General features: G+C 37.7%; 1 protein-coding gene, 3 long non-coding RNA genes and 1 pseudogene across 5 annotated transcripts in view; 3 read left to right on the top strand and 2 right to left on the bottom strand.

Annotated features, from left to right (window-relative positions):
• LOC137836445 (uncharacterized) overlaps positions 1–4497 on the bottom strand; it is a 6818-nt gene extending 2321 nt beyond the window's left edge. Inside the window, exon 1 of the long non-coding RNA XR_011085274.2 lies at positions 4324–4497. This is a non-coding gene — a long non-coding RNA (uncharacterized LOC137836445). The remainder of the gene's footprint in view (positions 1–4323) is intronic.
• Positions 4498–14573: 10076 nt separating this feature from the next.
• On the bottom strand, positions 14574–68779 carry LOC137838363 (uncharacterized; annotated as a pseudogene).
• Positions 49770–51282, top strand: LOC137837364 (F-box family protein). The gene has a single exon (XM_068646344.2). It carries the CDS (start codon positions 49950–49952, stop codon positions 51072–51074), a length of 1125 nt encoding a protein of 374 aa, XP_068502445.1. The 5' UTR covers positions 49770–49949; the 3' UTR covers positions 51075–51282.
• A 1617-nt stretch (positions 68780–70396) lies between the features above and the next one.
• On the top strand, positions 70397–72964 carry LOC137837365 (uncharacterized). Of its 2 annotated transcripts, none has more exons than XR_011085439.2 (5): positions 70397–70702; positions 70812–71074; positions 71383–72448; positions 72546–72572; positions 72771–72964. It is a non-coding gene; the product is annotated as an uncharacterized LOC137837365 (long non-coding RNA). The 2 variants fall into 2 exon arrangements; XR_016520349.1 differs by having other exon boundaries at positions 72776–72964.
• Positions 72965–141750: 68786 nt separating this feature from the next.
• LOC137836446 (uncharacterized) lies at positions 141751–143486 on the top strand. Its single transcript, XR_011085275.2, has 2 exons — positions 141751–142109; positions 142996–143486. It is a non-coding gene; the product is annotated as an uncharacterized LOC137836446 (long non-coding RNA).
• Positions 143487–144179: the final 693 nt, after the last annotated feature.

The raw sequence follows: 144179 nt of genomic DNA on the forward strand, positions 1-144179 counted from the left end.
GCCACGTGTCGAACGATGGGTGAGGGGTTTGGTGGAGCGTCAGAGAAGCAGAAGGTACAACCGCTTGGAATTCTGCGTCAGTGCCATGTAGACCGGTGTTGACGTGACTCTTCTAGTCTTTTCGCTGGACAAGTCTTCGCTTAAGACTGGGGGGCTTGTGTACCGCCCTGGTAGTCGGAAGTGATGACGTGGCATCAAGCTACAGTATAGGCGTGTTGACAAGGCGCCAGGTTGGCAGAAGGGAAGGAAGTCGGGGGGCTCGTGAAGTCGCCAGTTATTAAGTTGGCGTGTTCCGATCTCCAGCATACCAGAATCGGCGATCACCGGGTTAAAGATGAAGTCGCCAGATGTAGACTCAGGCGACCTAGTGATTGGAGATCGCCAGAGCAAGCACATCGCCAGAGATAAAGGTGGTGCAGATTATGAAGGCGGCCGGCGAGACCACAGGGAAGGTGTATGAAGGCACCCTAACTCGCCAGTTCCAGTAGAGATCGCACTCCTAAGTTAGCTATGTACTGGGCAGCACCATGCATAAATAACTTAGCCAAAGAGAGAGTCAGGAGCAGCGCCCAAGTCAAGGAGGCTCCAGATGATGGCACGTGTACGGTTGGATGCGAGCCACGTGTCCAAGTCTGTAACTGCCAGGAGAGAGAAAGTAACCAGGTATATAAGAGTTCTCAACGAACTTTCTGAGGTACGCACGTTCAGAATACATTCTTTACGCTTGCGAGTTATAGAGCTTACTGTGAGAGAGGATTTCCACGGTTCTTGTTCTCTTAGTATTTGGTGATTCGGTCACTGACTTGGGCGTTGGAGTGCGATCGGCCGCAGCGGCGCCGCTCTGTTTCTTTGCAGGTTCTTGAGGTGGATCTCGAAGAGGAACGGACGTTTGAAGCGGTGCACACGTCGATCCTTTGACGAGGCAGTTTCCAGCGTTCTGGTCAACAGGCAGGATCATTAATATTATTAATCAAGAGACCGACCAAAGACATGGACGAACTAAGAACCTGAGCCACTAAATTCATGCAGATCGAAAAACATGTTGACTACCATAAGGTACACCAGACTGAAACCACCGGTAAGGAAAGGGAGAAAGAGAAAGATAGAGGTAATCGACCCGGACCAAAGCAATCTGATTGATTTAGAGAAAATCGCGGCCCCCGTTTCTATAGTTACACACCTCTCACGGTCCCAAGGGGAAGAATTATAGATGAAGCGTTACAAGCCGAACTCATCCCGACCCTTAAATAGTCACAGACCCTGTGAAACGCCGATACGTCCAAGCATTGTCAGTACCATCGCAACTATGGCCATACAACAGAAGGATCTCAAGCCCTGAAGGACAAAGTTGAAGAACTCGTTCGGGCGGGTCACTTCCAAAAATTTGTCAAAACAGATGTCGCAGTATATCGGTCTCCCCAAAGATACCGACAGTTATCTAAGGGACCAAGAGATTATCACGACCGATCGAGCCGAGGAGATGGACGTCGGCGAGACGATCACCAGCGTCCAGTTAGAAGAAAATGGAGTGAAAGCCCGGTAAGACAGACCCAATGGCGGAGTGAGAGTCCCGAACGGAACAATCCGACCAAATGCAAAGTGCGGGAAGTCATCAATACCAAAGCGGGGCCGTTATCGCTCGGCGTACCGGACGAAGAAGTCAACTCAATAGTCGAAGGCTTCGCAGGGGGAGGATGTTCTAACTCGACTAGGAAAAAACATCTTCGGGCCATTCAATCAACTCATGTCAAATCCTGCCAAAGTAGACCGAGAATACCTCCGATAACATTCACTGGTAATGATTTTACAACAATTGACGCTGCTCAAGACAACCCTATGGTAATAACCGTGGAGATAGACAAGTTTGCAATCACTAAGGTCCTGGTAGATCAAGGCAGCTCAGTGGATATTCTCTATTGATAACCTTTCAGAAAATGAGAATTCCTGAATTGGAGATCTAATCCCATGAAGAGCAAATCGTCGGGTTCTCAGGCGAGAGAGTAGACACTAGGGGGTACATTGACTTATATACCACGTTTGGTGAAGAAGAAGGTATGGCAAAAACCATAAAGATCAAATATTTATTAGTAAATGCCAATACCTCATACAACATACTACTTGGTCGGTCATCCATAAACTGTCTCAAGGCAATAGTGTCTACCCCTCATCTAGCAATGAAATTCTCATCCACAACCGGGGACATCGTCACAGTCCACGTAGAACAAAAGGTCGCACGTGAATGTTATGTCGCAAGTTTAAAAGTGGAACCTACAGACAATTGTACAGAGCATCACCGCACGGCCAATCTCGAGAGAGAATAGAACGTTCGACTGAGAACCGCTCTCGTAGCAAAGCAAAGGAGTATATGGTCGCACTCGTAGATCTAGATCCCCAGCTTGACGACGCACGAATGGAAGCAGGTGAAGATCTTTAGCCTTTACCCCTCAGTGATGATGAACACAAGACATACATCGATTTGTCCTTGAACCCGGATGACCGCAAATTAGTCTGTAGAACTCTGATGGATAATGTTGATCTCTTTGCTTGGACAGTCGCCGACATTCCAGGGGTAAACCCTGACATCATTACCCATCGCCTCTCTATTTATAAGGAGGCAAGACTAGTGACTGAGAAAAAACGAAAACTCAGGGAAGAGAGGTGCCATGCCGCCTGAGAAGAAGCTAAAAATTGTTGAAAGCCAATTTTATCTGAAAAGCGCACTATACGACATGGGTAGCCAACGTCGTAATGGTCCATAAATCTAACGATAAGTGGCGGATGTGTGTGGACTATACTGATGTCAATAAAGCGTTCCCTAAAGACTCATATCCCTTACCGACCATTGATCGGCTAGTTGATGGAGCTGATGGCCATAATATCTTAAGTTTTCTTGATGCCTCTTCGGGATACAATCAAATCCATATTCCTTCAAACGACAAGAAAAAAACAGCTTTCAGGATTGACTCTAACAATTTTTACTATGAAGTCATGCCCTTTGGCCTCAAAAATGCCGGAGCCACCTACCAACGGTTGATGGACAATGTCTTCCATGGCATGATTGGAAAAAGTGTCGAAGTTTATGTGGACGACATTGTCGTCAAGTCTGACTTGTCAGAACAACACATTCAGGATTACAGGAAGTATTTCAAGCTCTATACTGCTATCAAATACGCCTCAATCTCGACAAATGTGCATTCGGAGTTGAAGGAGGGAAGTTTATATAGGCTTTATGCTCACTCATCGCGACATAGAAGCCAATCAAGAGAAGTGCAAGGCGATCACCGAAATGTGCAATCCTATCAGCATAAAGGAAATACAGAGGTTGATACGGGTCTCTCTCGGTTTATGCCCAAACTGGCAGAACGAATGTGACCCATCATACATCTATTACAAAAAGCTTCCAAATTCGAATGGACGGACGAATGCGAAAGCATATTCCTTCAATTGAAGACGTTCCTGGCATCCCCTCTAGTTATTCAAAAACCAGTTGCCGAGGAGCCCATAATTGTCTATCTGGCAGTATCAGAAGAGGTAGTTAGTGCAATTTTGGTTCAAGGAAAAAGAGGCGTTCATGACCGACTGTGACAACTTCTAGGTCATGTCATTCGGCCTAAAAAATGCAGGTGTCACCTATCAAAAACGGATGGATTACATCTTCAAAGGGATGCTCAACCGAAATGTCGAGGTTCATGTATATGACATTGTAGTCAAATCTGACTCATGTCTACAGCATGTCCAAGATAGATCTGAAGGAAGTTTTTCAAGACCTTCGAAACCACGACATGCGACTCAACCCCGACAAGTGCACGTTCGAGGTAGAAAGAGGGAACTTTTTGGGTTTTATGCTCACTCACCGTGGCATAGAAGCGAACCTGGAAAAATGTAGGGTTGTCACTAAAATGCGTAACCCTGAAAATGTAAAAGAAAAACGACCCTCTCTAGATTTGTGTCGAGACTGACATAGAAAACTAAGCCCATCGTACAATTGTTAAGTTCAGTTAAGTTCAAATGGACAGACAAATGCAAGGAGATATTTCTTCAACTGAAAGCTTTCCTGGCATCCACCCCGATCATTCAAAAGTTGAACAGTACATAGCCCATAATCATTTATTTTGCGGTGTTGTCAGTGCAACGATAGTACAAGAGGTTGAAAAGGAAGAGTGGTCGGTTTATTTTGTCAATCGAGTACTACACGGATCCAAGGTGTGTTACCAAATGATTGAAAAGATAGTCTTGACATTAGTAATAAGAACACGAGGAATGCACATGTATTTTCAAAATCATCATATAATAGTCAAGACTACTATTCAATAATGAACGTACTAGCAAAGTCGGAACTGGTCAGCAGCTGATTAGATGGACCGTACAGCTATCCGAATTTCAGATTCAGTATTAGCCAGGGGCAATAAAATCTCATGTCTTGGCTGATTTGAAGGGTTGCCGCTTTCCCTGTTGCGCCATTCCGCAGCCGCCCTTGCTTGTTTCGAGTGTCGCTTTCGCAGCACACCCTTGCATCTAGGTTAGAATTTCAATCAAAATTTAAGTTTTATTTACAATTTTATTTATATTAATATTAATTAAACTACAGTATGAGAAGATAATATCTATAACAGTATAAAAAATATCTATCCGAAAATATCCACTTAAAATGTTTGGTTGGGAAAGAATACGTGTAGATGCTCCATTTCTTCTATCAACATTTAAATGTTATACGTTGACAAAAAAAATATAAAATACTTACAAAATATCAATTTCTTGCTATGACCATCAAAATGTTTGAATAAGATTATGTGTTATATAAACCCGTGACTATAAATACACCTGTTAAACCATAATTATTAAAATTAGATTGAACCTATAACTAATAGTGCAGCAGTGATGGACTATGTTTAAATTCATTTATCATACTATATTAAACCTTTTTATGTGCTAAGCAAGAGTTTAAAAATGTTAAACAGTATAAGTATATGTACTTAGGCAAATATGAAGATTGTGATTTTGTTAGTCTACTTCTCAGACCAAACAGTTAAAATTTGTTGCATAGACTTTTTTTTATACGGTGTTTAATTTGAACAGACTTTTCACCTTTGTACATACAAATTGAATTTATTTATATGGATATAGAATTCAAAACAAATTGGTAATGCATTATAATATTTTTTTTACTCATGTTTGCGTCTCTTAAGTTGGATTAAATCAAGATTGTGGTATACTCGTGAAAGTCTATATTGGAAGTGGGGATTGAAATAATATGTAGCTTTATGCAAATATCTATAAAGATGATTATCATATCTTGCATCAATTATTTTTTAAACATCTTCCTATCTACATTCAATATCAATTATCATATATTAGAAATAATTTCACAAATAAGTAATTAAATTTTGAAAGAGAGAAGCTATAAATTTTTTATCTTAATATGATTAAAATTGTTCTTAATCTTTTCCTTTGCACAATCCATCTCTTCATATATGAAATCCATTGTAGGCTTCATTCTTTGAGTCCACCAATCTTAGGACCACTATAAGAGGGGCGACAACTTTGAGGCACATGAAGACATTCTTCCTAAACAGACTGTCTAATAACACATTTTAACTTTTCTCCCCTCTGGTGAAGTTCCAAACTTGCTTGTTTTGCATTATTCAGAGCTGGACATGGTCAATAATAATGCTTTCAATTCATGATGACAAGCTAGAGTCAAATAAGCTATGAAAAATATAGTCATATCAGACCTTATCAAGTATATTCTTTTTGTGAACTTCTTCAACATGCTAATTAACATTGATCTACCATAAATGTAAGTGGTGATCTTACTTCATTTCTTGATACTAATTTGATTGACGTTCAATTTTTTTTCAAAATCTTCAAAAACCAAGTCAATGCAATGGGCAACACATAGGGTCCAATACAATTGCACCCTTTTTTGCATCAACAACTCTCTAGTTGCCTTAAAATTTGTAGCATTATCAGTCACCACTTGAACTATGTTTTAAATACTTTATTTGCTATTTTTTATATGTCTAAGGTGTCTAATGAATAAAGAAAACCAAGAAGTTACAAATAAAACGCCTTTTTTTTTCTATCCACCCATCATACATAATTGTGCAACTTGTTCTTTTCCTCTCATCCTTGTATTCTTAAAGTATTAAATCAACTTTGTCAACTGCTTGCTTTAAGAGCTTCTCTATAATATCATGATAAGATGGGATTTATAGCGAACTCCATATTTTCCAATCATTTCACACATCTTTGCAAAAGCTAGAATTTTAATTACATTAAATGTAATGACACTTGTGTAACAAATTTCAGCAACTTGAGCATCGACCTTTTCTTTATAACCTTTTTTAATCATTTGATTTATGATAGCTTGAACTCCCCCTATAGCTACGAACTCTTTCTTTTCCCTTTATTACCAAATATACTTTGTATTTTTTTAAACCCATCACTTTCTTCATGATCTTTATCAATTATATTTTAACTTTTTTTTCTTCAATTAAGCTTGCTTAGCTTCTGCAACAACTTTTATCATCAAATTTTTTATTTCTTTTGAAACATAAGCACAAGGTTCTGAGTCCTCCCTAGTTCCAGAAAGATGATGTTTAAATCTGAATATTCTTCCACTCACGATCTTTGAACAAAGTTACATTCCCATTAACATCTATCTCATACTTCCATTCATTGTCTAGCCTACTTCTTGGAGCATTTCTACTTTTACTTTTGATAGATAAAGATTGCACTTGGATTGCCCCTAGTTGAATTTGATTCACTCCTAAACATTCCTTAAAAGACCATGAATTTCAAAACTCAAATATTTTTAAATTAGAAACAAAATTCATTTAAAAAAATAAATAAAAATGTTCACAATCTGATGTATTGTTCCAATATGCAAAAATAAATAAAAAATTCCAATTATAAGTTATAAGTTTCTCCCAATTTGTAGATAACATCTATCCCATGCTTCCATGCAATGTGTGATATACTTTCTCAAACATTTTTACTTTTAATAGATGAAGATACACTTAGATTGCCCCTGGTGGAATTTGATCCACGACATTCCTTAAAAGAGCGTGAATTTGAAAAATTAAATACTTTTAAATTAGAAACAAAATTCAATTAAAAAAAATAAAATTGTTCATAATTTGATGTTTAGTCTCCAATATGCGAAATTAAAAAAAAAACAATTATAAGTTATAAATTTCTCTCAATTTGCAGATGCACCTCAATTAAGTTCTTTTTTAAAGTTTCTGCTCTGCACCATGTTTTCTCCCACTTAAAAAGAACCTTGCAACAAAGCAACTATGAGTGACTCTAACCTGATATTAGATCCCCGACGCACGACGATGAGCGACACCACTGCAGACTCGCGTGCCGATGAACACAACCACCGCACGCGACGACAAACATGACCATTGCATATCGCAACTTAGACGAAGGTGACCTTGAACGTCACCACTACACGCAACCATGATGACCAACATTGCACGTGACCACGAATGCCACCACCATACAAACATATAAGAAGGTGACCGAGTGACCACGACAAAGGCCACAAACAACGATATTGAACCTCAATCGCAAGAACCCTTATGCCAATGAAAGTTTATTTGATTTTCTGTTTCAAACGATAATGTTTTGGGTTTAAATGAAAAACCCTCTGGACTCGCTAACTAAGAGACAAGCTCATGAGTTCACCGGGAATCTACCGAGTTCACTTCAAAAATGAGTTTACTTCCAAGTCGGAGTCTACCGAGTTTACTTCAAAAATGAGTTTACTTCCAAGTTCACTTGTTTGGAGTGAGTAGGAACGAAAACTCAGACGATTTAACTATCATAGATTAAACAAATAATATATGTAACCTTTACAATTTAATGGTTAACGTATACTTTATACACGGGGTTATTTTTTTATTTTTAATGTTATAAAATCAAAATATGTTTTTTTATAATGTAGTTTAATATACTTACGTAAGAGAAGGAAAATAATGAGAACCCTCATAGGCTTCTTGACCCAAGATGAAAAAATGAAAAATACAATAATAATTATTGAAAATGAAGTTATTTATTTATTATTAAATCAATATGTAAAATTATATTGTAATTTGAACGTAAATATATGCTTATATTTGTTATTGTGATTCAATATTATTAATTGTTATATGTTAAGCGTATTGGTATTGGGTCATATTGTAAGAGATATTCATGTATAAACCAAGTTCTTCTATTACGTTCTATTACGTAGTGATAGATCGAAGTTGCATAGATGCAAGTCGGGTCAGTGATGTGTATGAGAATGGTGTTGAAGAGTTTCTACAATTTGCTCAACAAAATGTGGTAGGTATAAATGGAAGATATTTTTGTCCCTGTGTAAACTTTTTGAATGGGCGACGACTAAAAATTGAGTTGATACGAGGACATGTTCTTTGTGATGGTTTCTTGAAGTACTATACAAAGTGGATCTGGCATGGTGAAGTGTTAAACCTACCACCTATATCTCAATCTCAACAGTCTAATGAACAACTATTGTAATATGTGCCAGCGTAAGGATATTACATGGGTTCTAAAGAACAACAATTGTAATATGTGCTCTCGCTTTGCATTATAAATTGGTTATTTTATATCATTTACTACTTAAATCCGATGTAATATTTGCATATTTTACATTGGTTAAAAAAAATCAATATAAAATATGATATACTTTCTTCATTGTTGGTATTTACGTTAGTGACAGAACTAGTGTAATAAGCCTCTAATAAATTATGTAAAATGTACTTTTTGTACTAGTGTAACATGCCTCATCAGACACAACCTTTGCGAAGAAGGCATTAATAGATCATATATCTTATAAAACTATTGTTTGATTCTTCCTCATTAGACAATACGAAAATTAAAAAAAAAATTAAAACACAATTGAATCCTTCTTTGTGTTTTTCGTATTTTCTTTAGCTATTTCATTCTCTGCTCAACTTCCTTCTCCATTTAAGTTTCCACTACAACTTATCATTCACCCAATCCTCCATATTGTTAGTAAGAATCCCCTATACTGTTAATAAGGCATGATTGTTGTTCAAATATTAGATACAACTTATTATTTTTTCAGCTATTCTATTTTCCTTAACCCGTTTGTCTTCCTATAGCCCTGTATTTTCCTTGTCTCTCATCCTTCTTTGTAGCCATATATTAAACCACTTGAGTATTTTTAGTATCACACATATTTCTTATATCTCTCCACCAGATTGAGAAATGTTTGTATCCCTACACTTCCTCCAAGGTCCTTTAGTCTCCATGCTTAGCAATTAAGATATTCTACCATAAGCTATCGTTGTGAGAGAGATATTATTATTTCCATTTTCCTAGCGAGCCTGGTTGAACATTCTTGTTTCTTTGATAGACAAACCTTTGTCCATTTGACCCTGTGTATCTTCCTTTGTCCCTTTTAGCTTGTTCATAGAAATATACTTTGGATAACTATTTTTCTAACAATAAAAGAGAGAATTTTGAAGAAGAATAAGAAGTAAATGGGGTGGGTTTTCATAATCGAATTTATCAAGCACAATCTTCTTACAAATGTCAATTTTTTGTCCAACTTACGTATAATTAACTTTTAAATCTCCACCCTTCTAGGATCCCTAATTAAGTAAAGGGAAGTTTTAGTAGATTGCAATTTAAGTTGCTTATTAACCTTTTGTATTCCTTATATTTAATCCAAATGCCCCGAAATTGCTTTTTGAAAAGTTAACCTTTTACCAAAAAAACAAGTTTGTACATTCTCTTTATACACTATATGATTGTCATATTATTAGCTTTCCCAAACTGTAAAGTGTTGTCTGCAAATTGTAAGATACTTCAACTTCATATCTTCCTACCTTAAAATTCATATACATCTTTTTCCACATAACTTCTATAATAAATCATGTTCTCGTCGGTTGACCTCAAGTTGACTGGATGTGTAAGGTCTGCTTCTAGTCTGTCTCCTCTTGATGCAATGGAATAATGCTCCACTGAAACAGAGGGGGATCTACCTGTTCATCACACTCTGATGATCAAGTCAGTGAAAGCATACAAAATAATAATCAGTTTCAGTCTCTAGTATTCAAAAACAGCATACCTTTACTGGGGTCTCAAACCCCTTTTATAGTTTTCCCTTTAACAGCTTTCACCCAAGAGAATATAATCTTAACTGAAAGCTTATATAACAAAAAGATACTCTACCTACGAGCACCTTCTCTCACAGTGCTAAAAACATAAGAGAATCTCATGCACCTTTATTCATGGGTGCTTTCTACTTAATTAACAACTTTATTCATTTAACTAACAACTTTATACATATATTATAACAACTTTCACATATATTAACATATATATTTGACTAACAATTCTATATATATTAACATATATATTCAACTCAATATTTTCTCTACTTTAATTATTCCTCACCATGCTTAGCATTAAAACTGGATCGAGGTCCCGAGCATTCCTGTCCAGTACACAAGCCCCCCAGGCTCGAGCCGAGCTTGTCTTTGCGAAGAAGTTTTCTAGCCTTTAGCAAGGTATACCTTCTTGAAAGAGCATCCGCAACCACATTGATTTTACCTTGCTTATGTTTAATCACATAAGGAAATTGTTCAATGAACTCCACCCATTTAGCATGTCTCTTATTGAGCTTGCTTTGGCCTTTCAAATATTTAAGGGATTCATGATAACTATGTATCACAAACTCCCTTGGAAAAAGGTAATGTTGCAAATTTTGCAAGGCTCTTAGAAGAGCATAAAGTTCTTTATCATAAGTGGAGTAGTTGAGATGACTCTCCTTGAGTTTCTCACTAAAATAAGTTATGGGGTGGCCCTCTTGAAGGAGGACAACCCCAATGCCTATGTTTGAGGCATCACATTCGATTTCAAATGTCTTAGCAAATTTAGGAAGGGCTAAAATGGGGGCCTTAGTCAATTTTTCTTTCAAATTTTCAAAAGCTTGAATTTGGTCTTGTCCCTGTTTAAACACCACATCCTTCTTTATTATGGCATTTAGAGGTGCGACAATGGTACTAAAGTCTTTCACAAACCGCCTATAAAAACTAGCAAGTCCATGAAAACTTCGTACCTCACTGACATTGGTGGGTATTGGTCAATGTTGAATTGTTGCAACCTTTTCCTTATCACTACAAAAAATCATGTATGAAGTGGCAGTTTTAATATGGCAGTTATTAATAACCGTCACAAATTTCCGTATAATACGACATTTCAGTAACCGCCACAATTGTCCTTCAAAATATGTTAGTTTGAACCGCCACAATTATCCTTTAGTTGAATTGCCACAATTATCCATTCAAAATGAAAACCCCTCCATTCCATTTCTCATTATTCCCAATTTTTTTTGAAAACCTTCTTTCACTCTTTAGAAACCGAATACACTTAACTTCAGAAACTAGACTTTTCCCTCTCTCCCTCTGCAAACACTTCACAAACCCTCTCTTCATCTTCATGAACGAATCCCTTTTTTCACCTCTTCGCGAAACACTCTTCCCTTCAATGTCGCTCTTCACTTTGGCTTTCACTCACTCTTCCTTTCAATGTCTTCTCACTCTCGCGTCCCCAAAACCTAACCCTCACTCTCGTGCCCTAAACCTAATCCTCAATCTCGTGCCCTTCACTGTCCGTCATTGCCTCCTCCTCGTAAGGATTTCAAACTTCTGTCCACCTTTGTTCAGGTTTGTGCTCTATAAACTTGTCTTCGAAATCTATTGCTCGATTTCCTTTGTCGTGTGCTGGTTCTTAATTTGTGAAATATATTGTGAACAAATTTTAGTGTATGGTCCTTTAAATTTAATTTGCGTTCTATTGTGTATTTAGAGTGCTATTGTTTTACATCTAAGGTGGAAAATGATGTTCAAGTTCGTGAAACTGCAAAGGTTCCTAGATCCCTTCGTCGAAGACCATGGATTAATTATGGACAATATGAGGACCTTTCAGATGAAGACTCTGACTGTGGGTGGCTTGATCAAGTCTGTGTCATATTGATTTATATCTTGATTTTGAACACAATTAATACTCAACATTTCCTACTGAAGAAATTGAGGTCACATTATGTAGAAACTCAATAATTTTTGGCTGCACGAAACTATTATCTATTTGTTGCCCTTATATGCTGCTCTACTTACATTTAATTTACTATCACTTCTAGGTGCTTTATGGAGCTGATCTGGAAACTGGAATTTTTGGAAGTGGTTTCCCTAGGAAATCTAGTCAACTAGGTTCTGCTTCACATGACCAGTACATAAAGTCTGGCTGGAATTTAAATAACTTTGCAAGGCTTCCTGGATCTCTTCTCTCTTATGAAATCAGTTATATATCTAGTGTTTTAGTGCCATGGTTGTACATTGGAATGTGCTTTTCCTCCTTTTGTTGGGTAAGAACTACATAGTTTCCTTATTTTCTAGCATGTATTTCATTGAATTCATCACAATTTGTGTTTACAATGCTTGAGATCAAAGAAAAAGATTGAAAAAAATGCTTCATTTCTAATTGAAAAAACTAGACACTCCCAATGCCACATACAATAAGAGTTGTGATCATAAATATGCAGTTGTCCTAACTTTCTAATGTTCTTATTCTCCGCAGGAGAGAAAGTGAAACAGAGTGAGTACATCTTTTAACTCTTTAATCACCACATTTTCATGTGCAACTTAACAACAAAATTTAATTTAGGAAGAATGCCATGAAGTAGTTTTGTCTTAATAGTTCGTGAATAAAAATTGATTGAGGTGATGGTGAAAACTTAATTTTAATTGAAGAATACTACAGTAGATAAGGTAGTATGAGATTCTAGTGTGAGGTTTATAAGGTCTTCGACTCTTCAACTACTACTGCAGCTAGCTTTTTTGGTGGTGGAGTTCTTCCATGGTTCTTGTCAAAATAATTTACAGCAAATATTCTCAAAATAGGTTGTCTGCGTAATACAAATAAAATATGATATAAATAGAAATAAAGTCAACTAAATCAAATTTGTATCAGATCTCCTGAAATATATCTGTAATATATTTACATGTGTTTTTTTTTGTCTTCGAAATGCTTTTTCAGGATGGAAAGGACGTAAGGATGTGCATTTGTGTGAGACTAAGGGGACACATAGTATATGTATCAACTTTTTGCCCAGATTTGTTTGCTAAACCACAACAGAACTATTTGTTGTGTTGAGTGGCAATTTGTTGATGTTGTGCTATGCTTTAGTCCCTATAGTGGCAAGTTTGATAGTGGACTGAAGTGTTTGCTGCGTAATCATCATCCAAGTACGATCATCGCATTTCAAGCATTTTTATGGATGATTATGGAAAAAAGGAAACAAATTTCTGTTCTGTTTCATTCCTCTCAGACTTTTTGTGTTAAAAGCTGTTTTCTAAAACAATTTTACATTAAAGATCAATCAGTTTCTCATATGAAATAAATTAAGTACTGATTTTTTTTTTCAAAACAGCTGTTGTAAAAAATCCAATAACAGCAACAATTGAAAAGTGTTTTTTCATCGTCTTCTCTTTGTTTTCTTTAAATGCACTGTTTATGTGTTCAGTCAGAGGATAAGGTTTTAGAAGGAAAAAATGCTCAAGAGACAAACTCTCTCCAATGTGCTCAACAGAATAACAAATTTTAGAAAAAGGAAAACTGCTTTTAAAATTAATTAGAAAAAGAGAGGGATAATATATTCTCCTAAGAAAACAAATTAATTGGCATGGGGTTGTTTCAGCTTATCTAGTTCTCTCGAATTAGAGTCCTCAGTATAAAGATACATTAAATACTAGGAGGAGAGCTTTACCGTCCATAGTAATCTTACCTGGATTGAACAAGATTTTATTTGTTGAAGGATATATATGATCTATACCAAAAATAGCAAGACAATGGTATAATTTCTTTTCGTGTATATCATCTTTATGTTTCATGAAGGGGTCTTTTGGTGAGATTTTAAAAGCCCATTGGCGTGGAACACCAGTCGCTGTTAAACGTATTCTTCCATCTCTTTCAGAAGATAGATTGGTGATGTGAGATTCGTTCTTTCGTCTCTGGCATTTGTTTCAATTTGGTTGCTGCTAGTTGGTCGTTATTTGCGATGTGAATGTCATTAGATTGCTTGTGGCTGGTGAAGTTGTTAAAAGAAGGTCTAGTAGCTTACTTTTACCTGTTATCCGTTAGCATTAGGAAAGACTTTGACAATTTATTTAAGTGTTTTTGCTAAATGTACTCATGGTTTATTCTAAACCTATTGGATATTGGATGCGTAGTCATGTCTGTTTATGATAAATGATAAACAGTTAAAGGAATTGGGGAGGGGGGCGAGCATATAAATCGTATGTCACAGGTTTTTTGGATAACTCATATTCTGTGTTAAATTTTATGCAGTCAGGACTTCAGGCATGAGGTCAATTTGTTAGTGAAGCTTCGACACCCCAATATAGTTCAGTTTCTTGGAGATGTTACAGACAGGAAGCCCGTTATGTTAATTACTGAGTATCTAAGAGGGGTATGTGAATAAAATAGAATTCCTTCAGATTGAGTGCACTTAGTTTTTGATCTAGCAAACTAATGCTTTAAATATGATGTAGTGCAAACATACACTTAGCAAAATTAGCATACAAACTATCCTTCCTAAGGGTTTCTAACACTTGCCTAACATGCTTGTCATGATCCTCTAAAGACAAGCTATAGATAAGAATGTCATCAAAATAAACCACTACATACTTGCCAATGAAAGGCCTTAAAACATGGTGCATGAGTCGCATGAAGGTACTTAGAGCATTGGTCAAGCCAAATGGCATGACTAACCACTCATATAAACTAAACTTGGTCTTAAAGGTGGTTTTCCATTCATCCCCCGGTTTAATCCGGATTTGGTTATAACCACTCTTAAGATCAATTTTGGTAAATCTTTGAGACCCATGTAATTCATCCAACAAGTCATCTAATCTAGGAATGAGATGCCTATACTTGATGGTTATGTTGTTTATGGAGCGACAATCCGTACACATCCTCCAACTTCCATCCTTTTTAGGGACAAGAATCACAGGCATAGCACAATGACTCATGCTATCTTGCACCCACCCCTTAGCTATTAATTCCTCTACTTGTTGTTGAACTTCCTTGGCCTCGGTTGGATTGGTCCTATATGCAGGCCTATTTGGTAAAGAAGCATCGGGTATGAAATCTAATTGGTGTTCAATGCTTCTTAGAGGAGATAATCCTTTTGGGGGGTCTTGAAATTCCTTTACCAAATTTGCCAAACAAGAAGAACTGTCTAACGCCAACTCACTTGCAAGGACCCTAGGAAAAGCTATGAAAATATTCTTTTGGGAAAGAATTACCTTTTTGACCTCTTGTGGGGAAATGAGAAGGCTTCTCTTAGAATTCTTTTTATCTTTTTCTTTCTCTCTCTCTTTTCTTTCATTTTAAGTTGGTCCTCATGGACTTCCTTTGGTGAGAGAAATTTTAGTGTGACCTTATGCCCATGGAAGTTGAAAGAGATTTTGTTGGTAAGACCATCATGAAGACTTTTTCTATCATATTGCCATGGCCTACCTAAAAGAATATGATTAGTGTTCCCGCTGGTTGACTCGCTTTGCCGGTTGACTCGAATGACAACCTTTGGCCCTCCTATTTCCGCCTGAGAATCGAACTTTCTTGATCAAAGAATCTCTCACCTGCAAAGACAAAGGGCGCCTTGACGGTCGTTTGCACTCCGACGCTCAAGTCAGTATTAGGGCAAAGAAACACCAAGTGTATAAAGTAGTTTCAGTCTTAGAAACCTCGTACCTTGCTAGGGTTCTTAGCACCCTTTATATAGGTTGAAACTAGGGTTTACCTTGGTTCCCTTACCCACGTCTAGGGTTCCTTGGAGAATGTCCCTACACCGTTATTACATAATCTTAGCGTAATCTGGCACATGGAATTTCCCTTAACTGGAGTGCAGCGACTAACAGAATGGCTGCTTGGGTACCAACTTGTGCACCTAATCTTTGGGACCATCTGTTTCGCGGGTGCCCTAAGTATTCATGTGTCATGCATGCAACTTCCTGTCGAAACCCTAACCCTAATGGGCCTTAGTGCTTCCAGGAGTTATTCACTTGTGTCGCGCCTTAATGCGCTTTACACACCACTTGCATGGTTCCCTCGCGACTTAGGCTTTCCTCATATATGTTTTCAGCTGATAACTATGTAATTCTGGGACCCAACTTACATGGCCCAATATAACTGTTCAGACCATCAACGTACGATCTCTCCCTCTTCTGGCGAGGTCTGATGTCGATTTCCAACGTCGAGGTCTATGGTTCTGAAGTCCGAAGACTGACCAACACCCTGATATGTGTATCTGGGGCCCACCTTACGTGGCCCATCTTTACTATCAGGCATCGGTGTGCGATGTCTGAGGTCAGTTACTGAATTCGATGACCGAGGATTGGTCGGTAAAATTAGCTTCCATAGGTACAACATCACATAAGACTTCATCCTTATATTTTCCAATAGAAAAGGCTATGAGGACTTGCTTATTAACTATGATCTCCCCCCCTTCACTTAACCATTGAAGCTTATAGGGCTTGGCATGAGAGATAGTAGACAATCCAAGTTTATCTACTACTCTTGTTCTTGCCACATACGCATAACTCCCCCCATCCACTATTAAAGAACACAACTTTTCATTAATGAGACATCTAGTGTGGAAAATATTTTCTCTTTGACTTTCATCAAAGGGCTTTAAAACTTGTCCTAGCATTCGTCTCACTACTAATAAGTCGCCTACACATGGACTCTCACTCTCTTCCTCACTTGGGGATCTAGAATGATTAAGAGACTTAGATCTTTGTGAATTATGGTCACTTAGAACTACCCCTTCATGCACCATCATATTGTGTTTGGAAGGACAATTTGAATCAATGTGACCAAAACCTAAACATTATTTTCTGTTGAAGATGGATGAAGCTTCTTCTCTACCTAGTCTTAGTGTGTATTTGATGTAGAAAATAACTAGTTTACTTTGAAGATTGTAATGTGTTTTAAATGATCTTGTATTTAGGCTAGTGTGTGTTTAAGGTTGTCTTTTGCTACATGACCTATCCTAGATGCCTAATCAAGGTGGTAAGATCAAGCACATGAAGTGATTAAATGTTTTTCAAAAAGCTTTTTAGAGTTTTCTCAAAAATCAGGATACTGACAAAAATAAATCTGTTTCTTTGTAAAATAATAGGTTTATTTTTGTTCTGCTGAAAGGTTTTTCGAAAGTTTGTTAGGGCACCAAAAATGCAGTTCAATTAGTTATTTTAGTTAAGCTGAGCTGACAATTTTCCTGAAAAACAATCTGTTTGTTTTGAAATCAACCTGTTGTTTTTATAACAGCTTTTTAACTGTTTTTTGAAAAGTTGTTAGAAACTGTTTTCTATAAACTGAAAGGTCTCTCTCACATGAAAGGTTGTTGAGCAATCACGGTTTTAACAGAGATTAAACATTTTCTGTGTGAAAAGAAGGATTGAAATAAGGGATCTTTAAGTGCGCTTGTTCTAGGAGAACCTTGATCTTGGTGAAGGTGCTGGTACTATTTTTGCTGCAATTGGGACAACTGTTTTTTGTTCTTGCATCTTCTTTCAGGTGTTATCTTTCCTTTATTCTTTCTTGTAAAAGGTGTAAGTGTTAGTCACTCTTTGATAGGGTTTCTTGGAGTGCAAGGTGTGCTAAAATAGGGTTTTTCAGCTTTGGTTGTATTATTCTTGTAGGTTTCAAGAACTGTTGTGTTGTAATTGTTTGAAATTGGTTTTTAGTGTATTTCACCTTGGAGTAAGGTGAAACTGGATGTAACTCTTTATGAGTGAACCAGTTTAAATCGTGCTTGCATAAATCTTCTCATCCCTACACTTCTTTTCTTGATTAATTGATAATCTGTTAAGAAATAAATTTGTTCATTAAAAGATGAATATGTTATTTCTGGGCTTGTTCAAACTGTTTTTCTTTAATCAGGACAATTCCTTTAATCATACATAAAGCTTGTTGAATCTGCGTGCTAACTGGTTTAAGGACAAATTGAATCAAAAGGATTTGTACTTGATATGTTGTTGCAACTTTTGTTCATATTGTTGTTTGTGAAAATCACTCATTTGTTCTTTAGAATTCCCTGTTTGATCTTAATACTAATCTGAACAAGTTCTGGTTTTGTGTTGAAGCGTTTTGAAGAATCAATCTGTTCATTCTAAAATCAATATGTTTTTTTTCCTCTGATATACTGTAAACCAGTTTGTGTTGGCGAAAATTTTATAACTTCAATTCACCCCTCCCCTCTTGAACTTAGACACTAATATACCCAACATTTTCTACTTGAGGTTTTAGTAGGGGATTTAGGAGTTGAAGGTGAGGTTTTAGAATCCCTAGGTTTGTAAGTGGACTCCTTAACAAAATTGGAGGGAAAAATTGAAGAAGACTTGTTTTTGTTTTTCCAAGAAGAGTGGTAAAAGTCATGATTATGAGATTTTTTAAAAGAGGTTTTCTTTGAAATTTGTGATTCTACCTTGATGGCATGGTGAACCAACTTTTCTAAAGAGGTATACTCATAGAGTTCTACCACATCTTGGATATCCCTTCTTAGGCCACTTACAAATCTAGCCATTTTTTATTCCTCACTTTCATGCATGTCAATCTTTGTTAATGTTGTTTCAATTTCCTTAAAATAAGCATCCACACTTTGTCTTCCTTATTGAAGTCGTTGGAGCTTCAATAAGAACTCTTTCCTATAGTGTGGAGGCACAAATCTAGCGCGCATGCATAATTTGAAATCCTCCCAAGAGACCACAGCTGATCTCTTGTTTAAACCAATGTCCATGACATTTTGTGCCACCATTGCATGGCATAATCCAAAAATTCTAAGGAGGCTAACTTAACCTTTTGGTCATCTTGGACCCCATACACATTAAAGAGTTGTTATACCTTAGCCTCCCATCCTAAATAAACATTGGGATCACCTTCCCCACTAAAACTAGGCAATTTTACAAATGGTAAAAAAGGCTTCGCCACATTTTGGCGCCTATTTTCAAAATGATGCACTCTCAATTCGTCCTCTTCTTCATGGCAACCATAATTTTGATAACTTCTTAATTTATGCCTTAGATGATATCTTCTTCCTCTTTGGGGTCTATAATAGGCCGATTCTAGCCTTTGGAGTCTTTCCTCCATTTGCCTCACCTCTTCATCCTTTTGAGCTATAGTTCTTTCGGTCGCCGCCAATTCTCCCATAACGAATGCCTTTTGGGGAGATTGAGGTTTAGAAGATTCTCCACTTGAAATATGAACCATAAAAAACAAACAAGAAACACAAGTAACAAACAAGTAAAAAAAATAAGTGAGTAAGAAATTAAAGCTTGCAACGATTGAAGAAAAAACACTCTAAGCACTCAAGAAACAAGATTTCCTCCCTTAGCCAAAGTCTTTCTTGTGGTTGAAAAACTCTCAAGTGAAAAAGGTCAAAGCCTCAACACTTGCTCAAAGTAAAATCACCACAAAACTTGAAGACAGAAAAAATAAAGATAAACAATAAAAGCTTAGGCAAGAAAAAGCTAAACCAACTTGAAAAGAGATTTATGACAAAACTTGAAAAGGAAGACAAATAAGAAAAGGTACAAAAGAAGACTCTAAGAAACTTACTAAGCTTTTAACTATGAAACTTTTCTTTAGAACTTGTTAAAGTAAAAGGATAAAAAAAGTCCACAAGGTTGAAAACAATTTGCCAATCAAGTTGAATCCATAGTTTGGAAAATGATTTTTCTTTGAGAAGTGATAACCAAAGATGCCTTTTAAATTTTCTTTGTTGTTTTTGTATCACTGTTTTGTTTTGTTTTGTACTAAATGTGACTTATGGAAAAGAAGACCATAATTTGTATCATGCATATTGGTCAAGAACTTTTAATTTTTACAAAAAAAAAAAAAAAAAATTGGTTGGATTCAATATAATTGAACACTTGAAATCATGTGTTTGGAACTTTAAATCTACTTCTACTAAAAACAAGTTTCTAATTACTTTGCAAACTTCAAAATTAAAAGCAAGTAGAATCAAAACAAGGACACCTAGAACACTAATGAACATAAAACTCAAGGTAAAAGGCAAGATCAATAAAAGATATAACAAGAAACATATTCAAAACGAAAAATGCTATGAATATTAAAAAATGGCAGAAAAAAATTATGCAAGAAATAAGGTGCTGGAAAATAAAAAGCAAGAAAATAATGACAAGAATTTAAAGACAAGAAAGGAAAAGTACTTGAATTTAAAGACAAGAAAGTAAAAGTACTTGAATTTAAAGACAAGAATTAAAGGTGCTAGAATGTAAAGAAATTGTAAAGTGCCAAATCAACTCAAGCAAATTAAGCATAAGAACCTAAGCTCTGATAACCACATGATGTAAGTTGATTTTAGGATTGTTCATTTAAGTGACACTTTAGATTTATGATTGAGATTTTAAAATAATTAATGAGTGAAAACCTATGGAAAATCCCCACTGGACATTAACTTAACCAAGTGGTTAAGTAGATGTGAAAGTTCATTTCACAAAGGTAAAAGGAAAAACACAATTATAAGATGAAGATGATGACAAGATATGGAGCGAAATTTAAGCATGGAAAACAATAACAAAAGACAATGACCAAATATAATCAAGACAACAAAATAAGAACATATTTATGAATTGAAATGGAATGACAATGGAATAGAAAAGATGAAGGAAAAGGAAGCTTATGAGAAATGGAACTGAGAATGGTTGCACGCCACTTGGATGGTGAAATGACTCCAAGATAAGTGAAGGATGCCGCCACTTGAGAGCTCTCAAAACTCACAAGATAAGACTAAGACTAAGAGGACAAGCCTCACTAATCATTCACACACAAAAATGTGCAGAGTAACTTTTCTCTATTTCATTCAACTTCTCAATACAAAGAGGGAGGCCTCCTATTTATAAGAAGAGGAGCCTTGGAAAACAAGGAATGAGGGTAGAAGGGAAAAAAAGCAAATATGGTGCGGCTAGGGTTTGACCTTGATCAATGTCGCACTATTCTACATATTCTAGAAGGTAGGGTTCCCTTCCTTCCCTAATGGACTTCTCATAGGCCCATTCTTATATCTTCACCTCCTATTTATGCTATATAAATCTACTCTACGGAAATTACAAAAAGGGAAACCAATTGATGCTCAACACCCAAAGTCTGTGCTCTGCTCCTAATAATCCTTTGAGGTATGATGGGTGCTGAGGTAAGGAGGCGCCCTCTCTCCTTGGTCTTCATCATAAACCGATGACATAGGAAGTCTGGGTCTATCTCGGGCATGTGTGCGGATGACCATGCGAAAGCACCCATGTTCTCCTATATCACATCAGTTATCTTATCTTCGAGCTCTTTTCCCAACGTGATGTCGAGCTTAAACTTCCCTTTTATCTCCCTTTCCTAAACCTCTCCAGCAGGTCCAGGTCACCTCTCATTGACGAGTTCTGCATCCACAATCCATTATGGGTCTGCTGCTTGAATAGTGATCGCGTAAGTTCCTCTTTTATTCTTCACGCTACTCTCGTAGCACTTTTGCGTCGTCTTCTAGTTGGACTTTATGGTAATCACTTCTCCCTCAGAAGAAGGCAGTGTTATCTTCATAAGAGTCTTTGAGGCCACCGCACCCAATCTATTTACGGAAGGTCACCCCAAAAGCAAATTGTAAGCGAAGGACGCGTTAACAACGATGTACCTGATGGTAATCGTCCTAGTCGTGATGTCTTCAGAGAAGGTTGTCCTCAGCTCGACGTACCCTCGTATTTCAACTTGATCTCTCGCGAAGCCGACCAAACACCCATTGTATGGCCTCAATTGTTCGAGAGACAACTGCAAGCTACTGAATGTTCCCGAGTACATCACATCAGCCGAACTCCCTTGATCAATCAAGACTTTGTGCACCCTCATTCCCATGATGACAACAAATATCACCACCGAATCATCCTCGTGAGGAACCATGTCTTTAGGGTTAGAGCTCGTGAAGCAAAGAGTGGGCTCTGGTGGATGATCGCTTATGTTTGGAAGCAGAGTTCCCTCCTCCCAAAAATCCTCTCGAGATGGTGTTCAGCTCTCCATGGACCGGTGTCTCATGTGCTTGGTACTTGAGAGCGACCTCTCCTTTTGGCTCTTACCAGTCAACCTTAAGATACTCCTTAAGGAACCTTTCCTTCACCAAGCTAGCTAGTTGGTTGCCCAAAGTTATGCATCGCTCGACATTATGCCCAACTGCTTTGTGGAACTCACACTAGGCATTTTTTCGTGATCCCAGATTTCGGTCTACTTCTGGGGAAACTTCAGCTTGTCTGTTACCCCTAGCATGCTCAACAATTCTTTGTAGGACACTCAGAATTTGGATCGAGTTGATGAGTCCTCTATGGCCTTTGTCTTGGGCTCGCCTCTTTTGGCTACGTATGAAACGTACCTCGAGCCCGTTCTCTTCTCGGCTGAGGTTTCGTTGACTCATAAGAGTCGATATCGGCTGCTTTCCTTAGACCTAGGTTGCCTTAAATGCGAGTTTTCGTTCTTTTTTACCATGGCTTTCTCTGCTTCGATGTGGGCGACAACTCGTTCTCGTACCTCGGAAAATGTTTCCGTTGGATTTCTAATTAAGAGTCGCTAAATGGTCCCACTGCGATCCCTGGCTAGAAAGTGGCGATCACCATATCTTTATCATGCATTTGAAGTCTTACCGTAAGCGCACTGAACCTATTCAGGTAATCCTTCAACTGCTCTCCCTCCCTTGGCCTCACACCAAAGAGGTCATACATCCTCAGGGGTTTGACCTTGTTGGCGGAGAATTGCTCTCTAAACATCGTGGAAACTAAGAGAAAGAGGTGATTTAAGGGATCCCACTGAACCATTGTAGGGTCGTACCTATAAAAGTTCCCATGAACATTTTACACCGGGTAACATTCGTCCCTCCAGAGATAATCATCTGAGCACTGAATGCCGTGAAATGATTTTCAGGGTCCTCTATCCCCGTGAAAAAGGCAAGTTTAGGTGTGATGTAATGAGCTGGCACAAGATTATCCATGATTTCCTTCGAGAATGGTTTGGGACTGTCCCTCGCTGGTAAGTTTAGAGATCGTTCCTATTGAACCAAGTGGTGTTCAATGTTTTGAAGAATCCAAATCCTTTGAAGGATGTTGAAGCCTCTGCTTTGCTTGGTGTTGCTGTGCTGCTTTAAGCTTAGTTCTGGGGTAGTTTAATGTTGTAATCAACCCTTAGATTAAATCTCAAAGCAATTAGCATCTCAATCTTTAACAAAGCAAAATGTTTTTCAAACTAAGTTGAAACAACCGATTGTTTTGTCGAAACAACTGATTGTTTACACTTAGGTGTTTTGAGAAAGTTTGAAAACTGTTTTTGAATGGTGAATTTTGTTAAGTAACAAAACAACCGATTGATTCGAGGAAACAATCGATTGTTTGTTTTGAAACCATAACAAAAAAACTGTTTTCTTTGACTGAGCTTTAAATGCTTTAACTGAATATGCTCCAGTCATTAAATGCTTTGACCAATCTATTTTAAATGCAATTAAGAGTTTGTTAAGATTTGATAACAAACTATATTCTTATATATATTCTGAAAAACTGTTTTGATGTTTTAAGTATCTTGAAACAAAGTTTTGATCTAAGAGTTTTTCAAAGTGTTCTGAGATTACTAAAGAGTTGAGAGATTGATCAAGGTGCTGAATAGGATTCTACTTGTATTGATTTCAGATATTCATCTGTAACAAGTGTAATCTTTGTAAACTGCTGAACAATTCGTTTGTGTGTGTTGCTGAGATTGGGTGTGTGTTCTTGAGGTGTTCAAGATCAGCAATCTTAGTGTTGGCCAAGGAGAGTGTGTTTCTTTAGGTGTTCAAGGTCATTCTCTTGGTTGTGGTGTAAGTGATCAAGTGGTGATTGCTTAGTGGATTTCCTCAGGGTTCTGAGAAGACTGGATGTAGCTCTGGATTGGAGTGAACCAGTATAAAAAACTGTGTACAATTTCTCTATCCCTATCTCTTTAATTCAGTTTTAATATTTTGGAACTGGTATAAACAACCGATTGTTTCGCTAAAACAACCGATTGTTTTTCCAGCTTTGTGCTTTTGTTATTTGTTTTGGAAAAACTGAATCCTTAATCAAGATTCTATCAAAGAAGTTTCATTCTAAGTTTAAAAGTTTTCAAAAATGCTTCTTAAACAATTCACCCCCCTCCCTCTCGTTTAAGGCCATATATTCTAATAATTGGCATCAAGAGCTTGGTTCTTGAAAGTTATTCAAGTTGATCTAAAAATCTTTTTTCTATGGCTGGAAAACTATCTTTTGAGGAGGGTGCTTCAATCTACAAACTACCTTTATTCTGTGGATTGAATTATAAGTTTTGGGAAGCAAGAATGAAAATCTTTATTGAATCCATTGATCAAAGAATTTGGGACTCAATTGAGAATGGTCCTTACATTTCAAAAAGGAAAATGCTTTTTGTACAAAACCTTTGTCCAAATGGACAGATGATGAATGTAAGATGGCTCAGCTTGATAAGTCTGCTCAAAATATTATAGCTTCTGCACTAGAAACTAATGAATTTTTCAGAATATCAAAGTGCAAAACTGCTAAGGAAATGTGGGAGACACTCAAGGCTGCTCATGAACCAAAGGAAGCAATAACAAAGAGTCAAACAAGAAGAAAGAAAAGGCAAAACAAGAAAAGCCTAAATCTTTGCTTAATGGACAGGAGGGAGGATGACTCATGTAGTGTAAGTTCATCAAACTCTTCAAACTCTGAAAATTATGATCAATTGCTTCAAGCCTTTCAAGAAACTCATGAAGAAGCCAACCGATTGGCTCTCTTGAACAATCGATTGAAAGAAAAGAATAGCTGGCTTGAAAACAGAGTAAAGGCACTGGAAGAGGATTTAGAAAATTCAAAAATGGATTTTGAAAATTTGGAAATCATTTACAAAACTCCTCTTGCAAGTGTGATACTCTAGTTTGTGAAAATTGTGAAAATCTTGAAAATAAGGTCCACTATCTTGTTAAAATAGTGGATAAGCTTTCTAAAGGCCAATCTAACTTTGAGAGTGTGCTAGCATCTCAAAATTGTGTTTTTGGAAAATCTGGATTGGGTTTTAATCCACAAAACAAGCAAGATAGATTTTCAAAATCATTTTCGAAAATGCCAGAAAAACAATCGATTGGACCATCGAAACAACCGATTGTTACATGCTTTTATTGCATGAAAAGAGGTCATTTTGTGCGATTCTGTAAAATCAGAAAACATGTTGTTCCTAAAGGGCTTATGAAGTGGATTCCCAAGAAAAATAAAGCTTATATTGATGAGTATAAACCAGATGGACCCACATTCATAAGGGGACCAAACCTATGTACTTGAAAATCTTTGTTGTAGGACATCTTGGAGGAAAGAAAACAACTTTGGTACTTGGACAGTGGATGCTCCAAGCATATGACAGGGGACAAATCAAAGTTCCTGAGAATATCCTTCACGCAAGAGGGTCATGTCACCTATGGAGACAACAACAAAGGAAGAAGTCTTGGAAGAGGATCCATAGGAGATGAAAGCATCTTGGTGATTCATGATGTGCTCTTTGTTGAAGGCCTAAAGCATAATCTTCTGAGTATTAGCCAACTATATGACAAGGGGTATCAAGTGATGTTCAAGACAAAAACATGTGAAATCTGTCTACCCAACACCAAAGAGGTAATGTTGGTAGGTAAGAGAGTTAATAATGTGTATCTTTTAGATATCTCTTCACCATGTTCAATTGGATGTCTTTTATCCAAGCAAGATGAATCTTGGTTTTGGCATAGAAGAATTGCTCATATTCACATGAATCATTTGAACAAGCTAATATCAATAGATCTTGTGATTGGGCTGCCAAAACTCAAGTTTGAGAGGGATCACATTTGTGAAGCTTGCCAAAAGGGGAAACAAGTGAAAAGTTCTTTTAAAACCAAAAATCTTGTCTCTTCATTGAGACCTCTTGAACTCCTTCACATGGATCTCTTTGGACCCTCTAGAACTATGAGTCTTGGTGGAAATTATTATGCTCTTGTTATTGTTGATGATTTCTCTAGGTACACTTGGACTTTGTTCTTGGAATCAAAGAGTGATGCCTTTGCTGCATTCAAAAAGCTAGCAAGAAGGCTTCAAAACACAAAGAACAGCAACATAGGCTTCATAAGGAGTGACCATGGAGGAGAATTCCAAAATGAGAAGTTTGCAAAGTTCTGTGAGAAGTTGGGGATTCTACATAATTTCTCTGCTCCAAGAACACCACAGCAAAATGGAGTTGTAGAGAGGAAGAACAGATCTCTTGAAGAGCTTGCAAGGACAATGCTTAGTGAGTCATGACTTCCTAAGTATTTTTGGGCAGATGCAGTGAGCACCTCTTGTTATGTGATGAATAGGGTGCTTATAAGGCCCATTTTGAAGAAAACTCCTTATGAGTTGTTCAATGGAAGGAAGCCCAACATCAGTCACCTCAAAGTCTTTGGCTGTAGTTGTTTTGTTCTCCACAATGGAAAGGAAAGCTTGGGAAAGTTTGATGAGAAAGCTGACCTTGGCATTTTCATTGGTTATTCACTCACAAGCCATGCTTATAGAGTCTACAACAAAAGGTTGATGACTGTAGAAGAATCAGTTCATGTAGTCTTTGATGAGGTAGATCGTAGAACCAGTGAGAACCCACAGATCAGTGCTGAGGAAGACGAACAGAGCATCAGTTTGGAAAAGATGGATATCTGTGCAGAAAAACAACCGGTTGATTCGCAAAAACAACCGATTGAAATTCTGCAACAGAGTGAGTTGCCCAAAGAGTGGAGGATTCCTAGAGATCTGTCAGTGGATAACATCATAGGGCAGATAAAGGAAGGTGTCTCCACACTTAGCTCCATCTTAAACTACTGCAGGCACACAACTTTTGTTTCTCAAATTGAACCAAAGTCAATTGAGGAAGCTCTCAAGGATGAGAAGTGGGTTGAAGATATGCATGAAGAGCTAAATCAGTTTGAAAGAAATGAGGTATGGTTTCTTGTCCCTAAAACTAATGAAATGAATATTATTGGTTCGAAATGGGTTTTCAGGAACAAGCTAGATGAGGATGGAGTGATCACTAGAAACAAATCAAGGCTAGTAGCCAAAGGCTACAATCAAGAAGAGGGCATAGACTATGGTGAAACCTTTGCTCCTGTGGCTAGATTGGAGGCTGTGAGGCTGCTGCTGGCCTTTGCTTGTATGAGTGGTTTTAACCTCTTCCAAATGGATGTAAAGAGTGCCTTCTTGAATGGCTACATCAATGAGGAAGTCTATGTAGATCAACCACCGGGTTTTGAAGATCACAAGTATCCCCACCATGTCTTCAAGTTGAAGAAAGCTTTGTATGGACTGAAACAAGCTCCAAGGCAGTGGTATGAGAGACTTAGCAACTTTCTGCTATCACATGGTTATGAAAGAGGAATGGTAGACAAGACTCTCTTCATCAAGAAGTCAAATGCAGAAATAATTCTTGTACAAATCTATGTTGATGACATCATCTTTGGTGCTACACAAGATAGGTTGTGTGAAGAATTTGTGGCTGCAATAAAAGGTGAGTTTGAAATGTCTATGATGGGAGAACTATCTTTCTTTCTTGGATTGCAGGTTAAACAAACAAAGGATGGGATCTTCCTAAGTTAATCAAAGTATTGCAAGGAAATTCTCAAAAAGTTTGAAATGGAGAATTGCAAAGAGGCAAGCACTCCAATGCCATCAAGCTGCTACATGGATGCAGATGCTGTTGGAAAGAGTATAGATCAAACAAAATACAGAGGTTTGATTGGATCATTGCTTTATCTAACAGCAAGTAGGCCGGACATCATGTTTGCGGTGTGTCTATGTGCAAGATATCAAGCAAATCCTAAAGAGTCACACTTCAAAGCTGCAAAAAGGATTCTGAAATATCTCAAAGGAACATCATCTGTAGGACTATGGTATCCTTCTCATTCTCCAATACATTTAATTGGTTATTCAGATTCTGACTTTGCAGGTTGCAAGCTAGATAGAAAGAGCACAAGTGGCACTTGTCACCTTCTTGGCTCAAGCCTAATCTCATGGCATAGCAAGAAGCAAGCATGTGTTGCTCTCTCTACTGCTGAGGCAGAATATATAGCTGCTAGTAGCTGCTGTGCACAAATCCTATGGCTCAAACAACAACTTGGAGATTTTGGTTTACAAATCAGCAAAGTTCCTTTGATGTGTGATAACACAAGTGCAATAAATCTTACCAAAACTCAAATCCAGCACTCAAGGACCAAACATATTGAAATAAGACATCATTTCATCAGAGATCATGTGCAAAATGGGAACTGTGAAGTGAAGTTTGTGGAGACCAAATTGCAGCTAGCTGACATCTTCACAAAGCCTTTGCCAAAAGAGAGGTTTTTCTTCTTGAGAAATGAGTTAGGTATTCTTGATCTTAATAATCTCTCTTAAATCTGTTTTTGGTATATGATAAAGTCTATTTGTGAAGACAAATAGGGGGAGAATTATTGGTTCTTGTATATTTGTGTCTTATATGCATAAAATGTTTAAATCTCTGAAGAAAACAAAAATTGTTTTCTGCTGCTACTGATCAAAACAACCGATTGTTTCGTGTAAACAACCGATTGTTTATTGTGTTAAAAGGGTTATAATCTAATTTGCTGCTGTAAGAAGCTTTGGATAGTATAAATGCTTTCTCTGCAGTAACTGCTTCAGATTTAATCAGTACAACACAAGCACCAGAGATTTGTCTTCATCAAATAGGGGGAGATTGTTGAACCAAGTGGAGTTCAATGTTTTGAAGAATCCAAATCCTTTGAAGGATGTTGAAGCCTCTGCTTTGCTTGGTGTTACTGTGCTGCTTTAAGCTTAGTTCTGGGGTAGTTTAATGTTGTAATCAACCCTTAGATTAAATCTCAAAGCAATTAGCATCTCAATCTTTAACAAAGCAAAATGTTTTTCAAACTAAGTTGAAACAACCGATTGTTTTGTCGAAACAACCGATTGTTTACACTTAGGTGTTTTGAGAAAGTTTGAAAACTGTTTTTGAATGGTGAATTTTGTTAAGTAACAAAACAACCGATTGATTCGAGGAAACAATCGATTGTTTGTTTTGAAACCATAACGAAAAAACTGTTTTCTTTGACTGAGCTTTAAATGCTTTAACGAAATACGCTCCAGTCATTAAATGCTTTGACCAATCTATTTTAAATGCAATTAAGAGTTTGTTAAGATTTGATAACAAACTATATTCTTAGATATATTCTGAAAAACTGTTTTGATGTTTTATGTATCTTGAAACAAAGTTTTGATCTAAGAGTTTTTCAAAGTGTTCTGAGATTGCTAAAGAGTTGAGAGATTGATCAAGGTGCTGAATATGATTCTACTTGTATTGATTTCAGATATTCATCTGTAACAAGTGTAATCTTTGTAAACTGCTGAACAATTCGTTTGTGTGTGTTGCTGAGATTGGGTGTGTGTTCTTGAGGTGTTCAAGATCAGCAATCTTAGTGTTGGCCAAGGAGAGTGTGTTTCTTTAGGTGTTCAAGGTCATTCTCTTGGTTGTGGTGTAAGTGATCAAGTGGTGATTGCTTAGTGGATTTCCTCAGGGTTCTGAGAAGACTGGATGTAGCTCTGGATTGGAGTGAACCAGTATAAACAACTGTGTACAATTTCTCTATCCCTATCTCTTTAATTCAGTTTTAATATTTTGGAACTGGTATAAACAACCGATTGTTTCGCTAAAACAACCGATTGTTTTTCCAGCTTTGTGCTTTTGCTATTTGTTTTGGAAAAACTGAATCCTTAATCAAGATTCTATCAAAGAAGTTTCATTCTAAGTTTAAAAGTTTTCAAAAATGCTTCTTAAACAATTCACCCCCCCTCTCGTTTAAGGCCATATATTCTAACAATTCCCTGGTGGAACATTGGACACGTTGGTGCAGGCTCTTGTGTAATTCCTCATTGGTTTTGCACAACTACTCATTGGCTTGTGCTTGCCCATCCATTGCCGCCCGAGAGGTCTCAATTTCTTCCATCAGGCAATTCTGCAAAAGCTCTTGCTCTGCTCGGGCTTCCGCACGTAGCCTCTCCTACTCAGCCTTGGCTTCTTCTTGGATTCGCTCTTAGATTTGTTCTTGCTCTCGTCTGTGCTTCTCGTTGGCATCCTGGAGGGCCCTCATGGCATTCATGAGTTGTTATAAGATGGGGGAATCACTTCCTTCAGATCCCTGCGGGCCTTGCCTTGTGTTTCTCATCACATCAGAAGGCTCAATCATGAATGCGGATGGGATCAAGTTTTATCGACCCCACGGTGGATGCCAAATGTTCTTGCCGATTGAACTCGGGTTGAATGGATGGACAAACTTTGCTTCTAGTATGTCTCCTCTTAGTGCACTGGAACAACGCTTCATTGAGACAAAGGGAGCTACCTGTTGATCACACTCCGACGATCAAGTCAATGAAAGCATACAAAATAATAATCAGTTTCAGTCTCTAGTATTCAGAAAGCGTACCTTTATTGGGGGTCTCAAGCCCTTTTTATAGTTATCCCTTTAACAGCTTTCATCCACGAGAATATAATCTTAACTGAAAGCATATATAACAAAAAGATATTTTGCCTATGGGCACCTTCTCTGACGGTGCTAACAATAGAAGAGAATCTCATGCACCTTTATTCACGGGTGCTCGCTACTTAATTAACAACTTTATTCATTTAACTAACGACTTTATTAATATATTCTAACAACTTTCACATATATTAACATATATATTTGACTAACAACTTTATATATATTAACATATATATTCAACTCAATATTTTCTCTACTCTAATTATTCTTTACCGTGCTTACCATTAAAATTGGGTCGAACTCATGACCCGCCCAAAGCCGAGTCAACAATATAGACTTTATTCTTTAAGTTAGGATCTTAAATACCATTTTGTAAACACAACCTCCAACAATATTGGTCTAAACTAATTAAGACGCAGAAGATTTTCAGCTTTAGGTATGAGTGTAATAAATGACAAATATTTCCCTCTTAAATTTCCTAATAGATTGAAACTCTTGTAAACAACCCATAAAGTCAATTTTCATCACAATCTAGAGTTATTTGAGGAATTTAGAATTGAAGTCATCCCGAACTTGTAATGCTATCATAATACCAAATTGCTTCTCTTTCTTTTTAGTGTGTAAATTTTTGTATTACGAACTTATTATCTTCCTCCTTAATTTATGCAAATTTGATTCCATCAAGTAAGGGTCTATTCCGTTCCTCCTTCCAAATGTAGATTTAAAGTATTTCCAAGTTTCTTCTTTCACTTGTACAGGGTCTATCAAACCCAATAGACCCAATTCATTTCAACTTGTAATCCTTTCAATGTGTTTTTCTTTCATTCCGAATTGACTAGAGAATGGAAGAATTTGCTATTTATTTCTCCCTCTTTCAACCAATTATGTCTACATTTATGTTTCATCAAGGATTCCATTTTAAATGATACCTTCCATGATTTACCTTACAAATCTTTTCCTCTCTTCTACTTCTTCCGCACTTAAAAGTTGTTTCCTCCACCTTTTTGTCATGTTGGTTCATATTCCATACTATTGACTTTTATTGATAATTTTTACTACCAAACTGATTTTTGCTCTACCATTTCAAAAGCCTTTTCATCGCCTTTAATTTATCTTTAAAAGCATGACATTCCCCTTCAGTGTTTAATCATTTCAATTTTTCTTTAACCTCACCTTTGAAATTCTTTTCCTTCCTCCAACAATTCAACACAGTAAAAGGTTTTGGACTTACTCAATGTTTTCAAACTTTAAGAGAATTGGACAATGGTTTGTATCTTAGGTCATTAACAATATATATTGACACCCTGTTCTAATATACAACCTCAATTATATAAAAAAATTGTATTTTTGCCATTTTATATAAAAATTAAATATTTAGGTAAAAAAAAAAAGGTGGTACAGTGGAGCAAGATTGTCAATGAATATTTTTCTTATGATATTCCATTTGACTTGCTTGTGCGAAGTAACTGACATACCTATATCATAGGTAACTCTTCTACTTCCATCTCTCTTATAAATCCATTAAATCCATTTCTATCTTTTCTATCAGAATCCTTTGTGGTCTCCTCCCGTCTTTTCTCTCTTCTTTTAAGGAAACAAGCTTTTAATTACATTGCTTTATTTCCACCTTTTCAACTCTTCTCATAAAATTTTCTTAGAATTTTTATCGCATGAGGAATAAACATAGATAATAGTTATTTTTTCTTGTAGTGCCTTCCGTTTCCCTTCCAATCCATATTCATTCCCACCAAAGGAATTGCTTACATAAAAACTTCTTTATCCCACATACACAATAGTCCCCTCTATACTAGTTAGATTCACCTTCCATTATACATTTGGATCCCCCAAAGCCATAGAAAGACTAAACTCTATTTGCTCCATCTTAGTTTCTTGCAAACACGAAAGTTAGATCTGTTGTTATGATATTAGCTCATTCACTACTTTCTTTTTAACCCTTCCCCCAAATCTTTTACTTTAAACTATAATACCCTCATTTATCACCCCTCCCGTTTTCCTCTTCTATTCCCTTAATTATTTCTTTCATCTCTTCTCTCCCATATAGGTCATTCTTTATACAATTTCTTTCTCCTCACCCTCTCGTCACACCTAATTTTTTCCTTAACTCCCACACCTTTTTGCCTCCTTAATTTCTTTTGGTATCCAAAATATTCTATTCCAGGTTATGATATTTTCATCAGACAGCATATTACAGATAAAAGGCACTAAAAAACTAAGATTCTTCCTATTGATAGAAAATATTGTCACCTTGGTATGATCTTTCTTTAGAATCGTTACGATTCCATGCCTCAACCTGCTTATCTGATACATATCGTCAATCCCTCCAGCTTTAAGCGGCTCAAAGAACTCCTCCACTAACCTGATGCTTCGAACTCAAGATATTCAACAGACTCCCTTGCCCTCCTTGAACATCAGATGGAATAAAGACTTCTAAATCTTCCTCTATTTGTGCCCTAGAAAGGATTTTCAGTGATTGAGTATTTTGTTGAGGTTAACCAAAGCAATTTGGTATAACTAATTACAAGGGTCTATAGTGGTTCATTCACAAATTGAGAACCCTTTTCATTATTGTTGTTGGTACTAAGACCTAAACAATCCTTCTTAGGCCCAACGGCTTTGCATTTTGTGCTTCATAAGTGATTAACTGTTTCAAAATTATTTCTTTTTGTTTGATCATCTCTCATCACTTGTCCATCCCCATTGCCATTGGAAGTCCCCTAATCACACCTTCTAACCCAAACCCACTCAGTCTTTTCTATTTACCTTCTTTACGCACGTGTTTATGCTAGATTTCCGATTCATGAGATTCCTTCATAAATGCAATCTTCTCACCGTCTGACATTGGCCACCTATTTTCCTTAGTATCTTGTCATAGGTTCACTTTGTCCCTTGGTTTCAATATTTTCCATAGTAGCTTGTCATAGGTCTTATGTGTTTTTTTTACATGTCCCCTTATTTAGCTCTAGCTTCCGTCTTCACCACCCACTCTTCCTTTTCTTTGACCAAACAGAATCGTATTCCTTCCTGACCACACTCTGCATTGATGATGTCTCACTCAATGTTGTCACAAAATGTGATGGCATTTGCCTACATTGTCACCCCATAAGGTTTTCTTCCTTTGTGATCCTTTGAAACAACACCATTGAAGTTGATAATCTCATTATGTGAAGTCTCATTATGTGTCTCTTAAATTGGTGTCGACACTCGTACACACTCGTAAGACACTTATCGGTGAAGTGTTCAATTCAAAAAATATTTGTTGGATTTTTGAAAATTCTAACACGTTTCTAACACAATTTTAAAATGTATAAATACAATAATTTTCTAAAAACTCAAATTTATTGTATAAATTTTTATTATGATTATAAAAATAAGGAACAAATTCTTTTGAACCAGTCATGAAAAATATTTTTCTGCTCCCAAAAGAATCTGAAACATACTTTTGCACATAAATATTTATTTTCAATTTATATAATTCAAAATTATATAATATATAGATTTGTGTCCCTGTGTCCTACATTTTAGAGATTATACGTATCTCCGTGTCCGTGTCCGTATCCGTGTCGTGTTAGTGTCCATATCCGTATTTGTGCTACATAGACGTCAAGTAGTCGGTCCAAACAACTGACAATACATATTAAAAAGGTAACTAAAATAAAAACAACTAAATGAATAACTTAATTAGCTAGGCACAAATATTTGTTGAAGCTGGAGGAACCTTCTTCCCTACCAAGGCTTGATGTGTGTTTGATGAAGAAAATAGCTTGAGTGCTTTGAAGATTGTAATAGGTTTTTAGATTCGTTTGTAATTAGGCTTGTAATTGTGTAAGGTTGCCTTTTGCTGTATAATCCATCCTAGATGCCTAACCAAGTCTAGATCAAGCACATGATGTGGTTAAATGGTTTTTGAAAAGCTTTTTAAAGTGTTTTTAACAGTTTTAAATCAGTACACAAATAAATCTGTTTTGTGGAGAAAGAATCGGTTTATTTCTTCTCTGTTAAAAGGCTTTTCTAAATTCTGTTAGGGCACCACAGGTAAAGCTTAGTTAGTTAATTCAGTTAAAGCTGAGTTGGCCTGTTTGCTATATTGTAATTTGTTTCACTGAGAAAGAACAGGTTTATTCTTTGGTGAGTTGAAAGGTTTTTCACAAGTTAGTTAGGGCACCAAAGGTACAACTCAGACAGTTATTTCAGTTAGCTGAGTTGGCGGTTTTCACAAAATAAATCTGTTAAGTTCAAAAATGAATTTGTTGTTTTCATAACTGCTTTTCAACTGTTTTTTGAAAAGAGGTTAGAAACTGTTTTCTATATAAAGAAAAGTCTCTCTCACATGAAAAGGTGCTGAGCAATTACGTTTTTGACAGAGATCAAACAATTTCCATGTGAGAAGAAGGATTGAAAGATTTTTGAAAGGTTTTCCAAAGAGATTTTCAAGTGTGCTTATTCTAGGAAACCTTTGATCTTGGTGAAGGTGTTGGTGCAGTTCTGCAGCAAATTGAACTACTGGTTTTGAGTTCTTGCATCTTCTTTTCAGGTGTAATCTTTCCTTTATTCTGTTTTGTAAAGGTGTAAGTGTTAGTCACTCCTTGATAGGGTTTCTTGGAGTGCAAGGTGAGCTGAAATAGGGTTTTTCAGCATTGTTTGTGTTGTTCTTGTAGTGTTCAAGAACTGCTGTGTTTGTAAGTAATTGGTACTGTTTTTAGTGGATTCCACCTTGGGGTAAGGTGAGACTGGACGTAGCTCTGTATGAGTGAACCAGTATAAAAACTTGTGTGCCTTTTCTTCTCATCCCTGCACTCATTTCTGGTTTTGCTTAATTCTGTCAAGAACTAAATCTGTTCTTTTGAAATTGAATCTGTTAATTCTGGGTTTAAATAAGAACAGTTCTTCCTGATTTGTTAAAGCTTTCTAATCTCAAACAAGGCAGTTGTATATGATGTTTTAATTGATTTGAAAAACAAATTGTCTATTCATTAAAACCTGAGAAAGATTCATTATCATTAAAACCTTGTGTTGAATGAAGTTGATTGATTTCTTGGCATAGCTGTATTCTTCATACTCATAAAATCAAATTAATCTGATTCTGTTATAGCTCTCTGCTGATTACAATTTTAATTTGAACAAAGTCAAATTGTGCTAGACTGCTCTGAAGAATCAATCTGTTTCATGTAAAAACAATCTGTTCTTTTTGTCTCTGGTATACTGAAAATTGTGTGTTCTTGCTAAAATTTTATAAGCTCAATTCACCCCTCCCCTCTTGAACTTAGACAGTAATAGACCCAACAATTGGTATCAAGAGCTAGGGCTTGTATTTTGCTCAAGTGTGTGCATGATGTCTGAGTTTAAAATGCCTTTTGCTGAAGGTGCGTCTATTAATAGACCTCCCATGTTTGGTGGTGTTAACTATGCTTTCTGGAAAATCAGGATGAAGATCTTTATGGAGTCTATTGATATGGGAATCTGGGATGCAGTGGTCAGTGGACCTTTTATACCTATGCAGGTTGTCAAAGATGAAACAATAAAGAAGCCTTGGTCTAAATGGAGTGAAATCGAGAAGAAGAAGGCCCAATATGACTCCTTAACCAAGAATATTATCACCTCTGCACTGAACATTGATGAGTTCTTTAGAGTCTCTCAATGTAACTCAGCCAAAGAGATGTGGGATGTACTAGAGGTGACTCATGAAGGAACTGATGATGTGAAACGGGCAAGGAAGCACTCACTGATTCAGGAGTACGAGCTGTTCAAAATGCAATCTGAAGAAAATATTGCAGATGTGCAGAAACGATTTACACACATTGTAAATCACCTCACTGGCCTTGGTAAATCTTTGACAAGGAAGAGCTCAACATAAAGGTACTAAAATGCCTTGATAGGAGCTGGCAGCCTAAGGTAACAGCAATCTCAGAATCCAAAGATTTATCCAAGATGTCCACTGCTGCACTTTTTGGAAAGCTGATAAAGCATGAAATAGAGCTGAAAAGATTGAAAGAACAAGAAACTGTGGAGAAGAAGGCCAAAGGAATTGCTCTGAAAACTACCATGGAACATGATACAAGTGAGGAAGAAGTTGATCCTGAACATGATGAGACCGTGAGTCTGCTCACCAGAAAATTCAGCAGGTTTCTTAGAAAGAAAAACCGTGACAGAACTCAGCAAAGAAAGAGGTATTCCAAACAACCTAATGATTCAAATTCTTCCAATTACACGTGCTTTGGATGTGGTAAACCAGGTCATATAAAAGCTGATTGTCTAAACAATCAAAATAAAGAAAAATCAGCAAGCAAGAGGAGTGACAAAGGCAAAGGTAGAAGAGCATACATCTCATGGGAAGAAAATGATGTATCCTTATCTAGTAATTCCTCAACTGAAAGTGAAGAAGCAAATCTGTGCTTCATGGTGAATGATGAAGGATCCAACTCTGACTCAGTAAGTAATTTCTCCACTGATTCTGAAAACTATGACCAGTTGTTAATAGCGTTTAAGGAAACACATGATGAAGCAAACAGGTTGGCTATAATGTGCAACAGAGTGAATAGAGTAAATAGGGTACTTGAACCTAAGGTCAAAACTCTTGAAGAAGAACTGCACAAAGCTAAAACTGAATTGATTAGCCTTGAATTGACATGTTTGCATGCATCAATTAAAACTTGTGATAATTGTAAGAAGCTGGAAAAACAGGTTGAATATTTGTTAAAAACACTTTCAAATTTCACTAAAGGAAGAGAAAATCTTGAAACCTTATTAGGTTCACAAAATGTTGTTTTCAATAAAAATGGTCTAGGATATAATCCTGGAATGAAAGGTAATGTGAAAAAGCTGTCCAGTTTCTTTGTTCCTTCCAAAATAGGTTTTTCCTCTTTTAGTTATTCTAAAACAATGCATACTGCAACATGTTTTTATTGTATGAAGTCTGGTCATGTGTCTAGAACATGTAAAGCTAGGAGGTATCTTGTTCCTAAAGGATTGACCAAATGGCTTCCTAAAGAAAGGTGTTAATCATGCTGGACCCTAGACTAAAGGGGTACCATATGTGCTGAATCTGTTTTGTTGCAGAAAAACATCAGGAGGAATCAGTGGTACCTTGACAGTGGCTGCTCAAAGCACATGACTGGTGATGTGACTCAGTTCATAAATCTGAAACTCAAAGCTGAAGGGCATGTCACATATGGAGATAACAATAGAGGAAAAATTCTTGGAAGAGGAGATGTTGGTACTAAAGACTCAACCACTATTGAGAATGTATTGTATGTTGAAGGGCTAAAACATAGTCTTCTAAGCATCAGCCAGTTGTGTGACAAGGGATACAAGGTTAATTTCGAAGCCAACACTTGTACAATTTCAAATGAAATTTCTGGTAAGGTGTTGTTCACTGGAAAAAGGGTAAATAACATCTATCTCTTAGATATTATAAAGAGTTGTTCTGAAAACGAGTGTTTGTTGTCTAAAAATGATGAGTCATGGCTGTGGCATAGGAGGTTAGCTCATATTCACACAAATCACTTGAATAAGCTAAGGTCTAAGGAACTTGTTTCTGGTTTACCAAACATAAAGTTTCAAAATAACAGATTGTGTGATGCTTGTGTAAAGGGAAAACAGATTAGAACTTCCTTTAAATCAAAAGATATGGTTTCTTCAAATAAAGCTTTGGATGTTTTGCATATGGATTTGTTTGGACCATCTAGGACTGCTAGCTTAGCTGGAAATTACTATGCTTTGGTGATTGTTGATGACTTTTCAAGATATACATGGACTTTGTTTCTTGCTTCTAAAAATGATGCATATAAAGCCTTTAAGAAACTAGCTAAGGTTCTGCATAATGAAAATGGAAATAGGATAAAACAGATTCGTAGTGATCATGGGGGAGAATTTCAAAATGCAAAGTTTGATAAATATTGTGAAAAACATGGGGTCATACATAGTTATTCTGCTCCTAGAACACCCCAACAAAATGGTGTTGTTGAAAGAAAGAATAGATCACTAGAAGAGTTAGCTAGGACTATGCTAAATGAATCTGGTTTACCTAAATATTTTTGGGCTGATGCTGTATATACTGCTTCTTATGTGCTTAACAGAACATTGATTAGACCAATTCTTAAGAAAACTCCCTATGAATTGTATAAAGGTAGGAAACCTAGCATTAGTCATCTTAGGGTGTTTGGCTGCAAATGCTTTGTTTTAAATAATGGTAAAGATAATCTGGGAAAATTTGATCCTAAATCAGATGAAGGAATACATATTGGATATGCTATAAATGGTCATGCTTATAGAGTATATAACAAAAGATTGCTTGCAGTTGAAGAATCTATACATGTTGTATTTGATGAAACAGATTTTTCTGTGCCCAAATCTGTTCTGGATGAACCTGGTATGGATGATTTAAGAACCATTATGCAACAGAATCAATCTAGTGAGCTTGATGCTACTAATCCAAATTCTGTCAAAGAATCTACTGTGAATGCAGGACTGCCTAAAGAATGGAAGACTCCAAGGGATCTCACTCTTGACAATGTAATTGGTAAAATTGAGAAAGGAGTCTCAACAAGGAATTCACTCAACAATTTCTGCAGAACAGTGGCTTTTGTGTCACAGATTGAGCCTAAAAGCCTGGAAGAAGCACTGCAAGACATCAATTGGATAACAGCAATGCAGGAAGAGCTGAACCAGTTTGAATACAATGAAGTGTGGACTTTGGTTCCAAGAAAGCATGAGATGAACATCATAGGAACCAAGTGGGTGTACAGGAACAAGATGGATGAACATGGAGCTATCACTAGAAATAAAGCAAGGCTGGTTGCTAAAGGGTATAACCAAGAAGAAGGTATTGATTTTGGTGAAACCTATGCACCAGTAGCACGTCTTGAAGCTATCAGACTACTTCTAGCATTTTCCAGCATACAAGGTTTCAAGCTGTTTCAAATGGATGTCAAGAGTGCATTTCTAAATGGCTACATCAATGAAGAGGTGTTTGTATCTCAACCTCCAGGGTTTGAAGATCACAAAAATCCAGAACATGTGTACATGCTTAAGAAGGCCTTATATGGATTGAAGCAAGCACCTAGGCAATGGTATGAAAGGTTAAGCGAATTTCTGCTCTCTCAAGGATATAGCCGTGGCAATTCTGATAAAACCCTCTTTATAAAGAAGAAAAGAGAAGATATCATACTTGTGCTAGTCTATGTAGATGATATTATCTTTGGATCCACAAATGAAGAGATGTGTGAAGACTTTGTGAAAACCATGAAAAATGAGTTTGAGATGTCAATGTTAGGAGAAATGAATTTCTTCCTTGGACTACAAGTTAAGCAACTCAAGGATGGTATTTTCGTAAGTCAAGAAAAATACTGCAAGGAGCTGCTTAAGAGGTTTGATATGGATCAATGCAAAGCAATCAACACTCCTATTTCAACAAGCTGTCAGCTGGATCAAGATTTGGCAGGAAAATCAGTGGATCAAACTAAGTACAGGGGTTTGATTGGTTCTTTACTATACTTAACTGCTAGCAGGCCTGATATTATGTTTGATGTGTGCTTATGTGCTAGATATCAATCTGATCCAAAGGAATCACACTACAATGCAGCAAAGAGAATTCTGAAATATTTGCAAGGATCTAAGGATGTTGGATTGTGGTATCCTAACTAGGTATCTTTAAATTTGACTGGTTTTTCAGATTCTGATTTTGCAGGCTGCAAAGTTGATAGGAAGAGCACAAGTGGGACTTGTCACATGCTTGGATCAAGTCTAATCTCTTGGCATTGCAAGAAGCAAGCTTGTGTTGCTCTCTCCACAGCAGAGGCAGAATACATAGCTGTTGGAAGTTGTTGTGCTCAAACCTTATGGCTAAGGCAGCAGCTAAGTGATTTTGGAATTTTGTTAAACAAGATACCTATAAATTGTGATAATACTAGTGCCATAAATCTGTCTAAGAATCCTGTCATGCATTCTATAACTAAACATATTGAAATTAGACACCATTTTTTAAGAGAACATATAGCTAATGGAACATGTGATATACAATTCATTGGTACTGAATTTCAACTAGCTGATCTATTCACTAAACCACTGGCTAAAGACAGGTTTTACTTTCTTCTAAATGAATTGGGTATTATTAGCTTAAATTTTCCTCTGCAGTGAAAATTTCAATCTGTTGTTTTATGTTTTAACATGTTTTGTTCCCTGTTTCAGAAATCACAGCTGTGACTAGGAAAGAGAAAGATTTACTTTTCTCTCTCTCACTTTATTGTTGACTGCTTTTACGGTTATTGACCAGCAGGTCTATGCCAATTAATGTGTGGGTATCCTAACTAATTGGATTTTATGTAGATGCAACAGATTTGATGTGCCAAAATCAGGTTCCAAGATATTCTTACGTGAATCCACACCTGAACCTGCTGCACCATTGGAATAAAATCTGTAGCATATCTGAGAGATTTGATTTTTCTTCAAAATTCATAATTTCCAAAATCTGATCAAATTGCCCTTCGTTAAAATCTGTGATTTTCAAATTTGATTTAATGATTCTATATAAACCTAGCACAATTCAGCTTGTATCTCACACCTTCTCATTTGTGCTATAAGCTGTCCAGGTTCACACTTGCTTCACCACAGGTTTCGTTTCTGTTCTGAGTGATAATCTGTGCTGTTTTTTTTTTCTTCTAGAATTATATGTTAATAAACTGGTGCAGGGAAAAACAGATTGAGCATGGCATCCTCATCACACAGAAGGAAGAAATCCAAGGAGCAATCCAGCAGCAACCAAGGCATTTTGGAGAAATGGTTTGCTGGAAATTTTGAAGCAATGACAAGGTACATCCATGAGACAAGCAGGAAGCAAGTCAATGCACCCAAAGTGCTGGAATTTTCTTGGCTGAGAGAAGAAAATCTGACTGAAGCAAAAACCTTGCTCAAGCATCAAAAGCTGAAGAACTTTCTAGAGATGACTGGAAATGTATATCCAGATTTGGTGAAAGTTTTCTACAGCAACTTGGTTCAAGATGGCAAAAATCTGGTCTCCCATGTGAAAGGTGTGAAGCTGAAGATTACAAGGGAAATATGGAGCAATGTGGGAGGAATCAAATATTCTGGAATGAAGGTAAGCAAAGGGAACACTGCTGGAATCCAGGGATTCAACAAGATGCAGTTTTACAGAAGTTGTGTGAGGAATCCTGCTGAACCAGTGGCTAGATTTCATGCTGGAAATCTCACAATCATTCCAAGACTCCTTGCCTACATCATTGCTTGGCAGCTTACTCCAAGAGGAAGTAATCATGCAACTATCCATGAAGAGGACTTGATTTTGCTGTACTGCATCATGAATCAACTCAAGGTAAATTGGGTGAGTACTATGGTAGAGCATATGCTCAAATCCACAAGGTTACCAGACTATCGCTTTCCATATGCAATTTTTGTGTCAAAGCTAATTGATTACTTTGAAGTTGACACTACAAATGAAAGAAATGACACAATTAAGGCAGCAAGTGAGATAAACAACTCCACTCTCCTCAAGATGGGCTTTCAAAAGGAAGATGACAGCTGGATATTCAGAAGGAATGCTGGAAACAGAGCTGAAAATGAAGCAGCTGATCCAGAAAATGAAGAAGAAAATGCTGATGGAATGCAGAACATGGATGCATTACCAGGGCACTTTGCTGGACATGAAGATGTTGTTGCTACAAGTCAAAATGCAATGGTTGCATATGAGGAACCTGAGTACAGAGGTGAACCTCTGTCTATGTTTGAAAGACAAGTGCTAAGCAGGCTGGACACGCTCACATATGAGCAGAAGGCACACTATGAAATGACTTACGCCAGGTTTCAACACTTGGATGATCAACTTGAAGGAGTTCAAGTGCAGCTAGCTGAGCTTTATTACAACAACAAGTGATCCTATTTCTAAGTCCTTATCTTTTATATGTTGTTGAACAATTTGGGATTAATCTTTTATGTCTTTATTCTGCATTGGTTTTTAGTTGATTTGTAATGGACCTCTATGTTGGTTTTATTTGAACTGTTATGAATGGCTATGATCTCTTTGGTATCTTGTGCTCCCATTCTGTTTGATGAATCCAAAGGGGGAGAAGAATAGTAGCCTAATACAGATTCTGCAGCTGATATTCACAGAGGTTGCTGATATGACTCAGATGTTTATCTGCAGGTACATCAATTCTAAATCTGTTTGTTATGGCTTGACATCTGTGTATTTTTTTCTGGTATATAGTACTGTACAGATTTGGTCATGATCTTGCTTCAAAGCTGTGCAAAGCAAAGGGAATTTGTCTCCATCAAACAGGGGGAGATTGTTGAAGCTGGAGGAAGCTTCTTCCCTACCAAGGCTTGATGTGTGTTTGATGAAGAAAATAGCTTGAGTGCTTTGAAGATTGTAATAGGTTTTTAGAATCGTCTGTAATTAGGCTTGTAATTGTGTAAGGTTGCCTTTTGCTGTATAATCCATCCTAGATGCCTAACCAAGTTTAGATCAAGCACATGATGTGGTTAAATGGTTTTTGAAAAGCTTTTTAAAGTGTTTTTAACAGTTTTAAATCAGTACACAAATAAATCTGTTTTGTGGAGAAAGAATCAGTTTATTTCTTCTCTGTTAAAAGGCTTTTCTAAATTCTGTTAGGGCACCACAGGTAAAGCTTAGTTAGTTAATTCAGTTAAAGCTGAGCTGGCCTGTTTGCTATATTGTAATTTGTTTCACTGAGAAAGAACAGGTTTATTCTTTGGTGAGTTGAAAGATTTTTCACAAGTTAGTTAGGGCACCAAAGGTACAACTCAGACAGTTATTTCAATTAGCTGAGTTGGCGGTTTTCACAAAATAAATCTGTTAAGTTCAAAAATGAATTTGTTGTTTTCATAACTGCTTTTCAACTGTTTTTTGAAAAGAGGTTAGAAACTGTTTTCTATATAAAGAAAAGTCTCTCTCACATGAAAAGGTGCTGAGCAATTACGTTTTTGACAGAGATCAAACAATTTCCATGTGAGAAGAAGGATTGAAAGATTTTTGAAAGGTTTTCCAAAGAGATTTTCAAGTGTGCTTGTTCTAGGAAACCTTTGATCTTGGTGAAGGTGCTGGTGCAGTTCTGCAGCAAATTGAACTACTGGTTTTGAGTTCTTGCATCTTCTTTTCAGGTGTAATCTTTCCTTTATTCTGTTTTGTAAAGGTGTAAGTGTTAGTCACTCCTTGATAGGGTTTCTTGGAGTGCAAGGTGTGCTGAAATAGGGTTTTTCAGCATTGTTTGTGTTGTTCTTGTAGTGTTCAAGAACTGCTATGTTTGTAAGTAATTGGTACTGTTTTTAGTGGATTCCACCTTGGGGTAAGGTGAGACTAGACGTAGCTCTGTATGAGTGAACCAGTATAAAAACTTGTGTACCCTTTCTTCTCATCCCTGCACTCATTTCTGGTTTTGCTTAATTCTGTCAAGAACTAAATCTGTTCTTTTGAAATTGAATCTGTTAATTCTGGGTTTAAATAAGAACTGTTCTTCCTGATTTGTTAAAGCTTTCTAATCTCAAACAAGGCAGTTGTATATGCTGTTTTAATTGATTTGAAAAACAAATTGTCTATTCATTAAAACCTGAGAAAGATTCATTATCATTAAAACCTGAGAAAGATTCATTATCATTAAAACCTTGTGTTGAATGAAGTTGATTGATTTCTTGGCATAGTTGTATTCTTCATACTCATAAAATCAAATTAATCTGATTCTGTTATAGCTCTCTGCTGATTACAATTTTAATTTTGAACAAAGTCAAATTGTGCTAGACTGCTCTGAAGAATCAATCTGTTTCATGTAAAATCAATCTGTTCTTTTTGTCTCTGGTATACTGAAAATTGTGTGTTCTTGCTAAAATTTTATAAGCTTAATTCACCCCTCCCCTCTTGAACTTAGACACTAATAGACCCAACAATATTTACTCTGAGATTTGATGAATATAAACAGCTAGAGATAATATTTTTCATGCACCCCTAAAATAAAGGGTATATATTAACAAAATATCTTTATGTTTATTAACTCATGAAGGGAGATCTACGAATGCTATAAAAGGACTTCAAGACCCTGAACAGAAGTAAGTTCAATATTGAGATATTACACCCATAATGTGTCGAGAATGACCAATGATTATGTCCTACCATAGCTCGATAGTACAAGGTAGTACAACACCAAACTTTTATACTATACAGGATCATAGAAGTGTTGGGCGACGAAGCTTATCGGCTGGAAACTCTAGACGGTAGAATCATTCCACGAACATGGAATGCAACAAGTCTCATGTTCTATTTCAGTTGGGAAATTTATTTATAATGTGTTTTCAAACATTTTAACATTTCCTTGTTTCCTTTGAGGACACTCTTTTTCCCCTAGAGAAGGTTTTTTAATGAGGTCACCTTTCAATAAATGTTTTTTTAGAAAATCTACTATCCCCATTTAGCCGAACCCTAAGGTCGGACTAACTCGGGACAGTCGTCTTCTACATATCGTTATAGTTACCCCAATTAACCGCACCATAAGGTCGGACTAACTCGGACCAGTTACAGTTACCCCGATTAATCGCAAGGTCAAACTAACTCAGACCAGTTACAGTTACCCCGATTAACCACACCGTAAGGTTGAACTAACTCAAACCAATTACATCTACCTCGATTAGCCGAACCCTAAGGTCAGACTAACTCATAATAGTTACATTACACTCCAATTGGCCGCACCCTAAGGTCGAACTGACTCGGGGATGAACACTTTGTACGCATTTTTATACTCATCGCTTAGTCGAACCTGAGTTCATAATACCCCGGTGATGTCGACATCAACATATCGTTTCAGCAGAACCATAAGGAGAGGCTGGCTCGATAAAGTGTTTGCTATGAAAATCAAGCTAACGAATGGTGCAGGTTAAGCGACGAGCGATTCGGCTGACCCTGAAGGGGGCAACCCAACAACGACCTAGTTTGTTGCTAAGAGTTATTCTCGTCGCCTTATACGCTTCATTTAATCTCATATCAACAATTCACAATCTGTTTAACTGTGCTCGCTGAGTGGAAAAAAAAAATATTTTGTAAGGTACTTTTGGCATACATTTATATGTTATAGGCAAAGCTATCAATGCCATAAAAGGACACAATTAAAGGGGAGTCACAAGCTTAAGATACATAAAACGATTAACCTCCCCAAAAATGTCCAAGTGCAAACATTAAATAAATACAAAAAGGGATGCACAAAATGATTAACAAGTTTAAACATTGAATACGTGCATAAAGGTAAAATGTTAGAGTCTAAGGGTCTTCGACAAGTTTCCCATCAACTAACAAACGTCTTGCATGGGTTCAACTCGAAGAAGTCCACCGTGGGGGTGGACAAGAGCTAACTGTTGCAAGGTGGTTTTAAACCCAACAATATATGATTGAGTCGCGTCATCTTTCAGGGTATCTACCATCTTAGAGAACTGATGTGAGTTGATTAGGAGATGAAACATCATAAGACACTTTCAAGAATTTGATCAAGATTCTCAAGCAATTCAAGAACACAACAAGAACAAGAAAACCAAATGGAAACCCATTTCTAGAACTTCAACCGATTGAAACAAGACAATGAAGCTTATGAACCGATTGAAACTTCAATAAGAACATGTAAACAATAAAGAACAACAAACAAACACAAAGAACCAAACTAAAACAGAAACTAAACAAGTTCTACCGATTGAAACATCAAGAAAACAACAAAGACATGTTTTAGAGTGTTTGATATGGAATGGGTATGGAAGAAGAAGATGAAAAGTTGAAGAAGACTTATGTGGTTGAAGACAGTGGGAGTGATCACGCCACTTGGATGGTGGAAGACTCCAAGATGAGTGGGAGTGCCGCCACTTGAGGATTCCCAAGACCCACAAGATGAGACAAAGAGAAGGAGAGCAAGTCTCACAAAGAAACCACTCAAATTCTAGAGAATAACCTCACTTTCAATTTCAATATTCAACTTGTGTTTACAAAAGCAAGGCTCCTCTTTATTTAGGCATAGAGGACCGGTCATGAAAAGGTAAAAATACATGAAGAGTCACTTGTAAATGAAAAGACAAGGCATATGAAAAGAGAAGGTAAGTGCCACCCCTTTTCAAGTCACTTCCTTATTCTAGAAAAGTGACTTTTCCTATTACTTCCCTTTTAATGTTATATCTTGAAACTATTCTAAAAATATTACAAAAGATATTAATTGGCTTGGACCTCATATTTTGAGAAGACTAATAAGAAGAACTTCAAATGCTTTGGGCTTTGTCCATTTCTCCTATTAATGAGGTCTTTATTTGCTTGTTGAGATGACCCTTCAAGTGTAGCATCCTTGGTCATCTTTATGTATTTTAGGATCACATCAAGAACTTACTATCTTTGCAACTTCTCTCCTCCCCCATTTCTTTCTCCAAGTTCTCAATCTTGCTGGGTAGATCAATCTTCTCCTTAGACAAGACAAGTCTTTCTTGAGTTTTGCTAGCCAACTCTGATGGATTATGCCTTCATGACCAAATTGATTTCTTGAATTTTTGGAGGATTTGCGGAAGCTTCAATGGAGGAAACGTGCAAGGATGGCTCTCATGGAGCTATGGATTCCTTGAAGGTGCATGATAGGTAGGGAGAGTGATTAGTTGGACCATATCACTTGAGCTAGGTGATGAAGAAGATTAAAGTGTATATCCTAGAGAGGCAAGACAAGAGAATGAGATGACTAGCAATTTTGGCAGCAATTCACTCATTCATTAATCATACAAAATGAGAGCCAAGCACCTCAATTTATAGGATAGAAAGCTGAGCATTTTGGAGCCAAAATTTTAAAATTCAAAATAAAACTCTCCAATGAGAATGTGCCATGTGGAGTCATGTTTTTCATGTTTAGCTCACACCTTCCATGCTAAATCCTCCCCACTCCTATGTGGACGTCCATGTGCTTCATGCCAAGGTGATTTTCATCCTCTAATATACCCTAGACGTTTTAGGGTTACATTGGGCTCAAAGAAGCCCAATTGTTACCTCAATTAGTCACTTTTAACCCTAACTAAACCTATTTTACTATTGGCCCAAATACAAGCCCAAAAACCTATGCTACTTGGCCCAAATATTTGGTCCAGATATTTTATGCTACTAGGCCCAATACATGGCCCATGAAACCCTAAACAACTTTATACAATTTATTTAAGCTAAAGCTTGGACCACAAATAATGTTGACTAGTCAGCAAAAACGGAGTCTTCTTGTGTTCTTCTGGCCAAAACTCTAGTTAATGTTTTGATGAGTTGGAGGTATTCTTGGATATGTTTGTACATTCCTTCACCCTAGAGTTGTCCTCTTGATTGAGCCTACAAAAATAAACAAAAGTCCAATAAAACTCATATTTGCAATTAAATCAATAAACAACCTCTAGGTATTAATTCATCCTCCTTATTATGTTGTTAGAGTTTTTTTATATTTCTTTTTTTATATATGTATATATATTTATATTTTATTTAAGGTGAATAATAGGGACGAGAAAACAAAAGTTTCTATTATGAATTAATTGCAAACATTTTATGATTAAAACAACACCTCAAACGAGAAAAGACTTAAAATCCAAATTAAAAAAAAAAAAGCAAATGCGTAATGAATTCTTTTTTTTAAATTAACTATTTTTTAAATTACATAAATAAACTTTTTTGAACTTTATTTACATAAATAGACTCTTTTACTGTTTAGATATAAGAATTTGGTTTTGAGAAACGAATTCTAATGTATATATAGAGTGATCTTTCGAACTGAAAAATATATATTAATTATTGTTCACAGAAAGACTTGAAAAAATTCAACTTCTACAAACTAAATTCTAACTTATAAACAATAAAAGAATTTATTTATATCAATAAAATTTGAAAGAGATTATTTGTGTAATTTAAAAAAAAGGTTTATTTAAAAAAATAGTGCGCAATTAACTAATGAAGAGCATCATGACACTTTTTGTTGGTGGAGCGAGAAAGCATGTCAACAAATTAACTCGCAAAAGCAAGGAACAAAAGAAAGTATAAGATAAGGTAACAATTATACACAAAACTGACACTTACTTTTATGTGCTTCTAATTACTGTTTTTAATCAAAATTAAAACTTTCTTTTAATACTTCGCCTAATAAGAATTTATACAGTTGACAGCAAAATTATTATCACTTTTATTATTATACAAGTTAACAAATTCATTACTTATTATGGTTTGTAATTCAACAACAGAATATATATTATTCACAGTTATATTATATTTTTTAAATCAATTTTTAATTAAAACAATACAAAACTCTGAAAGAACTAAATATAAGTTTTCTCCATAGTTTTTTGTGAGAAATTCGTTAGTGCTGTAAATAATATGTATATTGTTAATAGCAATAGTTTTTTTGTGGCACGTTTTTTTCATTATTGATTACAATTAATTAAAAAGAATAAAATCATTAGCAGAGATCATCATTGGATAAGAAAGCCAAACGTATAAAAAATTATATTATAATTTAGTGTACTGTGGTAAAATAAATGTTAAAATTATATTAATTGTATTTTTTAGAACTACCTTATTTATAAGGAATATGTTAGATTTTACTCTCTTGCTTTCCTGTTTAAAATACCTCTTTGCCAAATAAATTAAGATTAAAAAAGTGATTAATTTAATTGATAGAAAGAGATTTATCATTTTTTTTCAAACTTATCATTATAATTAATACTCGTATCACTTGTAAACATTTTAATTACATTATCTTACTTATTACTTATTTTAATAGGATATTTTAACGAAAAACTAATTAATATAAAAATTTATTCACAGTATCCTATAAAACTAGTAAAGTAATTATTTTAAAATCATAATAATTATAAAACTTAAATATATTTCTACTCTCAGATTTTAATTTGATTCTTACTAACCTTTTTAACCTTTCCGTTTATTTTTATCCTAAGACAGTTTAAATAACATAACATTTTAAATAGTAAAATAAAATGACTTAAATAGCACTTTTAAAAAACATCCTAGATAAAAAATAAAAATAAAATTTCTTTAGAGATAAAAAAAATATTAACCAGAATGAGAATGTCAAGTTAAAGAATGCAAAGAGAAATTGGCATGGAGTGTGAGAAACTCAATATATGAAGCAAGAAGAAGCTTGAAGCATGTTTCTTAGTTTCACTTGTTTAGAGCAAACAAACATTTAGCATATTGTATTCCCTATTCTAATTGGAACCAACCCAACCACCGCACCCACCCCGCTCAACCACCACCCAACTACCCTACCGCCGTGGTCCGATGGAGGAGGAACCTCCGATCTACCGTCTCCCCCACGACACGCTCCACCAGATCTTCTCCTCCCTCCCCCTCCGCCAAATCATCCTCTGCCGCTCCCTCTCAAAGTTCTTCCTCCACCTCCTCTCCGCCCCCTCCTTCCTCCACCTCCTCTCCATCTCCCACCCTCCCCTCCACCTCCACCTTCTCGCCCTCCGCCACCGCCACACCTCTCTCACTTCTCACACCTCTCTTTCCCTCTTCGATCCCGACCATAACACGTGGCTCCATTTTCCCCTTGATTTTCTCCCTTTCCATTCACCTCTCCCCGTTGCTTCCTCCCACGGCCTCCTCTACCTCTGGGCCCAGCCCAAGCCCAAACCCAACGCCAACACATCCCAGCCCGACACCACCGCAACCAAATCCCTCATCGCATGTAACCCTCTCACACGCACCTTCCGCGTCCTCCCCCACCTTGGCTCCGCCTGGTCCCGCCATGGCGCCGTCCTCGTCGACGCCGACCACCGCGTCATGGTCCTAACCGAACTCGCCGCCCTCTACTGCCACCGCACGCCGAAGTGGCTCAAATTCTCCTCGAACCTCCCCTCCAAACCCCGCTCCCCTCTCCTCATCAACCACTCCGCTTTTGCTCTCTGCGACGTGGGTTCCCCCTGGCGCAGCCACTGGAAACTCTTCTCCTGCAACGTCGCCGCAACTCCTTCGCCTTCGTGGTCGCGCCTCGACCGCCAAGAGTGGGGGGATGTCTTCGATGTCCTCAAGCGCCCCCGCCTCGTTCGCGGCCACGGCAACCGGATCCTCATGGTCGGCGGCCTCAAGTCCTCGTTCGCTCTCAACGCGCCCTGCTCCACCATCCTTGTTCGAAGTCTCGACCTCGACAAGCTCGAGTGGGACGAGGCAGCTCGCATGCCGCTGGAGATGTTCCGCGCCTTCCGCGAATCGACAAAATTCAAAGTCTTCGGAAGTGGCGACAGGGTTTGCTTCTCCGCCAAGAGGATCGGGAAGCTCGCGCTCTGGGACCGCTGTGCCGCCGAAGGGGAGGAGTGGCGGTGGATCGATAACCTTCCTGGGAATGGCGACGGACTCTACCGCGGGTTTGTGTTTGAAGGGAGGCTCAATGCTGTGCCCTGAGGATTTAGGGTTTATGGTTGGAATCTGGTAATGCCGTGTTAATCGATATTGCTTGTGTTTATTTTTATTTATCAATGAGTAGCACGATTATGAAATGTGTTGTATTGTACCATCAGTTTCTCAATGCAAATTTTAACTGATTTGTGGAATCTTGTGTTTCTGGAGTCTTGCTATTTGTATAAATTCTCCGTTTGTATTTGTACTCTTATTTTTTGTTGTATCGGTCGTAGACATGTGTAATGTTTGGTAATGATCTTGTGAGGATTGAAAGTTGAAACACAGAATGACCCCTAGTCAATCTAGTGAACTACTTGCAAACACAAATGTATAATAAATGAATGAATGCTTCAATTGAGTGAAGAGTGGTAGACAAACAAATGCTTTTGGCCATGTTCAGATAAAAACGTTTTCAAGTAAGCATTTGTAGAAGAAAAAAAATGAGAAAGAAAGGTGAAATCTCTTCAATAAGCTAAAATCGACTTTTGCGTAAGTGTACGTAAGTTAAAATTAGCTCTGTGGAGAAGCTAAAGTCACTTAGGTTTTCACAAAAGCTGCTTCTAAGTTATGCATAAGCTATTTTTACCCTGTGGGAGAAGTCTATTTCACTTTTCTTTCTTTTTTTCCTTTATAAATATTTATGAAGAAACTTATCTTTAAAAAGACTTTAATTGAGAGAAACAAACGTGTAGGCTAGTTTCTTTGTGGTTCCTATGATATGACTATAAGGCCAATGCATTTTCCAGTGGGTTTCTGCTGGAAAATGATGGGATTGAACTCTGGTACTGATCCAGAGGTGGGTAGTGTGGAAAAGAAAAGGTTAGTTTTTGTGAGATGAAGGGTTTGTTCGGTTACTTGAACGGATTAGCACAATTTCATATAGATTTAGGGAGTCAGCAATTTATTGTTAGCTTAATGTGAATGAGTAGTTGAGCACATTTCCTTCAAGTTAATACAGATTTTATCTGTTTGTCATATTGTATTGGATTCAGAATGGCATAACCTTTTGTGTAAGTCTTCATTTGATTGATTCTTTGTCAGAATGACCAAACCATCAAATTAGAAGATCAGGCTTTCTGTCACCCTTCAGATCCATGATTCGCACTGACCATTCTGAAGTTATTTGCTATCTCTACGATGGAGCTAGTTTAGATTTCTTCTTCCTAGTTGAAAGGATGATTCTCCTTTAGCCAATTTATGGCTCACTTTTATTTTTCTTAGTTGCAAATAGAAATACAATTTCCAAAGGAAAATGATTGCCCACTGTAACAGCTCTATTATAGGACTAAATACTTGCCATGAACATTTTTTTCTTTCTAGTATTGGACACCCTCGAGTTTTCGACACTTATACACTAGAAATTTTACATGTAAGATGTTCATCTCTTGAATTTCAGCACATAAGATTTGAAGTTATATCATAAGACATTAAAGAATCTGTAGAAGTTTGGTATGGATTTATAGAAAAATGATAGGAATCAATTTGGTCTTGTGATTTTACATGTTTTTTCATGTGTAATGCAAATGAAATTATTATTGATAGATTAGCTGTTGCATTCATGTATGGAAGAAAAGATTAGAGAAGTTTATAATTTTTCCTAATTTTCTTAAGCCTGGTGTTTCTGGCTTCAAGTTTACTTCTTCAAACCTCAAATCTGAAGTTGAATACAAAGACTAAACAACATTTCTTGCAGTAGAAGTGTGATTTGGGTTTTGCCTGTGAGAATCTGGATATAAGCTGGTCTAATACGCGGAGAACTTTCAACTTTAGTTAGTCTTTCACATGTGGTCGTAATATGATATTCCTTCAATTGTATGTTGAAGTCGTAAACTGTTTCTGTTAGGCAAGGATTTTTTTCCTTCATTGTACGGACCATCCTCACGTCTGCTATCATATCTATAACATTACTTAAACATTCTCAGAAGTCATCTGAATAAATGCAAAATGTTAAATTATATCTACACCGAAGGAATTGACCTCAAATTATATATCTAAATAAATGTTTATATGTAAACAGGTAACACTATGCTTGTTATCTGGGCCTTTGACTGAAGTTATATCCAGAAAATGTTTAAGAACAGATATATCATCTTTCTCCATAAAAGTATTATAAAAAGGTCAAATTTACAACTTTGCTTCTAGTAGGATTTAGGAAGTTGGACATTGACCATTGAAGCCGGCATAGTGCGGAGAATAGGAACTTTTAGCCAGTCCTCTTCCCCAAAAGAAAGAGCTAGCCTAAGCAGCATCTAATTAGAGAGGAGTGAAGTCACCATTAGTCACCATTTTCTTTGTGGTGTTTGTGTTTTCCCTCCATTGCACTCAAGATTATCAAATCCTAGGGTTAACTCCTAAACCCTTACAAGTTTAGGGTCTGTTGAAGGGTCATGAGTCGACTTGGGAGTAAACTCGTTTTTCAGTAAACCCGGTGCAGACTCGGTGAACTCGCGAGTTCGAGACCGAGTCATCGAGTAGTGAAAAAAAAGCTCAAAACAGTGTGTTTCATGCTTCACGTTCACACTGTCATCTTCCTCACTACTGTCGCGCTAGCATCCTAGTTGCACCGCGCTGCTTGCCGCGCATCCACCTTCCAGTCATCGCGCACCACACATCCTCGCTGTCGTGCTACTCGTGAAGCACCGCAGGTATGTGTTACAGTTGTTGTGGGTCATGGGACTTAGGTTTCAGGGTTGGAAAATTAGGTGAGATTGGGTTTAGGGTTAGGGATTTTAAAATTGGGTTGGGGCTTTTTAGTTGATTGGGGTAGAGTTATTTTTAGGTTGAGTTTGGGGATTTTTGGGAAGATTAGGATTTTTAGCAGATTGGATTTTTTTTAATTGGGAGTTTTGGACAGATTGATTTTTTTTAGATTTTTGGCAGATTGATTGTTATTTTTTTTAGATTTTTGGCATATTGTAAGATGTTTTGAAGTGGTGTAAGATTGTAAAATTATTTTTTTTTCTTAAATTTTTTATGTGAAGTAGATTCTTACGTGTCTACATGTCAGGGTTACGAGTCGGGTTTACAGGCTTTCCACGAGTTTGAGTAGACCCGAGAATCTAAGTAATCTCTTTATTAGGAGTAGACTCTCTAGTCTGATAACCTTGGTTGCACTAATAAAGTGTGATTTAACTTTCAAGGACATCTATTTAATATTTAAATGTTTGGTAGTTCAGCTATGGTTTCCAGTAGTATGGTATGAGGAACATAGTGGTTTTTTCTATCTAAGGAAAAGGGTGAGAAGCTAATAAAATTAAAATCATGATAATCATGATGTTACCTATGATTGATAGAGAAGCAAAGAACCCTATGAAAGGAATTTGAGGTGTTGGGATAAAAGTAGGGCCGAATTGTTATGTAGTAGCTTAACTAGAAGTGTGAAAAATTCGCAAGGAATTTGATAGTATAATTTTAGTGAAACACTGATTACACACCATGAGAAATTCTCCTAGGCATCTTTTCACTTAAAATCTCCTAGCTTTTGAAATTATATTCGATGTCCTTATCTTGAGAAGGGGCATTTCTTCATAATGATAATTTTTTTGTTTTGTAACCTGGTGGTAGGTTTGAATCCTAGAAACAGTTTAAAATTGCCTACGGAGACAAGATTAGTTACATCCTTTAGGATAAGTTTTGGATGATATTTGAAAATGCTTCTCAATAAATAACGATTTTTAGAAAAGAAAAATAAGAAGAAAAAAAGGAAATTGACTTCTTTTCAAATTAAAATTAATTTGTGTATAAACTATTTTATAAAAAAATTAGGTGACTTTTCTAAATTTTTATTTTTAATTTGTATACATGTGAATTTAAACTTTATAAAAAATACATTTATTTTTCTTCATCTTTTTCTTTTTTTTTTATTCTTTTTTATGAAAAGTTTGTCCATACAGCTATTGAGTATATTTATCTTCTATGAACTTCAGTATGCGAAAAAGCTACCTATTGAATTTTGTTCTATTTCCAAATTGACACTATTACCTTCAATTTAACAGAGATCTTCACAATTTCTATTTCGAAAGAGAATTTCATAGTTTTTGAGAATAAAATTTGAATTGAACTTATTTCAATTTGTTTTATTTTTTAAATATTTTATTTGAATACAATCATTTAAATTTATTAAATTTTAAATAAATATTATTTAAATATCAAAGAATTTAACATGGGTGTCTAATGAAAAATAATCAATCAACGAAACAATAACTGTGAGAACAGTCAATCGAAAACATTTAATTCACATCCACTAAAAAATAATCATTCCAACAATTTCTTGAGGTTAGTAAAATCGATAATATCCCAACAAAAATGGAGTAAGGAAGAATATATGAAGAAAACATATATTTTGGACGAAATTTAGAATTCTCTTGTAAATTTAATAATTTTAATTTTCTTAAAATATCTAAATAACATATTTTCTTGTAAAAAAATTAAAATTACCGGTAGAAATAAATCAGCTTCTTCGAATAGCTTATTGAAAAACTATTAATGTATTAAATATTGAGAGCGTGGTTAACCTTCTCCAGGCTTTGGTTATCGGAATAAAGAACCTTTGGATGTGTATCTTCTGGGTGGCGATTAGTGGGTAGAGATGGGAACGATAGCATGTACATTTGGCATTTTAAAAAGAGAATCTTTGGTGACAAAAAGGAAAGAAAGAAAGAAAGAAAGAAACAGCATCTTTGAATAATGATGTTACTTATCTTTTTTTTTTTTTCTTATCATGATTCCTGTGAGCATCTGGAATGCGTGCTGGCCTTCAATGGAATATTTTGAATTGTTTAGGTTTAGTGTGTATGAGAATAGCATATGATTTCCCTGCTGCACAACTCCATTTCCAAACCTTCCACAACTACATTACATCTGTAGGACAAGTTTCACGTCCCAACCAAACTCCTTAAGAAATTTCTGTTAGTATAAACATCATTTTTGCTTTCTGTTAATCTCATCAGGGCTAACATGAGAGTGAAATATTGGATATATGGATTTGGTGGAATTTATATAGTTTTATTTTTTTATATTTTCAGAAATCTTAATTTGGATTTTATAGTCCATAATGTTTCTGGATTGGATGTTTAATAATGTTGAGGGAAGTATCTCAATATATTTTAGAATGCTTGTTCTAGAAAATATTTCATATGTTCTAACTTTTAGAAAACTTATTCTAAAAATTTTGTTTTGGAAGAAGATTTACTTATATAAATAATCCCAAAGTCACCATGGAGATATATTGTTTTAAAAATTACGAAGGTGCAGGAAGCAAAAATAATCTTGTTTCTATTGTTTTGGGCCTCTGGCCCGTGAACTTTGATATTGGATCAGTTTACCGAAACATTATAGCCAATTGATTCTAGTTGAAAGACGAAAATGTCCTAAAAAAATGAGGTGCATACAAAAATAACTTTCGGACTCCCTTTTCCAGAATATGTGTTATGGATTTTTATTCCAAAACAAATTTTTTGTATTATGGATTTTTTTATCCGGAATGAGCTTTTCATTTTTATTTTCAGATTTTCATTTCCAGAACACAATAATCTCTCTTCCGGATCTTCTTTTCTAAAATGTATTATTTTCAATTCCAGATTTTTTATCCGAAATTTTTGTTTTCAGATGTTTATTTCCAAAACTCAATAACCTCTTCCAGAATTATTTTTTCAGAATATATTATTTTCAATTCTGGATTTTTATTTTCGGGATAAAGGGTATTTTTGGAAATTAAAAAAATATGTTGGGTGCAGGTTAAAAATGATTGGGTGTAGGAAGCATTTGCCAACATTATATTGGCAAACAGTGGGTTACTTGAAATTCGTTATGAAAAATTGCCTATCAACTCCATATCTTCTTCTCCCACTCCATAATTTTTTGTATTTCCAAAAATATCCCTGATGCTTGTGTTGTACCTGATTGAATCTGAAGCAGTTCCTGCAAAGCATAGTTTTAAGCAAAGCATAGAACTTCTGATATTTGATTAGCACAAAAACAAGTATAGGAATTCAGAGCATAATATCATAGTAATCAACAAACAAATATAGGAGCAAAAACCTATAAGGTTTCACTCATCCAAACTGTTTTGCAGAAAATAAAAACTGAAATCAAACACAGCATATATCTCCCCCTATTTGTCTTCACAAATAGACAAAGAGAAGAGATAAAACAAGATAATTGTTTTGAATACATTAGAATTAAACAACAAAAGCAACAAAAAGAAAACTGATACAACCACCAAAAAAACAATCGGTTGTTTCGATACATCAACCGATTGTTTTTCTTCATTCATCATCATCAGCATATTGAAGATCAAAGATTTGGTTTTGTACAACCTCGATTTGTTCATCTAGAGTCATGAAGCGTGCATCCATGCTGTCAAACCTATTATCAATCCTCTAGAAATTGCTTGTACACAGATCATGGAGATTTCTTTGATTCTCCGCAAAGCTATCAAGCCTATTCATCATGAGTTCTTCAAAAGAAGACATGGATTGCATTCTTTCTTCTTGATTTCCAGCACTAGCAGTGGGTCCAGCATCTTGATGTGCTTCAGGTAGATCTTCATGTTGAAAATCCATATCTGCAGCATGTTCATCTTGTTCATGATCAGCAACAACACTAGATGAGGCACCAAAGTCACCATCTTTGCTAATCCATTTGCCACCTACTTTGGTAAAACCCATTTTGCTGAATGATCCATTGTTCAACTCTTGAGTTAACTTGACCAACTCAGATGTTTCATCCTCTAGGTTCACTTCAAAATAGAGTAGAAATTTAGATACCAAAACAGCATATGGATAGTGATAGTCACTTAACCTCATTGCCTTTTGCATGTGCTCTTTGATGTCGTGGATCCAATTAATTTTGATCTTCTTCATAATGCAGAAGATGTACACCAGATCCTCTTTAGTAAGAACAGAATGATTGCTCCCCCTTGGAGTTAGAATCCAAGTCACAATGTGGGCTAACAACCTTTCATCAAGCTTTAAGCCTCCAACCGAGCAAGTCCTAACTTGTGCATGTTGGTTCTTCAAGCAACTCTTGTAGTATTGGATTTTGTTGAAATCCTCCACTACTCCAAGGTTTCCCTTGTTAATCCTGAGGCCTGAGTACTTTAGACCAGCAACAACAGCCCGCACTTCATGGATTATCTCCATATCTACACCTTTTACATGAGAAACTAGGTTGTTTTCCTCAAACTTGAGATTTGTGTAGGAAACCCTTATTAAATCTGGGTAGATGTTTCCCTTCATCTCCAGGAACTTTTTGAGAGATTGATCTTTGAGCAGCCTCCTTACATTATCCAGCTTTTGGCTTTTCAGCCAATCAAAGCACAGAACCTTGGGGTTGTTTATCACTTTGGTGCTTGTTTCAAACCTATATCTCTCAATTAGATCATTGTCTCCAGAAAACCATCCTTCTAGCCTTCCTCCAGACCTTACAACTCTGGTTTTGACTCTCTTTGAGGTGGGAGGAATTGAGTCCATGATGGCAGAGAAGAAAATAGAGAAAAGCTCACTCACAGATTTTGCAAGAGATGTTGCAAGAGATGTTGTAATTGGTTGTTCTTGTGAAAGAGATCAGTTGCAACAGATTTTATAGCAGTAATAGAATTAAAAAGCATTCAATGACATGAGTGGGTACCAGATTTTCAAAGAGAGAGGACTTGACCCTGCCCAGCACAGAAAACGTAAGAAAAAGCTGAAAATCATATGGTCTTCACATGTGATCTTTGACTAGTCATTAAGGCTCTTGAATTTCCAAGATTTTGGAATATATTCCTTTATGACTGTTTGTAACTTCTCTCTGAACGTGATCAGCTTTCAACACAGGTTCATTGACCAAAGATTCTCTCTTTAAATTGATCTGCAACGAATAGAAATTCAAAATAGAAATTAAATTGATTTCTTCACAATGTTGTCAGGCTCAAAAGAATCGGTTGTTTTTCTGCAGTAGTTAAAACTGATTTTGAATTTTAACCATGACCAGAAAGAGTTCAAAGCGGATGAAGTTAAGCATTTTAAAGAAGATATTTAAACATGAAAAAGAACTTTAAAACAGAAATTAAGAACAGGGAAAAGGAAGGTCTTATCCTTTATGTTGTTCTTTTAATGAGCCATGTGCTTTGTGACCAAGAAGCCTATTTTAACTGTTGAGGGCCTTTGAACAGATGCAGATCATCGATTCAGCTTCAATGTTGGTCTTTTTCTTCCAAGAACTTGATCAGATGACTCAGTCCTTCACACTTCTTTAGATTTCCTGCACAAGCATGAGTTCAAGCAACAAGATTTGGTCCCTTCACAAATGTGGGTCCAATAGGTTTCTTTTTCTCATTTGGAACCTCACATCCTTTAGGAATCCATTTCATGTAGCCTCTAGGAACAGAGAACTTTCTTATTTTGCAAAATCTAACCGAATGGCCCTTCTTCATGCAATAAAAGCATGTAACAACCGGTTGTTTCGATTTAACAATCGGTTGTTTTACTGGCTTTCTTAATTTTTTTTTTTTAAAACTTATCTTGTTGGTTCTGTGGATTGAAATCTAAACCAGCCTTTCCAAAAACCCAACTTTGACATGCCAAGACATTCTCAAAGTTAGATGTCCCTTTTGAAAGCTTGTCCACAGTGTCAACAAGATAATGAACCTTTTTCTCAAGATTTTCACAATTTTTGCAAATGAGAGTGTCACACTTGATAGAGGTTTTTTTAAATGATTTTCCAGGTTTTTGAAATCATTTTTTGATTTTTCAATCTCATCTTCAAGTGATTTCACTCTCTTTTCCAGCCAGCTGTTAAGTTCTTTCAATCGGTTGTTTGAAAGAACCAATCGATTAGCTTCATCATGAGTTTCTTGAAAAGCTTCAAGCAATTCACTATAATTTTGTTCATTTAAAGAAGCACATGAACTTACCTCACTTGAGCTACAAGATTCATCATCTTCTTCAACAATCAAGCAGATGTTAGCTTTCTCATTTTCACTTGATGAAGAACTTGATGATGATACCTCATTTTCATCCCAAGCTATGTAGGCTCTCTTTGTTTTCCCTTTCTTGTCTTTGTGGCTAGACTTCTTCTCCTTGCTTTTGTTTGGGCAATCTGCCTTTATGTGACCTTGCTCACCACAGCCAAAACAGGTATAGTTATTTGAATTAAAATCATTTGATTTCTTGTTTCCATACCTATCTTTGTTGTTGTCCTTGTTGTGGTTCCTCTTCAAGAATTTGCTAAATTTTCTTGATAGCAAGCTAAGGTTTTCCTCATCACTATCATCACTGGATTCTTGTTTGCCTTTGTGCTTGGAAGCTTTTAAGGCTATGCTCCTTACGTGCTTGTCTTCACTTTCTTGAACATTGAGTCGATTCATCTCTAACTCATGTTCTCTAAGCTTGCCAAACAAAGAAGCCATACTCAATGATGTTAGATCTTTAGATTCGGAAATAGCAGTTACCTTGGGTTGTCATGCTCTATCAAGACATTTCAAAATCTTGATATTTAGCTCTTCCTTTTCAAAGGTCTTGTCAAGGCTCATGAGATGATTGATGATATACGTGAATTTTTTCTGCACCTCAGCAATTGTTTCACCTTTGAGCATTCTGAACATCTCATACTCTTGGATTAGAGTATGCTTCCTAGCTCTCTTTACCTCATTTGTACCTTCATGAGTTACTTCCAAGGTGTCCCACATTTCTTTTGATGTTTTGCATTGAGAGACCCTGAAAAACTCATCATAATTTAAAGCAGAGGTTATTATATTTTTGGCAATGCAATCGAATTTGGCCTTCTTGCTTTCTGAATCAGTCCATTGAGACCAAGGCTTTTCAATGGAAGATCCATCTTTTTCAAACTTTGGGACAAAAGGACCATTTTCAATTGCATTCCAATTTCCTCTGTCAAGTGATTCCATAAAGATTTTCATTCTCACTTTCCAAAATTGGTAGTTCAAACCACAAAACAGAGGTGGTCTGTTGATTGAAGCACCTTTCCCAAAAGGTAGTCTGTCAGCCATTTAAAAAAAACAATTTTAGGATCAACTTGAATAACTTTCAAGAACCAAGCTCTTGATGCCAATTGTTAGAATGAATGGCTTTAAACTAGATGGGGGGAGGGGGGGGGGGGGGTGAATGGTTTAAAGAGGGATTTCAAAAACTTTTAAGTCAAGAATGAAATTATCTCAAGAAACAGTTGATAAGGAACCCAGTTTGCCAAATCACAAAGCTAAAAGCACAACACCAGAAAAACAATCGGTTGTTTCGCAGAAACAATCGGTTGTTTATACCAGTATACAAATATCAAAACTGAATTTAAAGAGTTAAGGGAAAGAGAATGCACACAGATGTTTATACTGGTTCACTCTAAACCCAGAGCTACATCCAGTCTTCTCAGAAACCACTGAGGAATTCCACTAAGCAATCAAACCTAGATCACTTACAACACAACCAAGAAAGTGACCTTGATCCCCTCAAGACACACACTTCTCTTGGCCAACACACCAATACTAAGAATGTTGATCTTGATCCCCTCAAGAACACACAACACTTCTCAACAAACACACAGAAGAAACTTGTTCAACAGATACAAGGATTACACTTGTTACAAAAGCAAATATGAAATCAATACAAGCAGAAATCCTATCTCACACTCTTTGATCAATCTCAATCTCTAAGCAACCTCAACTCTTTCAAAATTAGAATCTTTTCTTGTTTAAACTTCAAAACTGTTTTACTGTTTTATATCAAAGATTGTTGTTTGTTATCAAATCTTAACAAACTATTAATTGCCTTTAAAGATTGGTCAAAGCATTAAAGACTGAAGCGTAATCAGTTAGAATCATTTAAAGCTCAGTCAAAACAAAAACCATTTTTCTATTATGGTACCAAAACAAACAATCAGTTGTTTCTTTGAATCAATCAGTTGTTTTGCTTTTAACAGCTCAATCATTTGAAAAACAGTTTTCAATCTTTTCTCAAAACACTTAAGTATAAAACAATAGGTTGTCTCGACAAAACAATCGGTTGTTTTTCACTTAGTTTGAAAAACACTTTTCTTTTAAAAAGATTGACCCCAGATCCTATCTAAGATAGCTCAGCAACAGCAAGCACAACCTAGCCTTCAACATCCTTCAAAGGGTTTGGATTCTTCAAAGCTTGAACACCACTTGGTTCAACAGTTTAGGGATGATCTTCAAAAACGTCCTAAAGGTTATCTGAAGAAGAGGATTTCTCTACAACCATGGCCTGTATCTAGAATTCACCCATGTGAACTCCCCAAGCTTCATGAACATAAGTTTGTTTCACATCCTAAGCATAGAAATATTTTCTATGGGAACAAACTAACTAGGTTATTTGTAGGAGTTCTAAATTCGAGGACGAATTCTTTCCAACCTGAGGGGTATGATACAAACCAAAGCAACCAACAGATGACTAAGGACACATCAAGCACCTCACAAAAAGGTCAGTCATCTCAGTATACAAAGTCAGACCCCACCAAACCTCCTCAAGAAAGCATCAGCGGAAGAAAAAGCTATAAACTAGAATATCAGAAGTTCTTCCTTTTGGTCTTTTCCACAAGAGAAAAGTTATGTAAATAAATTGGGCTAACTTTAGGGGTCCAAATAGCAAAGATAGGCTAGAATAAGGTGACTTTAGCATATTAGGGGGTATGGGTAGCATTTTAGCTTGTTCCTAGCCTTTTTGGAAGGCATTTTGACCTAGTTTCTAGAAGAACAAGCCTAGGATGCTGGTTTGACTTAGTCAAACCCTAAGGCTGCCCATTTTTTTCCCTTTTCCCATCCTACCCATTTAGCTTGTTCTCCAAGGCTCCTTCACCTATAAATAGGAGGCCTACCTAGTGTATTTGACAAGTTGAAATTAATAGAAGAAGAGTTACTCTGCACAAATTGTGTGAGGTGTTAGTGAGGTTTGAATTCCTCTTAGCATTTAGGTCTTATCTTGTGAGTATTGAGAGCTCTCAAGTGGCGGCTAGCATCACTTATCTTGGAGGCCAATCACACTCCAAGTGGCGTGCTCCACTTCTCAAATTCATCACATAAGCTTTCTCCTTCCTTTATCTATTCTTCCATTGTCATTTCATTTTTAATCTTTGTATCATGTTCTTGTTTGGTTTTTCTTCTATTCAACAATTCTATTTGTTTTCCTTTCCTTGTTCTTTAATTCTGCACCTTCTAGCATCATTTTAACCTTATAATTGTCTTTTCCTTTTGCTATTGTGAAGTGAACCTTCACACTTACTTAACCACTTGGTTAAATTCGTGTCCAGTGGGGATCTTCTTAGAGTTCTCACCATATTCTTTCTTAAAATCCCAATCTAAGTAAAATGTCACACCAAAAATGAACAATTCTAAAATCAACTCACATCAATCTGCCACCTCCAGATCAAAAAGTTTGCAAATTTCTCACAAGTCTTAACGTGGTATTTGAAACCACCTTCCTCCTAGACAAAGAGTTCTCTCCCAAAGTCTTAAAGACTTACACCGGTACTCTTCATTCTCTACTCTTGATAGTATTAACTTTACCATTGTTACTGATTGCTTCCCATCCATTACTAAGATGGATTTCTCTCAGCTTGGCCTGGGTAAGACCGTGGTCAACGGGCAACTTGTAGAATACTAGAATCCTTCGTGTAACTGAAAACATTTAAAACACTTCAAACAGTATTGCACAATTTATTTTAAAAGCACTTTCTATTTATGCATATTAACTGTGATTTTGCCTTACTGGTCTAGCTACTTACCTTAGTGAATTGCAACTAGTGTAACCAATGCCTACTTCGTTAGCCAACTTAGTGAAACACAATTAACATGAGTTCCAATACCTATTGATAACATACCAATCTAACACTTGTGCTAACCCACCCAGCTAGAATGACAATAGGCTTAATGCATCAATCAAGCACGAAAAATCACAATGCTCTTTAAAGAATTAACCTTTCGATAAAGCATACCCTCTGGCCGCAAAGAACCCCCTGACTCGCATAAGTGCTCTTCAACTACTTGAGTAGAGATTATATGCTTTGACCTTGATAAACATGGCCTCATATACTTAGAGGACCGCACCTTTTCCAAGCTTGGTCTTTTCAACCTGCACTAAGAATGATTCGTTTATCTTCTTGAGGCATCTAACTCGGGTGTTGGCTTACACCAAGTCAACTCCTAAACAATCACCTTTACGTGGAGCATCTGACTTGGGTGTTGGCTTACACATCAAGTCAACTCCTAAAATATCACCTTTATTTGGAGCATCTAACTCGGGTGTTGGCTTACACACCAAGTCAACTCCTAAACAATCACCTTTATTCGGAACATCTAACTCAGGTGTTGGCTTACACACCAAGTCAACTCCTAAACAATCACCTTTGTTGCACATTACTACCCCGTAGAGTGCTCGAACTCGGGTGATCGCCCTCTCGACGGACTACCCTGACTTCTTAGACAATTTTAGTCTCAACATTCATCTGCAGAGCGCTAGAGCTCGGGTGGTCTTACCAACGCTAAGGTGGGTCGTATTACCTGCCTATACATGACCAATTTTCTCACAGAGTGCCTACTCGGGTAATCTCACCGAGATAGGTCGTCTTACCTGTTTCAAACAAAACATTAGTTATGGCTGATTGAGCTTCAGAGCGCCTGACCTCATAATCTTCCCAAGGAAAGGTCGTCTTACTTGAATTACGTTTGACTTCAGTGCGCTTGGACTCGGAATCTTACCATGAAAAGGTTGTCTTACCTGAATTATGCAAAAACTATTCGTGCACAGAGCGCCTGCTCGGGTAATATCACCGAAACAGGTAGTCTTACCAGGCATTAAGAAATTAGCTATGCACCCATGGCGCTCACCTACATAATCTAATCGAGGAAAGTTGTCTTATCGTGTGCTACTCAAATAAATGATTCTAATGCATCACTTTTTAAGAACAATTTTTCATTGGGTAACCTCGTTAAAAAACCCTCGTAAAGGAAAAAAAGTGTTCCCTTAATCACTACATTGTTCACAAGGAGAGAATTAACAAAAATGTCTTAACTGAAATAAAATTTAAGGTTCACCCTGTTCCATGTTCGAGGTATAGCTCCTCCCTCGAGGATTTCGAGCCTGTAGGCTTTGTTCCCGAGCACCTTCACCATGCGGAATTGACTAATCCATTTTGGAGACAACTTATTCTTCAGCTGATAGGGGTAAGCCTTTCGCATCACCAAGTCGGCAACCCGGAACTGACGAGGCTTGAACTTGGTCTTGTGCTTCAGCTCCACCCTTCTCTTCAAGGCCTCAGAATTGATGTGAGCTTGTTTGCGCACTTTGTCTAGCAGATCCAGGTTCACCCTCCTTCCTTCGTTAGACTCTTCTATCACAAAGTTTCGAAACCGAGGATAGCTCTCTTGAATCTCTACTAGTATCATGGCGTTTGACATATGTACCAGACTAAAGGGCGTTTCCTTAGTTGTTGACTGAGGACTAGTGATATGAATCCAAATAGACATGACAATAAAATAGGGAATTTAGGGTTACGGAACGGAATAAATTCAAAACAGTAACAATAAAAACCTAGATAAAGGAAGAGGCCACAAATAAAGTTTGATAAGCCTAAGGATGATCGTCACAAGAATTGGTGGATTCTTGATAAGATCGCAAGATACAGGGAAAAACCCTAGCAGAGAAACACTCTATAAAATTATCAAAATATTCATCCCCCTAATCTGAGTTTCAACAGTGTATAAATTACAAAGGTCTTTTCTTGTTTGTAAGAAAATAAGACGATACTACAATCCTTATATTTCAAGAATGATCATTTGTCCCAGTGGTTAGGTTGATATTATTTTATTTTAATATTCCAATCTTGTTGTGCGTGGCCCTTGGGCTTGGATGTCCGCATCATTCCCTCCCTCTTGAAAAAGACTTGAAGTTAAATCCAAAGCTTCATCACCTGCAATAAAAGGAGACAAATCAGACACATTAAAAGTGCTACTCATATTGTACTTACTTGAAAGATCAATCTTGTAGGCATTGTCTTTAATCATTTCTAACACTTGAAAAGGTATTGGAGCTTGGATTTTCTTTGTCTACATAACATTTCTTTCCTCATGTGTACCCAGACCCCATCTCCAGGATCAAAGATTACTTTCTTTCTTCCTTTGTTAACGTGTTTAGAAGAACCTTCAACTTGTGCTTCAACCTTGTTATGTTGCTTTCTCACATAGTCAACCTTAGCCTGTGTATCTTTATGCTTTAAAACATAAATTTTAGGCATAGTTAACAAATCTATTGGAGTTAAAGAATTTAATCCATACAAAATTTCAAATGGATCACAATTCGATGTGTTGTCAACAACCATATTGTAAGCAAACTCAACATGATGTAAACATAATTCTTGGATAGCCGTCACCTTTTCATAATCTACATGAACTCCTTTGGCACTTACCACAAAACACAAGAATGCAATTTGTTCAGTACAAAATGTGCATTTCTCAATATTAACATACAACTTTTCTGTTCTAAGAACATTTAAAACAGCACACAAATGTTCCTCATGTAATTCCAAACTAGTGCTATAGATCAAGATGTCATCAAAATACACCACAACAAATTTGCCCAAAAATTCTCTCAAAACATGGTTCATTAATCTCATAAAAGTGCTTGAGGCATTTGTTAGCCCAAATAGCAACACACGCCAGTCATACAATCCATATTTTGTTGTAAAGACAGTTTTCCATTCATTCCCATTCCTAATCCTAATTTGATGGCAACCACTTCTTAAGTCAATTTTTGAAAAAATACAACCACCATACAATTCATCCATTAAATCATCTAACCTGGGAATATGGTGTTTATATTTAATGGTAATGTTATTGAGTGCTCTGCAATATGTGCACATCTTCCAATAACCATCATTTTTAGGCACCAAAATTACTGGAACAACACATGGGCTCATGGTCTCTTGTACCCATCCTCTGTTCATCAATTCTTCAACTTGAGTTTGGATTTCCTGTAAAACAAAATCAACACTAGGAAGAAAATTAATTTGGTTAGAATGGTCAGCAACCAAAGTGTTGTTTTTGCAATAAGGTAAATAAAGAGGTTTGCTAGAAAGTAGCAACTTCTTCACTTCATTCACTTTCAGTAATCCACTCATTTTTCTCTCATGTGTTTCTCTCTTTTTAAGTGTTTCACTCTTGCTCTGTTTAGGTGTTTCACTCATCTCTCTTTTCTCTTGGACTCTCTTTTCTCTCAATTTGATTTGATCCTCACACACCTCTCTAGGAGATAAGGGTTTGAGAATGATCTTCTTATTATTCTGCATGAAAGAGATTTTATTGGTGAAACCATCATGAATAGCCTTGGTGTCAAACTGCCACGGCCTCCCTAACAAAATGTGAGTTGCCTCCATTGGAACCACATCACACAAGACATTGTCATTATATTGTCCTATGGATAGGTTCACCTCCACTTGCTTACTCACTGTCATCTCTCCATCTTCACTAAGCCATTGAAGCTTGTTTGGCCTTGGGTGCGGTTTTGTCTCCAAATTGAGCTAGCTACATTGGTGCAACTTCCTCCATCAACTATGAGTGAACATATTTTCCCTTGAATGGAACATCTAGTATGGAAAATATTTTCCCTTTGGGTTTGGTCCAAAGCTTGCATTTTGCTTCCCATAAGCCTTCAAATCATGAACAAATCACCCTCCAATGTATCCAACTCCACCTCTACCTCTTCCTTCTCTTCTTCACTTGAAGGTTCACTGACTATTTGTGTCTTTGATAAAGTGATCATATTCTTTTTTGTTGGACATTCTGAAGCATAATGTCCTCTTCCCAAGCATTTGAAACATTTTACCTCACTTGTTTTCCTTTTAGGTGGTGAGTTACTATATTTATGAGGTGACTTCCCACTTGAAGATGTGACTGAACTTGAGGGAACTCCTTTATCCTTCATCGCCTTATCCTTCCAATTGAAATTTTTATTATTGTTAGAACTCCTCATGATTCCCTTCCTCTTGAGTTGTTGTTCTACTTGGTTAGCCTTGTGCAACAACTCTTTCATGTCAACATACTCTTGCAGCTCCACAACATCCCTAATATCATGATTCAATCCATTCAAAAATCTTGCCATGATTGCTTCGTTTTCTTCATTCTTTCCAGCTCTAAGCATGGTCACCTCCATCTCTTTAAGATACTCCTCCACACTTCTATTCCCTTGAGTAATTCTTTGAAGTTTGAGTTGCAAATCCCTATTGTAGCTTGCTGGAATATATCTCTTCCTCATAATCCTTTTCATTTCTTTCCAAGTGTTCACCATGGGTTCCTCATATCTAATTCTCTCCCTTTGGTATTTATTCCACCAAGTTAAGGCATAATGTGAAAATTCAGCTGCTGCCAACTTCATCTTCTGCTCCTCATTATACTCATTGCAAGCAAACACATGCTCTACTTTAATTTCCCACTCCAAGTAAGCATCAGGATCACTTTTCCCATTGAATGTGGGAATATTTAATTTTATTCCATCAATTCTCAGAGTTCTTTGCTCTCCATCATTTTCTCTTCTCCTCCTCCTATCTCCTCCTCTATTTTCTGGATTTACTTGTTGTGCTTGCTCCATTTGATCCAACCTCTCATGGAGTCCATCACTTTGTTGTTTCATTATCCTTTCCAAGTGTTGTGTTAAGGCTTGCATCTGTAGTTGAGACATTCCACTATCTGACAGTTCCCTTGCCATGCTCAAGTAAACAGATTACAAATAACAATAAGTTTGGGCCTCACACCACTTTCTCACGTGTTTACACTCAACACTCGTGTTTCACACAATAAGGCTTTTTTTCTAATGATCACACTGCCTTTTACCACTCTTTCTCTACTTAAGGTTCTTACAAGAATCAAGCAATCAATAATCCAGAATCACTTTCAAAAGTAGCAATCAGAATCAATTAAAAATAATAGTAAAGAACAAAATAGTGAAGAACAATTTCACTATCGACAAACAAGCAAGACAATTAAAAACAGAAAGCAAAACAATATATAGAGAAAATAAAATATGTAGACAGGACACTTTTAGAATTTTTAACAAACACCAAGTATGCACTGAATAAGAACTATTTTTTTTTTTCTGTTTTCCTCTTGTTCTTTTTTTTTCTATTTCTGTTTTCCTCTTCTTCCTTTTTTTTTCCTCTTCTTTTCTTTTTTTCTATTATTTTTTCTGTTTCTGCTTTAAAAAAAAATAAAAAAATTATAAGTACCGTGAACAGTACACGTGAACAGTACGTGAACAGTAACGTGAACAGTACCGTGAACAGTAATGAGGGGAAGAAAAAAAAAATTCAGGATGCACAATTATATTATGACTCAAACCTTTGCTCTGAATACCAACTGATATGAATCCAAATAGACATGACAATAAAATTGGGAATTTAGGGTTACGGAACGAAATAAATTCAAAACAGTAATAATAAAAACCTGGATAAAGGAAGGTGCCACAAACAAAGTTTGATAAGCCTAAGGAAGATCGCCACAAGAATTGGTCGATTCTTGATAAGATCGCAAGATACAAGGAAAAACCCTAGCAGAGAAACACTCTCTAAAATTATCAAAATATTCGTCCCCCTAATCCACTACAAAAAAACTTGTATTTGGTGGCGGTTATAATATGGCGGTTATTAAAAACCGCCACAATTAACTGTATAATACGACAACTTCTTAACCGCCATAATCTTCCTTCGAAATGTGGCGTGTAGAACCGCCATAATTATCCTTCAAAATAAACGCTCTCCCATAATTCGTTCCCTCCTTCTTGACCTTCCTCTTTCCCAATATTTTTTTCGTATTTCCCTCTTCGAAAATATACAACTTTACTCTTTTTTTTTGTATTCCCCCCTCACATTTCCCTCTTCGAACCTTGTCCTCATTGAACCCCCTTCTCACCGCAACGCAACCCCTCTCACTGAAACTTCCCCTCTTTCGTATTCCCCTCTCTCAGCTAACCCCAATCGTTCTCATTCTCGTTCTATTCTCCTTCTCTTATCACCGCAACCCTTCTCTTCTCACTCTCACAGAAAACCCTTCACATTCTCACCGCAAACCCTCTTCTCATTCTCACTGAAACCTTTTTTCTCAATCTCACTGCTAATGTTCTCACTCTCACTGTTCTCAGTCTCACCGCAAACCATATCACCCTTCTCACTCTTCTCACAATGTTTGGCCGCCATTATCGCCGCAATCCTTGGTTCGTTGTTGCAACAGGTACGTGGAACGATCATTTTTTCTGGCAAAGTTATGTTTTTGTGTGTATTTTCTTCTGAATATAATTTTGAAGTTCCTAATTTCGAAACCCTCACCATCAATTCTTTTGTTCTTCATTTCCAAACCCTATATATTTAATCTCATCATCACGACCTTTGGCAATAAGCACCTCGCTCTTAAGGTAAGAACCCATTGACATTTTTTTTTTCTCTGAAATTGTGTGGTTTGTATGGTAAGGATATTCCACGAAGGAAAAGTTTTGATGTTTTTGGTTTCATATTTCGTTTTTGCTTCTGCCATCTCTTTATTATTTGTGGTGTTCTAATGAGAAATAGGGACATTGTAAGCATCACAATGTCACCAACAAGGACTCTGAGCATCATGATTTACACTTTTTTTGACACAGGTATATTTTTCACCCTTTTCATGTGTTCCATTGTTTTGCCCTGCATATTTATGTTGTAAGTGTTCGTTTCTTCATGAACAATGTCATTAAATCTTTTGTTAATCCCAAGGAACCCTGAGGAGATCCCATGGGAATGAGAACGAAGCTAATATCATTGTTGAGTCCACCAGAGTTGGAAGATGAGTATGATGCCTGTGATTAGCAAACTCTACTGTTCATCTTCTCAAACGGTGCTAAGGGTCAGGAGGGGGCCACATATGGTGAATGGAGGGGGTTGTTTTCAGGGTTGATGGTTGTGGAATTTATGGCACAAAGGTATAATTGATTCAAAAAGATGGGGAAGGAGATGCTTTACTTCTTGTGCATTGAAAGGTATGTGAAAAATTAATCTTAATCTTTATCAAGTTTTTCATAGAGTGTGCATGCAACGTGTTGTGTTTCTGTGTATATATATTTTAAGTTTATGATTAAGTTTCCATTTCTAGATTTTGGTGGTAAAAAAATATTAATCTCTTGCATTTCATATATCTTGAGATATATCATATATATAATCTAAACTAAATGTGTATATGTTTGATGGTTTAATTTGCTATATATTAGGAGTTTTAGTTTTACACGTGAGATTGATTTGGTATGCAATGATAAAATTTTCACATAAGTTAACTTTGTGTGATGTTCAGGGAGGCATGGTTGAGGCCCTTAGCATTTAAAAGAAGTGGAAAGGATAGCCTGAGGATATGACAGAGCCAGAGGATGTCATGATCGATCAACCATCCAATGTTTGCCCATTGAAGTATCTTCTCTCCTAAGCTCAAATCAATGTGGTTTGCTAAATGTCTAGGCTTTTACTTTCCAAATTCTAGATAGAATACCTGATTCATTTTATGGGGTTTGGTTTGCTAAGGAGTGCCATAAAACCTTAGTACTCCTATGACACTTATTAGAAAAACCTTTATTTTATTACTTCTTCCATATCTGTTGCTTTAGAATTTTTTTGGAAATGAGAATTTTTGTTGGAGATCAGTGATGGTCAATTCTTAGTTTATTTTCATTTTTTGGTTGTTTCCTTTGCTGCATGGTTTAGGTTGGAAGTAGCTTGAGCTGGAGCCAAAATTATGTGGCTAAACACTTTCTTTTTTGATAATTCTTTTCTAAAAAAGTTATAATGTTATACTTTATGTACAATATTTTAAGTAGTTTAAATGTTAGGCTTAATTAAATATCTTAAATAGGAAGGAAATGGGAGAAGATGGATAAAAATGTTGATGCGGATATTGTGATTGTGGGAGCTGGTATATGTGGTCCTGCAACAGCCCTTGCCTTTCACATGTTTCCTCTTTTTTAATTCTACTCTAAAACTATTAATATTGCTAATTTTATGTCATTGGTGAATATTACAATTTATTATTCATAAAGTATTTTAGGAGTTGAATCATGATTTGATACATTAATTGTTTCTTCCATGGCATACAAGATTTAGTAATTTTTGCAACCATTAGAATAACATTAATGGTTTCTTCCATGGAATACAATTAGATTGATTTTGCAACCATTAGTAATTTTTGAGTTTCCATTTTTATTACTGGATTATGAATTTTAAATGACATGGTCCAGCATGTAATGCTTCTATTTCTCTATTAAATATAATTTACACATCCAACCATAGTCATGATCTTAAGTCTCTTTATTTGATATTGGCCCTTTGTACGGTCTAGGGAAGGGAAGCATAGTGGTGTGATGTACATGGTATATATCATCCCTATTGACCTTTGATGTTCAAACTCTTTCTATTTAAATATTTATATTATTGATATATTAATTTGGTTATTGTTTTATTATTTAGACAGTTGCAGTTCTCATGAATCTAAAGGTAAATCCTAAAATTATAATTGATTTATAATTGTTGATTTTTATTAGCTGCCTTAATTCAATTTTATTGCCTTCATATAATTTTATTGCCTTCATATAATTTCTCTCTCTCATATTATACCTTGAATTTCATAATATAATATTGTTTTCATTTATTTTTCAAAAATTATCAATTAACTCTAAGCATATTTTAATTTAGTCCAGGCACCGGATGTTGGAAGTGGTGATGCATCATCAAGTCAGAATATTATGGGATCAAGTGGAGGCAATAAGACAAATTAGGATTGAAAGTGAAAGAATTTATATTTTGACAATGTAATTTACTTGTCGTTTGGATTAGTTTGACATTATTAACTTTGTTATCAATGAATAAATGAAATCATCTTTTGATTATTATGTTTAGCAATTTTAATTATATTATGAAATTAGTTTATGTTACAATTTAATTATATTATGAAATTTAATTATAATATGAAATTAAATAATATTATGAAATCAAATTATAAAATAGAATTAAATAAATTATTATAAATATTAAAAATAAAATTAAATATTTAATATTCGAATTATGACAGTTATAAAGTATAGTATAAATGTCATACAATACTGTATTAAGTGGCGGTTAAAACTGCCACTATTTACGTTAGAATTGATTTACCCAGTTTTAAAATTACGACATTTATAACTGACGTCAATTACATGCTTAAAACCGCCACTTTATACAATGCATAATATGGCGTCTGCTACAACGGTTCTCAAATGACCGCCACATTAAACTTTGTGGCGGCAAGAATTCTGGCGGTACGCGATACCGCCACAAACGTATAATGCGGCGGTTAAAAACGCCAGTTTTTGCAAAAATAACCATTGCATTATACACGTTTTTTTTGTAGTGATCTGAGTTTCAACAGTGTATAAATTACAAAATGTCTTTTCTTGTTTGTAAGAAAATAAGACGATACTACAATCCTTATATTTCAAGAATGATTATTTGTCCCAGTGGTTAGGTTGATACTCTGTACTTGGTCTTGAGTTCAAATCCTAACTCCAAAAAAAATAATAATAATATTTTATTTTAATATTCCAATCTTGTTGTGCGTGACTCTTGGGCTTGGATGTCCGCATCAACTAGCTTGATAAGTCCACAAAATTCGAGAAACCTCTTCTAACCAAGTTTCCTTGGCCTTCTCCAATTGGCTCGACTTCAATTGCCCAGGCAGTTCTAAAGTTTAGGCTACTTTTTTTTTTTGAAAAACTTTATCGTTTATCATCCTTATCCTGTTGTTTCCAATATTTCCGTCAATTGGGTGTTCCATGAAATATAAAACACATGAAGTATGAATGACAAATTGTAATAGAAAAGTTTAAATAGAATGTTTTACATCTTTTACTCGTTTATACCCATCATCAAGTTCCTGAGATTGTGATGAAACCTTTCCACATATAGATCCTTTTAAAGCTTTTCACAACAGGATTGATATATGAACACGTCTCTAGCTTAGGTGTTAAATGTAGTTGTTGACAATTTCAATTACCTACCTAACTGTTTCGGTGGTTAGTTTGTTACAAATTCATTATGGAAGTATATAAGTGATTTTGAACTGAAAGAATTTATTAAATAACAATTGAATGAGCACATAACTATTTTGTTCAGTTCAATTAAGAGCTTTTGCTGATTTGTTTTACAGAAATGTAACTATTATATATAAAATTAATATCATGCTATTTTAATTATAACATGGATATTAATATTTAAACTTTTGATGTGAATATATATGTAAAATGAATTTTTCTTTCACTTGATATCTAAAGTGTTGTTTTCATTAAACGGATTATGCATACACAACTTGTGGGAAGCTGCCTAATTAGAGATTGACTTGTTTTCTCTCATTCTTTTCTTTATGGGTTAAAACAAGATCTAAGGGATTAATTCAAGATTCTGTACAAGCTTTTTGAAAGCATCTTCATCAAATATGTCTTTGAGAACAAAATATAAAAACTATATTAAATTACAAACATATAATTAACATCTCTGCTGGAAGGTTGTTAATAGTTTCACCATGAAAAATAAACTGGCTATTTTTAAAATTTTCTTGAATTGTTATTTTCATCATATTTTCTTGATAATTACCCTGTTGTTTGGGAATAGGGTCATTTCTAAAGCAATACTGTAATGTGTGTCAATTGTATCTGGAATCTAGTTAAAAAGGTAGATATCTTTTCGAATTTTCTTTGTTTGAATCACAAAGTTTTGAGATTCTGTTGTTGGGAGAGTGTGAAGTTTTGGAGGCAACACTGTATTAGGTGATAGTTTCATGCTTATGCTTCTTAGAGTAATATATATGTTTATGTGATATTGTATTTGAATTTTTGATTTTTTTTTGACAGAGTGGTTGTATAAGAGTTGGAATATTTTTAATATTTTTTTATTGTTTGATAAAAAAATATAATTAATATTTCTAAAAATATACAAGTAATATTAACAATTTTTTACAATGTAAAGAGTTCCTCTTCAATTTATTTAAATCTAATTAAAAATAATAGAGATGAATTAATGTTGTCTTTGGTACTAAAGAGAGTTAATTATACCCCCAGATTAGCTATTGCCAAATATACCTTATATATGTATAGACGTTTATGAGTTTTCTTCAGAAATAATTGAATTAAATTTTTATATATCTTTAATATATTAATTAAAAGTATTTCATTCATTTAATTTGATAAAATATATCATTTTTAATAATATTGTGTGTTTATTTTTTCTGTAATATATATTTATGTTTTGAAATATTTAAATCTACAATACACTTACTATTTTAACCCAAATACATAAAATTTGAGTACAAGAAAACAGCGAATTATGACATGCACTGCTCTTTTGATACTTTTCTCCCTTCTTTAAGATTGAGTTTTATGTTAGTAGATATTTAATTTTTGTACTTGTACATAGTGTCTCAATTAATTTTATTAAAAAAATGTAGCTAAAATAAAAGTCTGCCACTGGTGCCGCAAATACACTAAGTTGAATCTGATATAATTTAATTGATTGAAAAACCACGAATATTCTTTTGGAAAATTACCTACTTCCATTTAAAGTCATTTAAACCATTATTATTAACAAGGCTTGGCTTAATTTTGGCCTTCTACCAAAAAATGTACAGATATGCTGTGACCAAAAATAGGGAATATTCAACTAAATTCACTGTTTAATATCTGCAGTTCATCCATTTAAAACGATTGTTTATACCACTGGGTAAAAACACCCCTTTACTAATTTAATATTTTAATTATATCTATTTTATTTTTTAATTTAAAATATTATATTATTATAAAGATTTTCCAAATTGAATCGATTGTAGTGTGAAAGAATCTTTATTATTTTTTCTATAGAAAAATATAAGTTTGACACTCACCTTTATTTTAAAATAAAACAATAATATTATGGAAAAGTTTTCTTTGTATCGTTTTTGTTAACATATGGGTTTTGGTCTAGTTCCCCATATTCTTTTGTGTGTTTTCTTTCTTTTATATTTTTTTAATAATACTTTTTTCATGTGATGGCAGGTGATTGTTGTTACTTGAGGTGTTAGTCTAGCTGAGATGCTGATGGGTTTCACTTCATGACCGGTTCTTCTTCTTGGAGATTTGAAAAGAGTGGCGAAAGCAATGGATATGATGGATCAAGGAGGGTTCATATGGAGTTATGGGTTCCTTGTAGATGCATGAAAGGTATGGAGAGTGATTGGTTGTGCCATATCACTTGGAGAAAGGTGGAGGTGAAGATCAAAGTGTCTAACCTAGAGAGACTAGACAAGGGAATAGAACCTTGCAATATTTGGCAACATTTTACTCATAAAATTAAGCTTACAAAACATGAGCCAAAACACCCTATTTATAGGAGATGGTGCCTTGGAGAGCAAGGAGCAAGAAGGGTAGGATGGGAAATACACCAAAGAGGGGCTGCTAGGGTATTGACTAAAGTCACTATCGCACCCTAGGAGCAAAGTTCTAGAAGCTAGGTTAACTTCCTACCCTGAAAGGCTCTACTCAAGCTACAATGATAAGCACACCTCCCCTATTATGCTAAAGGAATCCTATTCTACTGAAATTACAAATAAAGAAACTAGCATCCATGGCTTGGGCTTTACTTCTTGTGGTCCTCTTTGAACATATAAAGAACAGTTTCTCTACCATCAGCAGTAGAGTCTCAATCTTCTTGAATCCTCTTTGCCATGAACCTAGTTGTTGGGCCTGAACTAGGGCCTGAGCTTGGGCCTCTTCCATCATCCCCTCCCTCTTGAAAATGATTTGTCCTCAAATCACATGCTTCTGCCTCTTCATCTTCACTACCTGCAAAAGGTGTTAGATTCATAACATTGAAGGTAGTATGTACTCCATATTCTTCAAGCAAGTGAATTTGATATGCATTATTATTGATTCTTTTGAGAACTTGGAAGGGACCATCACCCCGGGGACTAAGTTTAAACTTCCTTTTATTAGGGATCTATCTTTTCTAAGGTGAAGCCAAACCCAGTCTCCCTCCTAAAAAAATATCTCTCTCTTCCCTTTATTGCTATGTTTCATGTATTTCTCTGTTTGTTGCTGTATTTTGTTTTTAATCCTTTCATGCATTTTCTTTAAAAATTCAACCTTTGTTACTCCTTCCTTATGCATAAAATCTTGTGCATTAGGTAGAGGTAACAAATCCAAAGGAGTAAGAGGATTGAACCCATATACAACCTCAAATGGAAAAATGTTAGTAGTTTTATAAACTACTCTAATATATGAAAACTCAATACAAGGAAGGTACTCATCCCAAGATTTGTGGTTTCCTTTCATGATTGACCTAAGCATAGTGGAAAGATATCTCTTTACAACTTCAGTTTGTCCATCCGTTTTAGGATGACAAGAAGTTGAGAAATTCAACTTAGTTCCAAGCCTTTCCCAAAGATTTCTCTAGAAATGGCTTACAAATGTAGGATCTCTATCTGAAACTATGGTCTCAGGTAAACCATGTAGTCTCACTACTTCTCTAAAGAAGAGCTTAGAGATGTTGCTAACATCATCCACTATATGGCAGGGTATGAAATGAGTCATCTTGCTAAACCTATCCACTACCACAAAGATGGAATCAAAACCTCTGTGTCCTAGGAAGTCCTAATATGAAATCCATGCTTTTATCTTCCCAAGAAGCACTTGCAATGTAGAGTTCGTGAGGCATTGTCTTAAATTTAGATTTTAAACATGAAATGCATTTATGACAATGTATTTGGACATCTTTCCTCATGTGTGGCCAAAATAATTTTCTTTTTAAAAGCTCAAGAGTTTTATCAACTCCAAAATGGCCCATGAGTCCTCCTTCATGTGCTTATTTTACAATGAGTTTTCTATGTGTTCCTTGGCCTATGCAAAGTTTTCCTTCTTTAAATAAGTACCCCTCAGAAACATAAAAACCTCTTTGTGCTATATGTTGGCACTTAGCAAAAATGGGTGCAAAATCCTGATCTTCTTTATAAAGTTCAGGTATGTTTTCAAATCCAAGAATTTGGGCTCCAAGTTTAGAAAAGAGGGCATGTCTCCTTGATAGAGCATCTGCCACAATATTTCTATTTCCCTTCTTGTATTTGATAACATATGAAAATTTCTCCAGAAATTCCATCCACTTTGCATGTCTTTTGTTCAACTTGTGTTGACCCTTCAAATATTTCAAAGACTCATGATCACTATGTATGACAAATTCTTTTGAGACTAGATAGTGTTTCCAAGTCTGCAGGGCCCTCACAAGTGCATAAAGCTCTTTGTCATAGGTGGGATAGTGGAGGGCGACACCATGAAGTTTTTCACTAAAATTTGCAATTGGGTGCCCACCTTGCAAGAACGCAACACCTATTCCTATTCCCGATGCATCACACTCTAGCTCAAAAGTTTTTGAAAAGTTTGGTAAAGTTAGAATGGGTGCATTAGTTAGTTGAGCTTTCAACCTTTGAAAGGCTTGCTCATGCTTCTCCGTCCAACAAAATGGAGTGTCTTTCTTCACTAACTCATTGAGTGGTGAAGCTAGAATTGAGAAGTTAGGAACAAATCTCCCATAGAAACCTGCTAGACCATGAAAGCTCCTAACATCTCCTACATTTTGTGGGGTTGGCCACTCTTGAATGACTTTGATTTTCTCGGGGTCAACATGTACCCCATTTTTGTTTACTATAAAACCTAAAAACACTACACTATCTACACAAAAAGTGCACTTATCTATATTAGCAAACAAACTATTTTCCTAAGCACTAAAAGAACCTCCCTAAGATGACTTGGGTACGACTGTAGGCTTTGACTATATAGTAATATATCATCAAAATAAACTACTACATATTTACCTATGCAATCCCTAAGGACATGATTCATAAGCCTCATGAAAGTGCTAGGTGCATTAGTGAGTCCAAAAGGCATCACTAACCACTCATATAATCCAAATTTGGTCTTAAAAGCAATTTTCCACTCATCACCCTCTTTGATTCTTATTTGGTGATATCCGCTTTTAAAATCAATTTTAGAAAATAGAGTGGACCCATGCAATTTATCAAGCATATCATCAATCACAACACATTTTCCATTTTCCATCTTTCTTTGGCACCAAAAAAACAAGTACAACACAAGGACTTAGAGTCTTTTGAACCCAACCTCTCTCCAACAGTTCCTGAACTTGTGACTCTATCTCCTTAGTCTCCTTAGGATTGTTGAAGATGGTTGCTGCCCCTTCAAGACATGTGTTTGATGAAGACTTCTATGTACATTTCATGTGTATTTTGCTTTGCTTTAAGTAAGTCTTAGGTAGTGCTTAGAGGTTGTTTAAGAGTGGGTTTTTTGCTGAGTAACTCACCTCATAACTACTGGCCATATGATGAGAACAAGCATAAGTTTTCTTAAACTGTTTTTCACATGTTTTACAAAAAACACGTTTACTACATAAAAATAAATCTGTTCTTTTCTAAATAAACAGATTCTTTTTTAAACTGATGCCTTGGCTAAGTCTTGTGAAAATTAGATTTTGTGCATGTATTTTGACTAAGTCTTCTACCTTTCAAAACAACTGTGTCTCAAATAGTTAAGCTTTTCTGTTTTCGTTTTGAAAAATAAATCTGTTCATCTGTAAATGAATAGATTCTTTTTTGTCTCTAGTGCCATGTCTAGCTTAAATGTTTTTCAGTTTATCTCTGCACCAGAATGGTTGACTAAGTCTCCTCACTTAACAAATTCTCTAATTGCTTTTTGAAAATAAATCTGTTCATTTTATTTTCAATCTGTTCATTTTATAACAGCTTTAACTGTTTTTCAAAATTCTGTTATAAGTTGGTTTTCTATAAAATGAAAACTTGTTTCTGAGTTTAAATATAGTTCACACATTTGAGAAAACAAGTTTTACAGCAGAGAATTAAGAGTTTACAAAGAATTAACATTTGTTCTTCAAAGATTTCAAAAATCACAAAGTGCTTGTTCTTGGTTTGGTTCCAAAAGCTTGGTGTGAGGTGCTGCTACTGTTCTAGCAATCTTGCCTACTGGTTTAAGGCAGATCTTTGTATCCTCAATCAGGTGTAGTCGTTTCACTTTTCATTTCTTGTAATAGTTTGGTTGAACACTCTTCTTGATAGGTTTTCTTGAAGAGTGTGGGTGAGCTGAAATAGGTTTTTTCAGCAAGAGTACCTAAGTTCTTGTAGGTTTCAAGAACAGTGGGAATTGTGTTTGTTTGTATTATGATTTAGTGAATTTCACCTTGGTTTAGGTGAAGACTGGATGTAGCTCAGTTGAGTGAACCAGTATAACTGCCTTGTGTTCATTCTCTCTCAATCTCTGCAATTAAGTTTCTGCATAATTGATAAAACAACAAAGAAATAAATATGTTCAATTAAAAATAAATCTGTTCTTTCTGGGCACGGTTCATATTGTTCTTAATTTCTGGAAAACTGGTTGATTTCAATAAGAACACTTATAATCTGTTAAAAGCCATTAGAACAGGTTGATTGTAATAGATCACTCAATAAACTGTCAAGCCATTAATTGAACCATAATCACTTGCTTGAAATTGAAGGTTACTGTTTTGGTGATTCACTGCTTTTCGTTCTAATATCAGTGTGTGAGCATCTGGAAAATATATCTGCAGATCTTGTGATTAACCTTGCTGCATAAACACGTTTCAAACACACAAACAGTGCCAAAATAAATCTGTTCATTGTCACATAAATCGATTTATTTTCTGTAACCTGTGTTAAACATTGTTTCTGCGATAAGCTTTTAAAAGGTCAATTCACCCCCCCTCTTGAACTTTGACACTATTAAACCCAACAAGGATTAGTTCTATAAGTCGATCTATTTGGTAGACTAGCTCCTGGATCTAAATCTATTTGGTGTTCTATACCTCTAACATGTGGAAGTCCAATGGGTACTTCCTTAGGGAATACATCACCAAATTCTTTTAAAAGTTTTTGGACTTGAGGAGGTAGTTGACAAACTTCAGAAAGTGTGGCAGTGCATGCAAGTGTTCCTTTACAAAGAAAGAGGCCTGAAGGTTGTTCAGATAGAAATATCATTTCAATTTTATTTTCAAATTTTTCTTCTTTCTGAATGACCTTGTGAAGGAACACTCTTCTCCCACGCCTCAACTTTCTCTATAAGGTCTTTTTCTGGTTTTTCTATTTTCTTTTTCTCATTTTCTCTTTTTTGTTTCATTTGTACTTGGTCCATTACCACTTGTAAGGGTGTTAAAGGATAAAGTACAAATTTCTTTTCCGTATGAGTAAAAGTGATGGAAGAGGGCCAAACACACCTTTCCATGAATGGCAAGAGACAAGTCAAGAACGTATAGACCATCCAAGACCAAGCTAGAAGCATCTAAGACCAAGCTAGGAGCGTCTAGGACCAAGCTAGGAGCATCTAGGACAAGAAGACTTGGATCAAGCTATGAATGGAAAAGGGCCTATTAATATATATTCCGTGAAGGCCCATCATGTGTAGTTTAGCTTTAATTGGGGTGTAAATAGCATAACCATGTGGACAATTGTTTAATTTTCTGCACATTAGAATTAAGGAAGCATTAACCTTGATTAGCTAAAGGTTTCTAGAAGCCTTTACTAATAAAGGACCATGTGCACCCATGTGCTTCACATTTTCCATTTCATTTGGCTTACATTTGTGTAGCATTTAGGTCATCAAATCTGGTCCTCTTTAGCCTATAAAAAGAGGAGCCTACACCTTGTATTTTCAAGTTTATTGTGAGTAAAGTTATGCTGCCATTTTATGCCAAGCTTTGCTTCTCCCTAGAATTCTAGGCTCTAAACTTCACATCCTTCACCTTTCCTTGGGCTGGCCGAACCTCCCAATGTTCATACACACCATGCACCTCCAAGATCACCATCACTCTTAGGAGGATCTTGCTCACACACATCCATGGCTTCCGCACCATCTCTTACATGATTCTAAGAAGAACTTCATGAGAATGCCATCAAAAAGTAATCTCGTCGATAAGACCATTATGCATAACTTTCTTATCAAATTGCCATGGTCTTCCCAATAAGATATGACAGGCTTCCATGGGTACTACATCACATAAAATCTCATCTTTATAGTTCCCCACAGAAAGATTGACTTTTACTCGTTTGTCTATAGTTAGTTCCCCATCTTCATTAATCCATTGAAGTTTGTAAGGTTTTGGATGGGGTACTAATTGTAGATTAATTTTTTCAACCATTCTAGTGCTACAGTAATTGCAACAAGAACCACTATCCACAATAAGAGAACAAATGTTTTCCAAAACTTTACATCTTGTATGAAAGATGTTCTCTCTTTGTGTTTCATGGTTCACACTAGGGTGATTATTAAGGGTTCTTCTGATTATCATTAATTCTCCCTCACAAGGATATGCCCCATCACTATCTTCTTTCTCTTCTTCCCCACTAGACTCATAATCTTGGATGCTATACTCATCCCTCTCTCTTAAGACCATGGTTCTCCTATTTGGGCATTGGGATGCTATATGGCCCATACCAAGACACTTAAAGCACTGAATATCTCTACTGTGGGGTTGTAAGGTAGACACATCCTTTCCTACAATTTTTGGGAGTTTCTTTGGGTTTATCTTTTAAAAGACTATCCTCCCTTTCTCTTCTATACTCTTTCTTGGGATAAGAGTTAGAGTAAGAACTCTCCTTGTGCCTTGATCCTTTTCTCAAATTTTGATGCTCAACTTTTATACAAAGTTGGATCAAGTCATTCAAGTCCCTATAGGGAAACAATTCCATTTTATCCCTCATCTCAAGATTGAGACCACTTAGGGACCTAACTATGGTGGTGGTTTCTTCCTCCCTAATAGAGGCTCTCATAATGTAAAACTCCATCTTTTGCCTATACTCCTCTACACTCATGTTCTTTTGTTGGAGTCTTTGGAGCTTGTCCATTAAATCTCTATTGTAGTATGAAGGAATATGGCGGCAAGCGCCTATCTCTCTCTAGGGTTGTCCACCAATACATAGCATTTCCTTGAAAGCTTAAAGTGGCTAAGGGTACCTTCCTCTCCTCACTAACATGATGGCCAGAAAAAAAATTGTTCTGCTTTCATTTCCTAATCTAGATATGTTTCAACATTTTCCTTTCCATAAAAATGAGGTAGGTCTACCCTAGTCTCTTTGTGGCTCTCTCTTCTAGTTCTTCTAGGTGGAGGTTGATAATAATCATTAACTCTCAGACTCCCCTTAGCGTGTGAGTCACTCAACCTAGAACTAGATGCATGTGATTTTTTTTAAGTTTCTAATGTATTCATCCTTTTCCCTGAAAATCTTCAACTTCTCTTCCAAAATCGCAAGATGGGCATATCTTTCTTTTTTATCTTCCAAAATTTGAGCCTCGTGTTGCAATTGTCTTAGTGATAATGATTGAAAATCTCTAGCCAATTGTTTCAAAAGAGATTTTGTGGATTTTCTATCACTTTCACTATGACTTGAAGAACGAGTAGACATGTTTAGGGTTTGTGATAAAAGTAATTTTCAAAAAGAAAGATAGGTTGAATGAAGTAGGTAAATTTCCCAGGAAAGGGAGGTGGATCACTAGGATTTCTTAAGTACCAAGCCTTTCCTTAGCCAAATACTATCCTACAACACTCTCACAAAACTTTCTCTAAGAAATTTACTTAGAGCACAATCAAAGATGAAAACAAAAATTTTATACAAGAAAACTATACAAAGCAATAAAACACAAATGAAAATTTATGTCTAGAAAGCTTGTGAACTAGTCAAATCCTAAGGTGAGGCTTCTTGGCACTTTAGAACCTTGAAGACACACTCACCGACTAAAGCGTATTAATCCACTAATTAATCAAAGTTCTTGCAAATTACAACTCAAAGAAATACAATGAAATTAGGTCAATAATTTTTTTTATGCACAAAAAATTAAAGTCCTAATCTATGAACTCCTTTACTTGTAGCTCCTTTGTGTATTTTTCAAATGAGGTTGTTGTTGTCCCTTGTTTTCTCTCCTTAGGTTATTCAACCTTGAATCTTTAATCCAACTCCTTTTTAGTGATATAGCTTTCACCAAAACAAAATTTTAGCTCCACTACTCACCAAAGCACTTTTTTTAGGTAAATTCCACTAAAGAGAGCTCAAGCAAGTTTTAAAGCAACAAAACTCAAATTTAAAATCAAGGACTACTCTAAATGGAGTTGATGTTTGAAAAGACTTGAAAGAGTATTCAATAAAATTGACAAGCAAAAAATTAAGGCACACAAGAAAAGGTAGCACACAGTGGAATCCTAGTGAATGGAACTAGAATAGATGAATAAAACCAAAACAACACTACAAAATTTTGTGTGCAAATTTTTCACAACTTTCCAAATTTATGTTGAACACAATACTTCAAATTTGAACTTGAATTTTTAACTACAAAAACTTAAATGATTTAGCTCAAAATAGGTGTTGGAATTTCACCAAAACAGTGAGCCAAATAATTGTAATATTTTTTTTTTTCAATTTCACCAAAACAGTGAGCCAAATAATTGTAATATTTTTTTTCAAGAACACTGCCGCATCATTGTTTTTCCAGAGTCAATTTTTTTTGCATTCTGTTCGTATTTCATTTATCATTTTTTTTTTGTATTTTTAATTTTGATGTACTTATTTTTTTCACTTTTTCTCAACACATCAAACTACTAAAATCCAAAATTTCAGAAGTTTTCACCCACATAATTAATTTGTGGAAAGATTCCAGCCAACATAGTAACAGTAAAAACAGAGATATCCTAACTTGGAGTTAGAAAACATCGAGGAACTTGTATGGAACTTGTACCGACCAGTACTCGGACATCGTTGAATGCTATTAATGGTGGGGCACGTAAGTTGGGTCCCACAAGCGGCATGAGCCAGTGTCTCACAAGCAGCACGAGCCAAGGTGCCGACTAGTGGTTGGATGTCGATCACGAGGATGTGCCGACGTGTCCTCGGCAACAGAGTAAGGCCGATGTGACATCGGGCATCGGTGATTCAAACAGCTAAATGAGGTCATGAAAGGTGGGTACCAGGAAACACATCAGTTATCAGTAATACCATCCAGAGTTAAGGGGAAGTCCTAGGTCACGAAGAGTCCATGCGTGTGGTGTGAATAGCGCATTCAGGCGCAACACAAGTAAAGAACCACTGGAGGCGCTAAGGCCCGTTAGGTTTACATTTTCCAGGGGCAGGCTGCATGCATGGCACATAAACAGTTAGGACACCCCCAGGACGGATGGCGCCAGAGATTAGGTGCACAAGTTGGTACCCAGGTGGCCATTCCGTTAGAGGTTGCACTCCAGTAAGGGGAGTCTTACGCACTAGATTATACTATGATTGGGTAATAGTGGTGCAAGGGCATTCCTCCAGAAACCCTAAATGCGGGTAACAGAAATAGAGGAAACCCTAGACTATATAAAGGGTAGTAAGAAAACCCACAATGTACGCAGTTTCTAAGAATGGAATTATTACACACATTATGTTTCTTTGCCCCAGTATTGACTTGAGCGTAGGAGTGCAAACGACCTCTAGGGCGCCCCTTTGTCTTTGCAGGTGCAGAGTGTTTTGATCCAAGGAAAGGACAAACCTAGGCAGAGATAAGCGAGCGTGTGATCATCGTTAGAATCCACCTGCGAGCGAGTCAACCGACAAGAACATTTGGTGCCCATCGTGGGACCCGATTAAAATTTGGTCCCATTCACAAGTATCGATCACAAATCCAGCAATATGAGGAACACGAGGCAAGGATTTTTCTCACCAAACGGAGGGGAAAAATCACCATGCAGCAGATCATGGAGACAATGCGCACTCTTCAAGAAACGCTGGCGGCATCCATAATGGATTAGGAAGGCATCCAGGTTGATCTGGCTGCGTCGCAAGCAAGGAACGAAGAGCTGCGTAGAACCAACAAGGAACTGCGTAGAACCAACGAGGAACTGCGCAGAAATTTGCAGCAGGCAGGGGAACGGGCGGTGGATGAGCGAGCCCCACCTACGCCGCCCAAGGCTTTCCCAATGCCATTCTCGCAGGCGATCATGGACGCCGTGATACCAGCCACGTTTATAGGTCCTAAAACGACCTTTACAGGTGTTGAGGACCCAGAGGCTCATCTCACGGCCTTTCACACCCAGATGATGCTGTATGGGGGTTCTGATGCAATGCATTGCAAGCTGTTCATGAGCATGCTGACAGGTACAACGCTAGATTGGTTTGTTAGCCTCCCTGACGGGCATGTGACGTCATTTGCGCAATTTTATAAGCTGTTTAGGGAGCAATACATCGTCAATAGGGCTCCCCCGCCAGTCTCTTACAATCTGTTCGACGTAAGACAGTGCCAGGGAGAATCCTTAAAGGACTTCCTCAATCGATTTGGAGCATAGGTGGCGAGGCTGCACACCAAGGACGAGGATATGATGGTGCATGCTTTCAGGAAGGGGATCATGTCAGGACCCTTCAGTAAATCACTCATCAGGAGTCGCCCCAAAACCTTTTGCGAGATCAGGCGACAAGTGGTAGCCACATAGTCGCGGAAGGGGAAGTCACGGAGAAGCGCGATAGCGTCGTCCCTGTCCGCCCGCGAGGGCCAAGTCGACCTCAGCCCATGAGGGTACATGAGGCGACGAAAGAAAAGAAAGCCCCTGGGAAGCAGCACCCCTAAGAGCCCAGGAAGCCCCAAACCAGGGCGCGCGCGAGGGAGGATGCGCCACCCAGGCACACCTTGACTACAAAAAAAACGTGTATAATGCGGCGGTTATTTTTGCAAAAACTAACGTTTTTAACCGCCGCATTATACGTCTGTGGCGGTACTACGTACTGCCAGAATTCTTGCTGCCACAAAGTTTAATGTGGCGGTCAATTGAGAACCGTTCTAGCAGACGCCATATTATGCATTGTATAAAGTGACGGTTTTAAGCGTGTAATTGAGGCCAGTTATAAATGTCGTAATTTAAAAACTAGGTAAATCAATTCTAACGTAAATAGTGAAATTTTTAACCGCCACTTAATACAGTATAGTATGACATTTATAATACACCTTATAATTGTCATAATTCGAATATTAAATATTTAATTTTATTTTTAGTATTTATAATAATTTATTTAATTCTATTTTATAATTTGATTTCATAATATTAATTAATTTCATATTATAATTAAACTTCATATTATAATTAAACCTCAATACATAGTTATGTTTCATAATATAATTAAATTATAACATAAACTAATTTCATAATAATATTGTACTTCATAATATAATTAAAATTGATAAATGTAATAATCAAAATATGACGTCATTGAGAGAACAAAGTTGATAATGTCAAACTAATCCAAACAACAAGTAAATTAAATTGTCAAAATATAAATTGTTTTACTTTCTAAACATAATACAACTAAACTCCCAATCCTAATTTCCCTTACTGCCTCGACTTGATCTTATACTCTGGTTTGGTGATAAAGCACCACTTCCAACATCCTATGTCTGGAATAAGTTAAAATATGTTTAGAGTTAATTGACAAATTTTAAAAAATAAATGAAAACAATATTATAATCAAAGACACTATATGGATGAGGTAATGTGGCAAGATTAGACCCCTGCATGATAATCAAATAGACTAAAATTATAAGAATCAATAAAAAATAAATGTATAAAAGATGTTGCACATATATGCTATTCACACAAGTTAAGAGAAGTAATCCTTAAGCACATGTGATGTGACAAACACATTCTCAAACAATTATACCTCACGGTAGTGGTAGTTTGGACCTGGAAGTGTACAATAAAATGTTATTATATGAAGAACTTGAGAAGCCTGCGGTACACAATGTGTAAAGGTTAGATCAAGGTAGAAACTAGTGCATTAATATATATATAAAATAGTACTTAAAAGCAACATTACACATGTGGCCAGCCTGCATTTATAGTATTGACTCATCCTAATTCATCAATCTATCACGCTAAGAACTCATCTATTCAATCAATATTCCCAAAAGATTAAACAATACTTTAATGAATAAATCAAATATTTGTTTATGCTTACATAGCAAAATCAAGCAACCTTTAGCTTATTTGGGATTTCAAATGGAGCATAAATCTGCGTCCAACATTACAAATATTCATACACAGACAATACAAATGGATTATAGAGTTAAATTTTAACATTTTTATGCTTGTCACTCAAGCATCACCCAGAATATATTATAGGCATACAACCAAGAGCATTTAAGTAGTAGTTTAATAACAAGATAGATAAAAACTTAATCAATACATACAATAACTACATACCTGAGTGTTCTTAACAGTAGAAGTGACGTCTTTGCCTTCATTATGATCAACTACACCCCAGCAATTCATTTTACAGAAAAATAAATGCATAAGTTGTTTGGCCAGGTGAGAAGAATATTAATAGACTCATGAGATAAGTGTTTTGGGATGGGAAATAGATTCATTCTGTCCATGTACAAATAACTGCTAAGTCAAGTAGAGAATGTAAGTAAGTTTTATTTCCAGACTTGCAGACTACAAAATGCTTCAAAGCATTTGGATGAACACCTTGAGGAATATTTATTTTATCAATATTCCATCCCAATCAATTTTGTTCCCAATTTTCATGGAGGACCCCATCCCAATAAAAAGGCTTGAGAAAAAAAAAATGAAAGTACTATATGTTGATTTTGGCTTAACCCCAAGTCCCACATCGGTCGGTTCATTGTTTGGGAAGGAGGTTTGAGGGTTATAAATTAAACTTTCCTCCTTCACTGTTATATATCCCAATTTGTAATATCTTCTCCCATAATAATAAAAGTGAGCTGTTTTTGCTGTGCTCGGAGATTAGGCTAAACAGACCGAACTCCGTTAACAATTTTCGGGTGTGTTTTTTCCTCTTTATCTCTTTAATTATTCCGCTCTGTTTATTCAATATTATTTGTCGGGTAGCTCTGTTAGGGTTCTGTTTTAGTGGGGAAATTACCCATTTTTCCCAACAAGTGGTATCAAGAGCCGAAGGTTCGCCTTGGGTTGTTTGAAATTGTTTGTAATATTGAATACAATATTTTGAGTTTGTGATGGCAAGAGGTTGTCAGCAAAGTCAGACAAAGGAGAGAAGAGGGAGGTCCAAGTCTAAAGGTCGAGCCGTTGCCAAAGATGAGTGTGCTTTCTGTCATGAGAAAGGACACTGGAAGAAAGACTGTCCAAAACTGCAGAAGAAAGAGAAGGCTCCACAAGATGCAAATGTTGCAGAATGCAAAAGTGATGTGGAATCAGATATCTCTTTAATTGTCTCACTTTCAGCATCATCGTATCCAGATGAATGGATATTGGATTCAGGTTGTACCTATCATATGTGTCCCATTCGGGATTGGTTATTTGAATTTCAAGAACTTGATGGCGGGGTTGTTTACATGGGTAATGATAATCCATGTAAGATAGCTGGGATATGTTCAATCAAGCTGCGGAATCATGATGGATCCACCAGAATTTTGCGGGATGTACGGTACGTGCCAAAGTTGAAGAAGAATCTCATCTCATTGGGGCTTTAGAATCTAAAGACCTAGTTGTGACGATGCGAGATGGAATTCTTAAAGCAACTTCAGGAGCACTGGTGATGTTGAAAGGCGTGAGAAAGAACAATTTGTATTACTACCAAGGTAGTACAGTGGTGGGGACAGTAGCGGCAACAACTTCTACCTCAAAGAAGGATGTTGAGGCAACGAAGTTGTGGCATATGAGGTTGGGACATGCTGGAGAGAAATCCTTGCAAATTCTTACCAAGCAGGGACTGTTGAAAGGTACGAAGGCTTGCAAACTTGAATTTTGTGAGCATTGTGTTCTGGGAAAACAACGAAGAGTGAAGTTTGGCACTGCAATTCACAATACCAAGGGTATTCTGGACTATGTGCATTCAGATGTGTGGGGACCTGCCAAGTCTCCGTCAATCGGAGGTAGGCATTATTTTGTCACTTTTGTTGATGATTTTTCCAGGAGAGTTTGGGTGTTTACTATGAAGAACAAAAATGATGTGCTTGAAATTTTCCTTAAGTGGAAAACTCAAGTTGAAAAACGGACAGGAAGGAAGATTAAGGTTCTCCGAACAGACAATGGAGGAGAATACAAGAGTGATCCGTTCCTGAAGGTATGCCAAGATTGTGGCATAGTTCGGCACTTCACTGTTAGAAAAACACCACAGTAGAATGGGGTTTCGGAGCATATGAACAAGACACTTGTGGAGAAAGTTCGTTGTATGTTGTCTAATGCTGAGTTAGGCAGAGAGTTTTGGGTTGAGGCTGTGACATACGCTCAACATGATGAGAATCAAATAAAGGAGGCTTTTATTAATGGAGGAAGAGGACATCCACCCTCACATTTGAAGTTCTTCCTTCTAGTCTTCTCAAAATTAAAAGAAGACATAAAATAAAGATGAGGCCCAAGCCCAAAGCCCAAGCCCAAGCCCAAGAAGGCCAAAGCCCAAAGAGCCCAAGTCCATCCCATGAGGGGCAAGGCCAAGCTTTGAAATACTCTTGTATAGTTTTAGGAGGTGTGGTTATTAAATAAAGGAGTGTGAAAATGTAAAATAAAGTCACATTACCCATGTGACTTAGGAGAGTGGTGTAGGTGTAGTTTTTGGGAGGTGTCATAGTAGAAAAAGGTCACACCTCCCATGTGACTTGTTTTTGGTGGGAATTTCAAATGAGTTTATTTGAAATTTCCCACCTATTTTTCAGCACCTTAGGCTATAAATAGAGGTGCTTCCTTTGTAAAATTCAGATTGGAATTAATCTAAGTAAACTCTACTCAAATTTTGAGTGAACTTTGGAGAGCTTTTGGAGCCTTCTTCTCTAGTCTTATCTTGATGGATCATTGGAGTCCTCAAGTGGCGGCATCACTCTCATCTAGGAGCATTCCACACTTCTAGTGGCGAGATCATCCAACATTCTTCCATCTTCATGTGCACTCTCTTCTCCTTCCCTTCTTCTCTTTCAATTGTTCATGTTGTCTTGTGTTCTTGAGTTTTTTTGGTTCGGTTTTTCTGTTTTTCCAGCACCTATGTTCTGTTCTTGCCTTTCAATTTCAATTCTGTTCGGTTCCTTTTAGTTTCTCTTCTTTTTTGGTTCAATTTGACTAAAATTGGTTCATCCAAATGAGTTTGGGATTTGGTACTAGTTTTTGGTGAGTTCTTGTCTTAGAACAATGATCCAACTCTAAGAAAAGTGCCTCTATAATGTCCAACTCAAGGTGATTCCTAAGAAGGTCAAGAACCTTTCTCTATATGGCTAGTGGAATCACATCACAACATCTCGTCAATCGTTTGCCATCATCTGCTATAGATGGCAAAACCTCGTTAGAGGTATGGTCTGGAAAACCTGCAACTGATTATGATTCTTTGCATGTTTTTGGTTCTATTGCATATTATCATGTGATTGAATCAAAGTTGGATCCACGGGCAAAGAAGGCTCTTTTCATGGGCTTTAGTCCTGGAGTGAAGGGATACCATTTGTGGTGTCTAGAGGCAAAGAAGACGATTATCAGTAGGGATGTTACCTTTGATGAATCTGCCATGTTAAAGAAGGTAAATCCAGAAGGAGCTGATAGTACTCCGCAAGAGGTGGAGTGTGCCCGAAAGCAGGTGGAGTTTGAGCAGACAGTGGTGATCCCAATACAAAATACCACAAGTGACTCTCCTATGGCAGAAGAAGAGTCAGATGAGGAAGAGGTTCCTACCCAAGAATCTCAACAGCAATCAACGCCAATTGCAGTTAGAAGACAAAGACGAGATATTTAGAAGCCTGCTCGTTTCATGGATATGGTTGCCTATGCACTTCCAGTTGTTGATGACATTCCATCCACTTACCCAAAAGCCATTTTGAGTTCAGAGAGTGGTAATTGGGCAGATGCGATGGAAGAGGAGATGCAGTCTTTGAAGAAGAACAAGACGTGGAAGATGGCACAATTACCAAAAGGTAAGAAGGCAATTGGGTGCAAATGGGTATTTGCAAAGAAAGAAGGATTTCCTAATAAAGAAGATGTTCGCTACAAGGCAAGGTTGGTTGCTAAAGGCTTTTCTCAGAGGGAGGGAATTGATTATAATGAGGTATTTTCTCCAGTTGTTAAACATTCCTCCATTCGAATTTTGTTGGCCTCGGTAGCACAGTTGAATTTGGAGCTTGCTCAACTTGATGTAAAGACCGCGCTCCTACACGGTGATTTGAAGGAGGAAATCTATATGACTCAACCAGAAGGATACAAGGTTGATGGTAAAGAAGATTGGGTTTGTAAACTTAGCAAATCGTTGTACGGACTGAAACAATCTCCGAGACAGTGGTCTAAACGATTTGATAAGTTCATGAAGGATTAGAAGTACAAGAGAAGCAAATATGATCACTGTGTGTATTTGCGCAGACTTGAAGATGGTTCCTACATTTACTTACTCTTATATGTTGATGATATGCTGATTGCAGCAAAGTGCCAAGTTGAGATTGACTGGTTAAAGACTCAGTTGAATAAAGAATTTGAGATGAAGGATTTGGGGGAAACCAAGAAGATTCTCGGCATGGAGATAAACAGGGACAGGGAGAGGGGAAAACTTTGGCTGTCACAGAAGCAGTATTTGCAGAAGGTACTACAACATTTTGGTATACACGAAGATACAAAACCTGTAAGTACCCCACTTGCTCCTCATTTGAAATTGAGTAGCCGTTTATCTCCGACGACGGATGAAGAACGAGAATACATGGCGAAAGTCCCATATGCAAATGCAGTTGGAAGCTTGATGTATGCAATGGTGTGTACAAAACCAGATATTTCACAGGCTGTGAGTGTTGTTAGCAGGTACATGCATAATCCGGGCAAGGGTCATTGGCAAGCTGTGAGATGGATTCTACGGTACCTCCAAAATACCTTAGATGTTGGATTGGCATTTGAGCAAGATGAATCACTTGGTCAATGCATAGTTGGATATTGTGATTCTGATTATGCTGGTGATTTGGATAAGCGACGGTCTACAACTGGCTATTTGTTCACTTTAGCAAAAGCGCCAGTTAGTTGGAAGTCTACCTTGCAGTCTACGGTGGCTTTGTCTATGACAGAGGCAGAGTATATGGCGATTACAAAGGCTGTGAAGGAAGCAATTTGGCTTCATGGGTTGCTTAAAGACTTGGGAGTTGGTCAGAAACAACTTGAGTTATATTCTGACAGTCAGAGTGCTATTCATTTAGCAAAAAATCAAGTCTTTCATGCACGGACGAAGCACATTGATGTTCGCTATCACTTTGTTCGTGAGATTCTCAAAGAAGAGGAGATTGTTCTCTAGAAGATTCACACTACGGAGAATCCTGCAGATATGCTCACCAAGGTGGTTACAAGGACCAAGTTTGAACACTGTTTAGACTTGGTTAATATCTTGCACATTTGAAGTTGGCGTCCGGAGGCGCAAATTTGAAGCACTGTAAAGTTTGTTTTTGTTATGTTTTGAGAAGATTTGTTTTAGGTGGGACTTGAAATTAAGCCAAGGTGGAGATTATTTGATTTTGGCTTAATCCCAAGTCCCACATCGGTGGGTTCATTGTTTGGGAAGGAGGTTTGAGGGTTATAAATTAAACTTTCCTCCTTCACTGTTATATATCCCAATTTGTAATATCTTCTCCCATAATAATAAAAGTGAGCTGTTTTTGCTGTGCTCGGAGATTAGGCTAAACAGACCGAACTCCGTTAACAATTTTCGGGTGTGTTTTTTCCTCTTTATCTCTTTTATTATTCCGCTCTGTTTATTCAATATTATTTGTCGGGTAGCTCTGTTAGAGTTCTGTTTTAGTGGGAAAATTACCCTTTTTCCCAACACTATATATCAATATTATGTCTCAAATGAAAAATGAAAAAAAAAACTAGAAACAAAATAACAAAAAAGACACCCAGGGACCACAATTTTAATAAGACCAAGTAAGTTTTTGATAAAAAAAATGATTTATCATTAATTTGACAGTAGCGGGCGAATTCATAAGAAAAATGAAAGTGGCATTCTATAGAGTACAAACCTTGAAAGAAAGGTGGTTTCCTTCCTTTCTAAAGTTTGTAACCGGGGGTTTTTAGTTATCAAAAAATAATAGATATTAAAAATTATTAGTTGAAATGTAAAAGTTTGAAGAAATAGGGAAACCCAAAAATAATGAAACTTGATAGAATTTAAAGTAAGCAAGAATGGAGTTTTGACAATTCACTTAATCATCAATAATTATGAAAACAACTAACACTTCTTCCAATCTTTCTAAAGCCTTAATCATTAACATGAATTTCTAGCATTTGAAGTATGCCCCCAAATAACTTATTTCAGTTAAATTTTTTTGTAAATAACTCATCCAGACAGGAACAACATGCTTCATAAGTGCTCGTTGAAATGGATAACTCCAAGTAAATTGAAAATAAGTCCATCAAATAGAATCATAAGTGCAGTAATAAAAAAAATTAAGAAAAAGTGAGAAACCATTAGTTTGGTTCATGATAAAGATCAATAGCATTGACGGAACCACGCTAAAATGATTACTTTACAGCCAAAATCAATTATTGTCGGTGATGATGGATGAACAGGGTACCATAGTTAAGACATTACCAAACTGAACAACAAAAACATGAAAACTTTGAACTAATTGTTTACTTCATTTCTCGCTCCCGTTAACAACAAAACGAAATTCCCAATTCATAGTGATTTTAATTTGATAATGAAAAAAGAAAAATAAATAAATTACAGAGAAGCAAAATATCATCAAACATGTGTACACACAGAACCATATTGTCGACGACGTACTGGGTTAGGAGAACAATTTTCCGGTGAGAATGATTGCGGGAAGAACGATTGCGGTGCGACTGAAAACCCTAAATCGAGAGAGAAGGGAACGATTGCGGTGAGAGAAGAGGAATACCAAGTGGGGCAGAGAGTGAGGGTTTACGAAATACAACTGTGAAGGGAACGATTGCAGTGAGAATGACGGTGAGGGTTTACGAAATGGGGCTGAGAGAGGGAAACGATTGCGATGAGGGTGAGAGAGAGGGTTTACGAAATAGGGATGAGAAGAGTCAGAGTGAGGGTTTATAGGATCATTGAATGAGGAACGTGAAGACTGAGATGTACATTTCCAAGAGTAAAATTGGTTTGTTTTCGAAGACTGAAAGAGGGGAAAACGAAAAGAAAAAACTTTGGGAAAGAAGGTAATGGAGGGAACAAAAAGTGGGATAAAATTTATTTCGAAGGTTATGACGGTTCTAAATGCCACATTATGGAACCTACGAAGCTGTCGTATTATACAGCTAATTGTGGCGGTTTTTAATAACTGGCATATTAAAACCGCCACTTTATACATGATTTTTTGTAGTGCTTCCTGGTAGAATTGAAGGAGCTGATCGCTATCCCCAACATAGCAGAGAGACTGAAGATGCCTGCGAAAACTGATAAGAGGTTGGGGCCTAGCAAGAACGCTTGGTGTGAGTTCCACCAAACGTATGGCCACCCCATTCGTAACTACTTGTCACTCGGACATCAGTTTGACGAACTGGTGAAGAATGGCTTCCTGAAGGACTACTTGCAGGAACCGCAGGAACTCCAGACGTTGGCACCACCAGGGGGTGATCAGGGGCACGAGATGCCCGTTCATGGTGAAATTCACACCATTTCAGGAGGCTTCTCGGGAGGAGGATGCACCACTTCTCAGCGGAAGAGATATGCACGAGCGGTGATGACGGTAGAGTTGCAAGAGGCAGACCAGGCCCTTGACATCAATCTCCACTTCACCAAGACCGACCTCCGAGATGTCGTCCCCCACGACAATGACCCAGTGGTGATCTCGGTAGTGACGGCAGGAAGGAAGGTGCACCGTGTCCTGGTGGACCAGGGAAGCTCGACAGACATGATGATCTGGTCGACCTTCAACAAATTACAGTTGTCTCCCGACCAATTGAGGCCTTACATCGGCTGCCTGTATGGGTTTGCTGGAGACCAAATCGAAGTGCGTGGACACATAGAGCTGAGGACCACCTTCATGGATGGTGTCGCTTCCCGCACAGAGAACATCAGATACCTTGTTGTTAACGCTCCTCTCAGCTTACAACATACTGTTGGGCAGACCTGCCCTGAACAGGCTGAGAGCGATAGCATCGACAAGGCACATGAAGATGAAGCTACCTACTTTGGAGGGAACAATAATAACCATCAGATTAGTCCAGAAGGAGGCTAAGAGGTGTTACGAGAATAGCCTCAAAACAAAGAGAGGATTGTTCACTGTCACCACCCGGACCCCAGGTGAAGAAGGGGTCGCCCGCGCAAAGATCGCTCGGGAAAGGCGACCCGAACCAATGCGAGACATCCTGGAGAGGGAGATCGGTGGCAGAATGTTTAAACTTGGCAAGTCTCCAGGCCAAGGAACGCAAGACCAGATTGCCAAAGTCATAACATGGCACCTGGATGCCTTCGCATGGTCCACCTTGGACATGCCTGACATAGACCCCGACTTCCTATGCCATCTTCTTATAATGGACCCCCAGGTCCAACCTGTTCGCCAAAATAGGAGAAAGTTCAACGAGGAGAGGCGACAGGTCATTAAAAAAGAGACGCGAAAGTTGCTGAGCATCGGCCACATCAGGGAGATTCAGTACCCAGAGTTGCTGGCAAACGTGGTGCTGGTGAAGAAGGCCAACAGGAAATGGAGGATGTGCGTAGACTTCACAGACCTCAACAAGGCCTTCTCGAAAGACTCTTATTCCCTGCCAAGCATTGATGCTTTGGTAGACAACGCCTCGGGTTGCAGGTTGCTCAGCTTTCTGGATGCCTTTTCTGGGTACAACAAGATCAAGATGCATCCCAGGGACGAGTGCAAGACGACGTTCATGACAAAGCTGTCTTGCTATTGTTACACATTGATGCCCTTTGGGCTAAAACACGCAGGTGCCACCTAGCAGAGATTAATGGACAGGGTATTCGCATCCATGATAGGGCGAAATGTACAGGCCTACGTGGATGACATGGTGGTAACCTCACAGGTGAAGGATCAACACATCATTGATTTATAAGAGCTATTTACCACAATAGCCAAGTATAGATTGAAGCTGAACCCTAAGAAGTGTATTATGTTCAGGGCGGAAGCGGGCAAGTTCTTAGGCTTCCTACTCACCGAGCGTGGGATATAGGCGAACCCTGAAAAGTGCGCCGCAATCCTCGCAATGAGGAACCCGATCTCAGTCAAGGAGGTGCAGTAGCTGACAGGGCGGATGACCGCTCTGTCCAGATTTGTATCAGCTGGAGGGGACAAGGGTCACCCCTATTTCCAATGCCTGAGGAGGAACATTAGGTTCACATGGACCAGAAAATGTGAAGAGGTGTTCCTCAAGCTGAAGGAGTACCTGGCCAGTCCCTTAGTGTTATGCAAACCGCAGCTGGGTACGCCGCTTCGCCTATACTTTGCGATCACTGATGGGCGATCAATTCGGTCCTCATGCAAGAAAAGGACCATGTACAGAAGCCAATATATTTTGTGAGCAAAGTATTGCAGGGGCCTGAGGTGAGGTACTAGGCCCTAGAGAAGGCATCCCTAGCAATGGTGTTCTCAGCGAGGAGACTCCACCACTACTTCCAAAGCTTTACTGTAGTGGTGATGACAGACCTTCAAATTCGCAAGGTCTTATAAAAGTCGGACGTTGCGGAAAGAATGGTACGTTGGGCAGTAGAGCTATCAGAGTTCGACGTGCAGTACAAGCCTAGAGGCCCTATCAAAGGCCAAGTTTATGCTGATTTCGTGGTAGAGCTCTCCTCGGCAAACGCACACCATGAAGAATTTGACTTCCAGTGGGTGCTCTCTGTAGATGGATCCTCTAACCAACAAGGCAGCAGAGCTGGCGTCATCCTAGAAGGGCTGAATGGGCTATTGATCAAGCAGGCCCTACGTTTCGCTTTCAAAGCTAGCAACAACCAAGCAAAGTATGAAGCTCTGATCGCTGGAATACTATTAGCCAAGGAGATGGGTGCGCAGAGTTTGTTGGCGAAGAGTGACTCCCTACTTATTACAGGCCAAGTAACAGAAGAATACCAGGCCAAAGACCGTTAGATGGCCGCCAATCTAGAATATGTCCAAGTTTTGAAGAAGTCGTTTGCGGTGTTCGAGTTGGTACATGTCCCTAGAGAGCAGAATGCCTGATCTGACTTGCTAGCAGAGCTCGCCAGTTCATGCAAGGGGGGTAGAGAGAGGACAGTCATCCAGGAAACCCTGAAGACACCTCGAACCTTCACTGCGGATAATCTGGTAGGGGTCCATCAAGTTAGCACGTCAGAAGGGAGGAATAGGAGTCATCAGTCATTGACTCAGAAGACATTAAAAACGCCCAGGATAAGCACATACCCAATTCTTGGGGAAGAGTCATTGCATGTCTGCCTGGTTGAAGGAGGAGAAACCTGGATGACGCCTTACAAGCGTTACCTAGCTGATGGGATACTCCCGCTGGAACCCACAGAGGTCAGGAAATTAAAGAAAAATTCGACCAAGTACACCCTTATTGACGGAGAGTTGTTCAGACATGGGTTCACCCACCCTATTTTGGTATGTGTAAGTGGCAAGCAGTGCGCATGAATAATGGCAGAACTCCATGAAGGGATATGTGGGAGTCATATCAGTGGTCGATCTCTAGCATCGAAGGCCATTCGTGCGGGATATTATTTGCCAACCATAAGGGAAGACTGCATGAGGCAATGTCCACAACACACTGACTGGCACAAGGCGCCACCAGAAGAGCTCAAATCAATTTACGACCCTTGGCCGTTCCATACATGGGGAATCGATATACTGGGACCTTTCCCTTTGTCGATACGGCAAATGAAGTACCTCGTGGTCGCCACAGTGTATTTCACGAAATGGATAGAGGACGAACCAGTGGCGCAGATTACGACCCACAAGATTCAACACTTCGTGTGGAAGAACATTGTCAGTTTTGGAGTATCGAAACGGTTGGTGTCTGATAATGGCACCCAATTTGCAAGCCAATAACTAGGAAAGTTGTGGGCAGAGATTGGGACAAAGCAGGTGTTCGCATCAGTCAAGCACCCCCAGATGAATGGGCAGGTTAAGTTTGCCAACTGAGTCCTTTTGAGAGGTCTGAAGAGAAGGTTGGAGAAGGCCAAAGGGACCTGGGAAGAAGAAGTCCCTAGGATTTTGTGGGCGCTCCACACCACTCCCCAATCCACCACCAGAGAAACACCTTTCAGCTTGGTGTATGGTTCGGACGCGATGATTCCCGTAGAGATCCAGGAGAACTCGCCACGCTTCTAGAACTTCGTAGCTGAAGAGTCCAATGAAGAGAGAAAGGTGAACCTGGACCTACTGGATGAAGTAAGGGAGGAAGCAAGAATCAAAGCTAAAGCCTTGAAGAGAAGGGTGGAGTACAAGTACAACTCCAAGCTGAGACCTCGGCAGTTCCAGGTCGCCGACCTGGTGATGCGAAAGGCCCACCCATACCAACTAGAGAACAAGTTGTCCCCCAAGTGGACTGGTCCTTTCAGGGTGATAGAGGCCCTTAGGAACAGGGCATACAGGCTTGAGACATTAGAGAGCGATGCGATTCCTCGTACATTGAACGCGACCAACCTCAAATTTTACTTCAGTTGAACTATTGCATTGTACACATTTTTAGGGGACAATTTTTTTCCTTTCCAAGTGTTTATTAACGAGGTCACCTAATAAAGTTTTGGTTGAAGTATATTCTCGAATATTTTGTACAATGCAGTTACGAACCATTCACCTGGGTTAGAGGTCTCGAGATCGGGAAAGGTAGTTTCACAGAGAACACCTCCCCCTCGAGTGAAAACGCCAAGGTTGAACAATATGGTTCACCAGTAAAATCCTCTCTCGCCCTTGTGCGAGGATGAGGTCAGCTACAAACCGTCCGCTTGGGTTAAAAGTCTCAGGACTGGGAAAGGTAGGTTCGCAGAGAACACCTCCCCCATCCTCGAGTGAAAACACCAAGGTCGAACAATAGGGTTCATTAGTAAAACCCTCCCTTGACTTCATACAGCAAGGACGAGGTCAGTTACAAACCTTTCCCATGGGTTAGAAATCTCAAGGGTGGGCAGGATGGTTCGTAGAGAACGCCTCCCTCTTGACTGAGAACGCCAGGGTTGGACAGTACAGTTTGCCAATAAAAAACCTCATCTGCCCCGTTGGGGTAAGGTCAAGGTTAGTTACGAGTTTCTCCTTGGGCTAGAAGTCTTGAGTCTGGGTGGGATGGTTCACAGAGAACGCCTCCCTCTTGAGTGAGAGCATCAAGATGGAGACAGTATGGTCCAACGGTTGAACCCTCCTCTACCCCAGCGTGGTTAGATCGAGGTCAGGTACGAAATTTTCCTTGGGTTAGAAGACTCAGAGTTGGGATAGGATGATGCGCAGAGGGCGCCTCCCTCTTGAGTGAGAACGCCAAGGCGATGACAACATGGTTCACCAGAGGCATCAAGAAGACATCTCCTTACTTAGTAAAGTAAGAGCGAAGTCAGTTAATGGATCTCTCTCTCTTGTCTTGTAAGGCAGGGTTGAAGAGCGACAATTAAGAATTCCCTTATCTTTGTGTAACCAAGGTAAGGCTAGTTAGGGGTTCGTGTGCACATCACTGCTACCTTAAGCCACTAGAGAATTGAAGAAGGTAAGGTCGAGCAGGTGGTGAACAAGCACGCTACCTAGACTATGAATGTTCGTCAGATGCGTTATTAGCAAGGTTAGTGCGAGACACGGTAGTTAACAACCAAGACAAAGAAATCAGTTTAAGGTAAACAAATTCATAAACAAGACAAAATATATATACATATTATATATTGTTCATCAAAAGGCTAAAGTCCAACAAATAAAGCGAGCTAGATTCACGGCGCGAGCTGCCCATCAACGACCTGCTTCGACGCGACGAAGGGGGAGATGTCCATCCCAGGGTGCATGCAGGCAACCTGAGCAAGGGCATCCTCGAACCCTGCTTCATATGCGTCAGCGACATCCTCGATAAGCTCTACCTTAGTCTTTTTGAAGAGCTCGGTTTGGTGGGCAAGCTCACCCTCCACGCGGCCAAGCTGAACCTCTTTCTGGATGGCCCTTTCCTCCAGCTTGGCCATCTTGGCCTTTGCCCCCTTGGCCTGCTCCTCCAGGTCGATCACCTTGTTGTGCAGAGGAAGGATCTTCGCCTCCAATTAAAGGGTATCCTGACCTTTGTCAAAGAGCAACTTCTTGGTCTCTTTCTCCGATTGACGGAGGCTGCTCAGCTCTTGGTTCAGGGTCGTTTCACGGTTGGCGAAGATTTGAGCCTGGCGAGCAAGTTCCTCTTTCATCCTTGCCTCCGCCTGGCTCACGAAGGTAAGGGAATTGATGAGGAATTCCCCAAGGCTCTAACCCATGCGGTCCCTCGACAAGTCTCTGCCCAAGGCCTCCGCCGCCTCCATCTCTTGGAAACATTTGAGGGCATATTGGAGTATGGTGGGAAGCTCAGGGGCAGGGGGCACTTGGTCAACCCGTAAAGTGCTCTCCCCACCACCTTCAAGCACGAGGTGTCCGTGATGAGAGGAGGCGTTGGGGGGATTGTCCCTGAATGAAGAAAGATGGCCATCAGTAGCAGAGAGTGAGGTCGCTGCGACGCCCACCCTTGGCCTCTTGAAGACGAGGCCCTCCTCGGTGTCCTCGTTCTCGGAATCAATTGCCACCACCCCTTTATTCTTATCAGTGGGGCTGGACTGGGCGAATCCTGGGCCACGACTAGAGGACCAGCGGAGGCTGAGCCACCTGCACCAGTAAGCGCCGCTTGGCAGCAAGCAATCAGCTCAACCAACTTGTTCCTCTTCTCTTCGTTCAGCATCATACCTGCACCAAGATAAGGAAACATGAGGAGATAATCACAACATACACCTAGCAATAAAAATCATAAGTGAAGTCAGGCAAGGGTAAAGGATCAATACCAATATAGCCCTTAAGGTCTAAGGAACTATACTTATACTTAATTAGTTGAGCAGTGTTAAACACCGCACCTAAGCTTGCGAGGACCTGACACAGTTCGCGATTAGGGGCATTCAGTTCCTCGAGTCCCCTGGGCTTCTTGAACTGCAGCTTCTCCACCTAGTATGGCGAATGCCCTCATGAAGGCCCAGTTGTTGGGGTGCAGCTGGACAGGGGCCACATTAATTTCGGTGAGGAGCGCCCTCTCGAACCCCGTGAGTGGCAAGCGGAGTTTGATCCGCTTGAAGATGAAGGAGTATAAGAAGAAAAAGGGTTCTCCACCGCTAGCGCGATCACCAGCGCATACCGGTTCACCCTTCGTGCAAGACCGATACGTAAGCATCGCTTTCCCTCCCAAATATGCAGCCCTTGGGATCAGGCTCTTCATCTCGGTGTTTCCTCACGTCCTCACTGAAGGTGAGCGTGGAGGTCTCGGCGAGATGGTCACCAGAAGCCCAAGGGTACAGTGCTTTGTAGTCAATGTTGGGAGGAGGGTTGGATGTGGTTTTTGTTCTAGCCATCTTGAAGAAAGCTAAAAGGTAGAGGAGAAAGGAAGAAAGACAAGGGTTCAGAAGAAGCGAGTGTGGCTAAATGAACCAGAGAAATAGAAGCGAAGAACGCAACAATGTAAAATACAGGAAAACCTAAAGTGCAGAAATCTTAGACAGACCCAGAGCAGTTATAACATGTTATGAACAACAGAATCATGAAACAAGAGTAGGGCATGAGATAAAAATCATACCTTTAAGCGAAAAGAAGAAGAGAGAGCGCTCGAGAGAAAGAAAATGATCGACGAGAGAGTTTTTCAGTGAAGTGATGGATATTAAAACAAGTACGGAGAGACGTCACTTCAGTGCACTGTTCATGTCCTTTCAGAGTTAAGGGGAAGTCCTAGGTCACGAAGAGTCCATGCGTGTGGTGTGAATAACGCATTCAGGCGCAACACAAGTAAAGAACCACTGGAGGCGCTAAGGCCCATTAGGGTTACATTTTCCAGGGGTAGGTTGCATGAATGGAACGTGAACAGTTAGGACACGCCCAAGACGGATGGCCCCAGAGATTAAGTGCACAAGTTGGTACCCAGGTGGCCATTCCGTTAGAGGTTGCACTCCAGCAAGGGGAGCCTTACACTCTAGATTACACTAAGATTGGGTAATAGCAGCACAAGGGCATTCCTCCAGAAACCCTAAATACGGGTAACGGAAATAGAGGAAACCCTAGACTATATAAAGGGTAGTAAGAAAACCCACAAGGTACGTAGTTTCTGAGACTATAACTATTACACACATTTTGTTTCTTCGCCCCAGTATTGACTTGAGCGTCGGAGTGCAAACGACCTCTAGGGCACCCCTTTGTCTTTGCAGCTACAGAGTGTTTTGATCCAAGGAAAGCACAAACCTAGGCAGAGATAAGCAGACATGTGATCATTGTTAGAATGAACTCAAACTAACACACAAGTATGAACTCAAAAACACAATGGAAATGATTGGAAAAGAACTTGTATGGAACTAACACACAAGTATGAACTCAAATATGAAAATATAAAAGACAACAAAGCTTAAAAAACAAAAATATAAATTACACTCAAAATCAAAATCAAGCAACCAAATCAACAATAAAAGGCGCCACTTGGAATTTATGACATTGTAGGATGAACCTGACTTTGAGAAAACTTGTATGGATTTAAACTAGAGGAGGGGGGGTGAATGGTTTAAAGAGGGTTTTCACAAACTTTTAAGCCTAGAATGAAATTACTTCGAGAATAACTTGATTAAGAAATCAATTTGCCAAAACACAAAGCAAATAAGCACAACACCAGAAAAACAATCGGTTGTTTCGCAAAAACAATCGGTTGTTTATACCAGTTCACAAATATAAAACTGAAATTAAAGAGTTAAAGGATAGAGAGATTGAACACACAGGTTTATACTGGTTCACTCTTAACCAAGAGCTACATCCAGTCTTCCCAGAAACCACTGGGGAATCCACTAGCAATCAACCCTAGATTACTTACAACACCACCAAAGAAGTGACCTTGATCCCCTCAAGAAACACATTTTCTTTGGCTTCAGCACAACACCACTAAGAATGCTGATCTTGACAACCTCAAGAACACACAACACTTCTCAGCTATACACATAGAGTTTCTTCAAAGTATAGAGGATTACACTTGTTACAGAACAGATAAGAAATCAATACAAGATGAAAATCCTATATCACACTCTCTTTGATCCAACAATCTCAAAGCAATCTCTAATTCTTTCAAAAGCAAAAACAGTGAAAAACTCAAATCTGTTTTTCTATGATTAAAGCAAAGTTGTTTGTTACACAATCTTAACAAACTATTTATTGCAATTAAAGATTGGTCAAAGCATTTAAAATTGGAGTGTATATACTTATAAAATCATTTAATGGTCAGTCAAAGCACAAAACAGTTTTCTGTTATGGTCCCAAAACAAACAATCGGTTGTTTTCACGAATCAATCGGTTGTTTTGGTTTGACAGCAAGTCAACCATCCAAAACAGTTTTCAACCTTTCTAAAAACACCTAAGTATAAAACAATCGGTTGTTTCGACAAAACAACAAGTTGTTTTTCACTTAGTTTGAAAAACACATTTCAATTACAAGGTTTGAGACCATGGCTTCTCAATGACAGATCCATCTTTTTCAAACTTTGGGACAAAAGGACCATTTTCAATTGCATCCCAAATTCCTTAGTCAAGCGATTCCATAAATATTTTCATTCTTACTTTACAAAATTGGTAGTTCAAACCACAAAACAGAGGTGGTCTGTTAATTGAAGCACCTTCCCCAAAAGGTAATCTATCAGCCAATAAAAAAGGTTTTTAGGATCAACTTGAATAACTTTCAAGAACCAAGCTCTATTACCAATTGTTAGAATGGATGGCTTTAAACTAGACGGGGGGGGGGGGGGGGGGGGGGGGGTTAATTGTTTAAAGAAGATTTTCGCAAACTTTTAAGACAAGAATGAATTTATCTAAGGAAACAATTGATAAGAAATTCAGTTTACCAAAAAGAACAAACAAAACAACAGAACCGAAAAAACAATCGGTTGTTTATACCAGCAAACAACAAACAAAACTGAAATTAAAGAGTTAAGGATAGAGAGATTGCACACAGATGTTTATACTGGTTCACTCCAAACCCAGAGCTACATCCAGTCTTATCAGAAAACCTGAGGAAATCCACTAACCAATTACAACTTGATCACTTACACAACAACCAAGAGAATGACCTCCTCAAGACACACACTCTTCTTGGTCAACACACCAACACCAAGATTGTTGATCTTGATCCCCTCAAGAACACACAACCAATCTCAGCAAACACAGAAACGAAACTTGTTTCACAGAGTACAAGGATTAAACTTGTTACAGAAGATAATCTGAAATCAATACAAGCAGAATCCTATTCCACAAACTTTGATCAATCACAAGCTTTCAGCAATCTCAGCTCTTTGAAAACCTCAAAAACTCTTAGCAAAAACTTGTCAAAGATTTATTCTCAAATCTGTTTTTCTGAATTTGTTCAAAGATGTACTTTGTTATCAAATCTTAACAAACTCTTAAGTTGCATTAAAAGATTGGTCAAAGCATTTAATGACTGGAGCGTAAGAAGTTAAATCATTTAAAGTTCAATCAAAGATAAAACAGTTTTTCTATTATGGTCCCAAACCAAACAATCGGTTGTTTCTTCGAATCAATCGGCTGTTTTGGTTCTTAACAGTTCAACCAAACATCTAAGTATAAACAATCGGTTGTTTCGACAAAACAATCGGTTGTTTTAACTTGGTTTGAAAACATTTTACTTTCACAAAGATTGAGATGCTTATGCTTTAGATTCGATCAAGGGGTGGATTACAATACTTAAACTACCCCAGAACTATACTAAACCAGCACAACAACGCCAAGGCTTCAACATCCTTCAAAGGGTTCGGATTCTTCAAAGCTTGAACACCACTTGGTTCAACAATCTCCCCCCATTTGATGAAGATAAATCCCTGATGTTTGTGTTGTACCTGATTGAATCTGAAGCAGTTCTTGCAAGATACAGTTTTTAACAAAGCATAGAACTTCTGATATTTGGTTAGCACAGATAAACAATAATAAACTTCAGAGCTAAATATTAGAAAATATTACTCATCCAAACTGTTTTAACAACTAAAAACAGAAACTTAAACACAACATATATATCTCCCCCTATTTGTCTTCACAAATAGACAAAGAGAAGAAATAAAACAAGATATTGTTTTGATTACATCAGAATTAAAGCAACAACAACAGAAAGAAAAGATTTAAAAACTAGATATAAGCACCAAAAACAATCGATTGTTTCAATACACCAATCGGTTGTTTTTCCTTCATTCTTCATCATCAGCACACTGAAGATCAAAGATTTGGTTCTGGACAACTTCAATCTTTTCATCTTGAGTCATGAATCATGCATCCATGTTGTCCAACCTGGTGTCAATCCTCTGGAAATTAATAACACATAGATCATGAAGGCTCCTTTGATTTTCAGCGAAGCCATCAAGCCTATTCATCATTAGCCTTTAAAAAGGAGACATGGTTTGCATCCTTTCTTCTTGATTTCCAGCACCAGCACTTGGTCCAGCATCTTGATAATCTTCAGGTGGATCTTCATGTTGAACATTCATATCAGCAGGTTTATCTTGTTCAAGATCAGCAGCACCACTAGATGAGGCACCAAGGTCACCATCCTTACTAATCCATTTTCCACCTACTTTGGTAAAACCCATCTTGCTGAGTGATCCATTGTTCAACTTTTGAGTTGACTTGACCAACTCAGAAGTTTCATCTTCAAGGCTCACTTCAAAATAGAGTACAAATTTAGATACTAAAACAGCATATGGATAGTGATAGTCACTTAACCTCATCGCCTTTTGCATGTGCTCTTTGATGATGTGAATCCAATTGATTTTGATCTTCTTCATGATACAAAAAATATATACCAGATCTTCCTCAGTAAGAACAGAATGATTACTCTACCTTGGAGTTAGAATCCAAGTCACAATGAGAGCAAGCAATCTTTCATCAAGCTTTAGACCTCCAACCGAGCATGTTCTCACTTGAGCATGTTGATTCTTCAAGCAACTCTTGTAGTATTGGATTTTGTTAAAATCCTCCACTACTCCAAGATTTCCTTTGTTGATTCTAAGGCCAGAGAACTTGAGACCAGCAACAGCAGTCCATACTTCATGAGTTATCTCCATTTCTACACCTTTCACATGAGAAACTAGATTGTTTCCCTCAAACTTTAGGTTTGTGTAGAACACCCTCACCAAATCTGGATATATGTTTCCCTTCATCTCCAGGAACTTTCTGAGAGATTGATCCTTGAGCAGCCTTCTCACATTATCAAGCTTTTGACTTTTCATCCAATCAAAGCATACAACCTTGGGGTTGTTTATCTTTTTTAGACTTGTTTCATACCTATACTTCTCAATAAGATCATTGTCTCCAGAAAACCAGCCTTCTAGCCTTTCTAAAGACCTTACAGCCCTGGTTTTGACTCTCTTTGAGGTGGGAGGAGTTGATTCCATGATGGCAGAGAATAAAACAAAGAAGAGCTCTCTTCACAGATTTTTGCAAGAGATGTTGCAAGAGATGTTGCAATTGGTTGTTCTTGTGAAAGAGATCAGCTGCACCAGATTTTATAGCATAAAAAGAATCAATTAGCATTCAATTTTATTTAGTGGGTACCTAATTTTCAGAGAGAGAGGACTTGACTCTGCACTGCACAGAAAACGTCAGAAAAAGCTGAGAATCACATGGTCTTCACATGTGATCTTTGACTAGTCATTAAGGCTCTTGAATTTTCAAGATTTTGGAATATTTTCCTTTATGACAGTTGTAACTTCTCTCTGAACATGATCAGCTTTCAACACAAATTGTTTGACCAAGATTCTCTCTTTGAATTGATCTGCAACGGATAGAAATTTAAAATAGCAATTAAAAAGATTTCTTCACAGTGTTGTCAGACTCAAAACAATCGGTTGTTTCGAAGAAACAATCGGTTGTTTTTTCTGCAGCAGTTAAAACTGTTTTTGAATTTTAACCATGAGCAAAAAGAGTTCAAAGCAGATGGTACTAAGCGTATTAAAAATATTTTTAACCAAGAGAGAGGACTTTTACAACACAAATTAAGAACAAATAGAGGAAAGTCTTATCCTTATGTTAAATCTTCCATGAGCGATGTGATTTATGATCAAGAAGCCTCTTTTCACTGTTGAGGTCTTTTGCATAGCATTGATTCAACTTCAATGACTGCCTTTTTCTTCAAGAACTTGATCAAATGACTCAGTCCCTCATTTTTCTTAAGATCTCCTGCATAAAACAATTTCAAGCAACAAGATTTGGTCCCCTTACAAATTTGGGTCCGTTTGGCTTTTCTTTGCAGTTAGAAACATCACATCCCATAGGAATCTACTTCATAAAACCTCTTGGAACTGAATATTTCCTTATTTTGCACAACCTAACAGAGTGGCCTTTCTTCATGCAGTAAAAGCATGTAACAACCGGTTATTTCGTCTTAACAATCGGTTGTTTTTCCTGTTTTCTTCAAATACTTTTTGAAAACTTATCTTGTTTGTTTTGTGGATTAAAGCCTAAACCAGCCCTTCCAAAAACACTGTTTTGAGATGCCAACACATTCTCAAAGTTAGATTTTCCTTTCGAAAGCTTATCCACAATACTTACAAGATAGTGCACTTTCTTTTCAAGGTTTTCACAATTTTCACAAATAAGAGTATCACACTTGCAAGAAGAGTTTTTGAAATGTATTTCGAATTTTTCAAAATCACTTTTTGCTTTTTCCAGATCTTCTTCAAGTGATTTAATTCTCTTTTCAAGCCACTTGTTAAGATCTTTCAATCGGTTGTTTGAAAGAAACAATCTATTAGCTTCATCATGTGTTTCTTGAAAAGCTTCAAGTAATTCACTGTAATTTTGTTCATTCAAGGAAGCACATGAACTTACCTCACTTGAGCTGCAAGATTCATCATCATTTTCAGCAACCAAGCAGATGTTTGCTTTCTCATCTTTACTTGATGAAGAACTTGATGATGATATCTCATTTTCATCCCAAGCTATATAGGCCCTTCTTGTCTTGTCTTTCTTTTCCTTATAATTGGGCTTTTTCTCCTTGCTTTTGTTTGGACAATCTGCCTTTATATGACCTTGCTCACCACAACCAAAACAAGTATAGTTATTGGAATTAAAATCATTGGATTTCTTGTTTCCATACCTATCTTTGTTGTTGTCTTTGTTGCGGTTTCTCTTTAGGAATTTGCTGAACTTTCTTGACAGCAAGCTAAGGTTTTCCTCATCACTGGAATCTTGTTTCCCTTTGTGCTTGGAAGCTTTTAAGGCTATGCTCCTTGTGTGCTTATCTTCACTCTCTTAAACATTGAGTCTATTCATCTCTAACTCATGTTCCCTAAGCTTTCCAAACAAAGAAGCAACACTTAATGATGTTAGATCTTTAGATTCGGAAATAGCAGTTACCTTTGGTTGCCATGCTCTATCAAGACATTTCAAGATCTTGATGTTCAGCTCTTCTTTATCAAAGGTCTTGTCAAGGCTCATAAGGCGATTGATGATGTGCGTGAATCTTTTCTACACCTCAGCAATTGTTTCTCCTTTAAGCATTCTAAACATCTCATACTCTTGGATTAGAGCATGCTTTCTAGCTCTTTTCACCTCATTTGTTCCTTCATGAGTGACTTCCAAGGTGTCCCACATTTCTTTTTGATGATTTGCATTGCGAGACCCTGAAAAACTCATCAGAATTTAAAGCAGAGGTTATAATATTTTTGGCAATGCAATCGAATTTGGCCTTTTTGCTTTTTGCATCAGTCCATTGAAACCATGGCTTCTCAATGACAGATCCATCTTTTTCAAACTTTGGGACAAAAGGACCATTTTCAATTGCATCCCAAATTCCTTTGTCAAGTGATTCCATAAATATTTTCATTCTTACTTTACAAAATTGGTAGTTCTAACCACAAAACAGAGGTGGTCTGTTAATTGAAGCACCTTCCCCAAAAGGTAGTCTATCAGCCACTAAAAAAGGTTTTCAGGATCAACTTGAATAACTTTCAAGAACCAAGCTCTATTACCAATTGTTAGAATGGATGGCTTTAAACTAGACGCGGGGGGGGGGGGGGGGGGGTGTTAATTGTTTAAAGAAGATTTTCGCAAAATTTTTAGACAAGAATGAATTTATCTCAGGAAACAATTGATAAGAAATTCAGTTTACCAAAAACAGCAAACAAAACAACAGAATCGAAAAAACAATCGGTTTGTTCACAGAAACAATCGGTTGTTTATACCAGCAAACAACAAACAAAACTGAAATTAAAATGTTAAGGATAGAGAGATTGCACACAGATGTTTATACTTGTTCACTCCAAACCCAGAGCTACATCCAGTCTTATCAGAAACCTTGAGGAAATCCACTAACCAATTACAACTTGATCACTTACACAACAACCAAGAGAATGACCTCCTCAAGACACACACTCTTCTTGGTCAACACACCAACACCAAGATTGTTGATCTTGATCCCCTCAAGAACACACAACCAATCTCAGCAAACACAGAAACGAAACTTGTTTCACATAGTATAAGGATTACACTTGTTATAGAAGATAATCTGAAATCAATACAAGCAGAATCCTATTCCACAAACTTTGATCAATCACAAACTTTCAGCAATCTCAGCTCTTTGAAAAACTCAAAAACTCTTAGCAAAAACTTGTCAAAGATTTATTCTCAAATCTGTTTTTCTGAATTTATTCAAAGATGTAGTTTGTTATCAAATATTAACAAACTCTTAAGTTGCATTAAAAGATTGGTCAAAGCATTTAAGGACTGGAGCGTAAGCAGTTAAATCATTTAAAGCTCAGTCAAAGATACAACACTTTTTTTCTGTTATGGTCCCAAAACAAACAATCGGTTGTTTCTTCGAATCAATCGGTTATTTTGGTTCTTAACAATTCAACCATTTTAAAAACAGTTTTCAATCTTTTTCTCAAAACATCTAAGTATAAATAATCGATTGTTTCGACAAAACAATTTGTTGTTTTAACTTAGTTTGAAAACATTTTACTTTCACAAAGATTGAGATACTTATGCTTTAGATTCGATCAAGGGGTGGATTACAATACTCAAACTACCCAGAACTATACTAAACCAACACAGCAACACCAAGCACAGCCAAGGCTTCAACATCCTTCAAAGGGTTCAGATTCTTCAAAGCTTGAACACCACTTGGTTCAACACTTGAGTGCTGAATCTGATTTTTGGTAAGATTGATAGCACTTGTGTTGTCCCACATCAAAGGGACCTTGTTGATTTTCAATCCAAAGTCAACAACAGATGATGGGAGAGTGAGAAGGATACCATAACCCAACAGTTGATGTTCCTTTGAGATATTTCAGAATTCTTTTTGCAGCTTTGAAGTGTGACTCTTTAGGATTTGCTTGATATCTTGCACAAAGACATACCGCAAACATAATGTCTGGTCTACTTGCTGTTAGATATAGCAAAGAGCCAATCAAACCTCCGTATTTAGTTTGATCTACCCCTTTTCCAACAACATCTGCATCCATGTAGCAACTTGATGGCATAGGTGTGCTTGCTTCTTTTCAACTCTCCATTTCAAATTTCCTGAGAATCTCTTTACAATACTTTGATTGGCATAGAAAGATTCCATCCTTTGTTTGCTTAACCTGCAATCCAAAAAAGAAAGAAAATTCTCCCATCATAGACATTTCAAACTCACCTTTCATAGCAGCCACAATTTCTTCACACAAACTATCTTGTGTAGCACCAAAGATGATGTAACATTTGCACAAATTCTTCACACATAGATTTGCACAAGGATAATTTCAGAATTTGACTTTTAGATGAAGAGAGTCTTGTCTATCATTCCCTTGTCATCGCCATGAGACAACAGGAAGTTGCTAAGCCTTTCATACCACTGCCTTGGAGCTTGCTTCAGCCCATACAATGCCTTTTTTAGCTTGAAGACATGATTGGGATGTTGATGATCTTCAAAGCCTGGTGGTTGATCCACATACACATCCTCATTGATGTAGCCATTCAAAAAAGCACTCTTGACATCCATTTGGAAGAGTTTGAAACCACTCATACATGCAAAAGCCAGCAACAACCTCACAGCTTCCAATCTTGCAACAGGAGCAAAGGTTTCACCATAACCAATGCCCTCCTCTTGATTGTAGCCTTTGGCAACTAGCCTTGCTTTGTTCCTTGTGATCACACCATCCTCATCCAGTTTGTTTCTGAATACCCACTTCGAACCTATGATGTTCATCTCAGCTATTTTAAGGACAAGAAACCATACCTCATTCCTTGCAAATTGATTTAGTTCTTCATGCATAGCTTCAACCCATTTTTCATCCTTGAGAGCTTTATCAATTGACTTTGGTTCAATTTGAGAGACAAAAGCAGTGTGCCTGCAGAAGTTTTGAGATGGAGCTACGTGTTGAGACACCTTCCTTTATCTGCCCTATGATGTTTTCCACTGACAGATCACTAGGAATCCTCCATTCTTTGGGAAACACACTCTATTGCAGAATTTCAATCGGTTGTTTCTATGAATCAACTGGTTGTTTTTCTACACTGATGTCCAGCTTCTCCAAACTGATGTTCTGCTCATCCTCTTCAGCACTGGTCTTCGGGATTTGAATGCATTTGCGATCCACCTCATCAAAGAAAACATGAACAAACTCTTCTATAGTCATTAGCCTTTTGTTGTAGATTTTGTATGCATGACTTGTTAAAGAATAGACTATGAAGATACCAAGAATAGGCCATTGTTGAGAATAAAATAGATGCAACCGAAAACTCTGAGATGATTGATGTTTGGCTTCCTTCCATTGAAGAGTTCATAAGGAGTCTTCTTCAAAATTGGCCTAATTAGCACTCTATTCATCACATAACAAGAAGTGCTAACTGCATCACCCCAAAAAATACTTAGGAAGAGAAGATTCACTAAGCATTGTTCTAGCTAGCTCTTCAAGGGACCTGTTCTTCCTCTCTACCACACCATTTTGTTGTGGAGTTCTTGGAGCAGAGAAATTATGCAGAATTGATGGCAACCAAGTAGAGGATGCTCAAGCCCATGAAGCCCAAGCCCAACAAGGGGCCCAAGCCCAACAAGGGGTCCAAGCCCAACAATGGGCCCAAGCCCAACGAATTACTAGGAGCATGGAAAGAGCTTTGGGACAAGAGTATAATAAGATGGTTCTTCTTATTTCTTTTATAGAATAGGGGTGCGAATGTAATAAATAGGTGTAAGTAGTAAGGGAGTCTAGGGGGGAGTGTAGATAGGAGTTAGGAGGTGCCAAACTAGGAAGGAAAGTCACACTTCCTTCATTGTCTAGTTGGCGCCGAATTTGAGTAGTATTTGAGGTTCATTTGGATTTGCATTTCAGCACCTCATAGGCTATAAATAAGGTGCTTCTCTTTGTATTTTTCAGATTTGGATTTTATAGTAGAGAGACTATACTCAAATTTAGAGAGAAATTGTGAGTCTTGAGTCTTCTCCTTCCTTTGCCTTATCTTGTGAGCAATGGTGAGCTTCAAGTGGCGGCACTCCATCACTTATCTTGGAACAAGGCTCCAAGTGGCGTGAATGGCTTCTCCAAGTCTCCAAAATCCAGCAAGCTCCTTTCTATAAGTGTTCTTCTTTCATTTCTTCAATTTCCATTCGGTAGTTTAGCATTTCTTGGTGTTTCCATTCATTTGTACCGATTAGAATTGTGTTTCCAGCTTTGCTTTGCAATTTCTGTTCAGTGCAGTAGCATTCTTTACATTTTCTATTTGGTCTTTACTTGTGTTCTTCCATTCTTAGTTGTTTGATTCCATTTGACAATATATGGACTTCCATATGAGCTTTGGTTTGGTGCAAAGTCTTGGTGAGTTCTTGAATTAGAACATTGATCCAATTCTAAGTAAAGTGTCATTTCATGACCAACTCAAGTTGCTCCTAAGAATGTCAAAGAATCATGTATTCTTGTTGTTACATTCACATCAAGAATCCCCATCTTTTCACAAAACTTGCTGAACTTTTCATTTTGGAATTCATCTCCATGATCACTTCTTATTGAGCCTATGTTGCCATACTTGTCCCTAAAAAGGATGGGACATGGAGGATGTGTACGGATTGTCGCGCTATAAATAACATCACCATCAAATATAGGCATCCCATTCCTAGGTTAGATGACTTGTTGGATGAATTACATGGGTCTAAAATATTTTCCAAAATTGATCTTAAGAGTGGTTACAATCAAATTTGAATTAAACATGGTGATGAATGGAAAACCGCTTTTAAGACCAAATTTGGTTTATATGAGTGGTTGGTCATGCCTTTTGGCTTGACTAATGCTCCTAGTACCTTCATGCGACTCATGCATCATGTTTTACGAGCATTCATTGGCAAGTTTGTTGTGGTTTATTTTGATGATATTCTTATATATAGCTTGTCTTTAGAAGATCATGAGTCACATGTTAGACAAGTTTTAGAAACCCTTAGGAAGGAGAAATTGTATGCTAATCATGCTAAATGTTTCTTTGCATTAGATCATATAGACTTCCTAGGGTTTGTGGTTAGTCATAAAGGGATGCATGTAGATCAAACAAAAGTTGCAGCAATTCAACATTGGCCTACACCCACCAATGTCAATGAAGTACGAAGTTTTCATGGACTTGCTAGTTTTTATAGGCGGTTTGTGAAAGACTTTAGTACAATTGCCGCACCTTTAAATGCCATAGTAAAGAAGGATGTGGTTTTTAAGTGGGGACAAGAGCAAGAAAACGCTTTTCAAACTTTGAAGGATAAATTAACTAAAGCCCCCATTCTAGCCCTTCCTAACTTTGCTAAGACATTTGAAATAGAGTGTGATGCCTCTAATATAGGCATTGGGGCCGTCCTCCTTCAAGAAGGACACCCCATAGCTTATTTTAGTGAGAAACTCAAAGGGAGTCATCTCAATTACTCCACTTATGATAAAGAACTTTATGCTCTTGTTAGAGCTTTGCAAAATTGGCAACATTATCTTTTTCCAAAGGAATTTGTGATCCATAGTGATCATGAGTCCCTTAAATATTTGAAAAGCCAAAGCAAGCTTAATAAGAGACATGCTAAGTGGGTGGAGTTTATTGAGCAATTTCCTTATGTGATCAAACATAAACAAGGTAAAATTAATGTGGTTGCCAATGCTATTTCAAGAAGGTATACCTTGTTAAATGTTTTGAATGTTCAATATTTAGGATTTGATCACATAAAGGAACTTTATCATGATGACTTAGATTTCTCTCTAATCTATCAAGAGTGTTCTAAGGGAGGTCACAAAGACTTTTTCTTACATAATGGTTTTCTTTTCAAAGGAAAAATACTTTGTGTTCCCCAAGGATCCATAAGACAATCTCTTGTTAGAGAGGCTCATGAGGGTGGGCTTATGGGACATTTTGGGGTAGCTAAGACCTTAGAAACATTGCATGAACATTTCTTTTGGCCTCACATGCGCAAATCTGTACATACCTTCTGTGATAGATGTATAGCATATAGGAAGGCTAAATCTAAGGTCCAACCCCATGGTTTATATACCCGTCTTCCTATCCCTACAATGCCCTGGGTTGATATTTCTATGGATTTTATCTTAGGACTACCCAAGACATCGAAGGGTAAGGATTCCATCTTTGTGGTAGTGGACCGTTTTTCTAAAATGGCTCATTTTATTCCATGCCACAAAGTGGATGATGCATGCCATATTGCAAATCTCTTCTTCAAGGAAGTTGTTCGTTTGCATGGACTTCCTAGAAGTATAGTATCTGATAGGGATTCTAAGTTCTTAAGTCACTTTTGGAGGACCTTATGGGGGAAACTTGGCACCAAACTTCTGTTTTCTACTACTTGCCACCCCCAAACTGATGGTCAAACCGAAGTGGTTAATAGAACTTTGGGTCAATTATTGAGATGCTTTATTTCCGGGAATCCCAGGGCTTGGGAGGATTTACTACCTCATGTTGAATTTTCCTATAATAGGGTAGTAAATTCCACCACTAACTATTCTCCTTTTGAGGTTGTTTATGGGTTTAATCCCCTCACACCTCTAGATCTTCTTCCCATTCCTGTACTTGATGAGGTTCTATGCAAAGAAGGTTTTGAAAAGGCTTCTTTTATTAAGGATTTGCATAACCGCATCAAGTTACAAATTGAGAAGAAAGTTGGTAAGTATGCTGACACTGCCAACCAAAGGAGAAATGCATTAATCTTTGAGCCCGGTGATTGGGTTTGGCTTCACTTGAGAAAGGATAGATTTCCTTCTCTAAGGAAGTCCAAACTTATGCCTCGTGGTGATGGCCCTTTCCAAGTCATCAAGAGGATTAATGATAATGCCTATGCGTTAGATATGCCCCCTACTTACCTTGGTAGTAATTCTTTCAATATTACTGATCTCACTCCTTTTGCTGCAGGTTTCCCAAATTCGTGGACGAATTCTCTCCAACCCGGGGAGTATGATGGCAACCAAGTAGAGGATGCTCAAGCCCATGAAGCCCAAGCCCAACAAGGGGCCTAAGCCCAACAAGGGGCCCAAGCCCAACAAGGGGCCCAAGCCCAACGAATTACTAGGAGCATGGCAAGAGCTTTGGGGCAAGAGTATAATAAGATGGCTCTTCTTATTTCTTTTATAGAATAGGGGTGCGATTGTAATAAATAGGTGTAAGTAGTAAGGGAGTCTAGGGGGGAGTGTAGATAGGAGTTAGGAGGTGCCAAACTAGGAAGGAAAGTCACACTTCCTTCATTGTCTAGTTGGCGCCGAATTTGAGTAGCATTTGAGGTTCATTTGGATTTGCATTTCAGCACCTCATAGGCTATAAATAAGGTGCTTCTCTTTGTATTTTTCAGATTTGGATTTTATAGTAGAGAGACTATACTCAAATTTAGAGAGAAATTGTGAGTCTTGAGTCTTCTCCTTCCTTTGCCTTATCTTGTGAGCAATGGTGAGCTTCAAGTGGCGGCACTCCATCACTTATCTTGGAACAAGGCTCCAAGTGGCGTGAATGGCTTCTCCAAGTCTCCAAAATCCAGCAAGCTCCTTTCTATAAGTGTTCTTCTTTCATTTCTTCAATTTCCATTCGGTAGTTTAGCATTTCTTGGTGTTTCCATTCATTTGTACCGATTAGAATTGTGTTTCCAGCTTTGCTTTGCAATTTCTGTTCAGTGTAGTAGCATTCTTTACATTTTCTATTCGGTCTTTACTTGTGTTCTCCCATTCTTAGTTGTTTGATTCCATTTGACAATATATGGACTTCCATATGAGCTTTGGTTTGGTGCAAAGTCTTGGTGAGTTCTTGAATTAGAACATTGATCCAATTCTAAGTAATGTGCCATTTCATGACCAACTCAAGTTGCTCCTAAGAATGTCAAAGAATCATGTATTCTTGTTGTTACATTCACATCGAGAATCCCCATCTTTTCACAAAACTTGCTGAACTTTTCATTTTGGAATTCATCTCCATGATCACTTCTTATTGAGCCTATGTTGCTGTTCTTTGTGTTTTGCAAGCTTCTTGCAAGCTTCTTGAATGCAGAAAAGGCATCTCTTTTTGATTCCAAGAAGAGAGTCCAAGTGAACCTAGAAAAGTCATCCACAATAACAAGAGCATAGTAATTTCCACCAAGGCTCATGGTTCTTGAAGGTCCAAAAAGATCCATGTGAAGTAACTCAAGAGGTTTTAAAGAAGAAACAACATTTTTTATTTTAAAAGAGCTTTTCACTTGTTTCCCCTTTTGGCAAGCTTCACAAATATGGTCCTTCTCAAACTTGAGCTTTGGTAGCCCAATCACAAGATCTCTTGAAATTAACTTGTTCAAGTGATTCATGTGAATATGAGCAATTCTTCTATGCCAAAGCCAAGACTCATCATGCATGGATAGAAGACAACCAATTGAACATGGTGAAGAGATATCTAGAAGATAAACATTATTGATTCTCTTACCTATCAACATTACTTCTTTAGTTTTGGGGAGACAAATTTCACATGTGTTTGTTTTGAAGATAACTTGAAATCCCTTGTCACACAATTGACTAATGCTCATCAGATTGTGCTTTAATCCTTCTACATAGAGAACATCATGGATGACCAAGATATCTTTATCTCCTATGGATCCTCTCCCAAGAATCCTCCCCTTGTTGTAGTCCCCATAGGTAACCTGTCCTTCTTGCTTAAAGGAGATGCTCATAAACTTTGATTCGTCCCCAGTCATGTGCTTGGAGCATCCACTATCCAAGTACCATTGTTGCATGCTCTCCTCCAAGTTTTCCTACAAAGAAGATTTTCAAGTACAAAGATTTGGTACCCTTATGAATGTGGGTCCATTTGGTTTACATTCATCATTTGAATCTTTACTACACTTAGGAATCCACTTCATAAAGCCCCTAGGAACAACATATTTTCTGATTTTACAAAACCTAACAGAATGGCCTCTGTTCATGCAGTAGAAGCATGTAACAACCGGTTGTTTCGATGGTCCAATCGGTTGTTTTTCTGGCATTTTCGAAAATGACTTTGAAAATCTATATTGCTTGTTTTGTGGGTTAAAACTCAATCCAGCTTTTCCAAAAACACAGTTTTGAGATGCCAAGACATTCTCAAAGTTGGATTGACCTTTAGAAAGCTTATCCACAGTTTTAACAAGATAGTGGACTTTCTTTTCAAGATTTCGCAATTTTCACAAACAAGAGTATCACACTTGCAAGAGGAGTTTTTGTAAACTATTTCAAGGTTTTCAAAATCTGTTTTTGAATTTTCCAATTCCTCTTCCAGTGTTTTGACTATGTTTTCAAGCCATCTATTCATTCCCTTTAACCGGTTGTTCAAGAGGGCCAATCGGTTGGCATCTTCATGTGTTTCTTGAAAGGCTTGAAGCAATTGACTGTAATTTTCAGAGTTTGAAGAGTTAGATGAACTTACACTACTTGAGTCATCTTCCTTTTTGGCCATGAAGCAGAGGTTGTGGCTTTTTCTGTTTTGCCTTCTTTTCCTTCGTGCTTGACTTCTTGACCTTACTTCCTTTGATTCATTGATGTTCCCATGAGTAGCTTTGAGTGTGTCCCACATCTCTTTAGCAGTTTTGCACTTTGATATTCTGAAAAACTCATTAGTATCTAGTGCAGCAGCTATTATGTTTTGAGCTGTACAATCAAGCTTGGCCATTTTACATTCTTCATTGGTCCATTGAGACCAAGGTTTTACAATAAAAGAACCATTCTTTTTAATCTTTGGAATGAAAGGACCATTCTCGATTGAATCCCAAATTCCTTAATAAATAAATTCCACAAAGATTTTCATTCTAGCCTCCCAATACTTGTAATTTAATCCACAGAATAAAGGTGGTTTGTAGATTGAAGCACCTTCCTCAAAAGATAGTTTTCCAGCCATAGAAAAATATTTTCGGATCAAACTTGATTAACTTTCAAGTACCAAGCTCTTGATGCCAATTGTTAGAATGTATGGCTTTAAACTAGAGGGGGTGAATGGTTTAAAGAGGGTTTTCACAAACTTTTAAGCCTAAAATGAAATTACTTCGAGAATAACTTGATTAAGAAATCAGTTTGCCAAAGCACAAAGCAAATAAGCACAACACCAGAAAAACAATCGGTTGTTTCGCAAAAACAATCGATTGTTTATACCAGTTCACAAATATAAAACTGAAATTAAAGAGTTAAAGGATAGAGAGATTGAACACACAGGTTTATACTGGTTCACTCTTAACCAAGAGCAACATCTAGTCTTCCCAGAAACCATCCACTAAGCAATCAACCCTAGATTACTTACAACACCACCAAAGAAGTGACCTTGATCCCCTCAAGACACACACTTCCTTTGGCTTCAGCACAACACCACTAAGAATGCTGATCTTGACAACCTCAAGAACACACAACACTTCTCGTTTATACACACAGAGTTTCTTGAAAGTATAGAGGATTACACTTGTTACAGAACAAATATGAAATCAATACAAGATGAAAATCCTATATCACACTCTCTTTGATCCAACAATCTCAAAGCAATCTCTAATTCTTTCTAAAGCAAAAACAGTGAAAAACTCAAATCTGTTTTTCTATGATTAAAGCAAAGTTGTTTGTTACACAATCTTAACAAACTATTTATTGCAATTAAAGATTGGTCAAAGCATTTAAAACTGGAGCGTATACAGTTATAAAATCATTTAATGCTCAGTTAAAGCACAAAATAGTTTTTTGTTATGGTCTCAAAACAAACAATCGGTTGTTTTCACGAATAAATCGGTTGGTTTTGTTTGACAGCAAGTCAACCATCAAAAACAATTTTCAACCTTTCTAAAAACACCTAAGTATAAAACAATCGGTTGTTTCGACTAAACAACAGGTTGTGTTTTCACTTAGTTTGAAAAACACATTTCCATTAAAAGGTTTGAGAATGCTTATGCTTTTGATTCAATCAAGAGTGGATTTATGTTAGAATGGATGGCTTTAAACTAGAGGGGGGTGAATTGTTTAAAGAGGGTTTAAACAAACTTTTAAAACAAGAATGAAATTATCTCAAGAAACAATTGATAAGAAATTCAGTTTGCCAAAACAGCAATCAAAAACAACAGTACCAGAAAAACAATCGGTTGTTTCACAAAAACAATCGGTTGTTTATACCAGCAAACAACAACAAAAACTGAATTTAAAGAGTTAGGGATAGAGAGATTGCACACAGATGTTTATACTGGTTCAGTCCAAATCCAGAGCTACATCAAGTCTTCTCAGAAACCCTGAGGAATTCCACTAAGCAATCACACCTTGATCACTTACACCACAACCAAGAAAGTGACCTTGAACACCTCAAGACACACACTTTTCTTGGCCAACACACCAACACTAAGATTGCTGATCTTGATCCCCTCAAGAACACACAACCAATCTCAGCAAACACAGAAATGAAAACTTGTTTCATAGAGTACGAGGATTACACTTGTTACAAAAGATAATCTGAAATCAATACAAGCAGAATCCTATTCCACAAACTTTGATCAATCACAAACTTTCAGCAATCTCAGCTCTTTGAAAAACTCAAAAACTCTTAGCAAAACACTTGTCAAAGATTTATTCTCAAATCTGTTTTTTTGAATATATTCAAAGATGTAGTTTGTTATCAAATCTTAACAAACTCTTAAATTGCATTAAAAGATTGGTCAAAGCATTTAATGATTGGAGCGTAAGTAGTTAAAGCATTTAAAGCTCAGTCAAAGATAAAACAGTTTTTCTGTTATGGTCCCAAAACAAACAATCGGTTGTTTCCACGAATCAATCGGTTGTTTTGGTTCTAACAGTTCAACCATTTGAAAAGCAGTTTTCAATCTTTTCTTAAAACATCTAAGTATAAACAATCGGTTGTTTCGACAAAACAATCGGTTGTTTTAACTTAGTTTGAAAACATTTTACTTTCACAAAGATTGAGAATTCCTATGCTTTAGATTCGATCAAGGGGTGGATTACAACACTCAAACTACCCAGAACTAGACTAAACCAGCACAGCAACAGCAAGCACAGCCAAGGCTTCAACATCCTTCAAAGGGTTTGGATTCTTCAAAGCTTGAACACCACTTCGTTCAACAATCTCCCCATATTTGATGAAGACAAATCTCTGATGCTTGTGTTGTACCTGATTGAATCTGAAGCAGTTTCTGCAAGATACAGTTTTGAACAAAGCATAGAACTTCTGATATTTGGTTAGCACAGATAAAAGAAAATTAAACTTCAGAGCTAAATCAGAAACAAATACTACTCATCCAAACTGTTCTAACAAAATATATAAACACAACAGCATATATATCTCCCCCTATTTGTCTTCACTAACAGACAAAGAAAAGATATAAAACAAAATATTGTTTTGATTACATCAGAATTAAGCAGCAACATCAGAAAGAAAGATAATTTAAAACACCAGATATAACAACCAAAAACAATCGGTTGTTTCGATACATCAACCGGTTGTTTTTCCTCATTCATCATCATCAGCAAACTGAAGATCAAAGATTTGGTTCTAGACAGCTTCAATCTGTTCATCTAGAGTCATGAAGCGTGCATCCATGTTGTCAAATCTGTGTCAATCCTCTGGAAATTACTAACACAAAGATCATGGAGGTTTCTTTGATTCTCCCCAAAGCTATCAAGCCTATTCATCATGAGTCTTTCAAAATGAGACATGGTTTGCATCTCTTCTTCTTGATTTCCAGCACCAACACTAGGTCTAGCATCTTGATAATCTTCAGGTGAATCTTCATGTTGAACATCCATATTAGCAGGTTCATCTTGTTCAAGATCAGCAGCACCACTAGATGAGGCACCAAGGTCACCATCCTTGCTAATCCATTTGCCACCTACTTTGGTAAAACCCATTTTGCTGAGTGATCCATTGTTCAACTTTTGAATTGACTTGACCAACTCAGATGTTTCATCCTCAAGGTTCACTTCAAAATAGAGTAAAAATTTAGATACCAAAATAGCATATGGATAGTGATAGTCACATAACCTCATAGCCTTTTGCATGTGCTCTTTGATGATGTGGATCCAATTGATTTTGATTTTCTTCATGATGCAGAAGATATATACCAGATCTTCCTTAGTAAGAACAGAATGATTACTCCCCCTTGGAGTTAAAATCCAAGTCACAATGAGAGCAAGCAATCTTTCATCAAGCTTTAGACCACTAACCGAGCATGTTCTCACTTGAGCATGTTAATTCTTCAAGCAAATCTTGTAGTATTGGATTTTGTTAAAATCCTCCACCACTCCAAGGTTTCCCTTGTTGATTCTAAGGCCAGAGAACTTGAGACCAGCAACAGCAGTCCATACTTCATGAGTTATCTCCATTTCTACACCTTTCACATGAGAAACTAGATTGTTTCCCTCAAACTTTAAGTTTGTGTAGAACACCCTTACCAAATCTGGATAAATTTTTCCCTTCATCTCCACGAACTTTCTGAGAGATTGATCCTTGAGCAGCCTTCTTACATTGTCAAGCTTTTGACTTTTCAGCCAATCAAAGCATACAACCTTGGGGTAGTTTATCTTTATTATACTTGTTTCATACCTATATCTCTTAATAAGATCATTGTCTCTAGAAAACCAGCCTTCTAGCCTTCCTCCAAACCTTACAACCCTAGTTTTGACTCTCTTTGAGGTGGGAGGAGTTGATTCCATGATGGCAGAGAAGAAAACAGAGAAGAGCTCACTTCACAGATTTTTGCAAGAGATTTTGCAAGAGATGTTGCAATTGGTTATTCTTGTGAAAGAGATCAGCTGCACCAGATTTTATAGCATAAAAAGAATCAATTAGCATTCAATTTTCTTTAGTGGGTACCTAATTTTTCAGAGAGAGAGGACTTGACTCTGCCCTGCACAGAAAACATCAGAAAAAGCTGAAAATCACATGGTCTTCACATGTGATCTTTAACTAGTCATTAAGGCTCTTGAATTTCCAATATTTTGGAATATATTCCTTTACGGCTGTGGTAACTTCTCTCTGAACGTGATCAACTTTCAACACAGATTCTTTGACCAAGATTCTCTCTTTGAATTGATCTGCAACGGATAGAAATTTAAAATAGCATATTAAAAGGATTTCTTCACAGTGCTATCAGACCTAAATCAATCGGTTGTTTCGAAGAAACAATCGGTTATTTCTCTGCAGCAGTTAAAACTGATTTTGAATTTTAACCATGAGCAGAAAGAGTTCAAAGCAAATGATATTAAGCATATTAAAAAGATTTTTATCCATGAGAAAGAATTATAAAACACAAATTAAGAACAAATAAAGGAAAGTCTTATCCTTATGTTAATTCTTCAATGAGCCATGTGCTTTATAATCAAGAAGCCTCTTTTCACTGTTGAGGTCCTTTGGACAGATGCATAGCATTGATTCAGCTTCAATGACTGTCTTTTTCTTCCAAGTATTTGATTACATGACTTAGTTCTTCACACTTCTTTAGAATTCCTGCACAAACATGAATTCAAGCAACAAGATTTGGTTCCTTCACAAATATGGGTCCAATAGATTTCTTTTTCTCATTTGAAACCTCACATCCTTTCGGAATCCATTTCATGTAGCCTCTAGGAACAGAGAATTTTCTTATTTTGCAGAATCTAACTGAATGGCCCTTTTTCATGCAATAAAAGCATGTAACAACCGGTTGTTTCGATTTAACAATCGGTTGTTTCACTGGCTTTCTTAAAAAAAAATTGAAAACTTATCTTGTTGGTTCTGTGGATTGAAACCCAAACCAGCTTTTCCAAAAACACAGCTTTGAGATGCCAAGACATTCTCAAAGTTAGATTTCCCCTTTGAAACCTTGTCCACAGTTTCAATAAGGTAGTGAACCTTTTTCTCAAGATTTTCACAATTTTCGCAAATGAGAGTGTCACACTTGCAAGAAGCATTTTTGAAATGGTTTTCCAGATTTTTGAAATCATTTTTAGATTTTTCAATCTCATGTTCAAGTGATTTCAGTCTCTTTTCTAGCCAGCTGTTAAGATCTTTCAATCGGTTGTTTGAAAGAACCAATCGATTAGCTTCATCATGAGTGATTCTGCCGGTTGACTTATCGCAAGAGCGTTGCCTCGTCACGATCTTCCTCACCAGCTTGACACCACGGGCCCTCCAAGTCCACACCACAGATAGCCTCTCTAAGAACCTGAAAAACACATAATGGCGCCTCTGCAACCGGTGGCGCTCCGACACTCAAGTCAGTGACAAGAGCACCCAAAAGACTGAGAGAAAATATGCTCTGTAGGACCGTACTAAAAGCACACAACCCTAGCAGAATGAGCCGTAATGAAAAACGTACCTCTGCAAATTCTGTTAAGTTTACCTTTATAGCTAGGTTTCTTCTCTCTCCAGGCCGTTATGCTTTTGGACGCGTGGCTCGCATCCAACCCTGCACGTGTCACCATCTGGGCTGGGGTCGCAGGTTGTACCCAGCCCTACACGTGTCATCATCTGAGCTAGGGTAACTCGAGCGTCATTTCTCTATTGCACCCAGCCCTACACGTGTCATCATCTGGGTTGGAATAACTGGTAGCATCCAACCCTACACGTGTCGTCATCTGGGTTGGGGCAACTTGAACATCATTTCTATGTAGTAATCAGTCGCGCGGCCAAGTCCTCTACTCAAGGAGCAAGCTAGCACACAATATGCCCTAAAACGCCACCTAACAAGGCGAGTATCGGGAGCAGCAACGTGCACCATCTCTATGATATCGCTCGTCGTTGGTGGTACCTTCCTTATTGCTACACCATGCATGTTCCGGCTGGGGGAACCTTGCCACCAGCAAATGTCCACTCTGGGAATCCTGTCGCTGATGGGCAAGTTGTTCCCTCCCACCTGCTCGACCTCCAAGTCTCACGCCAGCGCAGCAATTGTAGCGTTCGACTTACTCGCCGAATTTTCCAGTGGCCTCATCTGATACTGTTGGGAAATCTGGCGACGTGCTTCCTGCAGCGATGGTAAGCTACCTGGTCGCCAATCGCCGAACACGTCGATGACAGAAACCCGGCGACAACCGACCATGTTCACTGCAGAACGCCAGTTCCAGGAACCGGCGACTACGTTCACCTCTGAACCATCCATCTTTCTCTTGCCCACGTGTTCCGCTGAGCACGCCCCACCTAGTCACGTGCAAGACACATCATCACACCCGATGACCTAGTCAGTACAATGAGTTTCTTGAAAAGCTTTAAGTAATTCACTGTAATTTTGTTCATTCAAGTTAGCACATGAACTTACCTCACTTGAGCTGCGAGATTCATCATCATCTTTAGCAACCAAGCAGATGTTTGCTTTCTCATCTTCACTTGATGAAGAACTTGATGATGACACCTCATTTTCATCCCAAGCTATGTATGCTCTTTTTGTCTTGCCTTTCTTTTCCTTGTAGCTAGACTTTTTCTCCTTGCTTTTGTTTGGACAATCTGCCTTTATATGACCTTGCTCACCACAACCAAAACAAGTATAGTTATAGGAATTAAAATCATTAGATTTCTTGTTTCCATACCTTTCTTTGTTGTTGTCTTTGTTGCGGTTTCTCTTTAGGAATTTGCTGAACTTTCTTGACAGCAAGCTAAGGTTTTCCTCATCACTTTCATCATTGGATTCTTGTTTTCCTTTGTGTTTGGAAGCTTTTAAGGCTATGCTCTTTGTGTGCTTGTCTTCACTCTCTTGAACATTGAGTCTATTCATCTCTAACTCATGTTCCCTAAGCTTTCCAAACAAAGAAGCAACACTTAATGATGTTAGATCTTTAGATTCATAAATAGCAGTTACCTTGGGTTGCCATGCTCTATCAAGACATTTCAAGATCTTGATGTTCAACTCTTCTTTATCAAAGGTCTTGTCAAGACTCATGAGATGATTGATGATATGTGTGAATCTTTTTTGCACCTCAGCAATTGTTTCTCCTTTAAGCATTCTGAACATCTCATACTCTTGAATTAGAGCATGCTTCCTAGCTCGCTTCACCTCATTTGTTCCTTCATGAGTAACTTCCAAGGTGTCCCACATTTCTTTTGATGATTTGCATTGAGAGACCCTGAAAAACTCATCAGAATTTAAAGTAGAGGTTATTATATTTTTCGCAATGCAATCGAAGAATTCCACTAAGCAATCACACCTTGATCACTTACACCACAACCAAGAAAGTGACCTTGAACACCTCAAGACACACACTTTTCTTGGCCAACACACCAACACTAAGATTGTTGATCTTGATCCCCTCAAGAACACACAACCAATCTCAGCAAACACAGAAATGAAAACTTGTTTCATAGAGTACGAGAATTACACTTGTTACAAAAGATAATCTGAAATCAATACAAGCAGAATCCTATTCCACAAACTTTGATCAATCACAAACTTTCAGCAATCTCAGCTCTTTGAAAAACTCAAAAACTCTTAGCAAAAAAATTGTCAAAGATTTATTCTCAAATCTATTTTTTTGAATATATTCAAAGATGTAGTTTGTTATCAAATCTTAACAAACTCTTAAATTGCATTAAAAGATTGGTCAAAGCAATTAATGATTGGAGCGTAAGCAGTTAAATCATTTAAAGCTCAGTCAAAGATAAAACAGTTTTTATGTTATGGTCCGAAAACAAACAATCGGTTGTTTCCACGAATCAATCGGTTGTTTTGGTTCTAACAGTTCAACCATTTGAAAAACAGTTTTCAATCTTTTCTTAAAACATCTAAGTATAAACAATCGGTTGTTTTGACAAAACAATCAGTTGTTTTAACTTAGTTTGAAAACATTTTACTTTCACAAAGATTGAGAATGCCTATGCTTTAGATTCGATCAAGGGGTGGATTACAACACTCAAACTACCCAGAACTAGACTAAACCAGCACAACAACAGCAAGCACAGCCAAGGCTTCAACATCCTTCAAAGGGTTTGGATTCTTCAAAGCTTGAACACCACTTGGTTCAACAATTTATACATTATTTCTACCCCAGATCGTATCTAAAGACAGCTCAACAACAACAAGCACATCCAGCCTTTCATCAACCTTCAAAGGGTTTGGATTCTTCAAAGCTTGAACACACTTGATTCAATAGAGGTGAAGATCAAAGTGTCTAACCTAGAGAGATTAGACAGGGGATTAAAAGCTTGCAATATTTGGCAACATTTTACTCATAAAATTGATCTTTTAAAACATGAGCCAAAACACCCTATTTATAGGAGATAGTGCCTTGGAGAACAAGGAGCAAGGGTAGAAAAGATGAACTAATAGGGTATTGACTAAAGTCAATGTTTCACCATAGGAGGAAAGTTGTAGAAGCTAAGTTAGCTTCCTACCCTAAAAGGCTCTACTCAAGCTACAATGTTAAGCACACCTCCCCTATTATGCTAAAGGAATCCTATTCTACTGAAATTACAAATAAAGAAACTAGCTCCCATGGCTTGGGCTTTATTTCTTGTAGTTCTCTTTGAACATATAAAGAAAAGTTTCTCTGTCATGTAGCAGAGTCCCAATCTTATTGAATCCTTTTTGCCATGGACCTAGTTGTTGGGCTTGAGCATGGGCCTCTTCCATCAAATGTCATAGTGATACCTAACATGAAAGCTTTTATTTAAAAAAGTGATAAATTTAGAGTATATTTATTTATTATATTAAGAAGGTTGAATAATAAAACAAAGTGCATTGGCAACAGTTTCAAAACCGCAATGCATGTAGGAGAAGGAGAGACATGGATTGAAGTGTCTCTTAAAACTTGAAATATGTAAATATTTAAAGAAAGTGAAACCAAATGAATACTAGCTTCACAAAAACATGTTCCATTCTTCAATAGATTTTGCTTTTTCCATCTTCTTTATTTGGACACGTTTTTCATTACCTGAAAAACCATACATACGTATGCATAACTGCATAAAAGACTATTTAGAATTGAGTCTCGATATATTGACATTGTCTAACAAGTTACACCCATTTGACGTTGCAGACGTGGTAATGACATGACAGAGTGAGATTGCGTTTCGTGATGTGACAATTCAAAATAGAGTAGTAACGCGAATGAGCAGTGAGGCGCGAGCTTCAAATTAGGGTAAAAAAGAATATAGTACACCGTTTCTTAATAACAACCGTGTAATATATTATTTTGATTTTTTTTTCATGAAGAGTGGGTGGCCATAAATGTCACAGAAGTGACCACTTCCAAGCACACAGGTAACCAGTTTTATGTGTGCCAGTACATGTGGAGGAACCAGTGGTTGGGTAACTAGTTCTGGTAGGGTGGGTGTCCAGTTCTGCCATGGGTGTAATATATAACCCATACTACACCGGTTAATCCATCTAATCGATGTAGTATATTTCCCATATTAAAAAAAATAATTCTTTTTCATGAAGAGTGGGTGGCTATAAACGTCACAGAAGTAACCACTTACAGGCACACGAGTGACCAGTTTTGCGTGTGCCAGTACATGTGGAGGAACCTGTGGCTAGGTAACCAGTTCTGGTAGAGTGAGCGTCCAGTTATGCCATCGGTGTAATATATGACCCATATTACATTGGTTAAGCCATCTAATCGGTGTAGTATATGGCCCATATTCAAAAACAAAATTGAATATTTTTTCATGAAGAGTGGGTGGCCATAAACGTCACAGAAGTGACCACTTATAGGCACACAGGTAACCAATTTTGTGTCTTCCAGTACATATGGAGGAACTTCTGGTTGGATAAGTAGTTCTAGTAGGATGGGTGTCCAGTTCTGTCAAGGGTGTAATATATGGCCCATATTAAAAAAAATTGAATTTTTTTTCATGAAGAGTGGGTGCCCATAAACGTCACAAAAGTGACCACTTACAGGCACACAAGTAACCAGTTTTGCGTGCGCAAGTACATGTGGAGGAACTTGTGGTTGGGTAACCTATTCAAGTAGGGTGGGTGTCCAGTTTTGCCATGGGTGTAATATATGGCCCATAGTACACCGGTTGGCTCAAGTAAGCGGTGTAATATAGGGCCAATTCTAATTGATGAGTGAAGCCAATGACGCTGAACACTTGAACAACAAACAAAGAAGTAGCGGTGACCACACAAGAAAGACATTTATGGTTTGTGCTTCGCTTGTTCTATTGCTTGGTCCGTGCTTCTCGTTGTTTCTTTCTCCCCTCCCTTCGACGAGGCCGATGCTTCTTTCTCCCTTCCGTTCGACCTTTCCTTTTATTTGAAACTCTTACGCTTTCACTTCCGCACCCACACTCAGAAGCTAAACCCTTACACTCTTACAAAATTGCCCTTAGTGCCACATCAGTTCCATCAGAATTACAAAAAATCCTACCACAACATCCTCCCCTAATGCCACGTTTGCGACGTCAAGTCTATGTTAGTGGACAGGGGGTGTTAAGAAAACATTTTCGTTTAGAATTTTCAAAAGAGACTTGATATCTCTCGCTAAAAATCTCTCTTCTCTCTCATCTTATTAGGGCTGGCCCACTCTGCATAGGTTCGTCTCGCGTTTGGTCCACAAAAAGTGAAGTGCGGGCTCATTTCATTGGCCTGTCCCACATAAGAGATAACCCGCGGTCCAGCACGCATAAGAAAAATATTTTTTTTTCACAAATTAAAATTTTAATTATAAAAAACTTATTCTTGCTGCTGAAAAATTAAAATTGTATCCCTGTTTCAATTCATTCAATTGAGATAAAAATATGAATTCAAGTATGAGGATTGTTAAAAGGCTTGATTAAAAATAATTAAAGTTTTGTTTGCATATATTTTTCCTATATATCTATATAAATGTATAAATGTATCTTATCAAAGTTTTGCTACAAAATATTTTAATGAAGATGACTAATTTATTAACTATCATATTGAAATCTCTTCTTTATATTATTTTTTTATTAACAAATTTTAAATATAATACCTTACTTAAAACTAAATCCACTGTCACTCTTAATATTAACTCCTTTAGATGATTAAAATAAAACATTCAGTTTTTTAGTACATTAAATTCAATTTTCTTAAAATAAATAAAATAAAGATCACATTACAATAATGGGTGAGTCAGGTATGATATTTATTTATTTTTTGTGCAGAATAAAATTTTATTTTTTATTTATTCGGGCAGCAGGCCAACCCGCCCCGCTGTTGGCCCGTGTGGGCTAGAGTTATGCGGGACAGGCCTAAGTGGGTCTGATGGCTAGATTATCGCCCCGAGCTTTTTGGTAGCGGACTTTGGGTCGACCTACATGGCCCGCCCTACATTGCCATCCCTACCTGTTATCTACTATGGCAAACTCTTCTTATGGGAAAAATCGTAGGTCACATTAATTGTCCAACAACTATACAACCTTCTTCTTCTCCAATTTTCCAAATGAGTTTGGGTAATTTGATATGTTAAAGAATTTTCAAAGATGGGCAAGAGTCAAAGAAGTATTCATCTCCCATAGAGTGAACAGACGGGAACAAGATTTGGGTTTGTTAGACTCTTTGATGTAGTTAATGTGGGGTGTTTCAAGAAGGTACTGGATCAAATCTATACTGGCAACATGAAGCTCAACATCAATCTTCTAAGATACAGGAGATCTGTAGAGATAGGTCCAAAAATGGAGGAAAGAAAATATAGAAGGTATGAAAAAGGGGAGAAAAAACAAAAGGAGGCGTGGAAGGAGAAAAAATGGCAGAAATCTTTTGTTGAGGCAGTAAGAGGTTCCTCTTCTCAAGTGGTCTGGAAAGGCCCTGCTATGGAAACTCAAAAGCAACTTATGCCTTGGATGGAAAATAGCGCAATTGGTCAGTTGATACCCGATATAGACTTTAATAAGTTGTGTGATGAATTTGTCAAGGGAGGGATGAATATGATCAAGGTAAGGTATATGGGGGACAATTTGGTATTGTTAACACCAAGAGAAGGTGATTGCATAAAGGATCTGATACACCTGAACAAAGAATGGTTCGAAAGTTTATTTGATGTTATTGATCCTTGGTCGGAGTCATACCTAGCTGACCATAGTTATTATCTGAATTGGGTCTCAAGAGGATGGCGATACTGAAATGGCGAGAGAAAGATAGGGTTAAGGAGGGACGATGGAGGTGGAAGAGGGAAGAAGAACATTAGAGCAGAGAGGCAGCTCATAAGGTAGCTACACCAGAAAAGAACTCATGGGTTGAACACTCCTCTACGTTTTTCTTTTCAAACTTTCCAAACAGTCATAGGGAGTATGATATGTTTAGGATCTTCCAGAAATGGGCTAGAGTGAAAGAAATTTTCATATCCAGGCGTCTGAATAGGTGGGGAAGGAGGTTTGGGTTTGTGAGATTTTTTCCTGTCCCAAATGAAGTTAGGCTGGAGAAGCAGTTAGATCAAATTTATATGGGTAGTCTCAAACTATATGTCAACCTTCCAAAATATAGGGGAACAAAGCATGAAAATAAGCATGAGAAGACAAAAACATTTAGTAATGAATATATTTGAGCCAGCAACCCTCGGGGTAAGATGAAGCTAAAGAAGAACGAGGTATGTAGTGAAAATACTAGTATAACTGATCGAATGGGGCAATAACCCAAAACCTAAACATTCTTACACTGAAGCGGTTCGTAAATCCAGGATCTATGGAAAGGCCCTATCATCGAAATGACATCAAACACCCCGTCTTGGTTGGTACTCAGTGCAGTTGGAAGGACGTCCCGTGAAGTCTCCTTCGAAACCTTGAGGGAAGAGTTCGTCAAAGAGGGTATGAGCAGGGTCAAACTGAGAAATATGGGAGATAACCTAGTCCTCTTAACACCAAACAATGAAGAATGGTTGGAAGAAATTATTAAGCTCAATAATGAATGATTTGGTTCTTTGTTTGAAACTATTGAACCTTCGACCAAATCGTATATTGCAGGCCATAAAATTGTCTGGGTTAGGTGCTATAGATTACCACTACCACTGTGGAATAAAGACTGCTTTTCGAAAGTGGTTAGAGAAGTAGGATCCTTGGTAGAAGTTGATGAATCAACCCTGTTGTGGGAAAATCTGGAGTATGCTCGTCTGCAGGTTCGGTTGCAAAGCGGAATTGATGAAGGGTTTTAGGATCAATGGCCAAGTTTATAACATAGCCATCGTAGACGAGGTATCCAACCAAGAGAGAGGAGAATGCACATGCATTCGTCATCAGAAACTGTAGTGGAGGAAACCTTCTTCTCCGGGAGGTCAATCGAGGAAGGAGATGACTATAGCTACGGTGGTATGCGGCAGGACGCGGTACCTGAGGTGGAAGGGCAGATCCAGTCCCTGGTTTAGACAAAATGGAAGCATTCAGAGGAAAGGGCTCAAAGTGATAACGGATGTCAGAATAAAGGCGATTTTTCTTCCACAAATGAGGTAAAATGTGTGCATGGTGTGTCTGAAGGAGGGACAACTTTATTTGCTGCAAACCGAGTCAAAGATGCATGTAAGATGATCCAACAATCACTGGTTAAACTAATGGAAGGGGTTCAGGTGTGCAATTCCCTTTCTATTGGGCCTAAGCAAGGTGCGACCCAAGTAGAAAATAGGGGTAGGTTTAGTAAAGTAGTAAGTGTGGGGGGGGGGGGGGGGGGGCAGTCAAGGGAAGTAATGGGGAAGCAGTTGAACAACGTTGTGCAATGGAACGGTCCGTAGCCATGTCGTCTTCCCCATTACCCAACGCACGATCGATGGAGGTTGGTTATGGTGATCACCTATGAGCGATGAAGCCGCATGAGTCTGACTCCAGTGTGTACCCATGTCATGCAATCCATCAATGTAGCAAGGAAGAGGGCTCATCGTCGGGTAGTTCAAACCCACAATCCAATGGAAGCTCTAAGCGGCGTAAAGAGGTGAACGCAGAAGAGTCAAACGCCGCCCTGGAAGTAACAGTTCGGATTGAAATGGTCAGTAAAACCACACCGGAAATCCAAGGTTGCAGAATCACGGATAGCTAATCGCTCAACTGAAGTGGAGATCAAATGGGGGTGTTGGATCCCTTCACCAAGGGGTAAACTCTTCCCCTAGGTTAAGTCATTGCTCCTTCGCAAAATTGTCTACCGACATTAACATGTGTAATAATCAGCTTAAGAGTGAAGAAAATGATGCTGAATCTGTCAGAATATGGGATATGGGTCAAAACCTGGGTATGCAGTGTTCAAGGGATGAGGGGAACGTGGTTGGAGAACTGGACCGTATGGAGGTAAGGGACAATGATGTCAAAAAGGGGTCTCAGGTGGGAGTATTAAAGGAGTTACCATGATAATTGTCAACCTTAACATTAGAGGTTTGGGAGGAGGGGTGAAAGCACGGTATCTGAACCATATTGTGTCAAAGGAGGGTGCTTAATTTCTTTGTTTGCAGGAAACGAAAACGTCCTCGTTTACAAACGCTAGAAGTTACTCATTATGGGGAGATAGTAACATTGGTTGGGTTCTTAATGAAGGGATCACTGGGGCAAGGAGCATAGTAATTGTCCCAACCAGTCCTCGAACATCGACTCAGAGGCTGACCTTAGACATCGCGCACCGATGCTTGGTAATGGAAGGGAACCATGTGAAGTGGGCCCCAGACACACCTACTAGGGGTTTGGTTAGTCTTTGATATTACTACCCTAAGCCTGATGTTGGAGATCGATATCGGACCTCACTGGTAGAGGGAGAGGATCGGACATCGGTCATCTGAACGATGTACAGGGCAATGTAAGGTGGACCCTAGAGTCATGATAAGTTAACAGTTAAAGACATGAGATACGTGAGAAGCCTAAGTCACGAAGGATCCATGCACGTGGTGTGTATGATGCATGGAGGCGCAACATGAGCGGATAATCCTAGGAGGCGTTAAGGCCCATTAGGGTTAGGGTTTCTAGGGAAATCTGCATGCATGGCACGTACTTAGGGCACCGACGGAGCAAATGGCGCTAGAGATAAAGTCACGAAGGATCCATGCACGTGGTGTGTATGATGCATGGAGGCGCAACATGAGCGGATAATCCTAGGAGGCGTTAAGGCCCATTAGGGTTAGGGTTTCTAGGGAAATCTGCATGCATGGCACGTGAATACTTAGGGCACCGACGGAGCAAATGACGCTAGAGATTAGGTGCACAAGTTGGTGCCCAAGTGGCCACTCTGTCATTTGTTGCACTCTAGTTAAGGGAAGTTCATGTGCCAGATACGCTAAGGTTCTATAAATAGCGGCGCAAGGACATTCTCCAAAGAACCCTAGACAAGGGTAACAACACAAAGGTGAACCCTAGTTTCAGCCTATATAAAGGGTGCCAAGAACCCTAGTAAGTGTAAGAATGTATGGCTTTAAACTAGAGGGGGCTGAATGGTTTAAAGAGGGGTTTAGCAAACTTTTAAGTCTAGAATGAAATTACTTCGAGAAAACTTGATTAAGAATTCAATTTGTTAAAAACACAAAGCAATATAGCACAGCACCAGAAAAACAATCGGTTGTTTCGCAAAAACAATCGGTTGTTTCGCAAAAACAATCGGTTGTTTATACCAGTTCACAATATAAACTGAAACTAAAGAGTTTAAGGGATAGAGAGATTGAACACACAGGTTTATACTGGTTCACTTTTAACCAAGAGCTACATCCAGTCTTCCCATAAACCACTCGGAATCCACTAAGCAATCAACCTTAGATTACTTACAACACCACCAAAGAAGTGACCTTGATCCCCTCAAGACACACACTTCCTTTGGCTCAGCACAAACACCACTAAGAATGCTGATCTTAACAACCTCAAGAACACACAACACTTCTCAGCTTCACACACAGAGTTTCTTCAAAGTACAAAAGGATTACACTTGTTATGTTACAGAAAGATCTAAAATCAATACAAGATGAAAATCCTATTCCACACTCTCTTGATCCAAGCAAACTCAAAGAAAACTTCAACTTTTCAAAAGCAAAAATCAGTGAAAAACTCTAATCTGTTTTTCTTTGATTTAATCTTTGTTCTTCTTTGTTACAAACATAACAAACTATTTATTGCTTTCAAAGACTAGTCAAAGCATTTAAAACTAGAGCGTAATCAGTTATAAAATCATTTAATGCTCAGTCAAAGCACAAAACAGTTTTCTGTTATTGTCCCAAAACAAAAATCGGTTGAATACTCGAATCAATCGGTTGTTTTGGTTTGACAACAAGTCAACCATTAAAAACAGTTTTCAACCTTTCTAAAAAGACCTAAGTATAAAACAATCGGTTGTTTCGACAAAACAACAGGTTGTTTTTCAGTTAGTTTGAAAAACACTTTCAATTAAAAGGTTAAAGAATGCTTAAGCTTTGGATTCAATCAAGAGTGGATTTACACAGAAAATATACCCCAGATCCTATTCTAAAACACCTCTGCAACAGCAAGCGCAGCCAGCCCTCCATCAAACTTCAAAGGGTTTGGATTCTTTAAAGCTTAAAGACACTTGATTCAATAGTAAGGTATGCAGTTTCTAAGACTGAAGCTAATATACACACTAGGTGTTTCTTTGCCCTAATACTGACTTGAGCGTCGGAGTGCAAACGGCCGCTAGGGCGCCCCTTTGTCTTTGTAGGTGAGAGATTTCTTGATCAAGGAGGCACACTTCTCAGTCGAGATTGAAGGGAGGCGCCAGTTGTTAGGGTCAACTGACGGGTTAAGTTAACCGACAGGAACAATAACAATGTGGCATAAAGAAGCTTTCTCTTATGGTGATCACGTAGTAGGAACGGGTTTTATCGCAATTGTGGGGTATCATCTTAAAGCAAAATGTCAGTGCGTGGTGGTGAATGTCTATGCAGCGTGCAACTTAAAGGATAAGGTCGTTCAGTGGGAAGCTTTGACGACACTATAGCAATCTTATTGCAACTTGGCTTGGGTTGTATGTGGTGATTTCAATGTTGTAAGGAGGGAGGAAGAAAGGAAAGGGATTAGAGCTTGTTCAAGCCAAAAGAAGGAGATTGATGGTTTTAACAGGTTTATTGAAAATAATGGTTTGTTGGACATCCCCTGTGTAGGTAAGAAGTATACATGGTACAAGGCTAATGGCACAACAAAGAGCAGACTAGATAGATTTCTAGTGTCTGAAGCGTGGCTTCAGATATGGCCAGCGTCCAAGCAGTATATACAACCACGAATGGTATCAGACCACTATGCTCTAGTATTGAAATTGTGTGTTAAGGATTGGGGTCCTAAACCGTTCAGATCCTTTGATGTGTGGCTTAAGGAACTGAGGTTTAAGGTTATGGTAAAGGACAAATGGGATTCGTATGAGGTGCAAGGTAATAGCATGTCCATTCTCAAAGATAAGTTGAAACTCTTGAAGGCTGATCTTAAAGAGTGGAATAGAAATGTTTTTGGTTGTGTGGAATCTAACAAAAGACGCATACTATCTGAAATTGAGGAGTTGGATGGAAAGGATGACGATGAAGGTCTAGAGTAAAATGGGAGGATGAGAAGGACGGAATTGTTCAGTCAATTGGGGATGGCTGATAAAAAGCTAGATTCAATATACAGACAAAAAGCAAGAGCGAATTGGATCAAGCACGGAGACATGAACTATAAATTCTTCCACAGTGCAATTAGATGGAGAAGACTTAAGAATGAGGTCAAAGGTGTAGAGGTGGACTCTTAATGGTGTGAGGAACCGCAAATAGTACGTAGGGAAGCAAAGTTGCTGTTTGAAAAGAGGTTCACGGCTACACAGGACGTGGGTGTAAATTTGGGATCAGTGGAGTTCAAATCCCTAACCTCGGAGATGAGTAGGAATATGATTGATAGCTTCTCTGAGGAAGAAGTGAAGGATGCTGTGTGGCAATGTGGAGAGTCAAAGAGCCCAGGCCCGGATGGTTTCAACTTTAATTTCATTCAGAGTTGTTGGGATATGATCAAATCGGACGTAATGACAGCTGTGAATTTCTTTCATGTTACAGGGTCATTCCCAAAAGGTTGTAACGCGTCTTTCATTGCTCTTGTTCCCAAGGTAAGGCATCCTTCTTCGTTTGATTAGTTCAGACCAATATCGCTTGTTGCAGTTATCTATAAGATCATTACCAAGATTTTGTCATGTCGTATGAAGAAAATCATGCCTATGATTATTGACGATTGCCAGTCAGCTTTCCTAAGCGATATAGGACTTATGGACAATGTTGTTATGGCAAATGAAGTTCTTGAGGAGATTAGGAGGAAGACGAAGAGTGGGGTATGTTTCAAGGTGGACTTTGAAAAGGTGTATGATTCTGTAAAGTGGAGTTTTCTGCTTGATATGCTGCGGGGTTGGGTTTTCATGACAAATGGATATTGTGGGTTAAAGGGTGTCTAACTTCGTCGTCTATATCTGTACAAATGGATATTGTGGGTTAAAGGGTTAAATGGTTTTCCTGCAGCGTGTTATCCTCCGAGGAATTCAAACCTTCTAGGGGGTTGAGACAAGGCAACCCCTTGGCCCCCTTCCTGTTCTTAGTGGTTGCTGGAGGTCTAGCAGGGATGGTGAGACAAGTTTTGTCAAAGGATATGCTCATGGGCGTAAAGGTGGGAAGGAATAGCATTGAGTGTTGCCTTCTACAATTTGCAGATGACACTCTTCATGTGTGAAGATTCTTTTGATAATATTTTTGCAATCAAGGCCATCCTTCAGTGCTATGAAATTGTTTCAGGTCTGAAAGTCAACTTCCACAAATCTAAGTTGGCAGGAATCGGTGTGGATAGTTATGCTATGAATACATATGCGAAGACCTTAAATTGTGATATCATGAGGATTCCCTTCCAATATCTGGGGGTAGAAGTGGGAGGAAATCCTAGGAAGAAACAGTTTTGGGAACCGGTAGTAAGGAAAATTGAAGCTAGACTTAGTTCATGGAAAGGGAGATTCCTATCCATGGCAGGTCGGATTTGTCTGTTGAAATCAGTGTTCACTGCCATACCATTATTTTACCTTTCTATCTTCAAAGCCTCGATAGCTGTGTGTAACAAAATCAGCAGCATTCAAAGAAAATTTCTTTGGGATTGGGGAAGACAAAACAAATCGATTTCTTGGGTTAGTTGGGACAATGTTTGTAAGCCCCTAGAGGAAGGAGGTGTGGGAGTGAAGGAGATTAGGAATTTTAATCCAGCTCTTTTGACAAAATGGAAATGGCATCTTATGTTTGGTGAGGGAGGAAAATGGAAAGAAATTCTTGTATCCAAATACAGTACAAAACCATATATAAGACATGCTAGGTTGAAATACTAATCATGGTGGTGGAGGGATTTAGTCAAGATATGTGGTGATGGGGTTGAAGAAGGATGGTTCCAAAAGGCTATTGTGTGGAAAGTAGGCAACGGGGTCACAGTGAGATTTTGGAAGGACGTGTGGATACAATCCACTGGTTTGAAAACACGGTATCCCAGACTCTACTCTTTGTCTCGTGATCAAGGTAAGATGGTGGGGGAGGTAGGAAGATGGGAAGAGGACAGGTGGCGGTGGGGTTGAATTGGAGAAGGGACCGGTATGAATGGGAGTCTATTTTGGAGATAGACTTGCTATCTATACTGAGTATGGGAGTATGTGTAAGGAAGCACAGGACCATCTCCTTTGGAGGGGGGATCCGAAAGGTATGTTTTCGGTAAAATCAGTCTATTCTATTTTGGCCAACCATTAACAAGTTGGAATAAGAGAAGGAGTGTTTAGTAGTTTATGGCAAGCAAAAGCCATGACTAAAGTGCTTACCGTTTCTTGGAGAGTACTTTTGGATAGAATTCAAACTAGAGTCAATCTTATAAGAAGGGGAGTGTTGGTGAATTCGGCTTTGTGTGTGTTATGTAATATGTCAGAAGAATCATCTCAACACCTCTTCCTTAACTGTGTTTTCGCACAACGAGTTTGGTCAAGGTGCTACCGTTGGATTGGTATCTTCGGGGCCCAAAACAGGGGTATTAAGAACCATCTGGAAAATTTTCACTTAATCCACCTCTCTAATAAACAAAACCAGGTGTGGCTAGGATTGTGGGCGACAACTATTAGTTGCATTTGGAAACAGAGGAATCTGGTTGTTTTCAAGGAAGTGGTCCCTGACACTGATGAGGTTTTCCAGAATGCTCAACTAAAGTCCTGGTTGTGGTTAAAACACAAGGTAGTTGACTTCTCATATGCTTTCTCTGACTAGATTATGAACCCTAACCAGTGCCTTCTCGCTGTGGTGTGAGTGTGCTGACTCCTAGGCTGTAAAAACTAGCTCTTTTCCTGAAGCAGTTGGGTATTGATTGATAGACACAAGGTGATAACACATGTGCAAGGGTGCTGGTGCAAAAACAGAATTGAGAACACAGGGGAAGCAAGTATGATGCTAGCTGAAAGAAGGGACAATCCCAGTCTCGGTTGAAGAAGCTTTGGAGGGTAGCAGCTATTTTTGTGGCCCAAACTCTAGAAGTGGAGCTGCAGTAGTGTGGAGTGGCAGTTATGAACAAGCAGAATGTGAGGAATGGCTAGCTGGGAGATCGGGGGGCAAAAGAAGAAAAAGGTAGTTGGAGTATGTTTTGTATAGTAGTGAAACAGAGGAGATGGTATAAGGCTTGGGTATGGCGTTAGCAGGAAGGTGTGGAGCGACGAATGGTTCATCGGTCATAATTGGGTGTTGGATTAGTGTGGAGCAGGGGCATCTTCTTTGATCAGAGCAATCACTACCCACCTAAGCATTCTATTCCAAGCTGCTAATTAAAGTTTTACAAGTAATGCGTGATGCATTCTGCTTCTGTAAAGTTTTTGTTTAAGGAATGTGGTAGTAGCTTTCTAGATTTTTCTATACGGGTTGGGACAAGTATCCTGTAAATTTAATTTATTTATTGTTGAGGAGAAAAAACAAACCTAGCTGACCATAAAATTGAGTGAGTTAGGTGTTTTGGTCTCCCTAACACTATGTGGAACATGGATTTTTTTGTCAAGAAGTTGCCACTTTGGTATCCATTGACGACGGCATAGTTAATTGGGAAAACATCGAATATGACAGGCTTCAAGTAAGGCTCCTCAGGAACTGCAGTGTAAGATTAGCAAAAGGTACGAAGATCAACGATTAGATCTATAGTATTTACATGGAAGAGGAGGAACCAAATGGAAAGGAAGGTAAATGTAAATGCTTTTGTAATCATTATGATACATCAGATAGTGTATCTTCTACGGATTCTATCGTTGAAGAAACTATGTTTTTTGAGAATAACCTTGAAGATGTTGGACTGCAAGGTGAAAGGGAAGAAATAATTAGTATATGTGAAGGTGGTGGTGGAGGAAGTGGGTCGAAAAAGGTGGCGCTGGTGGTAGGAGACGCAAGGAAAGAACATCTGTCAACTCTTTCCCAGATTAAGGAGTCCTCAACGAAAGAAAAGTATAAGCAAGTGAATGTTATGGATTCTATCACCAATGAGGCAAAGAGTGGGATGAGGGATTGTGCGGTACAGGCTACTAACCTAACTACTAGTCTTGAAGGCTCAGACCCTATTGTAGTCCAAGAGGTACTTACACACTTAGTGGAGGCTGTGAAAAGTATATGTTAGGCCCATTAAGGGGACAACCCAAAAAAGCAATTCGACGACCCATTTAGCTTAGGCAGTTTCTTCCTACACCCCTACATTTTTCTTCCTGCACCCGCACAATTTTGTAAATTCCGAAACTGACCTTCACCTGTTATTTGAATTAGGGATTTGAGAGTGTGATACGTATTCATCAATCCAGAAGCCTAATTTCTATTACGAATTGGTGGATCCAAAATGATTTTTTCAATTATGGATTTCTGAATCCAGAATGCATATTTTGAATTACGGATTGGCGGATCCAGAATGGTTTTTTCAATTATGGATGTTTTGCATTTTTTTTATTTTGGATTAACACTGTCATTCATATACTACCGGAAGCACCAATCCAAAAGATTACTGGACACATCAATCCAAAATTTGACTGGAAGCGCCAATCCAAAACTTTACCAGATTTCATAATTTGGAATAAAAAAAAAATGTAAAGTTTTATATAGGAACAGTTTTATCTTTGCGCAACTCTGTGGGGGTGCAGGAAGAAAAATAGGGATGCAGGAAGAAACTGCCTTTAGCTTAAGGATTAAATCTCGGCCCTAATGTGGGTATCAAAGAAGGGGAAACAGTGAGGATTTTGGTAGTGTGAACGTAGGCACCAAAGTGGCAGGAGACTTAAGGGGGTTAGCAGCGACCAATTGCTACCAGTGCACAACCAGTAGTTGAAGGGCCTCCGACTGAACGTATAAAGTATGTCAACCGTGACTGGGAAGGAAGGGGAGGATTAGAAAATTCAATGCTTATGCCAAGAGAGGAAGTCAGATTCGAATGGGAAGGAAACTTCTTTACCCCTTTACGTGGGCAACAACGTTACGGACTATAGGAGGTGGGCAAATCAAGTAGGCAACCTCGGTGGAAAACCATCTCAGGAATGGACTCTCAACAGGATCAGTAGCAACTCAAGGTTAATCTTAAATTCCTTTAGCAATTCAATTTCCGATGGGGCGTAATTAATTGCAATACGCGATTTTGGGATTCAGTAAATATAGTTTAACCAATTTAATTAATGGGAGTTTGGTAAAGAATTGGGAATAACATGTTGTGGGGATGAGGGAGAGGTAATTAAAGGGTTAGAACGGATGGAAGTTAGAGATTCAGAGGTTTTGGAAAGGTCAGAGGAGGGTAATAAAACCGGTTATTTATGATTATTCTAAGCCTAAACAAAAGAGGATTAGGATGTGGGAATCAAAATGACACCAAAAAATATATTTATTAGAATAGGTTAAAAATCTACACTATTTATAATAAGCGGACGTAAAATTATAGTTATCGTGGTTTAGCGTCTATTCAAATTTCAAAATTAATATGCTCGACGTAAACATAGTGGAGGATGGGACGGACGTAAATGGTGTGTTTTTTGTGTAGGTCTAGCCTACATGCTGCCTCACAAATATATTATTTGTTAAAAAAAGCGTGGACTAAACTAATAGATCTAAAGAAGGGTGGACTTAACCTATGCAAGGGCCACACAATTTTTAAATATTTGTAAGCTTAGCCCTCACATGAACCATACATTTTTAAATAAGCATGGGATAAGCCTCCACTATTGACACACAAAAGGCAGATTCTTCCTGCACCAAATCATTTTAAACTACACCCAATATACATAAAGAAAAAGACTAAAATACCCTTAATGAAATGAAAATTAGGGTTTTTTAAAATGTGCACCCAACCCACATAAAGAAAAAGACTAAAATACCCCTAATGAAATTAAAATTAGGGTTTTTTTAAATGTGCACCCAACCCAACAGCATTGCACCCTTTTTTCTGTGATCACTGTGAGGAGGCAGCACGCGGAGAAGACTGTGAGGCAGTGGCGCGCGAGAAGGAGACGAAGCCACTGGAGGATTGAAGTCGTCGAAGAAGGAGACGAAGCTACCGGAGTAGGATTGAAGCCGCCGGAGAAGAAGACGAAGCCACCAGAGAAGGATTGAAGTCGCCGGAGAAGGATTGAAGTCGTCAGAGAAGGATTGAAGCCAGCAGAGGTAGTTGGTAAAAAGGTTTTGTGACATATAGGTAGAGTATGCAGCCAATATGAATAAATATGCAACTTTTGCCCAATTTTCATTGGCGGTGTAAAATTGATATTGGAACCATTATCACAACTACAACTAGTTTTTGCAAGCAAAATAGTATGTATCTCTGCGCTGCATCCAGTCCAGATTTGCTTTAGTAATATATCCCTCACTTGCTTAACAAAATGCAGTCTCAGGAGCTTGGATGTGTAGGAGCAATAAGTTATGCTGTAAAACAAATTTGTTTGTCTTAGATTCAAGTTCAATCAAACTTTCAAGTTTGTCTGGTGCCCTAGATGCGAAGTTTATGAAGGAGAAACTTCATCTTTGCACTTTGGAGGGTGCTATATACAGATGTAAATGAATCAGAGGAAACCACTAGTCATGTGTGATACTGATCTTTGAAAGAGACTTTGCATGCTTCAGCTTCACCATGCCATATACACTTTTGGTTCAACTTTTTTTGTTTTGTTTCAGATCTTAAAAAAATTATTTTCATATGATTTTGTAGGAAACAAGCTCCGGAAAATTATGAAAGCATGAAAAATAAACACACACTTTTGCTTATAAGCAATTTATCCCACATTACATTAAACACTGAAGCCTTAAAATGGTTCATTTTATTTGAGATGAAATCTCATACTGGGGTTTTTTTTTTTATAAAAATAGATGTCTATTTAAGTATGCATATTACAAATTGAAGATCAAAACTTCTTGTAAATTAATAAGTGTTATGCAATCTTTATTTTTTATTTTTTATTTTATTTATTTTTTTGGTCGAGGTTCCCGGTGTCCACTTTGAAATTGGCAGTGGAAATATTTGATGGCACTGGACATTTTGGCATGTGCCAAGGAGAGGTCTTGTTCTCTCTTTTTCAACAGGGTCTTGATATTGCTATTGAAGGAGAGAAACCAGAAGAGGTAGAGGAGAAAGACTGAAGCATAATCAACCGGTTGGC

Source organism: Phaseolus vulgaris, chromosome 4, assembly GCF_051622355.1.
Source record: "Phaseolus vulgaris cultivar YP4 chromosome 4, ASM5162235v1, whole genome shotgun sequence".
Lineage (NCBI taxonomy): Eukaryota > Viridiplantae > Streptophyta > Magnoliopsida > Fabales > Fabaceae > Phaseolus > Phaseolus vulgaris.

Coding starts and splice junctions, on each gene's coding strand:
- LOC137837364 (XM_068646344.2), top strand. CDS start 49,950: ATGGAGGAGGAACCTCCGATCTACCGTCTCCCCCACGACACGCTCCAC.